Source organism: Lampetra fluviatilis, chromosome 22, assembly GCF_964198595.1.
Source record: "Lampetra fluviatilis chromosome 22, kcLamFluv1.1, whole genome shotgun sequence".
NCBI classification, from domain to species: domain Eukaryota; kingdom Metazoa; phylum Chordata; class Hyperoartia; order Petromyzontiformes; family Petromyzontidae; genus Lampetra; species Lampetra fluviatilis.
The window spans coordinates 7,732,414-7,857,961 of NC_136296.1; the positions used below are offsets into that span (position 1 = coordinate 7,732,414).

At 44.3% G+C, this 125,548-nt stretch overlaps 3 protein-coding genes across 5 annotated transcripts in view; 1 reads left to right on the forward strand and 2 right to left on the reverse strand.

Moving 5' to 3' along the window:
- Positions 1-7,246: 7,246 nt before the first annotated feature.
- AHI1 (Abelson helper integration site 1) lies at positions 7,247-87,840 on the reverse strand. The gene is made up of 30 exons (XM_078866206.1): positions 87,706-87,840; positions 84,682-84,758; positions 84,026-84,168; positions 80,506-80,586; positions 79,441-79,659; positions 77,472-77,635; positions 76,589-76,869; positions 75,096-75,291; positions 73,657-73,849; positions 71,917-72,015; positions 71,561-71,746; positions 70,353-70,499; positions 68,307-68,439; positions 65,186-65,309; positions 63,238-63,476; positions 61,793-61,899; positions 56,828-56,946; positions 56,164-56,294; positions 47,752-47,892; positions 46,162-46,406; positions 41,962-42,004; positions 38,574-38,704; positions 38,307-38,360; positions 31,940-32,066; positions 28,832-28,890; positions 25,240-25,308; positions 24,516-24,684; positions 22,342-22,451; positions 9,968-10,026; positions 7,247-8,312 (listed from the first exon to the last, which is right to left on the reverse strand). The coding sequence occupies exons 2-30, from the start codon at positions 84,689-84,691 to the stop codon at positions 8,093-8,095; spliced, it is 3,999 nt and encodes a 1,332-aa protein (XP_078722332.1). The 5' UTR covers positions 84,692-84,758; positions 87,706-87,840; the 3' UTR covers positions 7,247-8,092.
- A 2,220-nt stretch (positions 87,841-90,060) lies between these two features.
- TBPL1 (TATA-box binding protein like 1) lies at positions 90,061-106,177 on the forward strand. Its single transcript, XM_078866334.1, has 7 exons — positions 90,061-90,309; positions 94,630-94,817; positions 96,440-96,522; positions 97,232-97,295; positions 98,916-99,019; positions 101,548-101,642; positions 104,060-106,177. The coding sequence occupies exons 2-7, from the start codon at positions 94,677-94,679 to the stop codon at positions 104,134-104,136; spliced, it is 564 nt and encodes a 187-aa protein (XP_078722460.1). The 5' UTR covers positions 90,061-90,309; positions 94,630-94,676; the 3' UTR covers positions 104,137-106,177.
- A 10,715-nt stretch (positions 106,178-116,892) lies between these two features.
- LOC144938485 (uncharacterized) overlaps positions 116,893-125,548 on the reverse strand; it is a 93,461-nt gene continuing 84,805 nt past the window's right edge. For all 3 annotated transcript variants that reach the window (XM_078866336.1, XM_078866337.1, XM_078866338.1), the window contains exon 2: positions 116,893-124,677. In XM_078866336.1, the coding sequence (XP_078722462.1) occupies positions 122,370-123,773 (1,404 nt within the window). In that variant the 5' untranslated portion in view covers positions 123,774-124,677 and the 3' untranslated portion in view covers positions 116,893-122,369. The remainder of the gene's footprint in view (positions 124,678-125,548) is intronic.

Here is a 125,548-nt window from a genome sequence, read left to right on the forward strand (position 1 = left end):
AAGAGTAAAAAAAAGTAATTTGCTGAAGAGTGTCCAGACCAGTGTGGTATTTAATGTAGTTATTGTATTATACTTGTTCCTTGTGTACAATGTAATTATTCAATGTATGTTCCTTTTAAAGGTCATTCATTTTTGTTTTTGTTAATGAGTAATGTTTTACACTCCTTAAGTTAACACAAAGGCAAGATATTTCTTTGTCGTTGTCGTAAATGTTTGTCCCCATCCAGTGGCGAGAACGTGTTGTCAAGAGTCTTGAACCAAAGTAAAAAATAGTGCTGCAGACAATTGTTTTTTGTTAATAGCATAAAGAAACATGCACTCTTTCGATTTAAAGCTTTCGTGACTGCAGGGATTCATCTTCTTGGTTCTTTCGGTAAAGTCACGTAGAAGGGAAATAATAAAATAATAAAAATAAAACAATAAAATAATTCTCACGACGTTTCGGCCACAACGCAAGCAGCCGTCCTCAGGTGAAGAACAGGTCTGTCGGGAAGACAGCGTCTGGGGTGTTTCATTCAGACGCTGTCTTCCCGACAGACCTGTTCTTCACCTGAGGACGGCTGCTTGCGTTGTGGCCGAAACGTCGTGAGAATTATTTTATTATGTTTTATTATTTCCCTTCTACGTGACTTTACCGAAAGAACCAAGAAGATAAACATGCACTCGTGAAATTCGAGGCTTTCTAAAACAGCTGTGCGCAAGCACTTGGTCGTCGTGTTGCACTGTCAACGCTTTGGCTTGGGACTCGAGCAAGGATTGGGGGGGGTAAATGATTGAAACGTTCCCGTGCGTAAACTTACCCGAGCAGCTCTACATTTGCTATTGCGAATGTACAAGCGGCTGCTCGTCAACAGATGCGTAAAGAAACCAGCACTTCATAGTTTACGCGCGCGTGTGCTGCATTTGGACCCCATGCTTTAGAATCCGCCCCCTCCCTAACCTCCCCTCGACGGTGACACCTGAACGCGTCCCAAGAAGCAGTTAATGGATCGTTCTTTTAGCTTTCAGTCGCGTAACCCGCCTCGAAAGCGTGCGCCCAATGCTATCACGGCTCTGTAAACAAAAGCCTTTGTGGCGCAAACGACTCGCGTTGACTTGAGGTGCTGTCATTGTGGGCTTTAAACGTGGGGGTGGGTGCGTGCAGGGAGGGAGACACGTTATGACAAGCCGGAGTGGGCATTGAGCACTGACCTGGGGGGGGAGGCAAATTGCCAAACCTGGAGACCGAACACAGCCGCTGGGAATGGCGAGCACACCCGAAAGGCAAAATGAAGGGAAACCGCACGGCACTGCGTGCACTGTACGACGATAGAATGTAGTTGGTAAAGTTTGGAGTGTGTTGCACCCTTACTGGTGATGAACTATAAGGTTAGGGGGTGTGATTAGTTATTTTAGATGTGTGTTGTGACCTTTTGATTGTTGATAGTTTTGTATATTGTGCGTGGTGTTTTTTTTTAAGCGTTACGTTTGCACCTTTTTTCCTCTGTTTCGCTGTACAAATGTAGACGCTACAGCATGATAGCACTAAGTGTTGTGAATTAAAAGTGAAAGCTACTACAGATTCCGAGTGTACGGTCACCCACTGACCCTAAATATGTTCGGCTGTTGAGGCAGTCTCCATTGCCAAACGCGTGCGACAGTGATCCTCATAATTTTCATAAATGCTGAACTTCAATGCTGTTCTTTTTCAAACACAACACTATCCGTAGAGCTCGTAACTTAGCGAATAAAAATAGGAGGAAATTTAATTGACCGATATAAGACGGTCTTTACGCAGACTCGTCAGCCATAACTATTGATATCTGCCATTTGGATTTCCTTGTGTTTTTTTTGTAACTTGCTAAATGTACCGGGAAACTGCCATGATGAAGTCATGTCTGTTTTTTAACAACAGAACTGGTGGTGTATTAGCCGCCGGTAAGTCCAGCAAGGACGGAGATGTAAACTTTTTATTTTAAAAGAATTATTACCGTCGTTTGTCAACCCGACCGATGTCACGTTTCCTTCACAGATTCTCACGTGCTTAGAAACAGTTGCCATTGGGTACTGCACTCTCTACCATAGTTACTTTAAGCAGCAGCTGAGAAGGAATACAAGTTTGGTTCCTTAAAAAAAACACTTAATTTGTTTGCAAGTTAATATTGTTGGTTTGATTGCCAGTAGTTGTTTTGTGTGTTCAAACTGCCAGCGTGCTTTTTTCCTGAATGTAACGCACTGCCAAATAGGATTTTGTTAATTTTGTAATTGATAAGTGAATGTGCTTTGAAGGGACCATGTTTTGTTCACAAAACACACTGCCAAGGACGCTGCTGTTTGTGACACAATTTTTTTCGAGAGTATGTCAGACTCTAAATGCATATTTTCTAGTTTCAGATTGGAAGGAAATTTTTAAAGTCTGATAAACACCTGTTTTAAGTCAACCATTTTCAGTGTCATTTGCAAAACAATGCTAACCTACATTTTACAAGTGAAAACAAAGTGGTGGATGTGGCTCAGTTGTCTTAATAAAGTGTGTTTTAAAAACAGTCGCTTTTGTGTTCATTCAAGATGCGTTCCCATTTTATTCTTCTCATCCCTGATGTCTGATGTGGATTAAGATCCGTGGAAGGAACTACACTCGGTAATGGTTCCGAGTATGTGGATTGTCAAAAAAAAGCTTTTTAAAATTCAAGGGTTTAAGATTAATTACTCGGGGAGCTGTGTAACACCCCCCCCCCTCATTGAGGAACCACTTCAAAAAAAACATGTGCCGAATATAATGAGTTTCATTGCAAAGCCGTCGTACACCCAAGAGCTGAAAGGAAAGCAGAAAAGGCGGGGAGCAGGAGGAGGAGCTGCGGAGTAATGAGGCATCCACCTCGGCGCGAGATGGCAGGCATCTGCCACGGGTCCTGTTTGCCATCTGTCTCGGCCGGCGCATTGTCTTATCCTCGGGCCAGGGGGAGGCCCCATCAGCCCGCTGATGAACCCAATCTGGGGACGGCGCGATGGGCGGAGAGGCAGCAGCAGCAGGAGGCTCGGGGTGTTACGGGTGGCGGCGGGGTGAGTGGTGGCTTCGTTTATGCGCGAATCGATGCTGTATTATTTATCTCTCTGGCTTTCTCACCCCGTCTGTGGGGTGTCTTGTCAGGTCCACAGACTGGCACCTGCCAAAGCCGAATCGAATTAAAATTTGGTTTGGAGGAGGGGTGGTGGGACACAAGGGGGTGGAGAAAAAATCGCCCCGAGGCCACCTGTTTCTCCGCACGACAATAGGAGCACGCGTTTGGCTGTCCTTATGGTTTTTTTTATTGTGGTCTTTGTAAGGCAACCAGTCGCGTGATCGCATGAATGTTTAATCAGCGAGGAAGACCCAAGGATCTCAACGAAGTGGTCCGCGTGGAACACTTAACGTAGGTCTGCTAAGTACTCGGTCCCACGGGGACTTGGTTAAAGCGCAGTGGGACTCTACTCACCACCGCGCCCATCGTGAAGCAGGAACGAGTGTCGTCCTCTTATTAAACAGGCTGAAATAACACTGGTCAACAACAACAAAAAACATTTTCTGGCCTGGACTTTTGCAGCTGTTTTAGACTAATTTCAGGGCGCCGATTCCAAATCTGATCTCAGATTTGCTCTATCACATCTCATTTTTATGCTATCGCCATACCCCATTTTCATTTATTTTACCCGAAATTAACTGTCACTTATGATTGCAAGTTGTTGCGAGTCAGTGACTGCTTTAGTGTTAAAATATGGTGCTGTAATTTTAGGATAGTGTGTTTATAATATCATTTTATGTAGATATCCACATTTATACTGGTAGGAACGAAGTGGACCAGACCACCAATAGATTATACTGGTAGGAACGAAGTGGACCAGACCACCAATAGATTATACTGGTAGGAACGAAGTGGACCAGACCACCAATAGATTATACTGGTAGGAACGAAGTGGACCAGACCACCAATAGATTATACTGGTAGGAACGAAGTGGACCAGACCACCAATAGATTATACTGGTAGGAACGAAGTGGACCAGACCACCAATAGATTATATCGTCCGACCGTTTGTCCGTCCGTCCGCGTCCGTTTGTCCGTCCGTCCGACAAGATGGCCGCCCGCTCCCCCTGCGCGTGTGTGCGTGTGTATGCGCGTGTGTGTGCGTGTCTGTGTGTGCGTGCGTGTGTGTATATGTGTGACTGTGTGCGTGTGTGTGCGTGCGTGTGTGCGTGTCCGGCCCACTCGAGCGGCGTGATGAATGGGCGCTATTGGGCTTCGGATCGTTATTCACGGCGAACTGGAAGCGTAGCAACACAACTTCATTACGTGTGCGTGCGTGCATGTATGTGTGTGTGCGTGCGGTGTGTGTGCGTGTGTACGTTTATGCGCGTGTGCGTGTGTGCGGTCGATATCCCTGTACCTGTATTAGTATTATTCCTACCAGCCCACCCCGCAGGGTCCTGTTTTAATATTTTTCTTCTGCAGTTTTTATTGAAAATGCAATAATAGATATCTCATAAACCTGATGTGATAGACAAAAACTGATGCCAGATTTGGAATCAGCACCCCAAAATGACATTAAAACCGTTGGAATACCTTATGCCAGAAAAAGTGTGACCAGTGTAATCCTTGCCCGATGCTTACTCGGTATATAAACACAATACAAATACCGTTTGTCGACAGGAAACAAATGGAGACCATAACACAATTAGATGGAGCTCTACACGCACGTGTACTTTAGATGTGTTTATTCAGGTTTAAGTCAAAGCATATAGTCACATTGCTACAATAGCCTTGATCTGTGATACAAATATTACATTTACTGCTTTAGTTTTCTGGCTGGTATTTACCATTGACAGTTTTGTCGGCGCAATACCAACGCCACTTATTGCATTTTAACACCTCATTTCTGAAATAACTCTTGAGTGTCCTCGACATTACGTGGGGTGGATATTGCCATGTTTCCTATACAAAGGGGTTTTACAGGGCACAACCCAGCACACCATGCAGTGTCACAGCGAGACAACTACCTCGCCTGGTAATCAGGAGGTCGTGGGTTTTATCCCGACGCCTCTAAATTTGGAGTTTGCGTGTCTCTCTCCCCGTGGTCGCGTGGATTTTTCTCCAGGTCCTCCAGTTTTCCCCTTCACATTTAGAAACACGCGTTTTAGAGTATTTGGCTGATATAAATTTCCGCATGAGCCACTTCGTTGAGCTATCATTTATGGCCAGGTGGTTTTTGAAAAAGAACAATATAACTAAGTGGGCCTTACCTGGTAAAATAAAAAAAAAGTTTATGGTTTACTGCCCAGCACAGGACTGCTCTTACCACCACTACAGACCAAATGCTTCTATTTGCATTTCATTAAAGACATTATACACTACAGTAGTTGTTTCAATACAAATTGAACAGTTGACCACTGAAATAAAATTCCAAGCTGTAAAGAGGCTACATTTGGAAATTAGAGGTTTGTTCAGAAAACGGATTTGACAAAATCCCCACCCCTGAATTACCCTGATATTTTCAATGACACTGTATTTGGCACTGTATAATCATAGTTTAATAGTCGACACAAACAAGGTCTAACGCAGTGGAGTCTCAATACCACGTCTGAAGTGTGAGTGAGGAGTTGCATCTCATGTCAACACGTGGAGACTAACATAGAGAAACACGTGCATTAACATACATAACCGTGTTACATCATTAGACCTCCTTTGCCAATACCAAAATATAATAGGGTTTTGCCCCCCTTTTTTCCCACTGGATATTAGTAAAACTCAATAAAAATAGGGAAAACCCCTAAATTTTGGTACTGGCAAAGGAGGTCTATTGATGTAGATGCTTACCCCGCGCCCTCATTACTTTGATAGTGCGTTGTCTTTGAGCTGTACGCCTTTTGGCGTCCTCTGGTCCTAGCACCAATTGAGACGAGGCTCAAAAGAAAGCTGTCTCTGGTGTGGACCAATCAGTTTCAAGGACAATGCATACATTATCAGCGTATGTTTTTTGTTTGCATTTTGACCGCAAGTAATGTGGTGAATGCAGACATGATTCCTCGTAAAAAGGTTTCAGTTTTGTAAAAAAAAAGGGGGAAACCCTATTATTATAACTGTGTTATTTAATTTCTGCTCCCAACTTCATTCAAATTGTGCTTGTCGGCATCTTGTCATAGGCCGATGTGTCCATTCGCAGAGCAGGGCATGCCCCCCTTGCCACACCATGTGCTCAAGATCAGCCCACAGGAGGTGCTTTCGGAACTACGACTGTGCCCCCTTTCAATTACTCTTTTTAAGGCACACTTGTGGACGTGCCTTCCCACAAAATCCTGGATACAGAAAAAAACGGTCATCGCATGGTGGTCAAACCTATACGTATATGCACGTGTTTAAGTCTAAGCGCTGGATTTTAGTAAAACTAAAAAAACTAAAATGTTATATTTTAGGTTTCTTTTCTTTAAGTGACCAGGCTTTGAGCTAATCAACTCATGACACTCGAGATCGAGGTTTAATCATGGATCTCAGCAACAACAACAAGTGGGTTATTAACAATAACATAATTGACACAAGTTACTGAGCACAATATAATAAAATATAAAATGGCTTTGGAATCAGCTTCACTGCAAAAATTATTAATACTGATTTTAGAAAAAAATTAAATCAACAATCCAAAGCATAAATTAGTTCCCACGGTGTAACAATAAGCAAAGTGCTGTTATATCTTTTAAAAGTATCGCTCACATTATTGTTTTTTTTTATAAATAACATTTTGAGGCGTACTGTGAATTCAAATACAAAAGTGTATAAAAGATACAGACCCGATGTCGGCTATAAAAGAGTTCACACAGACGGTACATAAACTGTACGGCGTTAATTTTGCGCAAGTTTGCTGGTTATCATTATTCAGACTCAATCTCATACTTTAGGGGCCGTCCATAAATGACGTCACGCGATTTTGGACGATTTTTGACCCCCCGCCCCCCTCGTCACACGGCGTCACAAAAAGTCAGATCCCCCCCCCCCCCAAATATGACGTCACAAAGCTCTGCCCCCCCCCTAAAAAAAACATGCTTCAAATCGTAAACTATTGTCATTGTAGTGCGTATTTAATGTGGCGCTGCACTCTGAGAAAAAGTCAATTTAATTAAGTAGAACGTGTTGTCTATATTTATTTAAAGTTGCACATTTTGATGTGACGTCACATTTCTCAACCCCCCCCCCCCCCCGTCGTCACACATCGTCACAAATGTCTGACCCCACCCCCCTCGGTGCGTGACATCATATATGGACGGCCCCTTACATAGGGTACTTAAAATCTCACAAAAAAGTGATATGAATTAGCTTGTGAGGACATTTAACAAACGGTGTCCAGGTTAAACGAGACAATACAAATCGTAACTAAGTTAACAGTCGATGGTCTCGTTGAAAATCCACTCGGTGCAAGCGTCTCCCTCACCCTTAACCTCCCAACTAACATCGGTCACCCACAAAGGGAGCTTCTCCACTCATCGCAGTAACAAAGTCAGTCACAGGCCAACACTCTCCACGCTCTTCGAGCCAGCCCGCGCAAGTGCAAACTACAATTGAGCCAAGTCCCATCCAACTGCGTCTCTGCTACTGGACTTGTGAGCCGTAGCCCACGCCCGACGGTCACGGCGTGTTGTTTGAATATGCTTCACCAAGCTTGGTCAGCGCAGGTTGGTTCACGGAGGACCCCCAATGACCAGCACAAGACATCATTCGCCACTCACGTTAGTCAATGCAGAGGACCGAACTCGGATGACAACGTTCGTAGCGCAGTGCGCTAATCGCACTGTCACCCACTCTCCACCTCTGGGATATTAAATCTTGATTTAAGGCTTTCGTGACTGCAGGGATTCATATTCTTGGTTCTTATATTAATATTTGTATTAATATTATTTTATTATTTCCCTTCTACGTGACTTTACTCTGGGATATTATTCGCTGAAACTGTGAAATGGACTTGTCGCCCAACAGATGAATACATAATCAGAAAGTGTGCGTGCGAACGCGCGTGCGTTACGTCTACGCGTAGCGTATACAGACATAGCGTAGTTAGCGTGGGAGCAGGGCTACGAAATGACACGGCATTTTACTCGGGATCAAATGCGCTGTTGGTTTTGCCTCCTGTGTCCATGCTCTCCTTTGCGACTTTCTTCCTGCGCGGTTTCTTCACCGCTGCTTCGAGGTTGGTGTCCTCGGCCACCAGAGAGTGACCGGCTCCTGTGATCACCTCTGGACCTTTGGGGGGCACGGCCGGACAATGAGAATCCGACTTGTCCACTGTCTTCTTCCGTCTCAGCTTAGCTTTCCTGGAGTGGGGGAGGCGGGGGGGGGGGGTGGGAGTCATTGACAAATCATTCTTCATGGCTACTGCCAGTCAATACCGCCAGGCTCTCACAAGCTGTGCGCATCGACGTGATATGGGAATCCGCTATCACACGCACGCCAAAGAGACTGTGCGATTGGCTGGGTGACCAGTAATTGCAACAACAACAACGCAATGAATCAAGGCGGAAGTGATAAGCTGTGCAATTAAAAAAAACGACTGTTATGAACTGGCATACAAGTTTCACTTTGTGCTCAAAGTGGAAAGATGATAAAACACTAAATTCACTTGTACAAACAAACTACCTGTGCCAAACCTCAGCCAGTCTTCTAGTATTGTTGTGTAACACTGCTGAATGGAAGGGTATCGTATCCAATCGTATCCACATGTGCAGCAAATAGTGCAAAATAGGTTGTTCAATTTAAAGAGCAGGGTTGGTTAGCAAGACACCACCTGTAACGAGTCTAAAACGAGCCACCTACCAATGGCACACACAATGGGCAGTGCACCCTAAGATATAATGCATCTCTTAACACAGCACAGGCACACACAACCCCTTCAAAAACACCTGTTGAACAACAACAAAATCCTCCCGAACTTAAAAACGTAGAATATTAACTGATGAAAACGTCCGCGGCTAAAGCTTTCGTTTCCACTCACATGACGCATAGGGGTTTCTAATCAATCCAGAGCCTTGCGAGGCTCCTCGAAAAAAAAGTTTGCCGCCACAAATAGCTGCTCCTTCAAAAAAACACAATCGCCGTCTTTGTCGGGTGCCGACGACCTCCGGGCCCGACACCTTGACCCCCAACCAAAGTGCGCTTTGTGCTCTGAGTGAGCTGCCGCCGTGAATGGGCCCCGCGATGGCCGAGCTTGTCAGCGTCACGGCCGATTATTGATCTCGACAGCGAGACCACTTTCACGGCGCAAATTATTCACCCGCTCGTGCATTCATTAACCCTGCGTAGTGCGCACACGGACGCACGCACGCGCAGGGCCATCCCAACACGGTGGGCAGGAGAGTGGCTCTAGATTTGAAGCTTTCGTGACTGCAAGGATTCATACTCTTAGTTCTTTCGGTAAAGTCACCATGTAGGTAAAAAAATGAAATTAAAATTAATAAAAATAAAACAATAAAATCACGACGTTTCGGAGGCAACACAAGTCTCCGTCATCAGGTGGGACCGTCACAGCCAGATTTTCTGCATCAAGAGAGGCTGGGATTCAAGATGCAAGCTCTTAAATACAACTTCTTGGTTCTTTCGGTAAAGTCAAGTAGAAGGGAAGTAATAAAATAATAAAAATAAAACATAATAAAATAAAATAATTCTCACGACGTTTCGGCTACAACGCAAGCAGCCGTCTTCAGGTGAAGGCTGCTTGCGTTGTAGCCGAAACGTCGTGAGAATTATTTTATTTTATTATGTTTTATTTTTATTATTTTATTACTTCCCTTCTACTTGACTTTACCGAAAGAACCAAGAAGATGAATCCCTGCAGTCACGAAAGCTTTAAATCGAAATCTTAAATACAAGTTAAGGGGGAGGAGGAGAGGGGGGGAGGAGCTTATCAGAATGTGGTAGCCAATGAATGGAACGTATCGGGAGGAGTATGGAAGAGTGGCGTTCGACGACTCACGGTTTGTCCGCCGTCCCGGCTTCCGTCTCGGCCTCAGAGCGGCCGGCAGCGTCGCCCGTCTGGAACGGCACGGGAGGCGGGCGATCGTAAAGTATTGTCCCACGCACGGCACGCGGAGCCAAATTAAGGAAAGCAAAGCAGTGGTGAAGCTCACGGACAAGCGGTTAGGTTATGAAGAGATTGCGGAACATAGACAGATTGGTATACGTATTCATATTTGGAGGTTTGTGGTGAGGATACCTTTATTTTGGGTTAAGGATACCTCTATTCCGTAACTCCCCTGATATTCTGGAGACAGGGTAGCGTGATTATGTATAACACACCGTGAAAACTAAAATCTAAATCACTACTTCCAAAACAATGTTTGAACAATTTGTAATAAAAAAATAAACATCCACTGTAGTAAAAATAATATATTAAACAAAACTGCAATACAGATAAAATATATTCTTTGGGTCTTTCAGTAAAGCCACGTAGATAGAAAAATAAAATAAAAATATTATTTTAAAAAAAATTTCCATCTACATGGCTTTACCGAAAGACCCAAAGAATATGAATTCCTGCAGTCACGAAAGCTTTAAGTCAGGAAAAAAATATAAAAGTTTCAAAACCCAGAGTAATGATTATTTTTGAGATAAAATCGAAGATATGCGGCTCATTGAATTGCTGAAAACCTTTCTGGCGTTGTCGAAGTAACTGAAGGTGACCAGTGGTCAATGTCTCTGGTCTAGTGGTTCAGGATGGGTTCTATCTAAACACATGTTATGGCCATGTTATGAGACATTGAGACGATACAGCTTTGCCCAAACCCTTTGGTTTTTTCGGTAAAGTCACGTAGAAGGGAAATAATAAATTAATAAAAAATAAAACATAATATTTTATCATGTTTTATTGTTTTAATTTTATTATTTCCCTTCATAAACATATTTTATCATGTTTAATTTTTATTATTTTATTATTTCCCTTCTACGTAACTTTACCGAAAGAACCAAAAAGATGAATCCCTGCAGTCACGAAAGCTTTAAATCGAAAATTAAAACTAATAGTTTTATTTTTATTTTATTCATAAATAAAATAAAACAACTAAATTTTTTCTTTTTATTTTATTTTGTTATTTTGTTTTCACCTACGTGACTTTACCGAAAAAACCAAAGAGTATGGATCCTTGCAGTCACGAAAACTTCAAATCTAGAATTATGCCCAAACCCATAATCTTGAACTGCCACGTTCATAATCGAGAAATAGCAAATACAAAAGTGTTGCACTGCACGAAAGCGCAAGTGTCTTCATGCGCCCCCCCCCCCCACCATTTACTTCCATTGAGAATAATTAATAAAATAAAAATGCTGAAGTTAGAGAGGTTCTATTCACACGCTCAGGAAAATCGGGGGGGGGGGGGGTGTGGTGTGTGTGAGAGGTCTTGGTTGAAGGTCTTTTGTGCGCCTCCCAATAACGTCACACACAATGGGACGTTATGGGGAAGCAACTCCCACTGCTGAGATTGTCATCGTTTTTTGTTTTCTCCTTCGCGCTCGTTCACCCCACAAGGCCCCGAAATAAACCTGCAAAGCACTCGAGTGTGTTTCATTCAATTTTCGATTTATAAACGTGGTCCTTGCCATATTTTTGACCTCGGGTAGGTTGCACGCAGAATTTGGTGGCTTAACCTCAGGTGTGCTTTAAAATAAACTGGGCATGAGTGAAGAATAATGAGTTTGTCATATTTGGATTTAAAGCTTTCGTGACTGCAGGGATTCATCTTCTTGGTTCTTTCGGTAAAGTCACGTAGAAGGGAAATAATAAAATAATACGAAATAATAATATAATAATAGGAAATTTGTTATTATTTCCCTTCTACGTGACTTTACCGAAAGAACCAAGAAGATGAGTTTATCATAATCCACGACAGAGGTTTTTTGGGTTAGATCGCGTAAATATAAATGTGTTGTTGAACCCGCCACCACCCGACACAGCCAATTAGTAAGGTTTGTCACGTAAACGAGACCATTCGTTACTAGTTCAGCACACTGGTGTGTTGGAGAGTAAACCCACAACACATTCATATTTACACGATCTAACACAAAAGAACCTCTATGATGGATACTATTGGTCGCGAAAGCCTGTTTAACACCATAAAAAATATATATATCTATCTTCTTGGTTCTTTCGGTAAAGTCACGTAGAAGGGAAATAATAAAATAATAAAAATAAAACATCATTCAGACGCTGTCTTTCCGACAGACCTGTTCTTCACCTGAGGACGGCTGCTTGCGTTGTGGCCGAAACGTCGTGAGAATTATTTTATTATGTTTTATTTTTATTATTTTATTATTTCCCTTCTACGTGACTTTACCGAAAAAACCAAGAAGATGAATCCCTGCAGTCACGAAAGCTTTAAATCGAAATATATATATCTAATAAAGTCACGTAGGTAAAAAAATAAATAATAATAATAATAATAAATAATAGAACAAATAATCGAAATAAATAAAATCTATTATTTTTCTAAATAAAATATTTTATTTCAATTATTTTTTAGATAAATTGTTTTCTTATTTATTTGCTTTTTACCTACGTGACTTTAGCGAAAACACCTAAGAGTCGTTAATCCTCGCAGTAGCGAAAGCTTCAAATCTTGAATCTATCTACTGCTGGATGAGGGTACCACCAGGCTGTTGTCATCCCCTCATGGTGATGCACGTCCGCACGCAAGTTGGTCTCATCACTCCATCTCCACGGCGGACGCTCCCCACCGTCAAGCTCCCCACCTTCTTGGATCTTTCGGTAAAGTCACGTAGAAGGGAAGTAATAAAATAATAAAAGTAAAACATAATAAAAGAATAAAATAAAATAAAATAAAAAAATTACATGATGTAATAAAATAATATTATATAATATTTATTTTAATTATTTTATTACTTCCCTTCTACGTGACTTTACCGAAAGAACCAAGAAGATGAATCCCTGCAGTCACGAAAGCTTTAAATCGAAATTTAAGCTCCCCACCTTCAATGCTCTCCGATGCGTTTGCCGGTCGCGCCCCTCCCACCAGTTGAGTTTAATTATTTAGAGAACCTGTTGCACGTGACTTTGTTGTTGTTGAAGTTGCTCATTTTATCTTGAGCCCCGAATTTGCAACCTCGTTTAATGACGTGCTTCGAACCTGTCCCGTGGTTAATTTGAATCGGTTGCTTATGACTATGGTGATAGAAAATCCTATACGGTTCATATTTTTTCGCTTTGCGTTCATGCCTTTATTTCTTCAATGCGTTTTTCATAAAACATCGTCGAATGCCGCAGTGAACAACTGGCCAAAGCACGTCTCCTTGTCTGGTTCCCCTGTTAATTAGGATGTGTTACTTGCTTTGTGCTATCTCAATAGAGCTGTATAAATGTTTACAGAGGTTTGTTTTTTGTAAAATTAGATGACTGCATCAATTTTCACAAATGTCTTGCATCATAACCTATAAAGGTTAGGCAATAATGGCATTTGGTATTGATTAGTCTTCAAATGAATGTGACTGATAGTATATATGTGGTCATGGTAGAGAAAGCCACTAGGCCCGTGCGGAGTCATTAGCCGCTTATCGTATGCATTTCAATTGTTCACTAATTTCACTGGGAGCAGTATAACTAAACATTTATAGGCCCATCAAACACATGAGCAAGCTGCATTTAATAAATCATAACAGCAATAAATATTTTTTTTATTTAAAGCTTTCGTGACTGCAGGGATTCATATTCTTGGTTCTTTCGGTAAAGTCATAAATAATATTATTTTATTATTTACCTTCTACGTGACTTTACCGAAAGAACCAAGAATATAGCAATAAATTAAGGCTGTCTCGTGTGTGCCATGTGCTGGACGCTCGATCGAGTTTAACAAAGGCTGAATGGCGAATGTATTCACATGCTCGACAGATTGTGCCGAGTCTGTAGTTCAATACCCATAACCTCCCAGCAATGACTGAGGAACAACCAAAGCACGCAACAAAAGCGATAAGTCCGCATTAAAGACCCTTGCCTTGGTCAATATCACGTGCAAGAGAAGGCCACTGCGCATCAATGCCATGCTCCAAATCTTTAAACAAATTACCATTTGCGATTAATTTTGTAGAAATAAAGTACAGCGTGGAAATCAAATTACCTCCCCCCCCAAAAAAAAAATATATACAAATGGGATGTCCGTTTTGATTAAATGAATATCAGTGCACGTGCACAATGCCCGTAAGTGCGGTGAGTTTTGAGAAACACACCGTCGTTGAATTGTGGCGTGTCATTTCCAAGCGTGGAAAATGTGAGGTGTGCGAGTGCGTGGGTGTTGAACATCCTACAGGTGACAGTGTTCTCGGGAACTTTTGCGAACTATGTAACCATTTCTTTTCAGTATTAGTCAGGCTGCTTGCGAGCGAGGCTTGGTGAACAATGGGTTCGTGGCGAATAAAAAACACACATTAGTTGGCACAGGCTCACTCTCATTCACACATCAACAACCTACGCTTCAATTCACTTTACCGGTGGAATTACCCGGCCCGTGGGCGGTGACATAAATCGTTAAGGAGAGCGGCGTTTCCAACACCTCTCGCTGCCGGCAAAGGGTGCTTTGACCACAGGGCACTCTTTCTGTTTAACCGCAAAACGATTGCAGTGGGCAGAAACGGAGTTTCGTATTCGCTGCCTATTGCTGGCTATCATTATGAACGGCAGTGTGATATTGTAAAACGATGGCGATGATAAAGGAAATAATACTATAATGAGAACCAATGTTCACGCTTTGCAATGATGGTTATCGACATTTTAATACTACGAATAATATCTGTGCGGATAGCAAACCGGGCAGGGTGCGTGGCTTGCAAGTGGAGATTGCGAGGTCAACATCTGGGGACTGATAAAATGGGTACCACTTTTTGGGAGTCGCTAGTGGTCGTTTTATGGACATAACCTGTCCCCACCATAGGAATGTGGATTTTCCATCATGTAAATGGGATAACGAGTTCCTTCCTATGCTCGTACGAGTGGGACACCACTTTGCATTGACTTTCAGCATATCAACAATATTGCTGGCTATCATTATGTCAAGGCGCTCTTCCCCCTCCAACCCAGCTTAAATATACGGTCCAAGCCTGGTTGTGTTTCATTCAGACGCTGTCTTTCCGACAGACCTGTTCTTCACCTGAGGACGGCTGCTTGCGTTGTGGCCGAAACGTCGTGAGAATTATTTTATTTCGTTTTATTTTTATTATTTTATTATTTCCCTTCTACGTGACTTTACCAAAAGAACCAAGAAGATATCAACAATGGTTATAAACCAAAGGGGTGAAGTGTGGGTGCAGTCGTTTGTACGTTGTTGCATTGGTGAACATTTCCCTTCGGAACCATTTTTGGCAAAACTGGACTGAACAGCTCCATCACCAGTGATGGGGAAAACTGCCCACGCCATGGATTTTGCCCGTTGTATCAACAGGCGAATGTGTACTGGTTCACATTCCCACATGCACATCACACGAACAGAAAGCAGCGAATATAAGGCTCATTAGCAAGGCCTTACGATTTTAGCCCGGACGTCACAATAATTGTGAAATCTTGGCATTGGCGGCAGAAACACACTGGATTAGGCGTTTCCTTTTATTTTTTTAAATGTCGTGTGTCACTCTCTGAAAACACAAAGCCGCATTTGCGTTACGAATTGGTGCATTATCTTTGACACGGTGAGAACACTTGTCGGGATGGAAGCGCCGAACACTCATCGCTCTGCAGGGTCTCCTCTCCAAACACAACCGGTGTGCTGAAGTAGTAACGATTTGGCACATTCTGTTTACGTGACAAACCTCACTAATAGGCTGCGTCGGGGTGGTGGCGGCGGGCTTAGCGACGTATTTATAGTCACGCAATCTAGATCTAGAGTCTGTTTATTTTAATTTTATGAACGTAGCGCATCCAGTGGCTGCAAGGGGTTGTGTTAACCCATGACATACAACCCACAATGAATCGAAAATACTGCAGTTGGTTCTCGCACGCAAGATTCGGTGCGTGTATCGCGAGTATAGCAATTGATATTTAATCAATGCGTTGTCACATGCTGCTTCCCCTATCCTGACATGAGATTCCCGGCAACCTCCCCATTCACCTGTATTCAACAACCAGCGGTCGTCGGTTCCACGAATTATATCAAACTCGCTTTACTAGCCGGCTTCGCCTGAGACTTGGATTCTTGTCTTGGATTAATACGCGGCCTCCGCGGAGGGCGGGGATGCGTGACGTCAGCAGGCACACTGCGTGACGCTGCCGCATGCGGGTGACATCACATATGTGACGTCACCACTCACTTGCCTTGCAAAATATATCCATTATTGCGCCCCTCCCCCCAACTACAAAAGTAAATTTTTATACTTTTTGCATTGTGTAGTCTGGAAGCTACTCACATGCCAAATTCCAAGTTTGTTGCATGTCGGGAAGTATGCTAAACATTTCGAACAGACACACACATTCACAAATTTCCCTTTTATATAAATAGATCAAATTATATTTTTTCCCCGTTGGTTTGCAATATAAGGGCGCCACGGTAGCGAGATGTGAACTACCCCGCCTGGTATACAGGAGGTCGTGGGTTCGATCCCGACCCTGACGCCTGTATATGTGGAGTCTGCGTGTTTCTCTCCCTGTGTTGGTGTGGATTTTTCTCTGGGACCCCCGGTTTTTCACTCCACATTTAGACTCAACATGCGTTTAGAGTATTTGTCTGCTATAAATTTCCACACAATAAGCCACTTTGGGAACCTCATTTGCCAGTAAAAATATGATAATTGGTTCTTTACCCTTCTATCTGGCAACAAAACTGACACCTTTTTTACAAGGAGTCATATTTGCATAGACCGCAATACCTGCAGTCATAATACAAACAAAAGAACATAACTCTGATAATGTGCACTGTCCTTGAAGTTGATTGGTCCACACCCGAGACAGCTTTCCTTAGAGCCTAGTCTCATATGGGTTGGACCAGATGACGCCAAAAGGCGCACAACTCAAGGACAATGCACCATCAGAGTATGAGAGATCGGGGCAAGCATCTACACTATGGGAACCTCATTTGCCAGTAAAAATATGATAATTGGTTCTTTACCCTTCTATCTGGCAACAAAACTGACACCTTTTTTACAAGGAGTCATATTTGCATAGACCGCAATACCTGCAGTCATAATACAAACAAAAGAACATAACTCTGATAATGTGCACTGTCCTTGAAGTTGATTGGTCCACACCCGAGACAGCTTTCCTTAGAGCCTAGTCTCATATGGGTTGGACCAGATGACGCCAAAAGGCGCACAACTCAAGGACAATGCACCATCAGAGTATGAGAGCTCGGGGCAAGCATCTACACTATGGGAACCTCATTTGCCAGTAAAAATATGATAATTGGTTCTTTACCCTTCTATCTGGCAACAAAACTGACACCTTTTTTACAAGGAGTCATATTTGCATAGACCGCAATACCTGCAGTCATAATACAAACAAAAGAACATAACTCTGATAATGTGCACTGTCCTTGAAGTTGATTGGTCCACACCCGAGACAGCTTTCCTTAGAGCCTAGTCTCATATGGGTTGGACCAGATGACGCCAAAAGGCGCACAACTCAAGGACAATGCACCATCAGAGTATGAGAGCTCGGGGCAAGCATCTACACTATGGGAACCTCATTTGCCAGTAAAAATATGATAATTGGTTCTTTACCCTTCTATCTGGCAACAAAACTGACACCTTTTTTACAAGGAGTCATATTTGCATAGACCGCAATACCTGCAGTCATAATACAAACAAAAGAACATAACTCTGATAATGTGCACTGTCCTTGAAGTTGATTGGTCCACACCCGAGACAGCTTTCCTTAGAGCCTAGTCTCATATGGGTTGGACCAGATGACGCCAAAAGGCGCACAACTCAAGGACAATGCACCATCAGAGTATGAGAGCTCGGGGCAAGCATCTACACTATGGGAACCTCATTTGCCAGTAAAAATATGATAATTGGTTCTTTACCCTTCTATCTGGCAACAAAACTGACACCTTTTTTACAAGGAGTCATATTTGCATAGACCGCAATACCTGCAGTCATAATACAAACAAAAGAACATAACTCTGATAATGTGCACTGTCCTTGAAGTTGATTGGTCCACACCCGAGACAGCTTTCCTTAGAGCCTAGTCTCATATGGGTTGGACCAGATGACGCCAAAAGGCGCACAACTCAAGGACAATGCACCATCAGAGTATGAGAGCTCGGGGCAAGCATCTACACTATGGGAACCTCATTTGCCAGTAAAAATATGATAATTGGTTCTTTACCCTTCTATCTGGCAACAAAACTGACACCTTTTTTACAAGGAGTCATATTTGCATAGACCGCAATACCTGCAGTCATAATACAAACAAAAGAACATAACTCTGATAATGTGCACTGTCCTTGAAGTTGATTGGTCCACACCCGAGACAGCTTTCCTTAGAGCCTAGTCTCATATGGGTTGGACCAGATGACGCCAAAAGGCGCACAACTCAAGGACAATGCACCATCAGAGTATGAGAGCTCGGGGCAAGCATCTACACTATGGGAACCTCATTTGCCAGTAAAAATATGATAATTGGTTCTTTACCCTTCTATCTGGCAACAAAACTGACACCTTTTTTACAAGGAGTCATATTTGCATAGACCGCAATACCTGCAGTCATAATACAAACAAAAGAACATAACTCTGATAATGTGCACTGAGGTTCCCATAGTGTAGATGCTTGCCCCGAGCTCTCATACTCTGATGGTGCATTGTCCTTGAGTTGCGCGCCTTTTGGCGTCATCTGGTCCAACCCATATGAGACTAGGCTCTAAGGAAAGCTGTCTCGGGTGTGGACCAATCAACTTCAAGGACAGTGCACATTATCAGAGTTATGTTCTTTTGTTTGTATTATGACTGCAGGTATTGCGGTCTATGCAAATATGACTCCTTGTAAAAAAGGTGTCAGTTTTGTTGCCAGATAGAAGGGTAAAGAACCAATTATCATATTTTTACTGGCAAATGAGGTTCCCATAGTGTAGATGCTTGCCCCGAGCTCTCATACTCTGATGGTGCATTGTCCTTGAGTTGTGCGCCTTTTGGCGTCATCTGGTCCAACCCATATGAGACTAGGCTCTAAGGAAAGCTGTCTCGGGTGTGGACCAATCAACTTCAAGGACAGTGCACATTATCAGAGTTATGTTCTTTTGTTTGTATTATGACTGCAGGTATTGCGGTCTATGCAAATATGACTCCTTGTAAAAAAGGTGTCAGTTTTGTTGCCAGATAGAAGGGTAAAGAACCAATTATCATATTTTTACTGGCAAATGAGGTTCCCATAGTGTAGATGCTTGCCCCGAGCTCTCATACTCTGATGGTGCATTGTCCTTGAGTTGTGCGCCTTTTGGCGTCATCTGGTCCAACCCATATGAGACTAGGCTCTAAGGAAAGCTGTCTCGGGTGTGGACCAATCAACTTCAAGGACAGTGCACATTATCAGAGTTATGTTCTTTTGTTTGTATTATGACTGCAGGTATTGCGGTCTATGCAAATATGACTCCTTGTAAAAAAGGTGTCAGTTTTGTTGCCAGATAGAAGGGTAAAGAACCAATTATCATATTTTTACTGGCAAATGAGGTTCCCATAGTGTAGATGCTTGCCCCGAGCTCTCATACTCTGATGGTGCATTGTCCTTGAGTTGTGCGCCTTTTGGCGTCATCTGGTCCAACCCATATGAGACTAGGCTCTAAGGAAAGCTGTCTCGGGTGTGGACCAATCAACTTCAAGGACAGTGCACATTATCAGAGTTATGTTCTTTTGTTTGTATTATGACTGCAGGTATTGCGGTCTATGCAAATATGACTCCTTGTAAAAAAGGTGTCAGTTTTGTTGCCAGATAGAAGGGTAAAGAACCAATTATCATATTTTTACTGGCAAATGAGGTTCCCATAGTGTAGATGCTTGCCCCGAGCTCTCATACTCTGATGGTGCATTGTCCTTGAGTTGTGCGCCTTTTGGCGTCATCTGGTCCAACCCATATGAGACTAGGCTCTAAGGAAAGCTGTCTCGGGTGTGGACCAATCAACTTCAAGGACAGTGCACATTATCAGAGTTATGTTCTTTTGTTTGTATTATGACTGCAGGTATTGCGGTCTATGCAAATATGACTCCTTGTAAAAAAGGTGTCAGTTTTGTTGCCAGATAGAAGGGTAAAGAACCAATTATCATATTTTTACTGGCAAATGAGGTTCCCATAGTGTAGATGCTTGCCCCGAGCTCTCATACTCTGATGGTGCATTGTCCTTGAGTTGTGCGCCTTTTGGCGTCATCTGGTCCAACCCATATGAGACTAGGCTCTAAGGAAAGCTGTCTCGGGTGTGGACCAATCAACTTCAAGGACAGTGCACATTATCAGAGTTATGTTCTTTTGTTTGTATTATGACTGCAGGTATTGCGGTCTATGCAAATATGACTCCTTGTAAAAAAGGTGTCAGTTTTGTTGCCAGATAGAAGGGTAAAGAACCAATTATCATATTTTTACTGGCAAATGAGGTTCCCATAGTGTAGATGCTTGCCCCGAGCTCTCATACTCTGATGGTGCATTGTCCTTGAGTTGTGCGCCTTTTGGCGTCATCTGGTCCAACCCATATGAGACTAGGCTCTAAGGAAAGCTGTCTCGGGTGTGGACCAATCAACTTCAAGGACAGTGCACATTATCAGAGTTATGTTCTTTTGTTTGTATTATGACTGCAGGTATTGCGGTCTATGCAAATATGACTCCTTGTAAAAAAGGTGTCAGTTTTGTTGCCAGATAGAAGGGTAAAGAACCAATTATCATATTTTTACTGGCAAATGAGGTTCCCATAGTGTAGATGCTTGCCCCGAGCTCTCATACTCTGATGGTGCATTGTCCTTGAGTTGTGCGCCTTTTGGCGTCATCTGGTCCAACCCATATGAGACTAGGCTCTAAGGAAAGCTGTCTCGGGTGTGGACCAATCAACTTCAAGGACAGTGCACATTATCAGAGTTATGTTCTTTTGTTTGTATTATGACTGCAGGTATTGCGGTCTATGCAAATATGACTCCTTGTAAAAAAGGTGTCAGTTTTGTTGCCAGATAGAAGGGTAAAGAACCAATTATCATATTTTTACTGGCAAATGAGGTTCCCATAGTGTAGATGCTTGCCCCGAGCTCTCATACTCTGATGGTGCATTGTCCTTGAGTTGTGCGCCTTTTGGCGTCATCTGGTCCAACCCATATGAGACTAGGCTCTAAGGAAAGCTGTCTCGGGTGTGGACCAATCAACTTCAAGGACAGTGCACATTATCAGAGTTATGTTCTTTTGTTTGTATTATGACTGCAGGTATTGCGGTCTATGCAAATATGACTCCTTGTAAAAAAGGTGTCAGTTTTGTTGCCAGATAGAAGGGTAAAGAACCAATTATCATATTTTTACTGGCAAATGAGGTTCCCATAGTGTAGATGCTTGCCCCGAGCTCTCATACTCTGATGGTGCATTGTCCTTGAGTTGTGCGCCTTTTGGCGTCATCTGGTCCAACCCATATGAGACTAGGCTCTAAGGAAAGCTGTCTCGGGTGTGGACCAATCAACTTCAAGGACAGTGCACATTATCAGAGTTATGTTCTTTTGTTTGTATTATGACTGCAGGTATTGCGGTCTATGCAAATATGACTCCTTGTAAAAAAGGTGTCAGTTTTGTTGCCAGATAGAAGGGTAAAGAACCAATTATCATATTTTTACTGGCAAATGAGGTTCCCATAGTGTAGATGCTTGCCCCGAGCTCTCATACTCTGATGGTGCATTGTCCTTGAGTTGTGCGCCTTTTGGCGTCATCTGGTCCAACCCATATGAGACTAGGCTCTAAGGAAAGCTGTCTCGGGTGTGGACCAATCAACTTCAAGGACAGTGCACATTATCAGAGTTATGTTCTTTTGTTTGTATTATGACTGCAGGTATTGCGGTCTATGCAAATATGACTCCTTGTAAAAAAGGTGTCAGTTTTGTTGCCAGATAGAAGGGTAAAGAACCAATTATAATAAGCCACTTGATTGGATTATCATTTGCGGCCAGATCGCTTCAGAAAAAAGAGCTATTTAGTTCAGTGGGCCTTACCTGGTAAAATCAAAAGTATTGTAGTTTAGTGTAGCCACCCGACTACCACCACCCAACCCTGGACCCAGTGCCAGTGAGAGGTTATCTCGGTCAGTCAAACAATTTTAGAGCTTTGTGTTTTGTTAGGTTGAGAAGTTTTATATTGGTGCGAACTACATTTCGTCAATCTAACCCCCCAACCCCTCCAAAAAATATATAAACCTTTATTAGTGTTACCAAGTTGGCTTTGTGCGAGCTGCGGCTGGAGAGGTCGCGACCCGCGTCCGAGTTTCCCTGCCACGTGTCCAACTTCTCCTCGTCCTCGTAGGTCTCTAGGGAGAGACGCAACGGAACGTCGTGAAGGCGGGAAGCCACGTGGCAACGCACGCAGCCGGGCTGTGGGCTCAACAACAATATTCCTCCGCGCAAACAACAAAAAACGTGCCAAAAAAATTGGTTACATCTACACGCTATTCATTAAACTAAACAATTTTTATTTTACCGGGCAAGGCCCACTGAACTATGTAGCTCTTAAATTTCGATTTAAAGCTTTCGTGACTGCAGGGATTCATCTTCTTGGTTCTTTCGGTAAAGTCACGTAGAATGGAAATAATAAAATAATAAAAATCAAACACAATAAAATAATTCTCACGACGTTTCGGCCACAACGCAAGCAGCCGTCCTCAGGTGGAGAACAGGTCTGTCGAGAAGACAGAGTCTGAATGTAGCTCTTTATCAGAAGCGACCTGGCCACAAATTATAGCTCAACGAAGTGGCTTAGCACGTGGGAATTTATAGCAGCCAAATACTCTAAACGCGTGTTTCTAAATGTGGAGGGAAAAACCGGAGGACCCGGAGAAAAACCCACGCGACCAACGGGAAGAACATGCAAGCTCCAAATATACAGGCGTCAGAGTTGAGATCAAGAACCCACGACCCCCTGCATACAAGGCGAGGTAGTTAACATCTCGCTCCAGCGGTGGCTCCATTGAGCTACATCAACCTGCGGTCTATCTGTTGATGCAAGAGGGCCTTGCTGTGCACATCGCCATTCGATCCAATGGGGGTGTGTTCATTTCACCATACTTCACTATGCTGGTTGGTAAGGGCTGGTGAAGCAACCGTGTTTTATCTCGCCTCTCACCAAGCACCCAAAAGATGCAGGTGCCCCTATCCAGCAGAGCTCCTCTGGTATGCAAAGCACTCAAGCCTCTACACCACATCCCCGGCGGCACCAAATTGAAGAGAGTGATTTGAATATATAAATGCTCTGAAGGTAAGAGTAGTCGTGTATTACAATGACAGCTTTAACATTTATAAATTCGATATGAATTAAACAATGGCAGGGAACTGATATGTCGTAGTTGGCTGCATCAGAAGCTGCTGAAATCTTTCGCACTGATGAAGGGTTATGGGGCACGGATGCACACACACACACAGTAGGGTGCATGCAACACGGGACTAATGTCAATCAGCGCAAGGTTAAACAATCATAAGTCAGTTCTTCTTGGTTCTTTCGTTATAGTCACATAGAAGGGAAATAATAAAAATAAAACATAATAAAATAATAAAAATAAAATAATAAAAATAAAACATAATAAAATACAATTCTCTGTGAGAATTCTCTGTGAGAATTGTATTTAATTATGTTTTATTTTTATTATTTTATTATTTCCCTTCTACGTGACTTTACCAAAAGAACCAAGATGAATCCATGCAGTCACGAAAGCTTTAAATCGAAACATAAGTCAGTTATTTCTGCTTGGAAGAGCAGTGAGGCTAGAGACCTTGAACTAATGATGGAACAATCTAGATTTGAAGCTTTCGTGACTGCAGGAATCCATACTCTTTAGTTCTTTCGGTAAAGTCGCGAAGGTATAAAAATGTAATAAAATGAAAAATAATATATCACGACATTTCGATCGCAACACAAGCGGTCATCCTCAGGCAGAAGAAAATGTGTGGGAGTCGAGGAGGAGCCATACACTGGCTCGCCAGGAGAAGGCGGTACAGCAAAATGTGGACTCCAACTTGTTCCTTCTGCATGAAATCAGCACGGTTGGCTACGTACGGTGTGAAAGAAGCTCAACATACATACGTACAGAAAGTGTTGCCCCCTCGCATTCGTGGGTTTTCTCTGGGTGCTACCATTTCCTTCCACGTGGAAACGCTCATTAATTGGTTGAAAACACCTTAATACATAGAGGACCGCAGAGCTTGAGGGGGGGGAAAATTTGGTACCCGGCTGCTGCTTTTCCAGCTTCTCCGTGGTTCCTCGCGCCTCCGAGCCATTCGCTCGCTTTCTCTCTCTTCGGGAGCGAATACCACCACGGCGCGTCACCACAAGTCGAAACGACGATTGAGACCATGAATCCCCCCCCCCCCCCGTCGCTCACTCTGATCGGCGACGTAGCTCGCCGGGAAGTATCCCTGAGCGCCGGCGGGCCCGTCCGCTTGCCCGAACCACCAGTTCTCGTTGTCCTTGAAGAGCACGAGGACGCGCTCGCCGCGGCGCAGACTCAGCTCGTCGGAACGCCGTGCCGTGTAGTCGTACAGGGCCACCACCTGGCGGGGGAGCCAACGCGCGCCGTCGGTACACGCGGGGAAACGTCGCCGGCGGGTGCGCCAGAGGTCGCAAACGGGTTTTGATTCCTTACCCGTACCCGGCCGCACCAGGGTCGCAAACGGGACGGGTATCGGGTACCTGATTGCGACCTCTGGGATGAAGCCATGTTTGCAGGCACGGGTGGGTTGATTCTAGGAACTTGAATTGTGAGAAGAGACAAGACGTTGGGAAATGAGTGACAAACGGTTACTCACCAGTGACTCACGGCCTACCCGTACCCGGCCGCACCAGTCGCAAACGGCTACCCGTACCCGGCCGGGAACGGGTAGCCGGGTATCGGGTAGGGTACGGGTATCGGGTACCCGGTTGCGACCTCTGGGGTGTGCCGGGGCTTGCGGTTCGCGCACGGCGGTGAACTGCCCGTGGTTCTCTGCGGTGAGCAACGACGTCTTCAAAAAAATCATGGCGCTACTACGCCTCTCTAAATTCATTCCCCAGTAGTTGGCTGAGCGCAACTCCGAGTGGAAGCTGAAGTGTCTAGGCCGAGCCCTCACCGTCTCCTGCACCGCGGGGTCACCCTCCGCCTCCAGCCTCAGGCCGGCCGCCCCCGAGCCAGACTCGTTCTGCGTCACCGTAGCAAGGGAAGGGAGAGGCAAGTCAACGGACGTGACATGCGGGCACTCCATCATTGATCACGTGGGCACTTCATCAATAATCTCGGCCTCAGAGGCAACCGCAACCCCATCAGGCAGCTCTATTCCTCATCACCTGCACATTAAGGAAGTGTTAGTTTGTGTGTAAAGTAGGCAGATGCATGTAGGTTACATTTGTTTGTATCCCCAGGTCTCCCTTGCAAGAGGCACATCACGCCTCAGTGGGCTGTCACCGGGTGTAAATGACGCTTTCGGAAGGAAGCATTGTGCGAATTACTCAAGAAATTGACAATTTAGTGATATGGTCCAATACCAGGTGTTGTCTACACTGGGCCATAATGCATTGAAACTGTTGACGCAAAGTCCAGCATCAAAGTGATGCATGTGATAGCGTTAGGCATTGTACACATTAGGGTCAGTGGGCTGAAAAATCCAGATTCTATCCTGTCAATGACAGTAATAAAACCCTGAAACTATTCTTAATAAGCCTCTTGTTTTATCATACCGGCATATGATTTGGTTTTGGGTAGCTTGTATAATCTTCATCATCAACAGCCATGATCACTCAACTGCTGGATGAAGGCCTCCCCACATCAGTGCCACCACACATCGTCTTTTGATGCCATAACCCATCTGGAGAATTCTCACGGGCAAATCTCATCGTGCTATATCCGCAGTGGTGACCATCTATGGCTAGCACAGAGTAAATTCTACGTATGTAAATTAAGTGGTACAGGATAAACTGAGTAATCATTAACATGAAAATAATGTGGTTATCTGTATGTAAATTGACATTGCGCATAAGTAAATCGAGCGACACATCATGCATATCATATTACGCACAATGTTATAAAAATGTGAGAATGATAACTATTTTCATGAAGTTCTGATAACATTTTCGGTTTCAATTGTGGCGGACAAATGATAACATACACATAACTGTGTTCCTCTTTGTGCACGTGACCATTAAAACACGGTCCTTGGAAGACCGAACACTCGAACCAAAATAATATAAAGAAACCAAAAAAATTTAAAAAGCGGCGACGGGAATATAAATTCCGAATCAACAGGTCAAGCGGGTCAGGAAGAGTGAAAGCTGTGGTACAAGGACAGGCCTCCCAACTACAAAAAGCCAAAAAACCTGTATTATGGACAGAAAGCAGCACGCAGATGGGAACGGATGTGGCTGCTGGCACGCCTCTGTGATACTCTCTGCAAATAAAGCAGCAACCCTGCTTCTTGACCCAGGCACCGAGCGCCCGCCAGGCGCATCCTTGGGAAACTAAAAGGTCCTTGGCAGCAAGTCGACCTGACCACCCCAATCGAGGCGGGTCGCGCGCGCGTTACAACGAGGCGCTCTGCCGCTGCTCGACTGCCAGCTTCGCCTTTGCGCGAGTAGCACTTGCACGGGAACTCGCATCGTTCAAGCTGCGCTTCTGACAGAGTGTCGCGAGTGTATGTGTGTGTGTATGCATTGCTGCAAAAAAAAATCGGCGACCCGTGTTCGATTCCCGCTCATGGCCTTCACCAGCGACGGGCTATATGAACCGGTTCTGGGACATCCCTAGGTCGACTCAGCCTCAGATGAGTACCTGCTGCGGTGTGTAAACATCACCACTGGGGAGACAAAGGCGGTCAGGCGTGGTGCTGGACACTCACCCCTCGCATGCAGTGCCGGCCTTCGTAGGTGTTCCCTAACAGCAGTTGCTCCAAAAGTAAAAGGCTATACGGGGGATTCTCTGTCTTTTTCGTGTATGTGGAGAGCGGTAGTGTAGTGGGTTAACGCACTCCAAACCCAGCCACCTGAGTTTGATTCCCGCTCATAACCAATATCAGTGATGAATATGAATCGGTCCTGGGCCTCCCCTAGGTCACCTCAGCCTTAAATGAGTACCTTGTGGCGGTATGTAAACACCAGAATTTGGGGGCGACATAGGTAGCCTGTGTTACCCATTCACCATGTTGTGTGCCATGCCGGACTTAGTAGGTGCTCGCGAACAGCGCTTGCTCCAAAAAGTCTGTTACGGCTATACGCTTATACATGTCCGTGTAAAATTCTGTGTCCCATGCTGTAATTCCATGACCGAGGAGATTAGGACCAATCTTGATGCCACAATCATCGACGAGAAAAGAGTAATGAGTACTTATTATTAAAGTTCGACTATGTCCTCCAAATAAGTCATAACAATCTATATCTGCGTAGTGCAAGGTAAAGTGAATTGTTGATACACCTGTGACAAGACATTAACACAGGTAAACATATGGCTTTCTAGCTGGCTTTCTGAGAAAATAATTTTTTTAGCCTTCATATTATTGCCTTTTTTTCTCTCCCTGATATACAAAATGTGGCTATCGGTGTAATATTATGAATTCAATGCAGTTTCAGCCGCATTACACAAGAAGACATCACAACACCACTTCTGAGTCCCTTCAATAAGCCTCTCTGTGCACACCAGGGAACACAACCTGTTTGTCACATGCAAATCACATTTTGATTTAAAAACAAATTCTCACACCAAGAATAACCAAAATGATATGAAAACGCTTTATTTAATGTGTTGTTTGTACAGCCATCGGTAACTAAGATTTAAACATCAGAATCCAGGTTAAACGCGGGTGGCTGACAGACAGATTGAAACTCAAGTTCTCAGCGGTAGCGGCTCTGTGCTCTGACATGGCATTGTCAGAATTATAATCTTTATTTAGAGACTCGAGGAATCCGATGAGCTATGAAGCTCTTTTTCACAGTATTGGCAGGTCAGCATTAGCACCCACGAGTCACCTGGTCGTCTCGAGCAAATAGGGACTCCGCCTAACAACGTCAGCTTTCTGTCAGGCAACACGCCCTAGCGGTAGCAAGTTCGTCGCTTGTTTGCAGAGGTTCACGGTTCGAATCCAGCGGCTGCCCTGTTTAATCCTGCGGGGGTAATAACCGTATTAATACTTTGCGCCATCTGCTTCACTCACAGTGGATGCTAACGAGTGTGTGATGTCATTGGTAAGAACAGGCCATCCTGTGCCCATCATCGGGCTGACAAATTTTCCACAAATTTTAAAATGACCCGCAAATTACTCAATGGGAATTATACATCACCGCCCGTCGGCAGGCCAGGTGCTGAGTCACCGTGTGCTTTTACAGGGACAGCTGCCACTGGGAGTGCCCCTTCAAATGTTCGAGGTGAGATGCGATTTAAAATGCTCTAGGACACCCTGGCATGTAGGGCGCATTATCAAAAACAAATCATTGTTATTTTTTGTAGGTTTTACTGTAATTATTGGATGCTGTACTAAACCTCTTACCTGTACTGCAGTGACAAAACTACAATGAAGAGATACTAAATGTTTTATCTGTCAACTGATACCAGGAACAGTTTGTTTGAACTCACAAAATTCCAAAAGTTCACCGCCATATCTAAAAAAGTGACCCCTTCCACTCGTCTTAAAATGTCCGATGGCAATTTTTTTAAATTCTTAAATGACCGACGGAACGTACCAGGTGCAGCCGCAGGGACGGGGGCCGCCCCACGCGCCCCACTGGGCTGAAGAGGCCACCTGGCAGACACAGCACCAACATCGTGTACCCTCAGAACATGGGCCTGCTTGTCACAATTGGGTTCCTGATCACAGTCGAGTTCACTCTCCCAGTGCTAACTGACGGTCACAGCAGGATATGCCCAGGTGTAGGCAAAGGTGTTTTAAGGATATATTTTGAGGGATGGGTGCGAACAGGTGTTGCACATTTAACCAGTGCTTAAATAGTGAAAACCGACCGTTACCGCCGACCACATAAGTGGTACGGGAAGAGGGCCGAGAGTGACGCTGCATGTTGCTGTCGTCGCTGTCGTCCCTCTCGGCTGTCGTTCCTGGCTCAAGCACCCTCCCCATCCCATCTACTACCATGCCCCTTATCCCCCCGTGCCAAGCTCGTAACACCACACTGCATACGAGGGTTCTTGGGAGCCACAGCTGAGGAAGGAGAGTGGAGGTGGGTTCAAGTTGTCTACCTCAGCACTTTTCGATTTAAAGCTTTCGTGACTGCAGGGATTCATCTTCTTGGTTCTTTCGGTAAAGTCACGTAGAATGGAAATAATAAAATAAAAAATGTTCAAAAAAAAGATGTTTTATTTTTATTATTTTATTATTTCCATTCTACGTGACTTTACCGAAAGAACCGAGAAGATACCTCAGCACTGTTTTTTAGGTGATGCCATCACCATAACAGACTGTTCCGTATAAAGGGATGAATGCACATTAGGCACTTACTTGGCAGCGGGATTTTTTTTAATGAGTAAACTAGACAATGCTTTGTTCTGGAAGCTCTTTAAAGGGGGACTGGCTATTCAGTGGGAACAGTGGCCAAGTTGAAAAGGATTGTGCGAGCATATGTATTAACTTTTTGTGTATATACACAGTTACAGCACACACACACACAAACTGCTACTGGCAAGGACGTGTGACTCATGCATGACTCTTTAAAAAAAAAACATTTACAACTCTTTTGGTGAATGTCTCCCCATGATGTGGCAGTCACGTGGGTTCTTTGACCATACTTTACCCCACACTGATCAGTGCGGGTACCAGTTCGGATATTGCTGGCTACCAATGTTAGCCATGGCCGGCAATCAAATTCCGGTCACCAGATTTACCGTGCGGTTTGCTAACCACTGAACCACCACTCGTCGTCACCACAAGCTGCCCAAAATGGTACGTAGGAAGGATTGCGGCTTGCGACGTCAAGAAATATGCATGAACTCGCAGATTAAAAACAAGGAATTGTTTCAATACTCAATTATCCACAAGTAGTAGCGCCGCGGTGGCGAGATGTTAAGTCCCTCGTCTGGAATTCAGGAGCTCGTGTGTTCAATACCGACCCTGACACCTGCTGTATATCTGGAGTTTTCACGTTTTCCCTGTAGTTGTGAATTTTTCTCCGGGTCCTCCGGTTTTTCCCTCCACATTTAGAAACAAGCGTTTAGAGTATTTGGCTGCTATAAATTTGAACACGATAAGCCACTTTGTTGAGCTATCAATTGTGGCCAGGTCACTTCTTCTGAAAAATAGCTTCATAGCTTAGTGGGCCTTACCTGGTAAGAAAGTGTCTTTTTCAAGTGCCTTGGGATATAAAACATATATTTGGTGTTGAATAAGCCAATGTTATCAGTAGGATGTGACGCAGAGACAACTGCCAATTATACCGGCATATTATAATAATAATTGAGACATATAATAGAAGAGTTTCCACTTCGCGGTATTCCTGGTAAAATAAAAATAGTAGTTTAATAATAGCCAGCGCTTGCCTGTAAGCCGATGCTTTAGTGGCAAGAGTTCATGGATCACGTAAATCATCCTAAATTTTTTCTAGATTTGAAGCTTTCGTGACTGCAATGATTCATATTCTTAGGTTTTTTCGGTAAAGTCACGTAAGTAAAACATTAAAATTAATAAAAGTAAAATAAAATAAAAAACCACGACGTTTCGGAGGCAACACAAGCTTCCGTCTTCAGGTGGAACCGTCACAGCCACGACAGCTGTATCAAGTAAATGAGAGATTGCAGGAGCTACCACTCCGTTTATATAATGGTTGGAGAGGGGGGGGGGGAAGGGCAACCCATTATATAAACGGAGTGGTAGCTCCTGCAATCGCTCATTTACTTGATACAGCTGTCGTGGCTGTGACGGTTCCACCTGAAGACGGAAGCTTGTGTTGCCTCCGAAACGTCGTGATTTTTATTTTATTTTACTTTCATTAATTTTAATGTTTTACCTACGTGACTTTACCAAAAAAACCTAAGAATATGCATCCTAAACTTGCAAGGCTGCAGGGTGGTTCAAACGTGAACCAATCTGGACGAACCTTTGAGAATTAGCCTCTCACAATGTGATTTACATGTACGGGTTTCTCTGGGTCCTCCTGTTTCTTCGCACGTGCAAAATACTCCCTAAAAAAATTGACCAAACATAATTTGAACTAATTGGAAGGCAACAAATAACACATTTCAATCACAGCCTATAATCATCTCTCTGTGGTCAATCAAATAAGTACGACTGTGCCAAAAACAAGAGTGATCATGTTATGGAGGGGGGGGGGGGGGGTACTACCCTACACCATGAGAATGAGGAAACGTGGAATTTCCAGACGATGGAGATGAGCACAAAGACAAGTTTGACCTTTGACCTTAGAATCTGAGCATCAGGTGACACATCCAAAGCCGGTGCCACGTTCCGCTTTTTTAAATCCTTTATATTAAGTTCACTTGCTTGCTTGCTTGCGCGCTTACGACCGTGCAAATCTTTCGGTCGTTTTTTAACCCACTTCCCGTGATCCAATCGAGCTGACATTTTCCACAGACTCGTTGTGCGTGACAATTAATTTTCGTGAAAAAAAATGTGCTAAATTTTACACTTTTTAGGAAATTTTGTTTTATATTTAATTACCAATTGCTTAATGCTGCCAGGCAATCATCTGACCCAAAGGTGGCAGCCATCTCAAGCCAGAGGACGAGAGGACACTAGCCGCCACGCATATAAAGGATTTATAGTGAAAAACTTTGTTTTTACGGGTTAATTTTTTATTCCCCCCTCCCCCCCACTGCCACCGAACCTGGCTGGTGCGCGGGGTTGGGCATCATGCGGGAGGCGAGCGACGCAGATGCCGGCGTCCACGAGTGTGGGGACAGCAGCGATGGCGCGAGCGACGCCGCGTGGCCCCGCTGTCCCTGGCCACCGCCCTGCGTGCGGTCACAAACACGCGGCGGTGCCTGCTTCAGAAGGTGCCGGGCAAGGCTCGTGGCGCGCGCGTGGTCAGCTATCGCTCGGGCCGCTCCCCGCGTACGCGTTTGGCTGCAAGTGGTATTCGTGTTTGTATGCGCTGTGTTAGCGGTGGCCCAGATTGTGTTGGGAGGTGTATGTGCGTGAGCGTTTTTGCGTGTACGTGTGTATGTGGGGAGCGGTAGTGAAGCGGTTAGCGCGCTGCGCTGCTACGAACCCGGCAACCTGAGTTAGCGATTCCCGCTCACGGCCAATACCAGTGACGATTATCTGAACCGGTCCTGGGCCTACCCCCAGCTCGACTCAGCCTCAAATTAGTAACTAGTGCGGCGTGTAAAACATTGCCAATAGGGAGACAAAGGCGGCTGGGCGTGGTGTTGGCCACCCACCCCCTCGTGTGCCGTGCCGGCCTTCCTAGGTGTTCACTAACAGCACTTGCCCCATGAGTCTGTTAAGGCTATACAGGGGGTTTTGTATTTGTCTTAATGCAGCTTGTAATTGTGTTTGGGCTTGTGTAGGCATGTGACAACGGGGAGAGATTTGTGATGAAATAAATGTGCTAAATGAAAACGGTGCCAATTAACTCGCAACCATTTTACAACATTTTCATAACGTCAGTGTCAGCCCTTCCTGGGCATGACACTAAACTGTATCCGGCAAAGGTGTCACGTTAGTAACACTAGAGGAAGGCAATGGCAAACCACCGCTGCCTTTAGAACCCAGGGTCTGCGGTGTAAAGGGTCTGCGGTGTAAAGAGAGGGAAGCAGAATGGGATGGAGGGACCTTGAGCCGTGGACCTGCTCTTGGGCAGAAAACCTATGAAGAACTTTGCATTACAGGCAATTCCCACAACATTCCATACACTTAAAATCAATGTAACGTTGATAATTGGTTTTTTACCCTTCTATCTGGCAACAAAACTGACACCTTTTTTTACAAGGAGTCATGTTTGCATAGACCACAATACCTGCAGTCATAATTGCATTATCATATTTTTTACTGGCAAATGAGGTACCAATGGTGTCAATGTAACGTTGCTTCCTTTTTAAATAAATATAATGGCTAAATTAAATGTAATCATATGTTGTATGCATGTTGAACTTGATTCTCACCGTACGTAGCCAATCGTGCTGGGCAGCCAAGACATAAATACGACCATAATGCTCGAGAGCAGCGTAAATTACAAGCCCACTGACTCGCGTTGCTGCATTCATGTTTGCCAAGTCACCAACAGCCCCTTTGCACATTCAGCAAAAATTCCACTTCTTTTTCAGAGAAACCTCGTCGTGATATAGATCCTTATCGCAAACATCCCACACGTGCACTCGCAAAATTGTATCACCGCACACAGGCAGGTGCAGACTGGCACAGCGCATGGTAGGGTATGTGCTCTTTAGTAATGAGTGGTGGAGCTCTGGCCACAAATGAGGTGTGGTATTGCTGCAATGTCACTCCGCGTACAAATCGTAACCAGCAGCCCACGGCTTTTTAACGTGGAGAGTTTAATTTGTACGAGCTTAAATATGAATTATGATCGTACGACGCAGTGCAAATGTTCCTCCGACCGAATCGCCCCGAATATGCCCAACCTCGTTGGATCTCGGTAGCTCATCAGAGTTGAACTTGGTGAAGAGAGACTAAGAAGTTTACCAAGTGCTGTAGGCATTGGGGCTGTTGGCATTCCCTGGATGGCTTCAATAGATTGGGTGGTCTATCTATGGATTGATTTCTCTCCGTGTTGGGGCACCGAATTCCATATCCTCATGGTTGGCTACGTACGGTGCGAAAGAAGTTCAACATCAGAATCATGAGAATATTTATTTATACTGGAGGAATCCGATGAGCTGTAAAGCTCTTTTTCACAGATGTCCATTATGCCGTGGGGGTTTTCTCCAGGTATGCTGGTTTCTTCACACACACACACCAAATATGTATTTTACAGGAAATTGCCAACAACTCCAACTTTGAGATTTTAGACTCAGAAAGACTTTCCTCAGTTAATAGAGGGCAAATATATATGAGGGTGGTCAAAAGGCTTAGAGAATGAGAAATTTTAAGTGCAGTGGTAAAGAATAGTACTTTATTTTATTATGTTTTATATTTTTATTATTTTATTATTTCCATTCTACGTGACTTTACCGAAAGAACCAAGAAGATGAATCCCTGCAGTCACGAAAGCTTTAAAATCGAAATTTACTTTATAGTACTTCATCAAGTCTATCTCAACATCCCTTATGTTATATTGCTTGGTTAGAGCGTTAGAAAATAAATGTTGTATTAATTGGATCTCAGTCTTTGATTTTGGCCATCCCTCATGTAGACTATTTACACACGCAATGTGCCTGAAACAGTGTTTCAGAACAGTCAGAGGTTAACCGCAAACATTTTTCATCCACGTTTCTAAATGGTGTACCAGCAAAGTCTTAAGTGAAAATATTCGGTGCCTCGAAGCAACATCTGCACTGCTGCATTTCTTGCACGTTCTCACCACAATCGTGACTCACCGTGGGGAATAATATAGTCCACGCCGCTGCTGGGCAGCCAAGTCATGGCTTAAACACTGGGTATCGATATGAACACTTTGGAGTTTTTGAATTTTGAGCAGGGCAAGAACGCTTTTTTGCAAGTAATTACAGTTACGCGACACCTGCCTGACTAAGTGTTCAAATGCTTTCCCGAAAGACGGATACCTTGTAAAAATGAATCATTGCCGCAGCGCTGTACAATCAGCACAAAAAACCATTACGGTGCCTTATCGCAGTCTTCAGAATGGTGCGTGAGAATATATTTTTTATCATGGGCAAGGGGATAACACTAATGAGGTGAAGTGCCAAGCAATGTTCTTACCGCCTGTGTTAAGCTGCAGGTATCATTAGGAGACTATGTCGAGTATTGCTGCATGTAAATACTTGACCCACACATTTTTTTCCGCCTGAGGATGACCGCTTGTGTTGCGATCGAAACGTCGTGATATTTCATTTTTTATTTCATTAAATTTTTCTACCTTCGTGACTTGACCGAAAGAACCAAAGAGTATGGATTCCTGCAGTCACGAAAGCTTCAAATCAAGATTATGACAAATCACTTTCGCAGTATCTACAACATGATGATTGCTTTGACGTTCATGATGAGTGATTGAACGACAATGATTGGTGTAGGCGGGCGTCTGTCATCAAATATGACTGGGATCGATTGCGATTTGCATGGTTATTATGACTTTAGTCTGCCCACGGGGGTAGTGTATTTGGTCTTCCTTATGGAATGAGAAATGTCCCATTCAAGAATGTGCATGTGTGTGTATATATAGTATATGTGCAAGGATTAAACTGTCCTCTGGCTAAGTTAATACGTTTAATCTTTTAATTAACTTTAAGTTCAAAGAGATCGCATGGCTCTCTTCTTTGGAGCACAATATTGGCTTGGTCAGGCGATATGCCAAGGTGGTGTCAGAACAAACGTGGGGACATGACGATCAGCACTCCCAAGCCCAGGGCACCCACCCACGTACGTGCACCCACCCACATATACACAAAGACAAACCTACACACACCCACCTACACTCACCCACCAGCCTATACATATACCCACACCCACGACACTCACCCACCAGCCTATACAGACACACACCAATCTACACACACACACACATCCACATTCACGCACCCACGCTCACCCACATGCCTATACATGCACACACACACACACACCTACAATCACCCACAAGCCTATACAAAGACAAAAGACACACACATCCACCTACACACAACAAAAACAACTGACATTCGCCACTAAGTGGCTAAGTGGCCGTGACATCACCGTGGCGCTTGTGCCAGGCTAGGTGCATTTTGAGGCCACGTAAAGTGTCAATGGCTCGCTGACAGGAGGGCACGAGACAGACCCAGCAGGTGCCATGGGTTAACTGAGATGACTGGCAGATGCCCCACCTGTGCTCCACACTGTGCCAAATTGTTGTGTTTAGCCGCCCAGCGCTCCACTTTGTTGTGAGCTTCACTCCTCTGCCCTTCGCTGTTGTTGGAGGGCGACTGCATCCAACTGCCTAGTAGCGTCCTGCAAGAGCCTCCTCCATAGAGGCTGATCTTGACACCGCTGGTACAGCATCAGTCCATCTCTTGCTGTGCCACACCCGTTTAGCCCCCTCTATCTGGCCAAACAGAAGCTGTTTGGGCATGCGGTGGCTAGGCATGTGGACTACATAAGCCAGCCAACGCAGCCTCGCCTGCCAGAGGAGCTCACCAATGGGAATGTGTCCAGATCGTTCCAGGATTTGTGAGCTCCTCACATAATCCAGCCTGGTTAAACTCAGCATGGATCATAGGCAGGCCAGCCTGAATGTTTCAAACCAGCACAGATGTTCCTTCAGAGCGGTCCACGTTGTACAACTATATAAAAGGGAGGGCATAACTGTGGCTGAGAAGACCTGGAGCTTCATATGGCATGACAGATCAGGTAGCTTCCACACAGTGTTACACAGCTGATGAAAAAATGTCACTCGACTGATTCAGTGAATACTCCACTGCCAAACCAAAGCTGGTTATAAGCACACTATCCAGGTATGGAAACTTCTCCACTGTCTCAACAACTGCCCCATCACCTATGGGGAGCTAAGGGATGGAGTGTTTGGTGACAGTCAACCACCTATACACGCATCCACTTATGCACACGCAACTACACTCACCCACCCATACATACACACACATGCACCAACATGCACCCGACTACATTTACCCACCGATACATACAGACACATTCACATACAGGCATCCATATACACTCAAAACAAAGACCCCCCCCCCCCCATAGCCTTAACAGAACGTTGGGACAAGTGCTGTTAGAGAGAGGCACCTATGAAGGCCAGCACGGCACACGAAGGGGTGGGTGGCCAGCGCCACATCCACCGACACACACAGACACCGATCTACACACACGCAACTAAATTAACCCACCCTCCTATTTATACAAACAGTCTCACACCCACAGATTTATATAGGCTTAGGGTTATAGACGACTTGGGGCAAGTGTTGTGGGTGAACACCGAGACCAGAACGGTGCATGGGTGGTGGGGGGGGGTACGTGGCCAGCATCATGCCCGACTACCTTTGTCTTCCCCGTGATGATGTTTACACACTGCATCAGGTACTTGTTGAAGGCCGAGTCAACTTAGAGAAGGCCCAGACATGGGTTCAAATATCACTGTTAGCCATGACCTATACACACAAAAACATTGACTTACCAACCCACCTGCTTACATACAACCACACACCCCTATACAACTCACACACCTATACACACCAACCCACCTGCACACATTCACCCACCTATACACACAATCACAAATATCTACACAGTCCCCAACCACCTGTATACACACACCCCCCACACACCTACCCATCCGTGCACCTACCCACCCACCTAGACACACACACGCATACACCCAACGACTGACTCGCACATACACAAACCAATCTGAACCTGAAAAAAGCCTTCATCCTATTTCAAGTAAATATCGTGGATAATTACAGTGTGGCTACGTCTACTACAGCTCATGTTTAAAAATGTGTCCATGTATACGTTTCACTGCTCTGGAATTACAATTACTGGCATCACTATATTGTGCTGTCTCCAGATCTCCCTTGAAGATACTTATGTGTTTGAAGTTTTCGTGACTGCAGGGATCCATACTCTTTGGTTCTTTCGGTAAAGTTGTATACCTACGTGACTTTACCGAAAGAACCAAAGAGTATGGATACTTCTGCGCTCAATGGACTTTTCCCCGATTATAAATAATGCTCATTTTAAACATCCACCTCTGCTGATGTTCGTTCAATGCATTGTCAATTAGCAATGCAACTCTCAAGACACCTCCCTCCGCCGTGCTCTAGACGTGTAAACGATGGTAAAAGTTTACACTATGATACCTCCTTTACCAGTGGCAAAATATAGTAGTAGGTTTTTACCCTTTAAACTGGTACAAAACTGACACCTTTATACAAGGCATCATGTTTGCAATAACCGCAACACAAGCAGTCAAAATGCAAACAAAAAGAAACAACTCTGATAATGATGCCTTGTATAAAGGTGTCAGTTTTGTACCAGTTTAAAGGGTAAAAACCTACTACTACGATGGTAAAAGTGTTGGTGTCAAGCACGAAGACGGGGCTGCGTGGTATGGTGCTGCTCACCTGGGCAATGTGACCCCCACCGGAGAAAGGGACTGGGCTGTTCCACGCCAATGACTATGATACCTCCTTTACCAGTGGCAAAATATAGTAGTAGGTTTTTACCCTTTAAACTGGTACAAAACTGACACCTTTATACAAGGCATCATGTTTGCAATAACCGCAACACAAGCAGTCAAAATGCAAACAAAAAGAAACAACTCTGATAATGATGCCTTGTATAAAGGTGTCAGTTTTGTACCAGTTTAAAGGGTAAAAACCTACTACTACGATGGTAAAAGTGTTGGTGTCAAGCACGAAGACGGGGCTGCGTGGTATGGTGCTGCTCACCTGGGCAATGTGACCCCCACCGGAGAAAGGGACTGGGCTGTTCCACGTCAATGACGAGCCAACTGTTCGTTCTGTAGGCAGCACACACCACGGAATCTCATTACCGCAATGCAACGATGCATCGTACAACACATGAGGCCAGGTATAAGCTGCACGAATCGGGCTCTTGTCATCGTCACGGAGCATAAACCGCCACGTCAACTCCAGTCATCTTCGCAGCAGCAGCTTCTGGTTGGGCCATCGAACAAAGACGACGCTCACCGCATCGCAACGCTTTCAGATGCTGCTTCTGCGGCCGTCTGGAACGCTCTTCCTTCCGATATTCGGAAGCCACAGGAGTTATGCACTTTAAATGTAAATTAAAAACTAGTTTCTTTAGAACTGATTTTTGTGTTGTTCTTCCCCAGCACCTCAGATTAGCACGGTTGGCTACGTACGGTGCGAAAGAAGTTCAACGAACATACATCATCAGCCATAATCTAGCCACTGCTGGGTGAAAGCCCCCCCCCCCCCCCCAATTGCCATCGACATCCTTTACGGTGATAATTGGTTTTTTACCCTTTTATCTGGCAACAAAACTGACACCTTTTTTTACAAGGAGTCATGTTTGCAAAGACCACAATACCTGCAGTCGTAATGCAAACAAAAAACATAACTCTGATAATGTATGCACTGTTCTTGATGTTGATTTGGACAGTGCATACATTATCAGAGTTATGGTTTTTTTTGCATTACGACTGCAGGTATTGTGGTCTATGCAAACATGACTCCTTGTAAAAAAGGTGTCAGTTTTGTTGCCAGATAAAAGGGTAAAAAACCAATTATCATATTTTTCTACTGGCAAATGATCCTTTACGAACTTGCAGACCTCATTTCTTCATCTCCAAGATGGTCATGCTCCTTAGTATGTTCTCTCCTTTAGCTGCCATTCAGCGACCAGTCTCATCATCCATCAGTCATCATCCCTTAGAGCGATGTAACCTGCCCAAGCCATTTACTTCATTGATCAGTCAATAGGATGTCTCCCATTGGTGTTAGTCCTTGGTAGCATGCATCTCTCAATGCTTTGTGCAATTTTTCAGCTTTTTACCCATTTTCCATGTTTGTGTCGAGGCAGGTTCTATGCACAAATTGAATCACTTCTTCTGTAGGTACCGCTACAGTGTTATGTTGCTCATCATTATCGAGTTCAGAACTTCCACTCATTCATTACTTTATTTAATAACTTTCATCCCGAGCCACATTAAATAATTGTTCTTGGTACACATATTCTGCCATTTGTTCCACTTGTGTTCATCCAACAATTACTTTATTTAGTTTTGCAAACTTGCTGCATACGATTTAAATTTTTCTCATATTAACCTTTAGTCCAACTATGCAACCACCATTTCTTCCACTGATCCCTGGAGTGCATTTTCATGGGGGCCGCTATAATATTGTCAGCATGTTTTCCTCATTTATTTTGAATTCTCCAGTGTTAATTCTAGATTTGAAGTTTTCGTGACTGCAAGGATTCATACTCTTTGTTTTGTTTTCGGTAAAGTCACGTAGGTAAAAAATTTTAATAAAATAAATCACGACGTTTCGGGCACAACACAAGCATCAAGTTGTCCCCACCTGAAGAAGGATGCTTGTGTTGCGCCCGAAACGTCGTGATTTAATTTATTTTAATTTTTTACCTACGTGACTTTACCGAAAAAACCAAAGAGTATATTCTCCAGTGTTGGCTGTGAATATCCTTGGTGACAGCGGATCTCCACATTGTACCAATGGATTTATTTTGATGAGCAGTAATTCCATTAAAAGGTATGATCCAGCTTAAAATGCACCTGATTGTGTTGACAACTGGCTGGGTGACAACAGCGGCTCTTAGCTAAAATCCGTGGTAGAGAGTTCACTCAGTTAACAGTGGTTATCCTTAGGATAGACTCATCTCCGACATAAAAACACAAAATATCTACCACTTGAAAAACAAAAACAAGATATGACCACTGCTCCATCCTGTAACGAGTTAACTGGTTTGTTACCTGCTGACGCTTGTCGTGTACACTTAACCATTTGAATAGCTGTACTGCATTATTTTTTTTATGCAAGTGAACTTTGCAAATCATGGTGTAAACATTACTGACCTTCGCGTTTTAAACAATTTGCCACAATAGAGGGATGCGATTCGATGTTTTCACACGATGTGGTGAACATAGCCGCCTCGAGTGGCTGTAGAAGTCGCACGAACCCATTTGGTGCACCAAATTCAAAATGAAATCAACAAGTTTCTACACGTGTCATTGCGTGCATTACGAACTGAGGAATCGACATTAAACGGAAGTAGCCGCGTGGCTAAGGGGCCAAAACACTGAGCGAGAATGGCTGAGATAATGGGTTGATATCTGGACTTTAGTCAGCCGTGGTGAAACTAAGTACTCAAGTGTAGGAGGGAGTAGATGCTCTCAGCCTGGTGTCCAATGAGTGCACAAGAACCGAATTACGTACGTTTTAGTTTCTCATTTAATTTGCCGTATCTCAGCTTTGAGACGTGACTGAGATGTGACAACAATATGCTGCAGGGAATAATAAAGTGTTCATACTCTTAGGTTTTTTCGGTAAAATCACGTAGGTCAAAAAAATAATAATAAAATAAAATAAAAAATTTTAATAACTCAATTAAATCACGACGTTTCGGAGGCAACACAAGTCTCCGTGTTCAGGTGGGACCGTCACAGCCAAATTTACTGTATCAAGTGAGAGTATATTTGGCTGTGACGGTCCTACCTGAAGATGGAGACTTGTGTTGCCTCCAAAACATCGTGATTTAATTTTGTTATTTTCATTTTTTTACCTACGTGACTTTACAAAAAAAAAATTATGAATCCTTGCAGTCACGAAAGCTTCAAATCTAGAAATAAGAAAGTGTGTTTCACTCGTGTGGATATATTTAATTCAGAAGCAGTTCTTTGACATCAACTTCTGCAGTGATTCTCTGAACACAGAGCGATGCGCCGCTAACTGCAGAGTTTCAAATGGGAGATTGTTCGTTTCAGGACAAGACACGGACAGCACGGCTGATATACAATTGAAGAAAACAAAGAAGCATTATCATACGATGCATCAGTACATCAATACACCCCTAATTCACATCTTCGTCTGGGTAAAAAAAAAGTATTTTAACAAATTTAAATTCCTATACAAGACGAGAAAAAAAATTCTAAAAGTCCACGAGGGTTGCACTATCAAACAAAAAAGCAGTTGTTATTTGTAAGCTCAATGTGTGCTGCTCTGATTAGTTAGGGCTTGTAAAATCGTAAAGATAAACAAATAAACAAAAACCCACCGGTGCCGTAATCCGCTATTGTTGCTCCTGGCTTCAAAGAGTCCTGAGACACAGACCACACGAGTGAACCACAATGTGTTTATCTATGCCGAGGGTACCAACAACACGCAAATGTTGCATTTAACGGGAGAGGCTTATCTAGAATAACATTTAATTTATCGAGCAAATGCTTTCTTTTAAATCAAGCTTACATTTTTTTAACTTACAAGTTACAATTTTGAAACTTTTAATGTGTGTGTATACCGAACTGTAAAAACATTTTAATGAAACTTAATTTTGTTTTAAGTTACTCACTAAGGAAATGTATTTAAAATATAGGTTAGGCATTAAAAAATTAGCTCATACTCATAATAAAAAGTTAATCACATTTTAGCCTTATTTTAGACGAATGATAACCACAGAATAGGAGACCTTTCTTCATACGATCAGAAAACACACCTCTTTAAAACCAAGTCCAGAGTATTGCACTGCTAATCTTATCACTGTAGATACCACAGAGGTTCATACAACACAAAGCAAGCAAAGTGGGTTTGTGGATTTGTGGTTAGCCTCAAAACAATAAGGGCGTGGTTGCGAAACATTGCCTGTGGTAAGGATAACACATGGCTCATACTTGTCATATGCAAAGCAAAAGTGCTGCATCGATCTACTTCCTTCACAAAAAAATTCCATTCATGTCCGAGCAACGTACAACTTCAATGGAGCCAAAGATTTGTGTTTTTTAAATTTCCAAAGCCGATGATTTCCGATAGTCGAAACACATCGACGGAAGAGTTGGAGAAGTGACCGATCTATGTAACATTTCGACCCGCTCCGACTGGACATCTGCAAAATAAATTACCTTTATAGCTCATTGTATTCCTCCAGTATAAATAAAGATTCTGATTCTGGTGTTTTAATCAGCAGTGACCAATGCATAGACCATGTTTGGCCTGGCAGTGACAACAACACTTTGAAGAGACTGGTTCAAGCAAGCCTAACTCTGCTAATGTAACAAGGAATGTTGAAACTGCTCCAATATACTTGCATTAAACCAATACTGCAAAGATGGACCCCCCCCTCGCCCAGAAAGCTGTACGCCCGAGGGGTTTGTGTAAAGTCAAATGCGTAGAGTCAAATGTTGGAAGTAGGCATGATGTGTTGTCACTTTTAAGAGTAATCGTTATAGTGACATAAATTCAGCTGATGAAGCGTGGTGCGGGGGAGATGATGATTTGATTGCTATATTGAGCATGCCTTCACGAGATAAATAAAGTTTCAAATATGTCTCACTGCCTGTAATGTACATTATGAGCAGAAAGCCAGGTCACAGCCAGAACTACACCTTTCGACTTGAACACAAACTTTCAAAGACTTTTAAAAAACTCGGCCAACATTTTAAAGCTATGGGTCGGGTTCGCAGGTTAGCAATTAGCATTACCTATTTTAAGTTAAGGTATAGAAATGATTCTAGGTGCGTTTAGACAGTTTTAAATTCATTACAGATTAGGGTTATATTGAATTCATTGAGGTTACGTTTTTTAACAGTTTAGAGATGGTTTTATAGTGTACGAGTTTAAAGTACAGTCGTAACATTCGAGTTGGTGTATATTTAAACTTAAGGCGTTTATTGTTTAGCTGTAAACATGGTAAGAATTTCAGTGAGTAAACCTCATGGGCTAATACTTTATTCATTTGCGGCAGTGCGGATGAAAGTTGCAAAGCAGGAAATGAAGGTTGTGTTGGAACACTCAGTGCAGATAGAGTTCGACAATGATGATGGATTGTGAGCAACAGCGCCACCCACAGGCATCTCTCACATAACGCGTGCTAAGCGCACGCACTCGTCCCACGGGCAGAGAGTAACGTGCCCTTTGGTTCTTTCGGTAAAGTCACGTATAAAGATAAGATAATAAATAAAAAAAATAGCACACGACGTTTCGATTGCAACACAAGCAATCATCACCAGGTATAAATGAAATAGCAACAAAAATCTCAGCAGAAAACTATAGACAGAAAACCTTGCATTACATTACATTTCGATATTTTGCTCGGTTTTTTAATTTAATGTGTCGCTCTCCCGTTCTCCTAATTTTCAAGCTTGCTTACTTTACCACCCGTCGTCCTACCCATTGACATGCTAATTTTTTCTCTAACCCCCTCCCTCTCTCCGCCCCCGCCCCCTCTCTCTATTTAAGGCCTCGTCACAAAGACTTTCTCTCTCTTTGTGCCTATGTGTTGCTCTCTCTCTATGTATCTTGGTGATATCTGTCGGCTTATATGTCTGTCTATAGTTTTCTGGTTAGATTTTTGTTGCTATTTCATTTATACCTGATGATGATTGCTTGTGTTGCAATCGAAACGTCGTATGCTATTATTAAATTTATTATTTTATCTTTATACGTGACTTTACCGAAAGAACCAAAGAGTAATTCCTGCAGTCACGAAAGCTCCAAAATTAAGAGAGTAACGTGCCGTCAAGCAGGTGAAGGCGCGCACGCTAACCATCGAACAAATACGAAAAGAGTGCAATAATTAACTCGTACAGTTTTCATACCTATTCATAGTGGTGTGATATAACTGTGAAGACCGATCTTAACTTCTGAGCTCAGGCTGGGGTAGAAAGTGTGCTGTCCCCCAAAGACAGTCACTGCATCGCACGCTTTCAGACGTGCCTCTGCGGCCGTCTGGAACGCTCTTTCCTCCAATATGAGGAAGCCACTGGAGCTATGCACTTTTAAATCTACATTGAAAACTCATTTCATTAGAATTGCTTTTGGTGTTTAATTTGTTGTCCTTCCCCCGCAGTTGTGAGTAGCACGGTTGGCTGTGTACCGTGCGAAAGAAATTCAACATACATACACACGTCTGCTCTGAAATTGTGCATTCCGAGCGTAACTGTAGCATTGCTACAGTAACGCAGCACGGACTGAAACACGATTATTTTTATCTGTAAATATTTTTTGGATATACGGAACGTTTACAAATGGATACCCATTTGGATTCTACATGTGCTGCAATGGCGATAAATGGATTTGAATCGCGAGGGGTCGGGAGAGTTGAGTCGTTATATCCCGACAATGTAAGAACTTTGAGGAGCGTCTCACAAAGAGCAGGTAACAAGGTTAGATTGAGGTTAATACTGGTAGGAACTACCTGGTTCCACCAGCCCACAGGGGATTGTGTCCGTCCGTCGTGCATCCAAAAATGGGAGGGGTGGGGCTGGGTGGAGAGGGGAGGGTGGGGAGGGGCTGGGTGGGGAGGGTGGGGAGGGGCTGGGTGGGGAGGGGCTGGGTGGGGAGGGGAGGGTGGGGAGAGGCTGGGTGGGGAGGGTGGGGCTGGGTGGGGGGGTGGGAGGGAGGGGTGGGGCTGGGTGGGGAGGGGCTGGTCACCCCGTGGTGCCCTTATAAAACTCAACGTTTAACCTACTCACGCCGGCTTGTGCCCGCCCTCACAGTCGGCCATATTTGCGGAATACACCACGCCACCGTTGACCCTGGCCATTGACCGAGCAACCCAACGTTCCTACCAGCTCCCTCCGCAGGAATGTGTTATATCGGTCAAAATAAAATCTCATAAGATTAATTTGAAAATAAAGTCTTCCGAGAGGGTGGTTTCCCTTTGATTTGTAACTGCTGCACACTGCACTCATCAACTCGCTAACATCTGAACCGCCTAGAAATGTTTGCCGACCAAACCTCAGCATTAAGGCTAAGGTTATAGAGATGAGGTTAAGTTAAAGTTAGGACAAGGGGGTTAGGAATACATTTTCTTGGACTTAAGGTTAAGGTAGGGCATGGATTGGCCTAGAGTATGGTTAGATACTGTGGTAAGTTTGGGGTAGGACTATAGTCTGGTTGGCAATGTGGTTATGATTAAAGCTAAGATTGCAGTTGGCAAGTGTGGTTAGCGGCTAGGGGTTGGGTTAGCGGCTGGTTAGATAGCCTAATGGCGAGGGCTAGTGGTAAGAATTGGTTGACAAGTGTGATTAGGGTTAGAAGAAGGGCTAGGATCTGGTGGACAGTGTATGATTATGGGTCGGGATAGGGACAAGTTGGTGAATTTTACATCTGACGTGATTAGGGATAAGAGCAAGGCTCGGGTGCGGTTGGCTAACGCGATTCACTGCCAACAATGCGCCTTTCCAACGCATCGCCAAATCTTGTATTTGTTCGTTCTCTCTTCGCTCGCTTGCGGCGTCCGCAGCAGCCCCACGCTCACCGCGAGCACCGAGTCGAGTTTTCGGCGGACGCTCTGCAGCCGCGAAGGGAAGAGCGACGCGGCAGCGGCCGCCGCGTCGCCGGTTCCGTGGCCCAACGTCTCCACGGCCGTCCACGAAGCGGGGCCCGCTGGTCCCGTGGACCCGAGCCACCGAGGGCCGCGCGAGTTCCCCGCCGTCAGGTGGCCCGGTGCGGCCGACGAGGGCTCCTGCACGTCCCGGTAGCTGCGGGCCTCCGTCTGTGCCACTGGGCGACGCAAAAAAAGACAAAGATCCCCCCGTATAGCCTGGACAGATTGTTGGTGGCAAGTGCCTGTTAGCGAGCACTTACGAAGGCCGGGCACGCGGCACACGAGGGGGTGGGTGGTCAGCACCACACCTGGCCGCCTTTATCTCCCTAGTGCCGATGTTTACACATTGCACCAGGTACTCATTTGAGGCTGAGGCGAGGCCCAGGACCGATTCAGATCATTGTCACTGGTGTTGGCCGTGAGTGGGAATAGAACTCGGGTCGACGGGTTCGTAGTGCAGCGCGCTAACCGCTACACTACCGCGGTGAACACGTAGATCCACGCGCGACTGGTCGGTCCGGAGTCGATAACCTCTATTCAAGAGCATGCGAAAGCCAAGTAGCCCTGAGTTCAAGTCCTCCTCGGCTATGTCTCAAACCATCATCCCTCCTCCTCGGACGAGAAGCACTTCGTGGTAAGTGAACAGTGATGTTGCTAAGGACAGACTGGCCTCTTGTCATGGGAATGTGGAATTCTTGGCACTGCCTCAAGGCCTGCAAATAAGAGGATGGCTGTCCATGTTCATTTGAATAGGGAGGCAGACTTGAAATACATTTTCATAATTAAACATTTGTATGGTGTAGAGAAGCCTTGATCCAGCAAGAGTGGACAGATCATCATAAAGGAGGTGACCATTGCACTCTGGGTTTTCCAGATCAAAATGTCTCAGCGACGTTGATTTACATGCGGACTATTTACAGGTACTGGAAACAGTAGCAGCAGAATTAAATACTGCATATTAGTGAAGCATCAGTCTTCTGCCGTACCTTCTGCACACAAGTAAAATTGCTCACAGTGGAGTGAGATAGGTCACACTGCAGACCACATCTCTCCCCCTGTATCACGAGGCCAGTGTGGCAAACGATGGTAAATCAACCTCATGACTGATATGGCATGGGGTGGGGCAGTGAACAAGCAGTTGACTGGCAAAAGGCTGCAAATCATGATTCATCCAGAAAAGCCTCATTAAATCTCAAAACTCTTTTCTAGAAGGGCTTCACATTTGGATATTTGGGAGGAAACCAGACCATGTGGATGAATCCCACGCAAAGGATGGGATAATGCTCAAAGACGGGTTCACAACCTACTTGCTGTACCATCTCCCGACTGCATCACGCAGCCCAGCGGGTGTGAAAGTTTCTCAAACCTGCAGGATCCATCAGCCCGTTCCTACAACAAAACACATCTCTGGACCACAGGTGTATGCCACCACACCCCGTCTGGCTCATAGATAGCTGGAGGGTTAGCTGGCACGTGAGCAACTGTTCTGACGAACGTCAGCGTCAACGCGGCGGGGCCCACCCTTGTGGTCGTAGGCGAAGACAAGAACAGGCTGCGCGTCTCCGTGGCAGCAGAACGCCACCATGTGCTCGTGTGGGTGGAAGTGCACGTCCCGCACGGGGGCCTGGTAGCCCAGCTCCGAGTACATGGCCACCTGGTCTCCTGCAGCCAAAACGGTGGCACACCAAGACGCGGGTCAGGCGAGTTCACTTCACCAATGCTGTTGGCTCCCCGGCTGCGGAGCGAGCGAGCGAGCGACGTCGATTGGAAACTCCGCCAGACGAACGAACCGAACGATTTTCCCTTCTACGTGACTTTACCGAAAGAACCAAGAAGATGAACCGAACGATTTCAAGGTTGTTATCGTGGCGCAAAAGCTCGCACAAGTCCAGTCACTGAGGTCTGACGGGCGTCATCTGTTTGCAACTGGAAAATACTGCCGGGGAGTCATGATGAAGCATGCCACGATTCAACCCCTCCCACCCACAGATATTTGATCGTCACAACTCCAGGTCGTTATTGCTTTTTTGTGCACCTCTTACCATCTCACTTATTCCATATTATTTGTACAGCTCATTTTCGCTCAATGAGCCGAAATGTAACATTTGCAGATTGTTTACAATCGTCATGAAATGTAAATCCTGTGATTCTTCAATGATTTTTGGGTTAGGCCAGGTAACAATCTGGTCAAATTAGTATCGCTACGGTAAGATGAACAATTCTCGCAATCAATTTTTCTTCAACTTAGCGGTGAGCTGAAACAATAGCAATTGACGGGTTAAACGCCGGCTCGTACACGTGACAATTTAAGTTGTGTGGCTGTGTCGTGTTTTGGAGAGTCTTAACGAGATGCATTTTGCTAGATCTCAATCACTATGTGGCCTAACCCAAAGACCAATCATGAATCATAATCTAGGCTGATAAAACTCAAATATTTAGTAAGCTCCTGCTGCATCTTGCAAACACGTACTGAAGCCGCATGTCCCGTCACCTCACGCTGGAGTCTAGCGCATGTGTAATGACGTAGTGACATCTACTGGTTGGAAAAGGGAAGCGCGGGTACAGGCACCACTATAAACATCATCCAATCCCAACGGGAGAGGTATCTGGGCCACAGGTGGAGGGCGGGGCTAGCCGAGATACTCCGGGAACTGGCTAGAAGGTTCCACGAGAGGGCGTGGCCGGAGGCGGAGCCTAGCCGTGCCTGCGGCTATATAAGCGGAGGTGGACTCATAATCAACGTTTGGTAATTGCATCCAGCATCATCGGGCAATTCGCCAGAATGGTGAGGCTCTGCTGTGTCTCCCGTTCTTATATAGAGCAGCAGCAGGGCGACTCGTGGTCGGTGTGGGGAGCCTTGGGTCCGGACTGCGTCGCTGCTCGCCGTCATCTCTCTCCGTCGTTCGGCCACGTGGCGGATCTCCCGCGAAGTCCCACCAGCCTCGCCGGCACGCCGCCAACCAGCGGCGAGGCCGGGAGTGGGCAGACGGAACCACGCTGTGGGATCGACCATGTGTAGCCTGTAGGGATGCTAATATCTACGTGTGTACTCGGAGAAGGAAGAGGGTAAGGTTGGCCTGTGGTGTACCCGAATGTGAATCAAGAAGAGAGTACCCTCTACACGACGTGTCGCGGAAGTCGCTCATTACACATGCAATGACTAAGAGAGAAGATATTTCCTTGGTAAAAATAATGCAGACACTCTTGAACAGCTTTAGGACCGTTAACACTGTGAGCTTTCTGAAAAGCATGCTTACAGATTTGAGAATTGCAAAGGCCCAAAATATACATGGCTCATTGAGATTATAACCAGTATAAGAGCGTCAGCTTACTATCGATGTTTTCGTACGTGTCAACCTGTGATCATTTCTGTTACTCAGCATGCAATATATGCGAACGATCATTGACTAAAACAATTTATCAATTGTATTCGATTCCAATAAAAACTCTCCGTATGTCAGTAATTCAAACGACAGTTGCACTTAAACACGAATGAACCAGCATTTGGATGGATTGCCAGGCGTTATGGAACAAATAAAAGTAAAAGAATATCCAAAGCATGTTATTTATGTCAGTGTTACATGACCTTGGTTGATAGCTATAATCAACTTAGTCTACAATTACCATCCTCATCATCCCTTTCGGAACTCCCACTTATCAAGGCTGCTCCATCGAGTGCGTAGAGTGCCACAGTGGTGAGATGTTAACTCCCTCGCCTGGTATACAGGAGGTCGTGGGTTCAATCCCGACCCTAACGTCTGGATATTTGGAGCTTGCATGTCTCTCTCGTCATAGTCGCGTGGATTTTTCTCTGGGTCCTCCGATTTTTCCCTCCACATTCAAAAATGTGCGTTTTTGGCTGCTATAAATTTCCACACGATAAACCACTTAATTGAGCTTTCATTATTTGTGGCCAAGGTCACTTCTTAAAAATAGCTATATAGCTCAGTGGGCCTTGCCTGGTAAAATAAAATAAAAAGAGTTAAGTTAGTTATAAAATGAACAGCGATTGTACTATTGTACAGGAATGTGTCATTTTCACTGCTTGCTCTGAACCACTATAGAATATGAGCACCACCTCATGCTCATCTGGGCATAGGGACATAATACTTGTTTTGTTACTAATTAGTAATTTAAGCATTACTTGTATAGATTAGTCAATTAAATAAATGACAGGCAGCAGGACATATACCATGATGTGCTTCTGTTGAGTTGTTCTCAGCTGCAATCGGCTTCCTGTTGCATTGTGTACAATGTCTAACAAGGGAATATGATGTTTCTCTCTCTCTAAAAGTTTTGTATATACGGTCATACAAATAAAATTCAGCAAAAACTGAAATCCATCTATTGAAAAACAACATTAAAACGACACAAACTGTTGAGAACAACCTTCTCTGTCTGAGAACAAACTCAAGTTACAGGTCAAGGTCATGAAAAACTTCATGAAAAACACCACAACAACAAAATAACACTCATTTTAAAAATATTCTAGTTATTGTACTGAATTCGAGAAGCCAATAATGCACATGTCTTGGTGTACTTCACCCATGTGACCCAAAATTTGGGGTCTTTATTGAAATGCCTCAATAACAGCATTCAAGCAGTGCCATTCTGTGTACCAGGGCCACATTTTAATTTGATACAAGCAAATAATGGGCATCTGCACATACACACACACATCAGTATATCATACATATACGCATACACATTCAAGAGTGGCTGTGGAACTAAATAAATGCTTTTTCTACCAATAAGTCACATGCAACAAAACGCTGCATGACAGTGAATATGTTCCTGAACATTATTTGAAACTATGGGGTCCATCAAGAGAAAACATCGTGCAAAACACGACTGTCCTTAACCATTGTTATTTTTATATTTAATTTGTTTTATTTTTTATTATTTTATTATCTCCCTTCTAAGTGACTTTACCGAAAGAACCAAGAATATGTCCTTAACCAATTCATTAAAGACCTAAGGATGCTCCAAAATCTTACGGATGATCCAAATGCACATGGGCTCGGAGATCGAAGTCAGAATCAGAGCCTGTAATTATCCTGGAGAAATCCGATGAGCTATGAAGCTCTTTTCAGAGATGTCGAGTAGAGGCAGATCAGAAAGTTCCAACTATACAAAAACAATTACACTGGTCAACACACTTTTTTCTGGCATAAGGTATTCCAACGGTGCTGATTCCAAATGTGGCATCAGTTTTTGTCTATCACATCAGGTTTTTGAGATATCAAATATTGCATTTTCAATAAAAACTGCAGAAGAAAAATATTAAATAAATCTGGATATCTACATAAAATGATATTATAATCACACTATCCTAAAAATACAGCACCATATTTTAACACTAAAGCAGTCACTGACTCGCAACAACTTGCAATCATAAGTGACAGAGTTAATTTTGGGTAAAATCAATGAAAATGGGGTATGCCGATAGCATAAAAATGAGATGTGATAGAGCAAATCTGAGATCAGATTTGGAATCAGCACCCTGAAATTAGTCTAAAACAGCTGCAAAAGTACAGGTCAGAATTTTTTTTTTTTGTTGACCAGTGTTATAGGAGTGCAAGGTATAGGAAGGTAAGAAAATCACTCTAAATTATAAAAAAACTAAACTATCTTTATTTTTCACCAGCTAAAAAAACCCACTGAGCTATTAGTTATTTTTCAGAAGTGACGTGGCCACAAATGATGGCTCAACAAAGTGGCTTATCACGTAGAAAGGCATAGCAGGCAAATAATCTAAAAGTCACCGGGACATCAAGGGCGCGACATCGCGAGCTCAAGTTCACACACCTGCACTGTGGAACATCGGGACGCTGGGTACGGGCTCAGGTGATTGGCTGTCCAATTTGTTTCTAACTCCCCCTCCCCCCCCTGTTGGCAACGTTAACCTAAGGGGGAAGGCCACATGCTAACGTACCTGTGAACCGGTAAGCACTAAGTGGGCATAGAGTGGCAATCCTGAGAAAGAGCCACTCACACCAAAGGGCCACCCAGGTACAGAGATGAATTGTGTTTGCCCCGTCTGGTCCACACAAACACACCCGAGCGGTGATGATGAGCTCAACGCGCCTGTGCTTTCTGCGTCCGTGCACGCTGGCCAAACAGCGCGTGTGCCAATGGATGAGAGAATTTCCACTGCTTTACTAAACTGAATATTTTTTTAAATCCTTTATATTAAGTTCACTTGCGCGCTTGCTTGCTTGCTTACGACCGTGCAAATCTTTCGGTCGTTTTTTAACCCACTTCCCGTGATCCAATCGAGCTGACATTTCCCACACAGACTCGTTGTGCGTGACAATGTATTTTCGTGAAATTTTTTTTCCAAAATTTTACACTTTTTAGGACAAAAATATTATATTTAATTACCAATTGCTTAATGGTGGCATGCAATCATCTGACCCATAGGTGGCAGCCATGTCAAGCCAGAGGACGAGAGGACTCTAGCCGCCACGCATATAAAGGATTTATAGTGAAAAACTTTGTTTTTACGGGTTAATTTTTTCTCAACTGTGGTGCAGTGCCATTTACCTTGGCAGTGCAAATACAGCTGTCCAGGAACCAGTAGCTCTGAGCCTAAGTCATTAAGCTTGGTGCTCATAATACGCACCTCAACGCATCACATTTGCTGCAGGAAAAATACATACAAATTCAATCCAATGCACATCCCAGCGCATTACGGCTCATCGCTTCCTTCCTTCCTTCTAAAATTAGAAAAATGCTGTTTTATACTATGGCCATGAATTTTACCAGGGTTATTACGATGTTAGTGTGCGCATTGTCTGTGTATGTAAACACAAATACCATAGGCCTTTTTGTCTCGAGAGACAATTCTTTTGCGCCTTACGAGGTCAGCTGTAGGTTTTGCAGCGCCTAGAATGACTTAGTAGGCCAATCCTTGAGTGGCAATCGTTGGCGCAAAGCCCGGGCAGGTTATTCTGGACATCCTGGATTGCCCATGCGTCAGGATCCCCCCCTCGGCCTTGCTGGTGATGTCCAAAGGAGTGCGTAGCACGACGTTCGGTACCAGTTTGGCTGCGGGGGCTGCCGGGAATGTGCCGCTGCGCGTCACAAAACCGCCTGAGGGGCCCCACTCCTGATTTTCTGTCGGGGTTTAATCCCTTAGCCATTGACTCTCCCGAGACATGATAATTGTTTTTTTACCCTTTAATCTGGCAACAAAACTGACACCTTTTTTAATAATAAAATAAAAATAAAAAGGTGTCAAAACTGACACCTTCTTTAATAATAAAATAAAAATAAAAAGGTGTCAAAACTGACGTCTTTTTTATAATAAAATAAAAATAAAAAGGTGTCAGTTTTGTTGCCAGATAAAAGGGTAAAAAACCAATTATCATATTTTGTTACTGGCAAATTGAGGTTACAATGGTGTAAATGCTTACCCCGAGCTCTCATACTCTGATGGTTCATTGTCCTTGAGTTGTGCGCCTTTTGGCGTCATCTGGTCCAACACCATGTGAGACTAGGCTCTAAGGAAAGCTGTCTCGGGTGTGGACCAATCAATTTCAAGGACAGTGCATACATTATCAGTTATGTTTTTTGTTTGCATTCCGACTGCAGGTATTGTGGTCAATGCAAACATGACTCTTTGTAAAAAAAGTGTCAGTTTTGTTGCTAGATACAAGATTAAAAAAACAATTATAATATTTTGTTACTGGCAAATGAGGTTCCAATGGTCTCCCGAGACACTCACAAGGCAGTGATAAAACCGCGTGACCCTGGGAGGGGTCCTTACCAGGTACTGACAGCCGGGCCAGCTGTGCCTGGGATTCGCGTAAGGCAGGGTCGTCACGCCCTGAGGCAGTTTATCACAAACTACCCGCTACCTAAAACACATGTGCTGTTAACATGCACCTACTAAGACTGGCAGAGTGCACGAGTGGATGGTGTGACCAGTAGCACAGCTATCCACCATTGTCTTGCAGCTCCCATCTTTTGTACACTGGACCAGACACTCATTTGAGGCTGAATTAACATACAGTAGGCCGGGTAATATTCAGATATCACTTGCCACGAGTGGTGCAATGCCAGGAATTAATTCCAATGGAGCTGGGATCACAGCACAGTTCAGTGGCCACTGCAACACCACTCGCACATAAAAGACAGAGACAAAGATCCTTAAAAGACTGTTGGTGCAAGTGCTGTTAGCGAGCACCTATGAAGGTCAGTAAAGCACCACACCCAGCCCTTTGTGTCTCCCCATGACCAATTCAGATATCATCACGGGTGTTGACCGTCAGTGGGGGAATCGAACTCTGCAAGGCGGCTTCACAGCACAGAGCACTAACCGCTATGCCAGCGATCTCCACACACACTCATACATGCACATGGCATTTAAAGAACTTGAACCCATTCGAAAAAAGGTCCTAACGCATGAGGTGACAGCAGAAAGGTGTGAACAGCGCTCACAAGTATACAAAGGGGGCAACGCTTAACAGCGCTAACTGCCAAGCACGTTGCACTCTGTGGGCTCAGCCGTAACACCTTGCAGGTGACTTTTAAAAAACGTGAGGACGGAGGGACCCCCCGCTTTGAAGACTGAGACATCAAGGGAAGACCTGGGAGCTCAAGCACACACGTTACGCTCACAGACTGCCGGCGTGGTAGGGCGTGCGGAGGAAGAGGGCGGCAGGCTGCCAGATGTGAGAGGGGAGGGGGGAGGACCCTGCAAGGAGACGGGGCTAAGCAGGTGCGCTTCGAGTGAGCTCTCAAGAAGCCTCATTCAGGACGGACTTGGAGAAGTGACAGGAATGTGGCCCAAGTATTGGCTGACAATTGACGGTCAGTCAGCCGGTGTCAACTGCCTCTTGAGGAGGTCAGCCAAGAGAGATGTAAACTATTGCCACACACACCTGCCTGAAACATAAACCGCTGTGGAGTGCTCCTAGCCGATGACTATGAATGGGATTTGCTGCAGAAAGACAACCCACATTTGACTACAGCACAATCAAGGGAAAATCCACACAGCTTTTACAGCAACGTACCGAGGTTAAATTTGCGATGCACTCCTAAAATCCCACAGGAGGGCAAGCCGTGTACAAACACCTGAGCAAAAACTTTAAGGAAATATGTAACCGACAAAAAACAAACAATTATTATTTCGTAGATACACACTCAGGATTTGTGTTGCACGCTGCCCATCAAGAGGATGAAACTTTGTAAGTGACAAAAAAAACTTAGAATACATTTTCAGTACTGCTTGAATGACACTGATGTGCCGATAGCAATTATTAAAAACACTCCAAAATATCCTCTTTCTAAATCTTCCTTTCCAATTAACAAAGCCTCAAAAGCATCTTGGAAGCCTGCGATACATAACACAGGTGTATATCTACCAAACAATGGCTATTTTACACTATGAGACCTCCTTTACCAGTGGCAAAATATAGTAATAGGTTTTTACCCTTTCAACTGGTACAAAAACTGACACCTTTATACAAGGGATCATGTTTGCAATAACCACAACACAAGCAGTCAAAATGCAAACAAAAATAAACAACTATGATAATGATATAGGACAGTGCATATCATTATCATTATCAGAGTTGTTTCTTTTTGTTTGCATTTTGACTGCTGTGTTGTGGTTATTGCAAACATGATCCCTTGTATAAAGGTGTCAGTTTTTGTACCAGATGAAAGGGTAAAAACCTATTACTATAATGGCTATTTAGTTTTTTGGGCTGCGTCTTTTTTTAATAACATTTCCATACACTTAGTCTGTATGTTCCAGGTGATAATCGGAATTTCAGATTAGCATGACAATGTCGATATTACAAACCAAAGCACAACGATCACAGATCTTCCCGTGGACGCGTTGGCCAACACGCACGTGCCTGCCTTGATCCCAGGGTTAAAGGACACACCGGGGCACGCGGAGGCCAAGACCAGGAGCCATACCCGTGTCGATGTTCCAAACGTAAGCCACGCCATCCTCGCTGCCCGACAGCAGAAAGGTTCCGCAGGGGCTGACGCAGCTGTGCACGCGCTCGCGTTGATTTGAGGCCCCCGTGAACTTCCTGGTCACCTGCCTGCACAGACACGGCCGGTGCCACGACTCGGAACGCTGCGTCGAAAGCTGCCCAGAGTCTAACGGTTAGCGCAGCTTTCCGGGTGACTCATGCCTGCGATCCAGCGACTTGGGAGGTTGGGGTTGTGGATGAGGACAAGATTGTGCATGTAAGATGCCCACCAGCAAAGATAGCAAGGTAACCATAGGATGTATGTATGTGTGTGTTGAACTTCTTTCACGCCGTACATAGCCAACCGTGCTCATCGGAGGTGCGGGGGAAGGACAACAAACTAAACACAAAAAGCAGTTCTTAGGAAATTTGTTTTCAATTAAGATTTAAAAGTGCCTAGCTTCAGTGACTTCCTAATATCGGAAGAATGCCTCAGAGTAAGTATGTTACCGATGTACATCTACACGCGTGTTCTCCGCTTGTATGTGTATGTATTTTATCGACACTCTGGTGTTTTATCGCATGCAAACAACGCTGAAAGCCCAATGAGGCGTAATAACATTCGCCTCATGCCGCGGATTACAAGGGGCATATTCACTCACACTCGGACGTCGATGAGGCGCAGGGCGCTGTCTCGGGCGTGCACAAGCAGCCTGCGCCCATTGGGATGAGCCCATAGGTGGTTAATGGGGACCCCCTTGAGGTCTGGCTCTTTGATCTCCTATTTGGGGTGGGAGAAAAGCACAGGGACCATCAATCGGCACATGGCAACAGGACAACGCCAAGCTGTGCCTTTACAATCCAAACACATTTATAATCCAACAATATTTCATTGTGTGGTGACAATACGCAGCTCACAATAAGATGGTTCAGAGCTCTAACACATGGTTGGAGGTCGAATCAGCCCATCCTGAGTCTATCAAATGATTATAAGTCAACAATAGCCATTCTATAGAGAGTCTGGTTAACACCACGGAAATGTGAGATTTCCACAAAAGACTGCCAATATAAATTAGCAGCACCCAAAGCTCAGTGAGCAGAGAGATACTTTGAATTGACTTTGGGCTTTACTCAGGGAGGAATCACAAGAGTATGTTTTTAGCAGAGTTGTTCTTGGGGTGTTTGGTCAATTTATTTTTTTAATGTGATTTTACTCACGAGAAAAGTTTTTACTATTCTGAGAAACCCCGCACAATTGAGCCATACTGCCACCCATGCCAACTCATATCCCAAAAGGTGAGTGTCTCACACATTCAGTTGGTCCCGAGTGCTACCTCCAGTAACAAGGGAGGCGAGAAAATTCAACGCACACACAAAGCCATTATTTCTTCTCTTTTCACTAATTTTTACCAAATTATATTCCTATTATAACATCGGCATCATGCCATAAGGCAAGGACATTCTTATTCTGACTTCTCACAGATAACAGCACACAAATCTAGATTAGAAAATATGCCCCCCAAAAATTACATTAAGAATTAGCTTTAAAGTCACTTAAAATTGCCATCTTAACTGATAATGGATGCAATCCTTTAATATTATATGTCCCTTTTGTCTCGTGTTAATCAAACCAAATGTTTACATTCTCACAGTGGAAAAATGCGAAATAGCATGAAAAACTAGATTACATTATTGTTTATTTTTGTCGTTCACTGTTGACTGAGCCAAAACCACCCACTCGCTAAACTTGAGAACTTAGCTTAGCAGACAATTACCTGAAACTCGTATGAGAACCTAGTGTCTATATGATGACACTAAACTGCTGAGACATGGCATTAGTTTCCAGAATCAACCCGGACACTTCTTGCCAGCACACACTCTTGAGCGCCACTGGTCAATAATAACACATTCCTGCGGAGGGAGCTGGTAGGAACGTTGGGTTGCTCGGTCAATGGCCAGGGTCAACGGTAGCGTGGTGTATTCCGCAAATATGCCCGACTGTGAGGGCGCGCACAAGCCTGCGTGAGTAGGTTAAACGTTGAGTTTTATAAGGGCACCACGGGGTGACCAGCCCCTCCCCACCCAGCCCCACCCCTCCAACCCCCACCCAGCCCCACCCCCCCCACCCAGCTCCTCCCCACCCTCCCCTCCCCACCCCTCCCCACCCTCCCCACCCAGCCCCTCCCCACCCTCCCCTCTCCACCCAGCCCGACCCCTCCCATTTTTGGATGCATAACGGACGGACAGACACAATAATCCCCTGTGGGCTGGTGGAACCAGGTGGTTCCTACCAGTAACAACACTCAACTTATAATGCTCACAGTACAGTATTTGCTTACTCTTGCAGAGAGCGACTCTTGGAGAGAACGACTCACAATCATGAGGAGCCACAGACAAGCGTCAAGGACAACCGCATGGGTTGTCCTTGACGCTTGTCAAATTCGACCCCCAAAGTACTGCGGTCTTCTATTTACTTGGGTGTAATCGGCCAATTAATGAGTGCTGACATGTGGCAGGACACTGGAGAACCTGGAGAAAACCTACGTGTACGGGGGAGTGGGGGAGGTGGCAACACTCTGTTCCCGTACAGATGGAACAGGTGGAGTCCACACTTTAGCTGCAGTGCCCTTTCCTGGCAAGCCAAGGTTTTGCACTTTGATGGCCACGGGCAAAAGAGTTTCTCAGACGCTGTCGCCTCGACAGACCTGGTTTTCACCTGAGGACGGCTGCTTGCGTTGTGGCCGAAACGTCGTGAGAATTGTTTTATTATGTTTTATTTTTATTATTTTATTACTTCCCTTCTACGTGACTTTACCGAAAGAACCAAGAAGAAGTTTCTCAGCATTCAAGTCATCATCTATCAAGTCCGCCTACACAGTGCTGGCTGACAGGAGTGCGCCACCATCGTCCTAGGTTTACATTTACTTTATTACATTAATGAGTTTCAATGAGTTTCATGACAAAGTCAAGAACAGCAAATACCTACAAAAAAAGCCCATGGGCAGTAGGGAGAAAATTCAGTCCACCGCAGACAATTTAAGGTCCCCAGTCAAAACCCATGTAAATTGCCCATTCAAGACCAATTTCACAAGGCCACATCACACAATGGCAGAATGGCTCCTGTAGAAATATTTTGCATAATAAAGATGGCCTTGAATGGCTGCACATTGGTGAATGAGTGTGATTAATTTCTACGCGTAACCCATGATGCATTTAGCAGCATTGATATGCGGGATTTGGGATGTGTGCAGCTGCTACACTGCTTTGAGATGTTCACCATATACTTGTCGGGAAGTTACATTTAAAACCCCAGAGTAATGTATTCATATATAGAGGCCCTTAAAGTGATTCATTGAATTGTCAAAATTGAGTGTCATGAGATTATTCAATCATTGTGTCACCTAAATGTAAACATTCGCATAAATTAACAAAAAAATGAATACTCTATTCTTTCGTTCGTTTCTTAATTTGCTTGTCCTGGCAAGGGTCGTGGCGGCAGCATTTTGAGTGGTCCAGACCTCCCTTTCCCTGGCAACGAACTCTAGATCTTCCCGATGAATTCCCAGGCGTTCCCAGGCCAGCTGAGCGACATAATCCCGCCAGCATGTCCTGGGCCGGCCCCGGGGTCTTCGCTCAGTGGGACGTGCCCGGCAGAATTCCATGGGGAGTCTACTGGGATAGGGGGGGGGGCATCTTTCCCAGGTGCCAGAACTACCTCAACTGGCTCCTCTCGATCCGGAGGAACAGTGGCACGACTTGGAGGCTCTCCCAGATTACAGAGCTCCTCAACCGATCACGGAGAGTGAGCCCGACAACCCTGTGGAGAAACCTCATTTCGGCCCCTTGTACCTGCAATCTCATCCGTTTGGTCATTAGCCAAACGTCATGACCATAGGTGGGGGTTGGAACGCAGATCGATCTGTAAAACGAGAGCTTTGTTCAAGAAATCAACTCCCGCTTCACTTTTTCGATTTAAAGCTTCTGTCACTGCAGGGATTCTTCTTCTTGGTTCTTTCGGTAAAGTCACGTAGAATGGAAATAATAAAATAATAAAAATAAAACATAATAAAATAATTATCACGACGTTTCAGCCACAACGCAAGCAGCCGTCCTCAGGTGAAGAATGAAACACCACCAAGCTTAAATATACGCTCCAAGCTTGGTGGTGTTTCATTCTTCACCTGAGGACGGCTGCTTGCGTTGTGGCCAAAACGTCGTGAGAATTATTTTATTATGTTTTATTTTTATTATTTTATTAATTCCCTTCTACGTGACTTTACCGAAAGAACCAAGAAGATTCATGTCTATCGTTTATTGTTAACTTTACATTTGAATCACAGTTCCTATGATCACTGTTACATTGTTTTTATAGCTTTATTTTGGTGATTTCGAAAAGTTTTGGTTTAGCCATATTTGTTTGTTGAAGTACAGAATTAGACTTATAACTTTAATCTAAATTGTCTTATGATTGTTATTGTTTGACTTGCATTCCACTGGGATTTTTGCACACAGCGTTGTAATACGGTGGGTTTTTTCTGTAAGATTTGCTGGTATATCCAGGATGTTTCTGTTGCGTGTCGTCGCTTTAAGATGTTCTCCGTTCATATTTTGTTTGTTGCGGTTGCACCCGACTCAAGAGCCGCATGGCTCACAGTGCTATACCTAATTAATAAAACTTGAAAACATGAAACTTCAAATATCATGAAAAGGGGTGAAGACTAACAATGGGGTGGTGGGACAGCCAAAGGACAGAAAATGCCCAAGATAATGTCCACTGCAGAGTTAGAGCGATGAACTCAGCTTGCGTGGGAGCAAGATGGATCATGGCATTATGGGATCATGGTGAGCGGTTGAATTGTGGGAAGGTCTTAATCTACCAGTGGAGAGGTCAAGGCCGATGATGAACACTAAAACATAATTCAGCTCTAAGTAATGCTTAAGGAAGGCCTTCAATCTGCCGTGATGAACAGAGCTGCTACAATATTCTGACTTTTACAATAAATTTGTTAGGTTTCATCACAGATTTTCCACATCAACCATCCGACTCCAAAAAGTATTGTAAACTGTGTCACCCGGCGATGGGATAGGCCTGAATAATTTGAAATATAAAATTGAATAGCATTCTTTCTTTATACAGAAAAGCCGCAATCGGGATCTTAAGACTCGTTATAGCTGAGTCTTGGAATGAAATGTTTGACCAATTCCATTTTAATGAGTATGTTTAAATTTACATGAACTTGTTTCTGTGCATTGGTGAGATAATACCATCAAATATGCTACACACGAGAATCTAGTTTTATCATGGAATGTGCTAGCCAAGTGCACCAATATGACCATTAAGAATTCCCTGAGATCTCCAACTGCCAAGAGTAACATGTGTTATAGGCTGCGGGGGATATCACAGGAGAAGAGAATGCTGTGGCAAAATTAATTGTTGTCTGTACTTCTATGCTCCCATGTATATGGTTCGCGCCTTCACCAACCCGCATTGATCAGTGACGTGGGAATTTGGTGAAATAACCCTCACGACTCCACACGGTGTGGAGAGGCTCTCATCCAGCAGTGGATTAACTCAAGCGCTGGACTTGTACAACCGCACATCTTTACTCGACACGTTCCACTCGTACCTTGGTCACGGCCCAGTCGCGCACGGGGTCGCTGTTCGCTGTCTGACTCACAAAAGTTTGCCATACAAGAACAACACCCGTGCTGTCACCGCTGAACATCTGCAGGCCTGTGGTGAAACAAACAAGCGGGGATTTTGTATGGCGCAAAAATGCAAACACACCGCTCGAGACGCTAAACAAAGTCACACGCACACTCGTTTCCCAGGCACCTATTGAAAGAATTGCTGAAAAATTCCCCACCAAGGTTAAGTATGTCTGCTTTAGTTTCTAAGCATTCTGTTCATGGTTGTGAGATAGATGGAGTGTGCATTTTTTAAAATGCTGTGTATTTGGGTTTTTTCTCCTTTGCATCTATTATTATATAACCTTGACCACAGCGACCGGAGCATGCTTTTTGTCACATCAGCAAAAGGATTCAAATATATACATCAGTATTGTGAATGCATCATTCAGAATTATAGTATTCCTGAGGTTTTTGTGATTTGTGCATTTGCTATGAAATCTGGCATTCCACAGATTAATTCATATCACGACCATCAGACAATGGGTCAATCAACAACCAAATCCAGACAATGTAGAATGTGTGGGCAGAAGAAATGCATGAGTGCATCCACAACAGCAGGCTAATGTCTGCGGATGTGTCACAATCATGCACAATTGGCTACCCTTTCCACAATTAACTTTGAAAAAATGAGAATCTTTCTCTTACTAACACTACGTGGTGCTGAGCAAGTGGAGCACATGACACATTGTCACAGAAGGGACAAATTACACTTGATATTGTGTGGGGCGGCACTTAACGACCAGTAGATTGACGAAGGGATGTTGTGTTACTTGCATGATTTACAATGACCACTGCCAACATCCCAACGAGTGGCACAGCTCATAAGATGGCCAACATCAAATATAATTCCGAAACGTACATTGGCAGTCATTCAGAAGTGCACAGGCAGATTTTACCAAACCATTGATCACAATGATAATGACGCAGATAATCATGACAATAGGCAACAATAGATAATAGTAATGATCTTCTTGATTCTTTCGGTAAAGTCACGTAGAAGGGAAATAATAAAATAATAAAAATAAAACATAATAAAATACAATTCTCACGACGTTTCGGCCACAACGCAAGCGGCCGTCCTCAGGTGAAGAACAGGTCTGTCGGAAAGACAGCGTCTGAATGGGCACCACCAGGCTTGGCAGCGTATATTTAAGCTGGGTTGGAGGGGGAAGGGCGCCTTGACAAAGGAATTTGCACATCAAGATGAATTTAGCAAGTTGTGCAAATCTGATCAGAATATGAGCTTGTACTTGCAACTACGATTCTCCCACTTTCTCCACCACAGCACCAGCTTGGCTCCATTTCCTCTGAACCGAAACTGAAGTGGTTCAGGATGGTGGCGACCGATTGACGACGACGACCACGAGGACCCATCACTTACCATCCGCGTCGAAGCACACGGCGTTGACGTAGCCTCGGTGGCCGTCCAACTCGCGCAGGAGCCGGCCGTCGCGTGTGCCCGTCGCGCCGCCCACGTCCCAGGCTCGAAGCACGCCGTCGTATGCGCCCGTCACGGCCACCGCGGCGGTGGCGGCCGGGTGCAGCTGCCCCGCGTACGTGAAGCAAGGGTGGGGCAGCACCTTCTCCGCCGCACGCACGCGTCCCTCCACGTTCCACAGGCTGTGATAGCGGCAGGGCAGGACGGGCGAGAGAGTGTGCGCCGCAGTGAGCTGAGTACTTGGCTGCGAAAAATTTCCAAATGGTGATAAGCCACTTTGTTGAGCTATCATTTGTGGCCAGGTCGCTTTCCGAATAAGAGCTTTAATAGCTCAGTGGGCCTTGCCTGGTAAAATACAAAATAGTTAACAGTTAATTCTAGATTTGAAGCTTTCGTGACTGCAAGGATTCATACTATTAGGTTTTTTGGTAAAGTCACGTAGGTAAAAAAGTTATCATTTTATTTCTATTATTATTACAATTATTTTATTATTATTTATTTTTTCCCTACGTGACTTTACCAAAAAACCTAAGAGTAGTTAACAGTTCTGTGCACCCCAGCGCATTTCAGCACTTGCTGATCGCACATGTTCGTGGAGCTCCCTCCCTGCCTGTGACTGTAAAGTTTTCCGTCTCCTGGCTTGCAAGGGTATGGCAGTAAAGCAAGTGGATTAATATCTGTCCGTACAAGCAGACTTCAGTGTTACCACCCTCGCACGCGTAGGCTTTCTCCGGATCCTCAAAATTCACTCGCACACGTATAAACAAGCATTAATGCAGTTGGTCATACGTCGGACCACACAGCTATGACAATGATTGGCAACGACACTGGCTGCCTTCCCGTCTGCCTCTGATTTCCCGCAACTGTGAATCATTCCCTCGCTCTGAGAGCGAACTAAATCTGTGCGCATTACACATTTATTCTTAATATTATGAAGCCATGGGAGCATGGTTCCTTTGGCTGAAAGGTAAAATATGGCTGCTGGTCTCTGTGAGCCACACCAGACGCGCTAGTCCAATACTGCAACGGGGTTTGTTGAATCGTGTAGACACCAACGCATGTGTGGGGTAGCCGACTTATATGGCTGCGAGGTGGCTGGTAGGAAGCAGCACAGAAAGTAGGTTTCTGCAGCTAACCTATCTGTGTAGATTTTTGAGTGCTGTGACATAGCTAGTGTTTCTATGGATGCCCTTGATGTGCATAACAAGTCAATAAAAAAGTTCAGGCAAAGATTTCAAATGGAACGCTCATAACGCTTTCTTTAAAGAATAGATAATTATAATTTTATACCGAGTCTGATTGTTTGCAACATAGGGGTGTATTTTTTAAAATTAATTTTAAGGAACATGGATAAACCATTGATGAGAGCCCTTTCTAAATATAGATAAAAGCAAAGAGGCTAATACAATGCAATCCCAGCAACTTTTGTTCAATTCTAGGCCATAAACGCAGGTAGCAATTTGATCCTGAACCCTGCTTACCAAGTGATCATCTGGTGCATTGAAGAGGCAACATCAATGCGAGGGAGACAAAGGCAGCCAGGGGTATGTGTTATTTTCAACACCACCTCTTCATTTGCTGGACGAGCCTCAACATGTGCTCACTAGCTGCTGCACCTGCTGAAAACAGTCTGTATGGCTAAATGGGGGATTTTCGATTTAAAGCTTTCGTGACTGCAGGGATTCATATTCTTGGTTCTTTCGGTAAAATAAAGTGGTTTTCACACCTGATCATGATTGCTTGTGTTGCAATCGAAACGTCGTGAAAAATGTATTTATTATTTTTTATTATTTTATTATTTCCCTTCTACGTGACTTTACCGAAAGAACCAAGAATATAAATGGGGGATGTTTGTCTTTCCTTGGTAGATGGCGCATAGGTGGGTGACTACCGTGCAGTTCCATCCGATGACGCTGAGAGAAGGTGTGAGCTGTCATGTGACCAGGAAAGGTCATACACGAGACCCAGATGTCCCGGAAGCTCCATCAACAGCTGGCCCGATGGCACCTCAAACACTGACCACATGAACAGAACAGAGAACATTAGCGTAAACAAATCGCATTTATACTCTCTGATTCTTTCGGTAAAGTAACGTAGGTAGAAAATAAAGAAAATATCTACGTGACTTTACCGAAAGAACCATAGAGTATGAATTCCTGCAGTCACGAAAGCTTAAAATCTAGATTGAATCGCAATTACTCATTTAAGTTTGTCAATAGCGCTTCCTGCATCGTGATGCCAGAGAGGTAGAGCCAGATATTTTTTTGTTATTTTTGTTTGTGCACCACTGCCAATGCAGTATCACCAAATAATCAGTTTAAACTTGCCATAGCTTGCCTGAAAACTAGACGCTCCATGCAGCAACTCTTGATGTTGACCTGCTTTTGTATGTACAATAAAACCTTGGATTGCGAGCATAATTCGTTCCGGAAACGTGTTTGCAATCCAAAGCACTCGTATATCAGTTGTGATCACGTGACGCTCGGCAGACAAAGCGTATACGCGTACTACTCGCATTGCAAGACCTCGCTCGTTTATCAAATGAATATTAATTTAAAAATTTTGCTCGTCTTGCAAAACACTCGCAGACCAAGTTACTCGCAATCCAAGGTTTTACTGGAGGTTGAACTTCTTTTGCGCAGCGTACTTAACCAACCGTACTAACCGTGCTTTTGCCAAAATACACTGTCTCCACGCGATAACAAAAAATGTTTTTGTTTATTCTGTCAGCCTATTGTCTTTCCAGAGGAAGGTTAGGAAAGAAGCATTTGTTTAAGTAAGCAATTTCTAGACTGGAAATATATTCTACAAAAGTATATTTATCAATAACACCCGGTAATCTAGCGGCAGTTGTTTAACAAGCCTGGCTGCCGATGTGAATCAGATGGCCCATAATTTGATTACTTAAAATATCCTGCTTGGGATATTAAGACTAAAAATGTGTTTGATTGGTAGGTAGACACATAACTGAGCTATGGCTTACATCTGGTTTTCCCAAAATGTGTTTGTGTACGGTATTGTTTTTGCAAAACACATGTTTTGCCTGGGCCACCGTCATGTTATAAGTGTAGTTTACAAGCTAGCCTTAGGCAACAAATATAAACTCTCCAAAGCTGCGCTCCAGAGTATGCAGGAGTTCAAATTAAATCTGTTTCGCATGCGAGTTTTCACATAAACCACATTCCAGTAAACGCTGCCATTACTGGTTACTCATATTTTACAGAAAACGGCATGTACGTCCACAAAGCGTACAGATCGTGGTAGAGTGATAGAAGGTTATCTGCTCTACGAAGGAAATCGTGTCTCATCAAAGCGTCCCACGTGAGACGACCGTAAGGCCACAACGCCATCTACTGACGCAATCCGTGTCCTATGGTGTGGTTTGTACTACAGCTGGAAGTCACTAGGGGTGGTAACGTTTCATTAGTTAAAGTTGCTTAATTACAATTCGTACATATTTAAAGATGTTATACCACTAAAGAATGGAAAGATCTTTACCACCATACACACTACCTACACCAAAATTACTAATAAAACCATTCCCAAGTGCCACTACCCCAATATTATGTTTCTTGCAAAGATCCGCACTCCAATCATCGCCGAATCCTAAAATTAATCGCTCTCCGCAGTTCGCGGCAACTCTCATAACCCGCGGGGGCGGTAATCCTTACATTTCTCAAGTTCACCGTTGCATTGAAAAATAAATTATTTCTCATCTTGTTCATATTGTCCATGTCACGGTCTGTCTTATTTATACTAATTCATTAAATCCATGAGTCTATAGGTAATATAACATTTTCATAGAATTAGAATAATCATAATCAATTCGTGTACACACTGCCATGAGGATCGTTTTCAATAGATACATTTAGACACTTCATGCAAAAGTCAGTGAATTTTTTATGAAATAAACATTGAGACGGCACGGCACGCCAATCTCCCGTTTATCGCCCTGAGCCAGTGATATAAATTCCACATTCCTATTCAAGTTCATTTATTAGGTATATCCCTGTGAGCCATTCGGCTCTTGAATCGGGTGCAACCGCAACAAACAAAAAACATGAACAAAAAACATCTTAAAGTGACTATATGACTGAGTGCAAACAGAATATCCAAGAAAAGACAGTAAAATATTGCAGAAAAAGCACCGTACACAAAAATGTGCAAAAATCCCAGTGGGATGCAAGTCAAACAACAACAACCACAAGACAACTTAGATTAAGGCCATCAGTCTAACTCTGTACTACAACAAACAAACATGGACAAACCAAAAACTTGTCGAAAATCACCAAAATAAAGCCATGAAAGCAATGAAACAGTGGTCATAGGAACTGTGACCGAATTTTCACAATAAACGACGTAATCAACATGTACTACCAAACTTTGCAGCCATAGCTGGCTGCATGAGTCACTCCACAACAGTAGGAGCATCAGTCGGAGTATCAAAATTTTTCAATGCATGGCATGGGCAAGCCTCTCCATAGGACAACCACTATTGGGAATCTCCCGCAAGGTGGTTCACTCATAGTAAGAATCAATTTGAACCGAATACAAACCTAGTAGGAATCCCATACAAATTTTCAGTGATGATTATAAAGCCTTGCAAATGTACGATGTGGCCACTGCCCACAACAGGTGCAGTGGCTGTGGTTTCACGACCAACGCTGCGGGTAGCCAATAACAATTAAACCATAATCTAAAACAATAAACAATTTTTATTTTACCAGGTAAGGCTCACTAAGCTATATAGCAGAAACGACCTGGCCACAAGTGATAGCTTAATGAAGTGGCTTATCACGTGGACATTTCTAGCAGCCAAATACTCTAAGTGCATGTTAATTCTAGATGTGGAGGGAAAAACAGGAGGACCCAGAGAAAAATCCACATGACCACGGGGAGAAAATGCAAACTCCAAATATACAGGTGTCAGGGTCGGGATGAATCCCATCCGCATCCTTCATACCGGGCGAGGGATTTAACATCTCACCACCGCGGCGCTGGGACACGCTCACCGAACACAGGATGGCTGTCGCGGTGCACGCACGCCGCCGCCAGCGCCCGCCCGTCCGGAGAGAAGCGCACGCGGAAGCAGCCGGCAGTGCCAGCCTTGAGCGTCAGTGCCAGCTTGTTGGGGATGTAGCAGGTCTGCCGGGGGGCGTGAGGTCAAGACACGAGGCGGGAAGTATGATACAGGCCAAGGGGGAGACGGCGTGCAGGATGGGACAGACACGGATGCGTTGGTGGCAGAGAAAGCAGCATATGGAGACAAAGCTGGGCATGATGCAAGTGGAGGTGTAGGCGAAAGCGTGTGAGAGGGAAGAGAGAAGCAAGGAGCTGTCTATTCAATAAACCTCTCGCTATACTTTCCTCCAGCACCAATATGAATTTGATTATGAATGCTGAAAGCACTGTACACCATGAATGAATGTTTATCAACATTAATTGAGAAAAACTGTGCAGATAATGACCAAGAATAATTAATTCATGAAACATGCAGCGGTCAATTCATTTTAAATGTGCTAACGAAAGGCCAGAAACTGCTAAATGCATCGTTATGAAAACAAAAAGTGTAAGGGACTGTGTTCGCAAAGGTGCACACACGAGAAAAACACTCAGCAAGTTGGTTAATAATGCCATCCTGACTATAATAAAGGGGCCACTGCCTCTGCTAACAATATTTGTGTTATAAGGCAGAATTATGGCAAAAATTGGGAGTTATTTAAAATTGTAACTTCCTATATGGAGGTAACGCAACACGGATTATCCTCTAAAATAGGGTAACTATATCAATCTCCCATTCATGCAGAACATGCTCATCAAGCTCGGCTGCAGACAAAAACTGCTGTAAACTCCTCACTAGCCTCAGGAAGACAAATAACCTGAATTGAAAGCCAGGTAAGAAGCCTGAATCCAGAAGTCTCTTTTGCAAAGTGAACTTTAAATTAAACATAATTTAGCAAACTTGAGTATGAATCAAAAATAAATACAAAATTCGCATAATATAGAATAATTAAGTGAAAAGAAGCATCTAAGAAAATATTTCAAAAGTAACAACACGCAGCATTAAAGAAAGATTAAGGTATAGAACATAACGTAGAAAAAGTAAAACACATATGAATAAATGAAACAACAATGCAATGCAATTTCATATTTACTCGCGCTGCCTAAGCATTTGCACGGGATACACGGCCGAGGTGGAGGTGGAGGGTGTGTGCAGAGGGGGTGTGACGTCATCACGACGCACGAACCCGGCTAGACGCTGTGGAATGCGGGATGACGTCATCACGCCCACGTGCGTGGTCACGTCACAGCAGGGCACTTGCCAGCCAGTATAGAGCAGGGGTTGGCAACCAATATAACAAGAGGAGCCATTTTTCTCGAATTCAGTAAAAAAAACACTCAATATTTCAAGAGCCGCAATGCATGTGAATACAGGACGGTGATCCTTAATAAATAACGTCACAAAGTATCCCTTAAAGTAGCCGCAGGTTGCCGACCATCCCCTCCGATTGATGCTCCTGCTGTTGTGGAGTGACTCATGCAGCCAGCTGTGGCTGCAGGGTTTTGGTAGTACATGTTGTTTATGCCATTTATTGTGAAAATTCCGTCACAGTTCCTATGATTGCTTTTTCATTGCTTTCATGGCTTTATTTTGGTGATTTCGAAAAGTGTATTGGTTTAGCCATGTTTGTTTGTTGTAGTACAGAGTTAGACTGATGGCCTTAATCTAAGTTGTCTTGTGGTTGTTGTTGTTTGACTTGCATCCCACTGGGATTTTTGCACAGCGTTGGTGTACGGTGTTTTTTCTGCAATATTTTGCTGTCTTTTTTTGGATTTTCTGCTTGCACTTAGTCACATATTCACTTTAAGATGTTTTTTGTTCATGTTTTAGTTTTTTGTTTGTTGCGTTTGCACCCGATTCAAGAGCCGAATGGCTCACAGGGCTCTACCTAATAAATGAACTTGAAATGAACTTGAAACTTGGTACAGAGGTACCTATACAGTGAGCGGCAGCACATTCTACAACTCCACCGGGCAGTAATGATCAGTGGCAGTACCTGTCCTGGCAGGCGGCTCCACTTGAGGGCATCACGACGCTGGGAGGCGCGCACGGGCGATGACGCAACACCAGAGCCCGGCTCGTCAGGTGCTCGGGAGCCTTGCTCCTGCTGCAGCGCCATCATGGAGCGTCCAAATGAATCCAGCTGCAAGCGACACACAACGTGGTGTTTCATTCTTCACCTGAGGACGGCTGCTTGAGTTGTGGCCGAAACGTCGTGAGAATTATTTTATTATGTTTTATTTTTATTATTTTATTACTTCCCTTCTACGTGACTTTACCGAAAGAACCGAGAAGATGAAGACACACAAGGGGTTAAAATACACGGGCAAAGCACGCGGTGCTGTCAAGCCGGGTAAAATGTACGTGCTAAAGTCATGACAGGCTTTGGGGAATTCGACTGCTGAAATCATCGCTGAAAATCGTTTTCTATCGTGGCAAATGTTGATGTCCAATCAAGCGAGAAACTCTTTGTGGGATGTCAAAAGTGGTCATACTAAGAAGAGATTAGAGAACAGTATGGGAATGTGGAATTTCTGACACTGGCTTAAGACCACAAATAGAAATGAGCACCATTCCATGCTTGTTTAACCAGACTTTGACTTACCAAGCAAAAACTTGCATGCGACTCTTTTCATGGGGACGCTGCTGGATATTTTTTGCCAATTAATTTCTCGTAGACTCCACCGGTTTTGTGAGTTAAATGGATTATGGCAATTATAAACCAGACAACGATTATAATCCATCGGTTCGTTCAACAGTGATCATAAGCCATCGGTTGGCTAGAGAGTGATGATTATAAACCATCGGTAAGCTAGTCCAGGGTTCAGCGACCTGCGGCTCTGAAGCCGCATGCGGCTCTTTGGCTCTTTTTAAATCCTTCATATTAAGTTCGCTTGCTTGCTTACGACCGTGCAAATCTTTCGGTCGTTTTTTAACCCACTTCCCGTGATCCAATCGAGCTGACATTTTCCACACAGACTCGTTGTGTGTGGCAATTAATATTCGTGAAAAAATTTTCCCAAAATTTTACACTTTTTAGGACAAAAATATTATATTTAATTACCAATTGCTTAATGGTGCAATGCAATCATCTGACCCATAGGTGGCAGCCATCTCAAGCCAGAGGACGAGAGGACTCTAGCCGCCACGCATATAAAGGATTTATAGTGAAAAACTTTGTTTTTACGGGTTATACTCGTTCACCTGCGAGGGCAGTCGGAGTCCCTTGACCGTGACGTAGATCGTAGCCGGGTAGCGCAGACGGGCGTGCTTCGCGTACCACTCGTACACAGGCAACACGCCCACCGCGTGCCGAAACCGAGCCGGCGGGTAGAACAACTGCAGGCGCATCTTTCCGCCCACGTTCACCGCACCGTTGGCACCGACCAGCTGTTTTAACGGCACACGTGCCAAACGGCACAACCAAAATCTCAAGTGTCATACACTCCCAAAGGTATAATTAAAATAATTGTCTCTTTGTCCCCCAATTAGATATACTTTGAAATGTTTTCTCATGTACTAGTCAGGTTGATTGATGGCAAAGTTTCAGAGGGGCACACCTTGAGGAAAGCCCAGGCCAGGCACCGCCGGCCACCGCTGTCTGTCTGGAGGGCGGAGTAGTTGGTCTGAGTTTCGTCCATGCTCACAAGATCCACCACCTAAAGCACAAAGGCCAGCATCACCAACACAAAAGCCATTTGTTAGGTGCCTTGCGCACATCTCCATTCATAGTGACATCCGCCTTTGTCTTCTCACAAAGCTGTACCTATTTTATCAACCATGCAACAATGAAGTAGTGAGTCAACCTTCAAACAGAATGTTAACTCGTGCTCTCATTTTGAACTCCACTCGCTGAGTCAATCACTCAGATCACAGAGCCACTGGGCCTAATGACACTGGCTTTATGAGTAACGTAAAACATTTTAATCACCAAATATCTGTTCCCAATGTGTACGGGCAGGTAGAAATAGCATTTAACCAATTAACAGATGTGTGGTCACCAGTCAGGGAGACAGAGATGATGCTGGCTCCTCCACCACTTCCCCTATAATCATGCACGTGTGCATTGTCAATCGGAATTGGTGCTCGCACATCAGTGCATTTCAACATCAATTAAGTGATATGCTCATCGTATATTTAAGAAAATGGACTTAACAAAAGTGTACAAATGAGACAAAAAACCCAATACAAATGAGATGGTAAAATCAAGACCACAAAATAATAATTTATTGTATTGAATCATTAGAATTCATCAATTTGCTGGCTCATTCATTACATACTAATTAATTAAGTACAGATGACCTTTATAACTACGTTAAACCTTTATAACCTTGATTAAAGAGTAGACCAAATTTCCTTCATGAAGGAGGCCTGGGTAACAAACAAAAAAGTACAGCAAATCAAAGCTGATACAAGTTCAAGCATAGCAGCAGTGGCGGCTCATTGCATGTCCACTAGGTGGGGCTGTTGTGAGTGACCTCTGGTGCTCTCATTAAGAAAAACTTCGTCATGTTATTGGCCTTCCGTGAAAGTGATAAAACTGTCTAATCTACCAACGGTCGGCATTTAGAAACAATACGAAACAAAACAACAAAACAAGCAAATGCTGTCCCCATGTACTTCCAAGTCCACACTACACAACCCCTTTGACACTGGCAAAAGCCGTGACCTGTTATATTTGCACAGTGCAACCTGGCGTTGTGACGTAGTAATTACAGCCATGGGTGCCTTTTTCACCGCCCTGAATGGGTCTCAAACGGCGTGGCTAAAATGTGAAGCTAATCGCAATGCACGAAGGGATATCTCTCACTCGGACGCCTTCACAGCTGCCCCGACACCTCCCCAAGGCACAAATCAGACTGTGGTTTTGCAGCGGTTTCTGATATGAACAAATAAAAATGTTATTTTCATTAGGCAATTCAAGTTGAAAGAATCATTACAATTAAAACAAAAATTAACACAGAACTATTGATAGAAAAGTTTTTTTTTCGTAGAAAAATAATTTCTCATCTCCAGCTGCTTGATGGGGCAGCGCCCCAACGCCCCTAGTGGACGAACCGTGCCTGCAGAGACCGTAGCAGAGACCTTACAACCAGTTGTATTGCCCACTAATAATCAGATTTAAATCCTACAAACCGAGCCAACGAGGGCGCCTCTCAAACTCTCCAGCGGTTGGGGCAATCAGTATTGAGGGGCCGGCTCGCAGAGGGGAGTCCAAGGCTTTTCCCCAGGTTGGCATCGCCACCACGAGGTACCACCACCATCACCAAAAGCCACCGGCTGCCACCATGCATACCCACCTCGAAGAAGAGTAACACGCGCGCAGCTCCGGGCTCGACGCGGAGGAATGGGCCGAGACGGTGGGGGAACACCAGCTGCTCCTCCCACTCAGGGAGCAACGAGCGGTGAGTGCGCACGTCGCATGGCTGCGTGGTCAGAGGATGCTCCGAGTCGGAGGAGCCCGGATGGCTGGGAGCTGCGGCAGGTTGCTCGCTGGCACGCGGACGCAGGAAAGGGAAACCGTGTTAGAGGTCGGTCGCTTGAGACTGCTTAAGGGAGGTAATGTACACTGATATAAAATAACAATTTCTGACTCTTTAATGTTTGTTAAATATCCAATGTTAACGTCTAAAAATGCTGTCTTGTATAAAAAAAATCCTTCAAGTTGAATTATGTATTCAAACACATCACTGAGTAACAACACATGTATGTTATTTGGGTCTTTCGGTAAAGTCACGTAGATAGGTTCAAAGCAAATGACCAACAAGTAAACCCGTAAAAACAAAGTTTTTCACTATACATCCTTTATATGCGTGGTGGCTAGAGTCTTCTCGTCCTCTGGCTTGAGATGGCTGCCACCTATGGGTCAGATGATTGTCTGCCAGTATTAAGCAATTGGTAATTAAATATTTAATTTGTTTTCCCTAAACAGTGTAAAATTTTGGAAAAAAAATTTCACCAACATTAATTGTCTCGCACAACGAGTCTGTGTGCAAAATGTCAGCTCGATTGGATCACGGGAAGTGGGTTAAAAAACGACCGAAAGATTTGCACGGTCGTAAGCAAGCAAGCAAGCACGCAAGCACGCAAGCAAGCAAGCAAACTTAATATAAAGGATTTAAAAACTACGACGATTCGATCGCAACACAAGCGGTCGTCAACCCATCTACGTGACTTTACCGAAAGACCCAAAGAATATAAATTCCTGCAGTCACGAAAGCTTTAAGTCAAGATTTAACATATGTATGCGCTAACATATTTTGGAAGACACAACGAGAGCGATGATGACAATTAAGACGATGATGCTGGACCCGCAGTGTTGCGATGATTTTGATTATGGCAATAATAGTGATGATGGTAATGACAATGGAGATGATCTTCTTGGTTCTTTCGGTAAAGTCACATAGAAGGGAGATAATAAAATAATAAAAATTAAACATAATAAAATAATACAATATTATGTTTAATTTTTATTATTTTATTATCTCCCTTCTACGTGACTTTACAGAAAGAACCAAGAAGATGAATCCCTGCAGTCACGAAAGCTTTAAATCGAAAAATGGAGATGATGACAAATGTGATGATGACGATCATGATTGCGAGGATTATGACGATCATAACAATGATGATCATGAAGACAATGATGATGCCGACTGCGGTGGTCACGATGACGACAACAACAAAGACGACATGATACTGAGCTCTTCCCACCCCCCCACCACACTCCCTCCCCTCCCACCTGTCCTCCTTGCGCACGTGCTGCCCCGTGGCAGCGTCCACCAGGTACACGCGCACCAGCGCACATGCAAGCAGCGGATCAGAGGCCAGGCGGTCAGTGCGGTGCACGAACACGCCCAGCGCCTGTTCGTCCTCCTCTCTCCGCTCTGCCTCCTGAGCCACGTCCGCTGACGAGGCTTCCTTGCCGCCCGCCACCGCTGCGTGTTACATCAAAGCGCCGCCACACTTTCCGTCAAACGCGCTTGTCAGCGACGGCAGATCGCCAAGGGCGAGGAGGGAAACGCACCAGGATTTGAGAGCTTGCCCACATTGCGCAGTGGTTATAGGTACGCAATAAGTATACATTCCTTTTTCTTGGTTCTTTCGGTAAAGTCACGTAGAATGGAAATAATAAAATAATAAAAATAAAACATAATAAAATAATTCTCACGACGTTTCGGCCACAACGCAAGCAGCCGTCCTCAGGTGAAGACCAGGTCTGTCGGGGAGACAGCGTCTGAATGAAACAGCACCATGCTTGGAGCGTATATTTAAGCTGGGTTGGAAGGGGGAGAAGGGCGCCTTGACAAAAGAATTTGCAGGACGGCTGCTTGCGTTGTGGCCGAAACGTCGTGAGAATTATTTTATTATGTTTTATTATTATTATTTTATTATTTCTATTCTACGTGACTTTACCGAAAGAACTAAGAAGATGAATCCCTGCAGTCACGAAAGCTTTAAATCGAAATATAAATTCCTTGTTCCAAGTATTGTTCATGAGAAAAAGAGGATGAGTGGCATTGTGGTTAGCACTCTTGTTTATATATGTCACCGTATAGTTGGGCCTCAGAGGTCGGCTCTTCTGCTGCTCATTCTAAACACTCCCTTTGTGTCTGGACGACCCAGTGTCCGTTTAGAGTATTTGGTCCCTATACAGGTAGTCCTCGACTTACGATGGAGATGCGTTACGACGACCCCATCGTAAGTCAAAAATATCGTAAGTCAAAGATGGCCTAGCTTACCCAGGAGTCTTAAAGAATGGTGATAATTTAGCAAAATAGAGCAATTTACAGTACCGTACTGTATAAACTATATACTGTGTGTATTTATTAATTACAATACTGTATTGCACAGTAAAATGTAAAGTAAAAAAAACAAGGTAAATTCTTAGTCTACCTATATGAACTGCAATTTAATAGAAAGTTTTTTCAGGAAACAATCCTATCTGCTATAAAAAAACTTTTAACATGCATTGGAACGTATCGTATCGTGGTAACCCTAAAATGAAATCGCTAAAGCTAAGTACCATACGTACAATTTTGTCGTATCGCTATTGCCATCGTAAGATCGAAATATCGTAAGTCGTACCATCGTAACTCGGGGACTATCTGTACATTTCCACGTGATAAACCACGTTGTTGTCATTTGTGGCCAGGTCGCTTCTGAAAAAGTGCTCTATAGCTCTGGTCCTTACCTGGTAAAGTAAAAAAGAAATAGTTTAGTGTTCATCTTCACCTTTCGCGTTCTTCTTCTTGGTCCTCCTGGCGGCTTTCGGTCGCCTCGCGGCCTCCTCCCCCTCCTCGGTGAGTGCGACCTCCTCGTCAGGGCGATCTGGACTCATGACAGCCCTGCTCTTCTCGCGACCCTCCCTGTTCCGCCGTAGCCGAGGGACCGGTGGTTCGGGAGAGCCCTCGGCCGTGTGGACCTCCCTTCCTCTGGACGGCGTCCTCGACTTGACCTTTGCCCTCCGAACCGCTGGCAGGGGGCTATTGTCCAGGTCAGCTAGGGTCATGGTTCTAAAGAAAAATGCATACAAAAGCATAATGACGTACAAATTAACCAACTTACATTAGAAAAACATGCCTCGTTGTTTTTGAAAAAAGTAAATTCACATGTTTCAAGTAGTAATATGTATTTCAGCCATCACAGATGAGCTGTCGAATTTGTTAGAACTCATCTAATCCACAATTTTGTTATCTACAGCCCCTAATCCTTGGAAATTCCAATTACCCGTGTTTGTTCGTCATCCTATGAGCCAAGTTATTCCATTGACAAAGAGGCGCGCATCGCGTGATTAAAGCGGGCACTAAATGTATCTTATTATGTAATTGTTTTATCCCATAGGTGCTCCGATTTCCTCGTATAAACACTCATTAATTAGCTGAAAACATCTTAATAGAGGACTGCAGAGCTTGGACAATTGTTGATGCTGCCTCACTGCCCGGCTGCATTTCCAGCTGGTCTGGGATTCCTCGGCAATTGTAAGATGCAATTTGCATGAACGAAGGCAGCATTATGTAAAACTAGACATCATTATCATTCTTATTATACTTATTCTGTGCACAACATATAAATAGCAAAATGTGTCATTTTGTAAAACAAAAATAGCCATTCTGACCTGTCTGCTTCTATCGTCTCATTGTTCAGGGTCGGCTCCTTCTTGATTTTTATTTTCGTGACAACTTCTTCACCCTGAGTCATCGTTTCTCTTTTCTTTCTGGGCTTCTTGGGCTGGTCATCGCTGGGTGTGCTGGTTTCTAGAATCAGCTGCTGCTTATCCTCCTGGACAAGGGTGGAGTTTGGTGTTTATGTACCGATGTAACGGCAGACACACCGGTATACACGTAGGATTTCGCGACCAATATCATCCATAATAGAGGTTTTTGGGTTAGATCGCGTAAACATATGAATGTGTCGTTAAAACCCGCCACCACCCGACACAGCCAACTAGTAAGGGTTGTCACGTAAACAGAACGTGCCAATTCGTCACTAGTACAGCACACCGGTGTGTTGGAGAGCCAAGCCACAACATTTACAATCTGAATCCATTTGAAGCTAGTTGCAATTACTGGCGAAACGTCGTACTCAGATTGTAAATGTTATCATAACCCGCTCCTTTTGAATTTAGATAACTTTTAATTATATTACGGATTTGTACGATTGCTGTTTGTCGTAAATGTATTTTTGCATCTAAATTTCTACATTACTTGACACGTTATAATTCCCCCCTTGCAAAGGAGATATTCTGCCTCATTAAGTTTTCACTTGACTCATGCTTTGGACACGGACCAATGACAGTTCACGCTTGATTCATGCAAGGGTGAAGTGAAACGTGTATGGTTTCTGGAGCCAATAGTAACCACTTCAAAAAGTGTACATAAACATAACAGAGGCTGCCGTGGCACAAAATGAACGTACTAGACTTGCAATCAAAAGATAAAATGTTCGATCTCCTGGCATAGCATTTGAGTCTCTTGAATCCCCCTGCCTCTCTTCGCCCAGCAGTATGAATGGGTACACCACACTTAGTTAATCAGTAGGGCGTGTGTGTGGCAGAGTATGAAGAGTTGCCAAAATTACCCGCAAGGCGGGACCTCTTTAAACTCCTTTAGTCAAATCAATCAAACTTTATTTTACGTGCCAATATCGCCCTCAGTTAAGCAGGCGTCACTGGAACGGGAAGAGTAGACGCCCTTCCATGAGTGACGGCATCAGCTAGCAATTGCCAAGCTGCACCTTTACTTTTAAGAAACTTAATAAGCGGTGTCAATAAACACAAGACCTAAGAGTTCAACTGAATTACAATTCTCCAGGTGCAGAAATTAGCATGAGCACTGCAACATAAATCACCTGGTGTACAACTCAACAAACAATATTGGTTGAGATGATACTTGGCTGCTGCAGCTCCTTACTATTAAAAATGTCCCTCCCTTTATTACTGCTAATCCTACTTCCTCCCTTTATGACTGCTAATCCTACATAATACACTAGCACAGGGGTCGGCAACCTACGGCTCCGGAACCACATGCGGCTCTTTACGGGCTGCTTCTTGACGATATGTACGTATGTACAGTATGTACTCAGATGCATTGCGGCTCTTGAAATACTGAATTTTGTACCGAATTGTAAAGAAATGGCTCTTCTTGTTATTTTGGTTGCCGACCCCTGCACTAGCATAATATGACTTTGAGACCCCCCCACCACCTACACATTCCACAAGTAGTGACTAATTCCCTATCTGCATTTTCCATAAATATGCTAAATTCCTCTGTTGATATGTAAATTCCTTTGTCAAGGCGCTCTCCTCCTCTAACCCAGCTTAAATATACGCTGCCAAGCTTGGTGGTGTTCATTCAGACGCTGTCTTTCCGATAGCACGGCTGCTTGCGTTGTGGCCGAAACGTCGTGAGAATTATATTTTATGTTTTATTTGTATTATTTCATTATTTCCCTTCTACGTGACTTTACCGAAAGAACCAACAAGATGAATCCCTGCAGTCACGACAACTTTAAATCGAAAATAAATTATACTTGAAGTCAGAATTGGGACCAGAATCAGAGCTAAAAGAATTAGCAGTTTCCAATACCTTGATTTTGTCCGATATTGTAAAGACCTCGCTGGTGGTGTAGCCTCCGGGGTCATCCTCATCTGGAGGGAGCAACGGCAACTGCCGTTGCTTTTTCTTCTTCTTTTTGATCTTTGCGTCTGTGGCCTCTATGTCCTCGGCCATGACATTGCTAGATTTTTTGGCAGTGGGCACCCGTTCCCGCTGCTTGTTCTTGTTGAAACGTGGGCTCTGCTGCTCCTGGACAGCACATGACATAAAACAATGGGGGGGGGGGGGGGGTGGAAACAAGTCAAGATATCTGTCTCTTGCCTAAAATACCAGGCAACCCAGCAGAATTTGTTAAACAGATCACACCCTCCTGATTGAGACTGAGATGTCAAAAACTGGTGCAGAATTTTCCTACTTAAGAGAATGCAGAGATACTTGTGCAAAAATACTTTTTGGCTGATGAACCCAAATGTTATCCTGTATTATTTGCTCGTGATATTACATATTTTGTCCGTTTATTTATTTACTATATCATTACGCACAGTATGCCACGTTGATGCATATTAATGTTATGCAGTGAACGGATTGTATTTAATGAACACTGATGCGTATCGTCGTTTAAAATAGTTCATTAACACAATATGCAGAGAAAATAGATTCTCCATCATCGCAAAAAAAACGTGGTTATACGTTCATCTGTAGATAAATGAACTGAGAAACCCTTTCGATTTAAAGCTTTCGTGACTGCAGGGATTCATATTATTGGTTCTTTCGGTAAAGTCACGTAAAAGGGAAATAATAAAATAATACAAATTAAACATAATAAAATAAAATTATCACGTTTCGGCCACAACGCAAGCAGCCGTCCTCAGGTGAAGAAACAGAGCTGTTGGAAAGACAAGGACGGCTGCTTGCGTTGTGGCCAAAACGTCGTGAGAATTTTATTATGTTTTATTTTTATTATTTTATTATTTCCCTTTTACGTGACTTTACCGAAAGAACCAAGAATATGAGAAACCCTTTCTAGATTGTTATTGGATCGCCATCGTAACACCTGTTGTTGCTTGTATATGAGTCAACCAACTGCATGTCTACCTGGTTGTAGGTGTTGTGGAGAATGGTCTCCTCATTCTCGCTGCTCTTCTGCAGGTCCAGACTCCTGCGTAGATTTTCCAGCTGCAAATACAACGAACACAGTCAACACACATAAAGTACAGAGAACTAAATTTCGATTTAAAGCTTTCGTGACTGCAGGGATTCATCTTCTTGGTTCTTTCGGTAAAGTCACGTAGAAGGGAAGTAATAAAATAATAAAAATAAAACATAATAAAACAATTCTCACGACGTTTCGGCCACAACGCAAGCAGCCATCCTCAGGCGAAGAATGAAACACCCCAAGCTTGGAGCGTATATTTAAGCTGGGTTAGAGGGGGGGGAGGTGGGAAGAAGAGCGCCTAAACAAAATAATTTGCATATCAAGAGGAATTCAGCATATGGAAAATGCGTAGGAGGTGGGCGGGGGGGGTTCCAAATCAATACTATGCCCGTGCATTATGCAGGATTAGCAGCATCAAAGGGGGGGGGGGAAGGGGGGGAGCATTAACAAAGGAAAGGAATGTTAATAGTATGTAGCTGTAGTTACTAAACAACCACGTAAAAAACTACAGTATAAACTGCATGACAAACTAAAGTATAAACTACATAGCATCATCAGTAAACTTACTATACTCTACAATAAGCTGAGTTACTAACAGTAAGTAATACATGAAAAATTCTACGTTGTAAAAAATTATATAATATGCTTCCATCTAAACTTTATTCTCTTACATCACACGCGTTTATACCGTACTATATACTTCCATAGGCAAAACCAACATTAAATTTTTAATGTTGGTATAAACTGCATGACAAACTAAAGTATAAACTACATAGCATCATCAGTAAACTTACTATACTCTACAATAAGCTGAGTTACTAACAGTAAGTAATACATGAAAAATTCTACGTTGTAAAAAATTATATAATATGCTTCCATCTAAACTTTATTCTCTTACATCACACGCGTTTATACCGTACTATATACTTCCATAGGCAAAACCAACATTAAAAATTTAATGTTGGTTTTGCCTATGGAAGTATATAGTACGGTATAAACGCGTGTGATGTAAGAGAATAAAGTTTAATGTTGGTTTTGCCTATGGAAGTATATAGTACGGTATAAACGCGTGTGATGTAAGAGAATAAAGTTTAGATGGAAGCATATTATATAATTTTTTACAAGGCAAAACCAACATTAAATTTTTAATGTTGGTTTTGCCTATGGAAGTATATATTACGGTATAAACGCGTGTGATGTAAGAGAATAAAGTTTAGATGGAAGCATATTATATAATTTTTTACAACGTAGAATTTTTCATGTATTACTTACTGTTAGTAACTCAGCTTATTGTAGAGTATAGTAAGTTTACTGATGATGCTATGTAGTTTATACTTTAGTTTGTCATGCAGTTTATACTGTAGTTTTTTACGTGGTTGTTTAGTAACTACAGCTACATACTATTAACATTCCTTTCCTTTGTTAATGCTCCCCCCCTTCCCCCCCCCCCTTTGATGCTGCTAATCCTGCATAATGCACGGGCATAGTATTGATTTGGAACCCCCCCCGCCCACCTCCTACGCATTTTCCATATGCTGAATTCCTCTTGATATGCAAATTATTTTGTTTAGGCGCTCTTCTTCCCACCTCCCCCCCCTCTAACCCAGCTTAAATATACGCTCCAAGCTTGGGGTGTTTCATTCTTCGCCTGAGGATGGCTGCTTGCGTTGTGGCCGAAACGTCGTGAGAATTGTTTTATTATGTTTTATTTTTATTATTTTATTACTTCCCTTCTACGTGACTTTACCGAAAGAACCAAGAAGATACAGAGAACTACTTAGAAACTATTTTTATTTTAACAGGTAAGGCCCACTGTGCAATATAGCTCTCTTTCAGAAGCGACCTGGCCACAAATGATAGCTCAACGAAGTGTCTTACCATGTGGAAATGTATAGCAACCAGATACTTTAAACGAATGTTTCTAATTGTGGAAGGCAAAACCAGAGGAGCCGGATAAAATCAATGCGACCACGGGGAAAACATGCAAACTCCAAATATACAGGCGTCGTCAGGGTTGGAACGAACCCACGACCTCATATATACCAGGCGAGGTAGTTAACATCATAGCATGCATGTATGTTGAACTTCTTTTGCACCGTATATCGCCAACCGTGCTTATCGGAGGTGTGGGGAACGGACAACAAACTAAACACAAAACGCAATTGTAATAAAATGAGTTTCCAATCTAGATTTAAAAGTGCAGAGCTCCATTGGTATCCTAATATCGGAAGGGCATTCCAGACGGCCGCAGAAGCACATCTGAGAGCGTGCGATGCAGCGTCTCTCTTTGTTCCTTGGGGGACAGCACACTTTCTACCCCAGCCTGAGCTCAGAAGTTAATATGGGTCTTCATAGTAATGTCACATGACTAGGAATAGGTATGAAAACTGTACGAGTTAATTATTGCACTCTTTTCGACACATATCTACCTAATTTCGAAATCCAGGGCACCGTTATATCTAAACACACGTACATTATAATCTAACAATTGTTGCATTCATTTTTAATTGCAGACGCTAATCATTATATTGAAAGCACCAATTGACATTCTAAATCCTTTACCAACCCTCCCTGCACATCTTATATTCTCATGTGGGGGTCACAAAATGAATCTTTTTCGCATCTTTTTACCATCTCATTTGTATCGTTTCATATTTCTTGTTTCTTTGACAGTTTGGTTTACTGCATTAGCCCGAGCAGAATATTACCATATAATCAGCTTGTTTTACATAGCAATTATAACACACAATATTTCATGCATAAATTGAAAGCGTACAAATACATTTTAATCGGCAAATTCGTGCATTGTTATGCGCCTATTTCCCATGGTTGCATTATTGTCCAGTGCAGTGCCATAGTGGCGAGATGTTAACTACCTCTCCTGGCATATGGGTCGTGGATTCAATCCCGACATTGAGGCCTGTATATTTGTTCTCCCCATTGGTCGCGTGGATTTTTCTCCGGGTTCTCCAGTTTTTCCCTCCACATTTAGAATCAACATCATGCGTTTCGAGTATTTGGCTGCTTTAAATTTCTACACGATAAGCCACTTCGTCGAGCTATCATTTGTGGCCAGGTCGCTTCTGAAAAAGAGCTACATAGCACAGTGGGCCTTACCTGGTAAAAAAAAAAAAATGTTATTCTAGATTTGAAGCTTTCGTGACTGCAAGGATTCATACTCTTAGGTTTTTTCGGTAAAGTCACGTAGGTAAAAAAAAATAGAAATAATAATAGAAATAAAATAATAAATCACAACACAAGTCTCCGTCTTCAGGTGGGACCGTCACAGCTAAATTTACTGTATCAAGTGAGAAAAAATCCAAGAGACAAGCTCTTAAATACAAGTTAAGGGGGAGGGGCTTATCTGAATGTGGTATCTTTTACCCCACGTGACTTTACCGAAAAAAACACCTAAGAGTATGAAAACATGTTTAGTTTAGCATGAAAAGGGTCACTCACGACGAAAGCGTCGCTCTCCTCCGCTTTCTTTTTTCTCCTTTTCTTCTCGGTCGAGATTTGTCCGCCCGCGTACGACTTGAGGACATCCTCGATGCGCGTGCGCGTCGTGTGAGAGCGCTCCTCGCCTCCCTCCGCCGTCACCCCTGCAAATTGACGTTCAAAATCGCTCTCCTCAGCTCGGGCTATCACCGTCGCGCTTATTGGCAGTACATCGTAACGAGCTGAGGGTTTAAATTTTACCAAGGCATTTTGCTTTGGCCGCAGTGTACGTATGTATGGAGGTGGATTTTTTGTGTATATATTGGAAATATAGTAGTGAGTAAAGATAAGTGGGACAACTGCATTATAGTTGTATTACTATACAAGATGATAATAGCCCTTCGCATGGATGGGTAAATAATTTTCCAAATTAAAATTAAAAATAAAACAGCATTCTTAATTTTGGAGGTCATAACAGCATTGCGTGTTTTTTTTATAGTTTACATTCACATTAAGCCAAAAATTGTCATACTTAAGTAAAGCTGAAAAATATGGACCTGTTAACATTACTGTACTCGACATTATTGTGTTTCATTGCAAAGTAAGTGATGTAAAAACATACAAAACGAACATAATTCACTCTTACAGTAAACGTCCTTAACATAATTCACTCTTACCAACAGGCATGGCATCAGCTGTTATGACCTCCACTCCATGGCGAAGATATGTCTCCAATGATTACACCTAGAAAGATCTGAGTGACAACACATTTCCATATTAATGTAACAAGTATTGTGCTAATGGTAAATGATGGGTCTCAAACTCTCAATCATCTTCACCTTCAGTGGTAATGATGGTCATCTGCTCATTCACCATGTGAAGTAATTGCCGAGTAGTGTTAATTTTGTTTATAAAATTAGTGACAAATATTTAATGAAAACTTTATTTTATTTTAGTCCACAATATGACTGAGTGAACAGAAATTATTCAGCATGATGATGACTATGATCGCCCGCAAAATAACTCAGCATGACTATGATCACATTAAAGTAAGTACTGTAGCCTCAATGAAGACACAGACCAAGACAATTTAGTAATGTTATTAGTGACAGCAGTGCATATGTTTGATTTAAAAATTAACCCGTAAAAACAAAGTTTTTCACTATAAATCCTTTATATGCGTGGCGGCTAGAGTCCTCTCGTCCTCTGGCTTGAGATGGCTGCCACCTATGGGTCAGATGATTGCCTGCCACCATTAAGCAATTGGTAATTAAATATAATTTTTTTTTTCCTAAAAAGTGTAAAATTTTAGAAAAATGTTTTAACGAAAATAAATTGTCACGCACAACGAGTCTGTGTGCAAAATGTCAGCTCGATTGGATCACGGGAAGTGGGTTCAAAAACGACCGAAAGATTTGCACGGTCGTAAGCGTGCAAGCAAGTGAACTTAATATAAAGGATTTAAAAAGATAAACGGATAAATATACAAAACGATCAACTTAATTCACTAATTGGCCTTGATAATCTAGGGGGGTTACTGTGAGCCCCTCACACCAACGTTACATAACTAAGAGGAGACTACATTTTTGACTGCTTTAGTCACATAGAGCAAGAAAATAAACAAGTGAAAGCCACAGACTAAGACTCGACTAATATTTGACATGCTGTCGACTATAATAAAAGAAACTTCAACCAAAATGTTAATCGTTGACGAAAGTATCACTGGTCAAGTGCCTGTTGGAATGTGTGCAAGCGTGGTCTATTTAAATTCTGATTTATTTCTAATCCATTAAAACATTTCCCGTCTTTATCTTTACTCAGTCATGCATTAATTAGTCAAATACTGTAGAGGTGCGTTATATTGTTGCCTGTTTAAATCACATTTATAACTCTACGTGGACGTCATCCAACGTGTATTATAAATTCACTTGGTAGTTTGAATCTCAATGGACGTCCATGTGAAATTGGAATTAACTGCTGCAGTTAAATATGGATTAACATAGTAAACATTTAGTTGATATCGCAAAGTGATGTACATTTGCAGTGTATGTATTATATTTTAAATGAAAATATACTTAATAGCGTTATTGTTATACGAATATAGAACACGCACGGTCGATCAATGTCGATGTAAACATCGATAGCACGGGCTATCAATACTGGATAAAGCATACATGTGATTGAAATCCCATTAAATCACACACCATGTAGTCTAGACTGGATGTTTCTTAATAATCATTAAGGTGAATCTAGTGTGGATTTTTTTCCCCAAAACGTATTACCATTCTACTGTACAGTAGTAATACGTTAACAGCACAATGTAACGATTACTGCAAAAAGAGCAGTACATCAAATATATAAAGGGTAAACAATATTTAAAATATACCAATGAAAAAATAAGCCCATGAACTTTAAAGAATGTGCAATGATTGCATGCTTAAATGCAACTTTAGAATGGTTTCTTCTTAATCGTGTGAAAAGACAGTGTGACATGACGGTTCGAAACCACGACCACCCTGGTTAATAACACAGGCGGAGGTGCATTAAACACAAATACGCTGCGTCTGCTTAAGAGTGTACGTTACTGGGAAAAAAAATAGCAGCCCATCGTGTGCCGGCGGCAGTCGAAATTTGCCAACTTTTGTTGAATCGCCAGCATTTTTTTATTGGGAAAACCACATAGCAACATCACCCCCCCCCCTCCCCTCATATGTTGGTTAAATACTGCAGATTACAAAATGTGACCTTTTATCCAGTATCAAAGTATGAAAAAAAGAGAATAGGTTTTACCCTTTCTGGGAATAAATCAGGCGTTAAGATGTTCAAGCACCAAATAGAAACCTTTTGGCACGGAATCAAGTCTGCATTAACCACACATCCTTTCTCCCATGGAGAAGCAAAATGCTCCTTCATGAAATAAATCAAAGGTGACCTTAGTAAATTTAAATAATCAAATAGTTGAAAATGAATCAAAATTAGTGTTGTTATAACAATTCTATATTTATTTAAAGTTGCGCATTTTGTTGTGACGTCACATTTCTCACCCCCCCTCCCTCGTCACACATCGTCACAAATGTCTGACCCCCCCCCCCTAGGTGCGTGACGTCATTTATGGCCGGCCCCATAGAAGATTATGTGATTAACACACACGTTTCAAAACAATACTGGTCGACCCATGACAGTTGACTCCAGATATTCACAACAAATTCACGTGATGTATGACATTAAACACACACACACACATATGTTTATATATATAAAGCGAAGAAAACAGTGACAATATTTCAACGTAAATGTTCCTATCCTTGGTTCTTTCGGTAAAGTCACGTAGAAGGGAAATAATAAAATTAAATAAATCAATAAAACAATAAAAATTATCACGACGTTTCAAACTGCAACACAAGCAATCATCATCACCTGCTTGTGTTGCAGTCGAAACGTCGTGAGAATTTTTATTGTTTTATATTTTTATTATTTTATTACTTCCCTTCTACGTGACTTTACCGAAAGAACCAAGAATATGAATCCCTGCAGTCACGAAAGCTTTAAATCTAAAAAAAAATGTTCCTATTGATAGCAATGGGGTTAGGCCTGGTCAATTCTAGCGCCCTGCCCGTTAGAGGCCCTCTCTCCCTCACGCGCGAACCAACCAACCAACCCAACCATCACACAAACAAACACGCACACGCTTATAAACCCACCGAACCACGTTTACCGTGCGCGCGATTCTTTTGGAAGTAATTCCTAAGCAATTACAATTAACGCTGAACCCGTTAGTCGAGTGGTCGTCGTCTCGCTGAGCAATGAGACGCCGTTACCCAGACGCCGAGCGCCTTCGCAACGGCGCGGGTGACACGTCACGTGCTCGCGGCTCAGCCAATGGGCGCGCGCCCCTTTGCGTCACGCGAGTGGTGGGGTGGGAGGGGCTCAGCCCGATTGTGCCCCCCCCCCTCCTCTTTGTGTGAATGTGACGTCATGGTCCAACAGCTGGAGTTTCATTATTGTTTTTTATTTATTATTATGATTTAATTTTGTCGTGATTTGATTTTGTTATTTTCATTTTTTATTATTATTTTATTATTATTATTTTACCTACGTGACTTTACCGAAATAACCTAAGAGTATGAATCCTTGCAGTCACGAAAGCTTTAAGTCAAGATTTAGTTTATTGTACTTCCCCCGAAACCTCTGATTATCACGGTTAGCTACGTACGGTGCGAAAGAAGTTCAACATACATACGATATGGTCAGTCTGATAGACCGAGTCCTCGATGAATTAAGGGGCGACATTGTTTGGAAACGGTAACTTCGGTATTAGCGATGGAAGAGTGATAAGGAGCAAGTGTGACTGGAGTGGATCAATTACTCCTGGATCCTCGATCAAGCTGGCTGCTTTACCTTCTGTCAAATGCAGTGGAGATAGGAATTGGGTGCTCCAACTCAAATTTAACAAGAAAAAAAATTAACCCGTAAAAACTAAGTTTTTCACTATAAATCCTTTATATGCGTGGCGGCTATAGTCCTCTCGTCCTCTGGCTTGAGATGGCTGCCACCTATGGGTCAGATGATTGCCTGCCACCATTAAGCAATTGGTAATTAAATATAATTTATTTTTTCCTAAAAAGTGTAAAATTTTGAAGAAAAAATTTCACGAAAATAAATTGTCACGCACAACGAGTCTGTGTGCAAAATGTCAGCTCGATTGGATCACGGGAAGTGGGTTAAAAAATGACCGAAATATTTGCAAGGTCGTAAGCGCGCAAGCAAGCAAGCAAGTGAACTTAATATAAAGGATTTAATTACACCTTCTTCCGAATGTGTGCTTTGTACAGTAGTAATAAATGTTCTCGCCCCGCCATAGGAACGAGGAACTTCCACAAGCGGTTGAGGGCTGTGGACAGGAGTTTGCACTGCCTCAATGCTCATTTGAGCAGGAAGTTCCTTTTACATGAATAAGTGTTCACAGATAAACAAGGCTTTATCTTCTTGGTTCTTTCGGTAAAGTCACGTAGAATGGAAATAATAAAATAATAGAAATAAATCTTTTATTATGTAATATTTTGAATCCCTGCAGTCACGAAAGCTTTAAATCGAAATTTAAACAAGGCTTTGTCAAGGAAAAGCAAACCAAGCTTATTTGATGCCTTCTTAAGCTAAACTATTGATATAGCCATTTCATGAATTGGTGGGAAGAAGATCGCTTGTGTTGCGATCGAAACGTCGTGGGTTTTTTGCTTTTAATTTTTGTTTTCTGTCTACGTGACTTTACCGAAAGAACCAAGAAGAAGAATTTCTGCAGTCACGAAAATTTTAAGTAAAAAAATAATTCGAAATTATCTCGTAAATACTATAACACATTTAAATAAACTAAAACTTACAAGTCGATTAACGCGTATATTCATTTTTCGGACACTCTGTATATATCCATAATGTAGGTGTTTTTTTTGGCTTAGATCGCATAAATATAAATGTGTCGTTAAATCTGCCACCACCCGACACAAACAATTCGTAAGGGTTGTCACGTAAACAGAACGTGCCAATTCGTCACTAGTACAGCACACCGGTGTGTTGGAGGCCAAATCCACAACATTTATAATCTGAGTACGACGTTTCGCCAGTAATTACCACTAGCATCATCAGGCGACAGCCAGATTTGTGGAGTAATCCCGTTTTTTTATTTACGCGATCTAACAAAAAAACTATATTATGGATGATATTGGTCTCGAAAGCCTACGTGTTAAACCACCCGGCATATACAGGTTGATTACAACAATGCCACAAAATGTGCCTCCTCCAGGCTCTAGAGACCACCTGGAGAAGATTCCAGGCCTGTGTTGACAACGATGGCGAACAAGTAGAGACTCTTTGACTTTTTGAAGCTATTAACATAAATTTCTTATCATGTTAAAGTATTATTATCCGTTCTTTTCCCATTAAAAACAAAAGTCCCATAAAAAAAAGTGCTAACATTTTTTTGAAGCACCTTGCACATTTAGCCGTATTTACCAAACGCCCAATGCGAGTGCCCCCGCAGCCACCGTAGAAACCGCCGTTGCCCCGGAAGTGAAGGCGGCGGGGCCGTCGCCCAGAGAAAAGCCTCAACGCGAGTTAAAGCGACGCGCAGAGTTGGACACAAACATCGCAACTAATAAACAACAACAACAACAATAACAGCAACAACAAGCGCACCAAACACACTAAACACGGCCCTGCCCGCCGATCCCGTCAATTGCTTCTGGCGTATCGACCCCCTCTATCACCACCACTCGCCGACCATTGGCAACCTACCAGGCCTCAGAGGAGCGGTGAGTAGGGAGACACAATAGCGGCGACGCTTCATTAATCGACTCTTCGTCACTTTGCGTGCTGAGTTGTGGTTATTTTAAGGGTTCGAGCAACGGTTTGATGGCGTTGCTTGAGGCGGCGGGGGGGGGGGGGTGGAGATTTTCTTTTTGTTAAGCGGCGTCTCTGGTGAGGCCTTCACTGTGGCGGCGACGGCGGTGCATGTAACCGGTCAGAATAGCCAACAACTTTCGCTTCTTTGCATGTGGTGTGCAGACTATGCGACCGTTCGGTGTGAATCATGTGAATGTTTTTGATGTAGGTGTGTTGGGAGTCGGTGTTTGTGTTGCTTACCAAGAGGGCTCCGTCGTGGGGATGTGAAATTGTCATAGCCCGCGTAAGCCAAATGATTAAATGCTTGAATCACAATTAATAACGGATGAATCACTGCTTCTAATATGATTCACGGTTAAAATTATATACTGAGTAATGGGCATTGAGTTGATGTGGGTAAGTACAGTCGCGGTCGTGCAATGGTCAAATTGGCCCCATCACAGGAATGTGGAATTTCCACCACTGGCCAGGGCAGAGGAACAACCAGCTGTGCGTGATTAAAGAACAGCGACTGTAATTGGGATATTTACTTATTTTAACGATGATTGCTTATCGTAGGAATGTGTTTTGTTAGGCAGTACAGCTTCAATGGATATTAAATGGGTCACGGAGTCCATAGAGGCAGTTCAATGCGATCTTGCGAGTCAATAGGGACCTCCTATTGAGTAGTCGTAGGAATTTGATGTGAAAATGTTCAATGGGTTGTTATATTGGATATAATTAACATTTGTTAATGTAAATTAAAACAATGTTTTATGCGCAGTCGGACTTGAAGACGTGTTTTTGCCGAAGTTATTCACAGTGACGAGGCTTTATGAAAATTGGATTGGAAAAATGGACATAAAAAATTAACCCGTAAAAACTAAGTTTTTCACTATAAATCCTTTATATGCGTGGCGGCTAGAGTCCTCTCGTCCTCTGGCTTGAGATGGCTGCCACCTATGGGTCAGATGATTGCCTGCCGCCATTAAGCAATTGGTAATTAAATATAATTTATTTTTTCCTAAAAAGTGTAAAATTTTGGAAAAAAATTTTCACGAAAATAAATTGTCACGCACAACGAGTCTGTGTGCAAAATGTCAGCTCGATTGGATCACGGGAAGTGGGTTAAAAAACGACCGAAAGATTTGCACGGTCGTAAGCGCGCAAGCAAGTGAACTTAATATAAAGGATTTAAAAATTAATGTAGGAATGTTTGTCGATCAGCTTTACCAATGAAACATTGAACTGCAAATGTAAAAATTACTTAAACAACACTGCACAATTGAGCTCAAGATATGTTGGATCATAACTAAGTCACGTACAACTTGTTTATCAAACTATGTGATTTGAATCGCGGGGACACAGCTGAAAACAAAACTGAATATCTATTCCTGGGATAGTTATTGAAGGAGGACCACGATGAAAATGATGAAATACAAATTTGAACAAGAGAAGATTGGCGTGCATTTGTAAAACTGAACTTAAGAGTTTTGTCAACCAGATCAGAGCCATGTTTATTCGGTTCCGTGTGCACATCTGAATGTGTATTTTCCTTTTCGTTGATAGGACGATGTCTTAAACTGTCAATGAGAACGAAAGTACAGCAACGAGTGTACGGCCTTGTATAATCGCATACAACCAACGCATAGGGAACTTCCACATTAAATATTATAGTCCAGCACTATGAAGGTAATAAATGTCGTTGAACCTATCTTACTGATTGACAGCTTACTCATGGGTTCACGTTACAATATCATTTACACCACAAGACCACATGTACCACACTTCTCCACACGTGTCTTCATAAATATTCTAGCGTATGATGGGTGCAAAATTCATGCATAAATGAGACCCTTATCATTTTTGCACCATTGCCGCAATTTCCATAAGTCAATGAAGGAACACACATTGTGGATATGTTTATGTTGTGGAAATGTCCCACTTTTCCACCATAGTAATTTCATGCAAATAAGGAATTTTTTACCGTTCCTTCTCAGATGAGTTAGTGTTGTTTGTAATGTGGCATTAGCTGAAGGAACGATGCGCAAGCAATGGTTATATGAGTCGTATCCAGAACAAAGTACATAGTTTATAACACTTACGACTGGATAACTCAAAATAAATAATGCCACGTTTATCCAGGAAATACTGACAGTCTGTTAGATTTCTTCAATCAGGTTCTGCATTGGGATGTTTAACCAATAACTTAAAACATTTTGCACAAACTGGAAAGTGCCTTTATTGAGTCTCGTGTCGTTACCAAGATTACTAAATTAGATTGTTTACCATCAAACTGGCGATGACCATTCTGAACAAATGTATCCCATATTCTTTGGTATCCCAGCAGCATTTTAATTAGGCAGCTTCTCCACTTGTTTTAAAAGCAAGCGCAAAAGTGACTAGGTTTAAAGTTGAATATCACACTAAAATATGTGGCCATGAGAAAAATTTGGTAGATTTAATGCGATACCCATGTATCTGCATTCACCATTTAACCCACATCTGCCTATTATGTATCTCAATGGAATCACACCTGGTTAAGTAAAGATAACCTTTACATTTAATATTATTTAACAAATTATTTTATACAGATGACACGTCTCTAAAGATTGCAGAAACAGCAAGCATTTAAAGAGAATCATTGAAATAAACGTCAATGTCGGAATCAACTTGATCTCATACGCAGAAGTGGGGAGATGGTAATGGGAGGAGAGAAACACTCAAGGCGTGTGAAATGAGAAGCGCGCAGGGATGGAGATGCTGAGGGGGAGAGAGTGGGTTCTGTTAAGACAGTTGAGGGCAGGTTTTTCACAAACACCATCCGATAGGTCCCTGATCTCCTTCGGACATACAGCAGCACATCTTTATGGCTTCTCTGCTGCTCCCCATCACGATGAGCGCAGCGTTAAAACTAGACGATAGTGATCCCTTGACTGCTTTCACTCAATTAATCAACAGACAGAGCAGGTGGCTGCCTTTTAGCCCATGAGGTTTTAAGAGGGCAGGGCTTCAACACAAATATGCAGTTGGGTGAAGTGTGAAACATTGTCCCAGATTTGTTCTTACCAGCGATCATGACTCAACATCAAGTGAAAGGTATGACTTGCTAAACCATTACCCATCTGATAAGCTCGCTCATTAACTAGGTTCAGAATTTCAACATTGTCAAAGTAAATAGTATTTCAAAATGTAAGTTTAAGATGACTACTGAACATCACACCATCTATATAGAGCTACACACAGCTTAGCTCCTGACATCTGCAACATAACAAACCACGTTTTACCGTCAAATTTTATATTGCGCAAAGTTTCATGGCTTTACATATTCTGTGAATAATGTTGGTTATATATTTTTTCTCTTTTTGCGAGTTTTACACAGTTGTAATTGTGCGTTTGGTATCCAATGCTGCTGTTTTCTCTACTGATTACTCTCAAGACGCCTGCGAAAATGAGATTTTTCATCTCACAGGGGATTTCTTGTGTTAAATATTTCCAATAAATAAGGAGGAAATCACATGCAGGCTAATGCTGTCTACTGCTGTCTGTACATTGGTATCCAGTCTGCCCAGTAAAATATGTACCCATTAGTTGCCATGTGCAATTAATTTCCACAGATGAAAGGTGGAAAGTATTGGGGATGCTTCAGTGGTTCTCACTGGATACTGCAAAGATACTCGGGATCACTCATGAATCTACTGCATAGGTTTTCGTGGTTGAGATGTTTAGTTCGGTCTTGTGGCTTCGAGTTGAATCGCGTCTTGTTCAGCATGACGCCCGACTTTTCGCTCCACTTGCTGAGGGCTTATTCAGGAACTTAGGCACGTATATCGAAACATCAGACAATTCTGAACAACACACGGTACAAACGATGACAGTATTTTCATTTGTACGTATGTTAAACTTCTTTCGCACCATACGTAGCCTACCATGCTAATCGTTATATGTATTGTATAATTTAGCATTTAGCTTTTTATTTAAAGAGAGGGTCGTCCCTGTCTTTGGCGTCTGGCAGTTCGTCGTCATTGATTCAAGTGAGCCTGACGACTGATGACACTTGTATGTTCAAACTGGTCCAAATTTGCTTGCGCTGAATTAATGCTGCTGAGATTATGCACTCCCAGAAGGCCGTGCTACCGATGGGTTGAGTAACGAAAATGCGAATTAATCCGTTCATTCTGATGAACCCAGTTTACTTGTGTGAGCCCACCACTGCCACGGTAACCAATGGCCTCTCTCGCCCGCCGCAGCTGACACAGCGAGCGACGCGTGCAGCACCTGGGTACGTCGCGACACCATGGACGCCCCTGGCGGGGAGCCCTTGTCTCTCGACATCCTCATCACCAACGTGGTGTGCGTGTTCCGCACGCGCTGCCACCTCGACCTGAGGCACATCGCCCTGGAGGGAGCCAATGTCATGTACAAGCGCGACGAAGGGGTGAGAGCACACGCCACGGGTTCCATCAGTCTTGTGCACATTCAGTCAGGGGGTGACGTCTTTCGTACTTTTGCAAGAGGTGGCGAGATGTTATCTCCCTCGCCTGGTATGCAGGAGGTCGTGGGTTCAATCCTGACACCTGTATATTTGGAGTTTGCATTTCTCCCTGTGGTCGCGTGGATTTTTTCCGGGTTCTCCGGGTTTTCACTCCATGTTTAGAAACATGCGTTTAGAGTATTTGGTTGCTATACATTTCTACACAATAAGCCACTTCGTTGAGCTATCATTTGTGGCCAGGTCACTTTTGAAAAAAAGCAAATAGCTCAGTGGGCCTTAGTGGCAAAATAAAAAAAAATGTTTTTAGTTGAACTACAAGCGCTCAAATGACTGAATTTTCATGATTCTGGGTGATGTTGCGATTCAGGAATCAATCATTTCTCATCCAATATTAATTATCATGTTTCATTGCATACAGTATTGTTCGACTCATTAGATAAAAAAGAACATTAGCTTTGAATTTTCATGAAATTTTCATTAATCTTTGTAATAATTTCTCACTTGCATAAGTCAAATAACATTAATTGATGAATTGTCGCATCACGATTAGCCAGGATATTTTACCACAGGGTCCTGCATTGGGCTGGTTTCCTTGATAAGGCTATTTTGCATTTGGGAAGAAACTGAATTTGCCTTAAGAAAACCTGTTGAAATGAAGACATAACAATAACATGTCTGCATGGGCAGGTTCACAAACCTACTTTCTGTACTGCCATATCCTAACCATGTGTCGTTATGCCCAGGCTTGGTTGTAGAGTAATATTGTGGCCAAAGGAACTTGCATTGTGGCCAAATAAACTTTATATTTAGCAGTAGTAATCTGTTATTTGCATGGGAATTATACAAAATAGGGCTTTATTTATTACAATTTATTTTTTAATACTATACATACATAATGGAATAAAATTTGCGGTGCATATATGCTTTAAAGAGGTTTACATCATGATGAATGTAACATTTTCCATTGATCCGTGTATGCACTGCAATGTATACAGCATTAATTGTAGCGACGTTTCGGTCTGCGTAAAGTATTTTTCAAATTGGAGCAGTAGAGTAATGGTAAAACTCAACAAAATCCTCAATAACGCTGCCCGAAAAAGATGCAATACGTGACGTTTCAGACAATGGTCACCACTTCATGACGCATATACGATGACATTGTTAAAGGTCCATTGCCCATAGCACATATCCTATTAAGAATGGCCACTGACAAAAATGTTGCCTATTTATACACAGTATTTCCTTTCGGGTAGTGTTACTTATGAATGTGTTGAGTTTTGGTTATTTGTCTTATGCACCATTGCCAATACAGTATCACAACATTTTTTGTTTTAATATAATGGTAGTGACTTAAAGCTTTCGTAACTGCAGGAATTCATATTCTTTAGGTCTTTCGGTAAAGAATATAATGTTAGTGTTTTGCATGAGACTTGCTTTAATCCTGGCTGGCAGCTATGCCCTTTGTGTGACCTCTGCGAAACCTGTGCTGCCACATTTGTCTTGGTCACAGTGGGGCCTGGCATGACCGTTTGTGTGTGCGTGCAAACCCCGACTGTGCACAACAGAAGGTGCTCATGAAGCTCAGACGACCTCGAATCACGTCGACCATCTGGTCTTCAGGGAAGGTCATCTGCACGGGAGCCACAAGGTAGGAGTGTGTTTATTCAAACGCAGGACAGCTGATATGAAAATGTGTATTACACACCACGTGAGGGAAACTTGGTCAAGTCCTGCGTCCTTAATAAAGCATAGGCGCATGCAGCAGTGTTTTTAATATAGACGTGGTGGCTGCCAAATAATTTGAGAATGTGTCACTGGAAACAGTTGAGTTTCCTCAATGACGGAATTGTTTTCAAAATCTGAGTGCCAATTGCATAACAGAGTAAGTAATTTGATGTCAGAGGTTGCTTTGTTTGCTTAATTAAGACGTAATGGTGTGATTGTGCCTGTGTCTGATATCCCATTATTAAAACCCTTTGGCTACCACCTTATCTTATCTATTGCATTTATCTAGCAGGAGTAGAAATGCATGGCGGTTGCCGTAGATTTTATAATTGCCTCATCACCTTTGGTTCAAATACCCGCTGTGTCTTAAATAACACATCTCCTTAAAGTTTCCATCCTCAAGCCAGAGTTGCACGAGGAGTCGCACGGTATATGTGTGGGCAAAATTCACCCTCAACCAATGGCTGGGTTAGTATTTCCTTTGCAGTTCCAGAATGAGGGTTGGACACCACTTAGGCAAGATGGGAGTTATGGAGAGAGAGTGGCCCGCGGTTTTCACACGCGCGCACGCAAATGGTTTTGCCGTTGTTACGCCAAGGCTGACTTCGATTTCCCCCCCCCCCCGCGTGCAGCGAAGAGGACGCGAAGATTGGGGCGCGGCGGTGCGCCCGATGTTTACAAAAGCTGGGCTTCAAGGTGCGGAACTCGCGTTAAACTTTCCCGCAGGAAACGCTGTCCTGAGTATTCTTAGTGTGCGTTTGCAGAAGGTTATTCAAACGAGAGGATGCTGGCTTCCATCTCGTTTAAAGGTCGTGTTATGTACACTCCTTTGCATCTTCTCCTCGCCCAATATAACTAAAGTCTTTCTCTGCAGCTTGTGTAAGCCAGACTCGTGATCTCGCAATTTACTGAAGTGTTATTTTTTTTCTCCCAAAGCCACATGGTTTTCAGTCACAACTGACTGTATACCCAGCGAAATAAATTTCCAAACACTCAAGGAAATATGATTTAAAAGGTAGTTTTCTTTTCATAAATAGTCCTGGCATTCAGGCAGGAGGCTGTGATAATTCGTCATAACTGTGTGCTGAATAATTGCATTGTTAATGGAACGTTTAAGCCAAAAAACGAACAGCTCTGGTTAGTCGGCGTCTCATGCTGACAACACTAATTCATTAATTAAAGTAAATTCTTGCACGCAGATAAATGTATACAATCACACGTTTAAGAAGTGACTATTTACAACTTTGCTAATTATTTGAAAATCCGATACAAATGTTAGATTGGTGGTAATGCACTGAATTGAGAGTACAAATGACACGTAAAAGAATAAGGACTTGACTCCGACTCCAAATAATGGTGATGGAATTATTGGGGGAAAAATGTGTCAAACTGCAGTCAGGCATTCCATAGCACGGTAGTGATGTCACGTTAACGCACCGTTTCACACCGTTTCCGGCGGTAATATCTCTTCAATGCCATGGCAACACACTCGGTCGTAACTTTAAAGTGTTATTGCTCATCAATGAAGCTTTCAGCTCATATTGGACAGCCTCGGGCATAGCATGCAGCGTAGGTTAACTTCTTTGTATTTACAAGTTAATATCTTTCTAGATTTGAAGCTTTCGTGACTGCAAGGATTCATATTCTTAGGTTTTTTTGGTAAAGTCACGTAGGTAAAATTTTTAAATTAATAAAAATAAAATAAAAATCGTTCCACCTGAAGACGGAAGCTTGTGTTGCCTCCGAAACGTCGTGATTTTTATTTTATTTTTATTTTACTTTTATTAATTTTAATTTTTTACCTACATTACTTTACCTAAAAAACCTAAGAATATGTTAATATCTTTGACACGCAGCCATTACTGTTCACATTTTATTATAATGGTCACTCTTTTTCCGTTTAACGTTTATGTAGATTGATTTGTAATTGTACTATGATCAGTTTGGAAGTGATCTGCCCTAGCTGGCTTGTGCTGAAGGGGATTTATTATTCAACATTTATTTATGTTCGTGCAATGTTTGGGATTTCTAACGTGACACATTTGACTATGGCACTGATTTCTATTTGTTTCAGTGCGGTACGTGATTTTGTTTGTTTTACTTTGTCGTTTTGGTGACCTCTTGCAAACGAGACTATCCTGGTCTCTTGAGTTGTTACGTGCGTAAACAAAATTAAATTTAAATGTCTACAGGTGTTTGTTTTTTGTATCGGACCTTCCTGCGAGATATAACTCCACGACTTATTATTTTATCGACTTGTAATTTTATATATTTCTTAGGCTGCCCTGTTGATGCTTTTGTTTGTTTTCAACACAGGTCCGATTCTGCGCCTTCAAGGTGGTGAATGTGCTGGCCGTCTGCTCCATGCCTTTTGAGATCCGTCTTGTGGACTTCACCAAAACGCATCGACCAATAGCCAGGTGCTTCCTATGCATGGCCACGTGATTGACTAACTGGTATGCTGTTAAATTTCGATTTAAAGCTTTCGTGACTGCAGGGATTCATCTTCTTGGTTCTTTCGGTAAAGTCACGTAGAAGGGAAATAATAAAATAATAAAAATTTAACATAATAAAATAATTCTCACGACGTTTCGTCCACAACGCAAGCAGCCGTCCTCAGGTGAAGAACAGGTCTGTCGAAAAGACAGTGTCTGAATGAATTCACAGGTCTGTTGGAAAGACAGTGTCTGAATGAATGAATTCAGACAGTCTTTCCAACAGACCTATTCTTCACCTGAGGACGGCTGCTTGCGTTGTGGCCGAAACGTCGTGAGAATTATTTTATTATGTTTTTTATTTTATTATTTCCCTTCTACGTGACTTTACCGAAAGAACCAATTAGATGGTATGCTGCTGTTGGATTTTGATTAGCACAGTAATACCCAGATTTACGTCTCCCCCCCCCCCTCTTACGTGGTTTCGCAAACACGTCGTCACTTTATGAATACCGCTACCCGATTTGCGTCGCCTCCACCCACGATCACGTCGCTGACAGCATCGTCCGTCCTTTCTCGTATCCGTCACCTCGGCATTCTCTTCCAGCTGCCCTGTGAATCGCTTTGATTGACGTTTCGATATTCGTCACCGCTCTTAGGTTTTTTCGGTAAAGTCACGTAGGTAAAAAATAATACAATTAATAAAAGTAATAATAAAAATAAAATAATAAATCACGACGTTTCGGAGGCAACACAAGTAAATTTAGCTGTGACGGTCCCACCTGATGACGGAGACTTGTGTTGCCTCCGAAACGTCGTGATTTCTTATTTTATTTTCGTTATTCTTTTTATTAATTTTAATTTTATTACTTTTTTACCTACGTGACTTTACCGAAAAAACCTAAGAGTATGAATCCTTGCAGTCACGAAAGCTTCAAATCTAGAATTCATCACCACGCCTTTCAGGAACGCATCCCCGATGGTAAACCGGGGTATTATTGTACGTGCAATATCGTATTATAAACTGGAATTACACAAAACATTGCATTTTTTAATTACTGGTCATGAATAAACAAAACTTTTTTTTGTATATAGCTATCTGATACAGTGAATCTCAATTGAGTCAAGTATATGTCTTATATTCTTTGGGTCTTTCATGTATGTCTTATGATTAATATTGAATTTGGCCCTTTCGAAAGACGATTGCCTGGTCTCTCCGTCGAATTTGGTCACTCGTTATGAAGTAAATGCCTGCACTCGCGATACATGTATCAAATCGTGGATGTTACAAAACGAGGTGTTTTTGAATAATACAGGAACTACTACTTTGAGACTGCATGAAGAGCGTAGCAAGCTTGAAACAAATCAGCAGAGAGGTCGTGGTTATATATACTACCCGTATTGCTCGCAAGGTTTAATTTACGGGGCGTCTTAAGCGCGACAACATGGCTGACCCCATTGCATTAGCATGACACTCGGTGGGGGTATCACGTGGACGGGACTGCACTCATTGAGAGGAAACATGAAACCTAGCCCCAGGGTTCGGCCACCGTGCCTCTCTGGAGCCGTGTGTGGCGGTTTCTTTGACGTGATGGGACACTGTGGATTGCCTTGGTGACAACAACATGCACGGTCAAACTATATTGTTAAAGAATAACGAAGGGAGGCAAAAACTAAATAGATCTTCTTGGTTCTTTCGGTAAAGTCACGTAGAAGGGAAGTTGTGGCCGAAACGTCGTGAGAATTATTTTATTATGTTTTATTTTTATTATTTTATTACTTCCCTTCTACGTGACTTTACCGAAAGAACCAAGAAGATGAATCCCTGCAGTCACGAAAGCTTTAAATCTAAACTAAATAGATGCAGTTTATTCCATCACCCTATTTCATTTTGTTTATTTAAGTCACAATGTGGTTGTCACCTGCTGCTGTGTTTGTGTACAAGTAGCTCTGCGTGTGATGAGGCTCTCGAACTATTTTGGTCAATACATTTTTAAAAATGGCTCTTCTTCTTCGAAAGGTTGCCTACGCCTGACCTGGAGGGTGAATCTTGTGCGATGTGCTGTGTTACAGCAGGCTGTGTGTGTGTTTGGTAAACCTTCAACATAGCATGGGGTTTTATTGCAATAGCTGCCTGCGTTGACCTTCCCCGCTCTGCTCGTTAGCTTGCCACACTGACTTGAGTGTCAAGAGGGGCTTTTCAACCACACGTTAATTCTTTATAGTTATATACACTCACGTAAAATGCAAATATATATTAACAAATGTTTACGGTGGGTATTTTGTTGACGTCATGAGCAACCATGCCGGACACATTTTTCTATATAATTAAATTCCCTGGACCTGAAGACGCATTTTTACGCCTAGGTGGAGCGGTGGGCAATTCACGTCCGAACTATCTCACCTGCAGCTTGACCTCAGTTGATATGAACCAACGCCGTTAGTTTTACGGACTCGGAACCACTCGACAACAACGTGACAGGTCCCTTTGTTGTCTCGTGTGTGACCCATAGCTATGAGCCGGAGCTGCACCCAGCCGCAACATACAAGATAAAGTCGTTGTCAGCCACGCTGCAGATCTTTTCAACGGGCAGCATCACACTCACAGGTACCGCTCCGTGCTTGCAAAGCGTCTCTGTCGTCGCCTGAAGCGCCCGCTTGAAGCGCCCTTTCATCGCGTTCCACAGCGGCACGCATTCCAATACCTTCCAACCCCCCTACGTTACACACTGCATGCGCCTGCTGATTGGTAACCTGTGACATAATGGGTTTTGAGTCGGAGATAGAGATGCCATGTGTATGTGTGTACACGTGTGTCCCAGTTGGATTACAAGGATACTTTTAAGGCTCTTTATGGAGAGATCCTGTGAAACATGTCATCCGTGACCGTTATCTGACACACGGAGTGCACTTCTCCGAGATTTCTCATTGGATGCTTCATCTCGTGACATCGTGCTGATAGCAGAATTGGAATAAATTGGGAAAACGGACGAGTTTGTTTCATTCGGCCCATTTGCCTCTACGTTTGTGTGATTGTGATTTTCTCTAATTCTTCCTCTACATTACAACGTTGTTATTATTTGCCACCCTATGTGATTAATAAATTGCCATTGTAAATGCTTGAAGAAGGCATTGTATAACCCCAGGTTAGAAAACCGTCCTCTGGGAGACGAAATCTCAGAATTAACCTTGACACAATCAACGATTTTTGGGTTTAGATCGCGTTATTTATAAATGTGTCGTAACCCTCCACCACCCGACACGGCCAATCAGTAAAAAAGTGTCACGTTGACAAAAGATAAATAGTTCACTGCTTTAGCAGTGAACTATTTGTCCAGAATGGTCTGGCGAATTGCCCGATGATGCTGGATGCAATTACCAGCGAAACGTCGTACTCAAATTGTAAATGTTGTGGTTTCACGCTTCAACACACCGGTGGGCTAAAGCAGTGAACTATTTGTCTTTTGTCAACGTGACACTTTTGTACTGATTGGCCGTGTCGGGTGGTGGAGGGTTACGACACATTTATAAATAACGCGATCTAAACCCAAAAATCGTTGATTATGAACAATATTGGTCGCGAAAGCCTACGTGTTAAACTAATTAACCTTGACACGTTCGAGCAAAACCATCTCAGATTTTGTCACACTCAATTGGGACGGCGTTTATTGTTCACGTGCTTTTATCCTTTCATAATGTTCAACACGGTTGCGATAACTACACTTGAAACTGCCAGCAAGGAAGAGCGTCACCTCGCCTGGCAGTGCTGAATGGTGGCCCATGCACGCGGGCCTGTAATCCAGCACTGGGGGAGGGGAGGTGTTATACCCTGGCTTGTCAGGAGACGGCAGTGCAGCAAGAATGTGAACTCCACCTGCTCAGTCAGTATGTGATAGAACGTTTCCCGTCCCCCGCATGCGCGGGTTTTCTCCGAAAGCTTCGGTTTCTTCCCACAAATTACAAATGTTGTGGATTTACTCTCCAACACACAACCGGTGGGCTGAAGTAGTAACTAATTTGCACGTTTTGCTTACGTGGTTTGGCAGGTTACGACGTTTATATAGTTACGGGTTCTAACCCAGAAACCTTTATTATAAATTCTTCCCACAAATAAACACGAATTAATTGGCCGATAACACCTTCATATATCAAGGACCAGAGAACTTGGGCAATTGTTGGTTGTGGCTCATCACGTGGCTGGCCTTCCTGCTCGTCTGTGGTTGTCTGTGGTTCCTCGTGACTTTGAGAGTGAACGAATACTGTGCGCATCACAAGTTGCAATTATTATCACCACCCATTGATAAATCAACTGCCTGGATCAAGGCTTTCCCAAGCCATCGCCATCTCACGGCCCTGCAAGTTAGCAACTTAACAGCGTCTACACACGGTGCTCGTCCTCTCGAGGCGTTTGCTCCATCGGCTGCGACTTGGTTGCGAGCCTCGCCTGAGCCCACTCTTCTTGACAGTCAAGGTGGCGTGTTTAACCCGCGCGATGTTCGCTAACCCGTGCGTTCCTCTTTCTGTCTGCCGCTGCGATTCTACGCGATTCCAAGTATGCGCACCTTTCCGTTCTTCTTCGGAAAAGCGACTTTCTGAAGAAAAGCGCCACTGTGGCTAGGAGATGTTATATCCCTCGCCTGGTATGCAGGAGATCGTGGGTTCGATCCCGACCCTGACGCCTTCTGTATATTTGGAGTTTGTATGTTCTACCCATGGTCACGTGGATTTTTCTCCGGGTCGTCCAGTTTTTCCCTCCAGATTTAGAAGCAACGTGTATTTAGAGTATTTGGCTGCTGTACATTTCCACGCGATAAGCCACTTCGTTGAGCTATCATTTGCGGCCAGATTGCTTCTGAAAAAGAGCTACATAGCTAAGTGGGTCTTACCTGGTAAAAAAAAAATATTAAATAGTTTATAGACTGCGAAGTTGTTATTGGGCACCACATGGGTGAATGTGAACGGTGAAGTTGAAGTGGTCGTGATGCTTGATCAGTGACGGCGATCTTTTGTGTTTCTTGCCGACAGCGCCGAACGTGTCCCTGATTGCGCAGGCCATAGAGCAGATCTACCCGCTGGTGTGCGCCTGCAGAAAGGTCACGTGATTGTGGTCTCTCTTTCGCTCGCCTGCAATGAAAAGGAGAGGAAACAAAAGTGACAAAAATAAAACTACGGAGAAGCAAAGACGCTAGAACACCGCACGGAGGGAAGAAATAACGACGAGACATTACACGCTACGGAAATATTCAAAAGCAGCTCGCGAATGCAAAACTCTCCCTACGAAGACAAATTTCAACCGCGTTCAACCCAGCAACCATGTGCGCAGTGACCCCGGAGCAGCATGAACATCTGTTTACTGACGAGCAGGACAGGTTTACATTCAGTATATAACTTGCATTGCTCGCGTCGTTAAATAACAAAACATATTTTAGGGGTTGTGGGGGAAATGTTTTAGATTTCTGAATGAGCCATTGCTTGTGGGTGTTTTAGTCTTTTGTCATTTGCCGCCGTACTGTGTTGTTTTTGTTTTAACCTCTTAACACGTGTATCTCATTGCATTGTAATCACCTCGCCCCCACCGTGTCTTTTAAAAGCATTTCGTCGTCGTTTTGCGCTTTCACACAAGGCGAAGAGAAGTCTGAAATTTTGAAGTTGCATTTTCAGCGACGCGCACACAAAACCGCTTCGGTGTGTAACGTGACACTTCTTTTTGAAGGCCCCTATCGAATCGAAAAATAACCTAACGCTTCGGAGCATTCGGAGTGACGTGTTCGGCTGCGTGTTGTTCCGGAAGTGGGTTCCCCCCCCCCCCTCCCACAGCACAGCATCAAAGCATTGAGATACGGTAGATGTGGCCAAGATAAACCAGAGAATGTGGCTGTGGATACAGCAGAGAAGCGGGCTCCTAAGATGTTATAGTTTATTCAAAGAAAATATACGGAACGAGAGAAATATCATGTGATTTATACCGGCCGGTCGTGGAATTTATCCTCGGTCCGGAGATGAAGTCTTTATTTCAATCTTGATGGGGCTTAATTTTCTGGAAACGTTTTCAGCATTGGAATCTGGATAAAAACGGCTGGCAGTCGTGGGGAAACTTTTTTATGAGAAAATCGAGGTGGCGCTTGTCCCGAATGTTGTGAAGCATTCAGTCCACTGCAGGGATTTGGTGTAAAAAGTCAAGCAGCAAGGGACATAATCTCCTTGCGTGCTTATTAACAGTGCACAGCTGAACGATATCGGAGGTTGGCTTAAAGGTAAGGGATGGTAAAAACAGGGAGCCTAAAATGTGAACTTTTGAGTTTTCAGCTTCCCTTATTCTCTCCCGCATGAAGGCGGCATGTGTTGTGTTGCACTGACGCCTGTCTTCCCAGGTGAGAGGACCCAACCCACCAAATGAGGTCATAACCCCACACCCCACCACGTTGGCTTACAGAAAATAAACTTTCTCAAAAAAGTGGCTTTAAAAGAGCTACATTTTAAGCTTCGGCCAGTGAGCAACGAGAGCGGCCGTTGTAGCCTCCGATTAGCACATCTTTGCAGCCCCATCAACTCCTACGGTTTGGGAATTGCAGCTCAGCAAGAGGGCCTGTTCAATGCCGCCTTCACACGCGTGCGAGCGTCAATCATGAAGGCAACCCGCGCACGTCCGCCGCCATTGACTGTGGAGTCGACCAACTGCCACTTATTCCTGCCACCGTCGAAATGTCACCAATTCCGTGGTCATTTAAATTCGCGAAGCAATATTTTCGTTTCGGCCCTTGGGGCTGCACATTGAATCTAAAGCAATGCGAATCTATAGAATCTACAGGGGTATTGGCAGATACAAATCAAACATCGATTAGTACGTGCACAATTCAATGCGTTGTATTGTGAGTCTAATCCGTTTCAGTTGATATGAATGCCAAACGCTTGGCCATTTGAAACTATTTAATGATCTACGTTCCTGATCATGATCATGCGGATCAGCTCCAGCCCTTTGCCCAGCCAACACACGATTGTGCTGTGTTCAAAATAATACTTTAACTTGGATTGTAATAAAGTTGTGGTTAGTTTTTTCGTAGCAACTTATTGTGTTTTTTTTTACTTGCATCGTTCTTTGGGGTGACATCTGGTTCTGAGGAAATAAATTTGTGCTTTCATTTATGACGTGCATTACGTTCGTATACGTTGGTCGATGTGGAAGGGTGGAATGGACGTTATTCCGCAGGACTGGAGTTGTGAAAGCCGCTGAAGTCCGATTGAAACATTCATTACTTCAACTCCTGCAGTTAATGGAGTTGTCAAAACACAGAGACGTGAAAAAAAAATAACTGCCTTCAAATAAAACGATAGATGACGCTCTGGGCAATGATCCTTCAGAACACATCAATTATTGACGAACGTGTTGAGTTTTGTTAATTGTATCAGTGCACCGTTGCCAATACATGGCCACCAAATAATTAGCAATTTACATCGGAGCTGTGTAGCTGTTCAAAGTAGTTTTACTACCGGTCATTCCACTACTACCGTTACCCTGTTTCTTAATTGCTGGCAAGCGTGTGTGTGTGTGCGCGCCTGCTGTATCTTCACAACTCGTGATAGAGGTCTTGGCTGATTCGGCTTTTTCTACGGTAAGCTCGGACTGACATGGAACACGTCCAGGTGCAGGAGACACGCGGCATTGTAGAGCCACCAAGCTACGGGTCGAGGGCGCTAACGGACTTCCGCAGCACGAGAGGGAACTTTAAACTATGAACTACAGCAAGTTGAGCGTCGATTATTCGGCTGCTACCAACTTTATCCGATGGTTCCTCGCCGATCCGGCAAAACCGTTCCAAAGGCCAGTTCGTCGATCGGCACCATGTAGCGTGATAAAAAAAAAAGTAGCTTTGCTTGATTTCAGTGTTATTGTTTACACTACATTATACACTACATACAACGTAAACGATGAAAATACTGCACGTGTGGTAAGTACGGTACAATAAATAGGTAACATTTAAAAGTTGGATTTTTTTGTATGTTTAAGCCAATTTCAAATAGTTTACACATTTTAAACACTAAAAACCAACACCTAAAAGCAAAATATACAAGAATGTGCAAAAATAAGCTGTTTTAGATAATTACGTGATTGGCGTTTTTGAAAATCCGGCGGATAATCGATTATCTGTATTTTAATTTGACTAGTTAATGCTTATTGAGCTATGTAGCCGTGTTGTTTCTAAATGTGGAGGGAAAACCCTGAGAAAAATCCACGCGACCACGGAGAGATATGATGCTTCACTCCAAACGTGTACAACAGGCGTCAGGGTCAGGAGCGAACCCACGACCTCCTTGCATACCAGGCGAGGTAGTTAACATCTTGCCACCGTGACGCCCATTGCAGAGATTACAGACGGCGTTTTATCTCGATGCGTTCCATATGAACACTGCAGCAGTGACGACATCGGCTCGGGGGGGGGGCGTGCGGCAATTGGTCAGGTGGGGCCCCCCAGTATTTGAGTTGTCTCGCACGCTTTGGTTTTTTTCGGTAAAGTCACGTAGGTGAAAAATAAATTAAATCACGACGTTTCGGGCGCAACACAAGCGTCCTTCTTCAGGTGGGGACAACTTAGCGAAAGCGCAACCGTCGGAGACGAGGTCGTTGAAAGGAGGCACTGCCTCTAACTTCAAAGACTACGAAACAACCTAGCACGCGTCGTCATTGCCCACACTCATCCCCGTCTCGACTCACTAGCTTGTCTCCGTGCCCTCAACTGGCTACCCATCGCCAGTAGGGTCACATACAAGACCGCCTGCCTCTGCCACAATGCCTTCATATCCACCTGCCCGCCGTACCTTTCTTCATTATTGACAACTTGCAGCTCAGCACACGGCAGATGCCTGCGCAGCGCGACTCACGACCTCCTCTTGATACCAAGATCCAGGATGGTCATCGTGTCTATGCGCCGCTTCTCGGTGGCAGCCCCAAAAGTCTGGAACGATATCCCTCTGCACATTCGCAGCATCACCTCAATCACCTCCTTCAAGAGAGACTTAAAAACTCACCTCTACAACCACGTGCTTTCGAGCGACTCTGAGCTTGGCTCCGCGCCTCTGAGTTGCGGCCACTACGTCTGCAAATTTGCGCGCGTTATAAATTGAACTATTATTATTATTTATCCCGTCCACACCAACTCCGGCCTCCTCTCTCTCTCGACCACGCTGCCGTCCAGCCCGGCATAGACACGACCCTGGCCGCGTTGCCCCAACCACTGCCCCGTCGCGCAATGATGGGGCGAAGGCGGCGGCCACGAGACGAGGCCACTCCCAGAGCCGACAGCCCGGAGCTTTCCGCTGCTTTTATTCTCCTCAGCGCGGCCTTGCTCCGCCCTGGCCGCCGCCTCCCTTCTCGAACCTACCAGAGGGTTCCAGGGGCCTCCCTGTGAGGTCTCCCCTAATTCAGCGGTCCTAAACCTTTTTGGCACCAGGGACCGGTTTCGTGGAAGACAATTTTTTCACGGACCGGGGTGGGGGGGGGGGTTATCATTGGGTCTTTCCCCCTTTTCAAATAAGCTCTCAAGTGACTTTGTTTTTTACTCATCTTGGCTAGGGGTTAGAGCTTGTGGGCTTACCATCACTGTGACTGGGACAAGTGCGGAAAAGAGGCGCGGATGGAAGTGGTGAATAATGAAACAATGGGGGCGGGTTCCACGCGCGGACTCACCGCTCTCACCTGCTGCTGTGCGGCCCCGTTCCTAACAGGCCATGGACCAGTACCGGTCCGTGGCCCGGGGGTTGGGGTTCCCTGGTCTACCGTGACCCTTGCCCCAGTTCCTCCGCCCTGCCGGCACACACACACTCACACAGCCGCGTCTATGCTCGACAGCGTGCGCGCTTTCTGTCCACCGCAGTTGCCGCTGCTGGGCAGCAGTAGGCGCTGCGTCGCTGCAAGTGTCAATCCACGCGACCGCAGGGAGAGAACTTGCAAACTCCTAATATGCAGCAGGCGTCAGGGTCGGGATCGTAACCCGCGCCGTCCTGTATACCAGGCGAGGTATCTCCTTGGTTCTTTCGGTAAAGTCACGTAGAATGGAAATAATAAAATAATAAAAAGAAAACATAATAAAATAATGTTTTATTTTTATTATTTTATTATTTCCATTCTACGTGACTTTACCGAAAGAACCAAGAAGATGAATGAATCCATGCAGTCACGAAAGCTTTAAATCGAAATTTACCAGGCGAGGTAGTTGACATCTCGCCCACCAAGGCGCCCCCCATTAACGGGGCATTGCTGCCATTTAACCGGTGGGGGTGGCTCTCTTTGCCCGTGTTCGTGTGTGCTCCCTCCCGTCTGCCGACAACGGGGTAGTCAAGAAACAAACGCACGGGCAGACCGCTTACCGTGCTGTTCAGGAGTGTGTGTGTGTGTTTGCCAGTCTGCCTCGGTGGAGTCTGTTGATTCTTTATCAGGAGGGCGCGCTGCCAAGTGTTCGCAGTTCGGGGTGAGTGAGGTTGGGGGTGGTGATTGCTATGAATTTTCATAGCCAGGAATTTGGAATGTCCTACCTCCTGGCTATGCAGGGCTGTAAACAGGAGAGCACTGCTGCAATGCTCATTTGAGCAGGAAATCACCTGGACGTTTAACTATCCGCACATTTGGCATAACGTAAAAAAAGAAAATCCAGCAGTTAGCATATCCATGGCCTTAATGACGCATGCAAGAATTCAGATCATCATGCCCATCTCGTATTCTTTAAGGGGGGCCAATTCACATTCATACGCTCGTTAAACTTCACAAAGACCGTTTCAAACATTAACTCCCGGAATGCATTCAAATATGTTTCAAACGCCGATAACCGATTGCACCCCCCCCCCCCCCCAACAATGAGTCCATTTACTCAGCTTGGCGATGATGCCCTATCCACTCCTGTTAATGCACGACTCGTCGAGATGAGCCTCGGTTGATCCCACAAACGTTGTGGGGGGGGGGGGGCTTGAGGTGCCCTACCCTGCTCTGCCAGGCGACGGCAGTGCAGCTCCTGCCCGCTCCGTCTGTTCCATCCGTGTGGGATGTAGCGTTGGGCCCCGTGTGCGCGCGTGAGTTTTCCCTGCGTGCTTAATCCGCTGTCCTCCCACATTGTGTAAGCATATGGGGGTGGGGAGAGGAGCATTGTTGGCGCTGGCTCGCTGCTTGGCTGCTGCCTTCAATTCGTCTGCGATTTTTCCTCGTGCTTCCGAGTCGCTCTTCCTCTTGGAGAGTAAATGAATGATGTGCGATGCATTACAAGTTGAAATTATGATTCATATTAATTGACGTCACCCACTTCCAAGCCTCACCTACCAAGACTATGTTCGACTCTCCATGAAGACTTCAATACATCCTAAAGCCCAGGCAATGACAATATTTCAAACTAAATATTTAACTATTTTAAATGGATCTGTTATTTTAACACGATTATGTATTTCCGAGTTTAAAAGGTGGCATTTGGTAAGGGTGCAGCCCTCCAATATCTTGTTCAGTCAGAAGGGACCTCACTATAGGCAGCTCTAGAGGGCCCCTTGAGGGTGTTTTGGCCTCCTCTTCCACGTCTTGACAGAGGTGGGAATCCCCACACTTTACCCCACCACACAACCTACCGATTGACTAACTATCGTGTACCCATTAATCTTCTGGGTGGACAGAGGCGGTATGGGAGGGGGGGGTTAAAACGTGTACTCATGTGTAGTGACATTGAATGAGTCACTGTAGCGCGTGGCGCTGGGAGATTGGTAAACAATGGAATTCTGGGTAGCAGCCCGTTCTACCAGTTGAACCCGTGGGCCAAGCCCGGAGCATTCTGGGGGATCCAAAAGGGGGCGTGACCGAGGGCGGAGCCTGGCCACGCTGTTGAGAATAAAAGGCGAGCTCCGACTCACAGTCGGGGCTGCTGCCATCAGGAGTGAAACTCGTCGTGTTGCTGTCGTCGTGGTCTTCGCCTCTTCAAGCTGTGGGTCTGGAAGCATGTTGGCTGCCCCGACCCGGTATAGAGTTATCCTCTATGGCTGTGAGAGCCGGAATTAACAAGAGGGATAATGCTTCCTACCAGTGACTCTGAATGAGTACACTACGCATGGCTTCAGCTGTCACGATGGGTGATCGCCTCTGGATTTCAACCGTGATGATGGGTACAAACTGAGTAATCATTGGAAAGATGTTATTAACCGTGCAAAAAAGATTTAACTACACATATTTGGACCATCTTATTTGACAGGTACTATTCTACTTTACCGAGTGTTGACATCCCCAGCGTTTAACAGTACTCCCCTTTTTGTATTTGGATTGTCAGCCAACACCGGTTACAACAACATGTGCACCTATTGTTCTCTTTTAGCCCTGCCCACCCCCCCAACACGTTCAATTCATTGGCTACCACATTCAGATAAGCCCCTCCCCCATCCTCCCCCCTTAACTTGTAGTTAAGAGCTTGTCTCTTGGAATTTTGCCTCACTTGATACAGTAAATTTAGCTGTGACGGTCCCACCTGATGACGGAGACTTGTGTTGCCTCCGAAACGTCGTGATTTATTATTTTATTTCTATTATTATTTCTATTATTTAATTTTTATTATTTATTTTTACCGACGTGACTTTACCGAAAAAACCTAAGAGTATATTTCAAGTACAGTTTGCCGCTAACTATTGCGCCATCGCAAGAATTCCCGCAAGTATTCGTTAATTATGTTTCTTTTCATACACCCCTGCAAGTAAAATATATTACTTGCAACAGAAAACATTAACTATATATAAACGATGACCAAATAAAATACCCTAACTTTGTACGACTCTCATGAACAGATTTAATAACCACTTTCCAGGAAAATATATTCTTATCAGGGGATTTAAAGCCGCTCTCGTTACAACTCCTGCCATGCCCGTGGCGCATTAAGTAATTTAGATGTCAAACACCGATTACAGCTTGGCAAATATGACGTGTAAGACGCTGAATGGCCACATTTCAGTCTAAAACTAAAAAAAATTCCTCCAAAACATTCCTTTACGTGTTCAGAGATTTTTTTTTTATGGCATCAATGTTTAACCAAAAAAAAAACCTACGAAATCAGGTGGCCAAGTGGCCCATAGGTGAGTGTGCCGAGCCTTCGGCCACTGAGGTTATGGGTTCGAATCCAAATTTCAGCCACCCTTGGTTACATCGAGTTGTGAAGCGTGGTGAGTTAACGCTGTGGTATCAACACACTCACGAATGACTGCACACACGGCAAAAGCGTCCAAATGTGAGTTTTTACGTAACATTTGGCCAAATCCCCACTCTGAGAAATGACATTTTTGGTTTGACCGTTGTGACAAAAAAACACAATGTCATAGCAGAATGTGGACAAATCTCCCCCCCCACCCACACTGCACACAGCCCGTAAACCAGCAGTGGAGGCAGCGAGGATTGATGGATCACCTCACAAATTGCCAAACTCTCTTCCCCCGTGGGCGTAGAGCAGATGCCATACTCTGGTTCGCCTGGAGAAGGTCGTACAGCTATGGGTGAAAAAACCCGCTTTTTCCAGCGGCAGGCATCGGGACTTTTCTTTAATACAATTAAACCCGATTTCGGGGAATTAAAACCTGGTTTAATGAATACGAAACTCTGATCCAAGGCTTAGGCAGCTTCCTCGTCGGTGCTGCTATCGTACTCGGGGGGGGGGGGGGGGGCGTAGGGCACGGGGTAGTCGTAGAATGCGGCGGGCAGGTTGGTCTTGATGAACACGAGGAGCTTCTCCTCCACAATCGTGGGCGCCAGTGAGTTCCTTAGCTTGGAATGGATGAAGCCCATCGTTGAGAAGTGCGGTTCTGCAATTAGAACCAATTAAACCGGATTTCTCCCAAATCTCTCAGATGATCGGGTTTAATATAAAAAGACAATTAAACCCGATTGTAAAAAAACCCGACTGTGACACCCTTGCGTACAGCAAATGTGGACTCCACCTGTCCGTTCTGTATGGGACAGAAGAGTGTTGTCAACTCCTGTACGTGGGGGTTTCTCCAGGTGCTCCGGTTTCCAACCCGCGTGTAAAACACTCAATAATTGGCCAATAACACCTTTATTCTAGATTTGAAGCTTTCGTGACTGCAAGGATTTATACTCTAAGGTTTTTTCGGTAAAGTCACGTAGGTAAAAAATTAAATTAAAAGTTAATAAAAGTAATAATGGAAATAAAATAAAATAATAAATTACGACGTTTCGGAGGCAACACAAGTCTCCGTCATCAGGTGCAGTAATTTTAGCTGTGACGGTCCCACCTGATGACGGAGACTTGTGTTGCCTCCGAAACGTCGTGATTTATTATTTTATTTTATTTCCTTTATTGACTTTCAATTACATTTTTTACCTACCTGAAAAAACCTAAGAGTATCAATAACACCTTAATGTACAGAGGACCGCGGAGCTTTGAGGATTGAATCTGGTGCCTGCTCATCGCTTGGCTGCTGCCTTTCCCGCTCGCCTTTGGGTTCTGTCTCTTCGCGAGCGATCGAGCCGATGCTGGGCGGTGCGTTACAAGTCGATGTCGTCTTCTTGGTTCTTTCGGTAAAGTCACGTAGAAGGGAAGTAATAAAATAATAAAAATAAAACATAAAAAAATAATTATGCTTTATTTTATAATTAATTATGTGTGGCTGAAATTACTTCCCTTCTACGTGACTTTACCGAAAGAACCAAAGAGATGAATCCCTGCAGTCACGAAAGCTTTAAATCGAGATTTAAGTCGATGTTACTTTTTATGGCAACGCCACTCGAAGGATTCCTACCGTTCTCGGACACGCGCGGTCGCTTTCGCACCCCCGCGCGAGAAATCTCCGAATAGATTCTCCGTCCCATGATAAGTGACGCCGACAGCGCGCGCAGGGAATACAATTGGGGGTGGGGTGGGGTGGGGGGAAGACGCCAAACCAAAATCGTCAACAAGAAAACAAAAAAACTCTTCCTGTTGTTTTTTGCCCCGCCCCACCGCCCCATCCTTTTATTAGAATCAATAAAAGGTCAGAGTATAAAACATTTGCAAACATGTAACTAATTCCAAGGACAGACACGGCGTTGATATTGTTATGCGCTGCGGGGGTTATGCAAAACCCTCCTGGTCAAAGCAAACACTTTCACTCAAAAATGGTCCTCATTACATTATTTGAACTTAGACTTGGCACGTGTGTGTGTGTGCGCGCGCGCACGTGACTGATGCATTCATAACGTTGCACGCGTACGTTAAGATTAGCACCACGATCCGCTTAATACTTGCACGAGCCACCAAATCTGGGCTCTGTTTCCACAATAAACTCATTTACACTATGAGACATCTCCTTTACCAGTGGCAAAATATAGTAGTAGGTTTTTACCCTTTAAACTGGTACAAAACTGACACCTTTAGACAAGGATATCATGTTTGCAATGACCACAACACAAGCAGTCAAAATGCAAACAAAAAGAAACAACTCTGATAATGATATGCACTGTCCTTGAAGTTGATTGGTCCACACCCGAGACAGATTTTCTTAGAGCCTAGTCTCCATTGGTGGTGGACCAGAAGACGCCTTTTGATGCCTTTTGGCGTCATCTGGTCCAACACCAATGGAGACTAGGCTCTAAGAAAAGCTGTCTCGGGTGTGGACCAATCAACTTCAAGGACAGTGCATATCATATCATTATCAGAGTTGTTTCTTATTGTTTGCATTTTGACTGCTTGTGTTGTGGTTATTGCAAGCATGATGCCTTGTATAAAGGTGTCAGTTTTGTACCAGTTTTAAGGGTAAAAACCTACTACAATAAACTAATTGCGAAGGTTTGTTTGTGCGCGCCGAGGATGACACGAGCGACGTCTCGTTCCATTGAGATTTTGACGGCGACTGAAAAAAAAGTTCAGTGGATTTTTACAAGCGGGCGCTAAGACGGACATCGCACATTCGGACACAACCGTGAACCTCGACTCTCCCACGAGACGTTATCCTCGTCACCGTCAACCAAGCAGGGCCGCAAGCTGCCGTTGCTGCTTGCGCACTCTCTCTGTGTGTCTGTGATGTGATGTGCTTACGTGTCTGGCCACAGTTTATTCCCAACTGCTAAGTCTCCAGATTGTTAAATGTTGCGCGGATCGCCCTTCCCAACGTCGCGGCGTGCTGAAGCAATGATAGCATTGGCGAATTTGTTCATCACGTGACAACTTTATTTATTTGGCTGTGTCGGGTGGAGGAGGCGCGCACGACACAATATTAGCATCAGACTCACCCCAAAACTGATCAATTATGAAGCAGACTCTTGCTTTCATGGCATTAAGGACGGAATAATCACCCCAGACATAATGAATTGCAGCAAGAGACAACAACAACAACAATTACCGCGTGAGTCCCAGCATCACGATGCACAGCTGTCTACACACAACACAAATAGCACGTGGTCTGCATATTAGCCACTGTCATCAGTCACCTACCCCCGCCCCCATTCGCATTTCCACGTGCGCAGGCGCAATGCAGTGCTCGGTGCATGGACTGGGTGCTGCTGCCACATCGCTGGAGGATTGCCCCCCCCCACCCCGTTCGATAATCGATAATTGTTTATCCGGCCGTGCAGCGAGCGAGCAAACGGCGTTGGAGCCCGAGGGTGTTGAATGTGAGTGCAACAGCAACGAAAATAGACTGTAATCTACGCTTCTATATCGCAGAAATTTGTTCCTGATATATTAATAACAACAACAACAACAAAGTGAGCTTCGCGGTTCCTGGTAATAAATAAATTGGCATTGGCACGATACGTCGAACGGAGGGAGCGCTGTCGTTTAATGACGGCTCGCCATTCGATTTGATAACTCGAGATCCTTATAAATCACGTACTATATATTGTTGTGGGAATGGGCACACGCGTATTTTGTACACACATACACACAATCTTTCACTAAAGCTATAGATATTCCTTCATTGTCGTTCAAACAAATACTTCCAACTCCGACATCTTCCATGGAGATGCTCTCATGATATGGGAGGTGATTATGATAATACATTCCCATACATCCAAGGGGGGGGGGGGGGGAAACCTCACCGGGTCGAAAGGTATTATTATCCCATGAGCCAAGGGTACCACGTTGGGTGACAAATGCTGCCAGTGGGCAATGCCCCCCCCCCCCCCCCTAGGCAGAACGCGTGACGTGCTATACACACACATACAGTCCCTATGTATTGTAATATTCCATAGAGGTTCCATATCACAATCGGGTCCCCCCCTCCCTTCAAAATTATATTCTCCCGTACTCCATTAATGACATGGTTCTTATATATTAAAAAAGCTACCACGATCAACGTGCTATCATGTACATGTGTAATCGATCGTTGAAATGCTTCAAGAAAATCATTGTTAGCATTTGCCACCGGAGGTGGTACCGATGATACATTTTCAGGTCAATTGCTCAAGTACCCCACCTTGGGATATTTGGGCCATTCCCCGTTATTTACGTATTTCTTGCATGTCGGGTGAAATTAGAGGACCCAGAGACATCCTATGCGAGTGTGCACATAATACGCAGACTCGATAGGAATAGGTCGCCAATCTGCTCGCTCTACTGGAAGGTGAATAATGATGAGATGTGATAATTTGTTTTTTACCCTTTTATCTGGCAACAAAACTGACACCTTTTTTTGGTTTTTGTTGCCAGATAAAAGGGTAAAAAAAACAATTATCATATTTTTTGACTGGCAAATGAGGTACCAATGGTGTAAATGATGACAAATTTGACTGCTTGGCCACATGGTGACATGCGAAGGCATTACATCGGAATGTTTTGAGTGTAATGGATTTCCTAATGCACACACATTTTGTATGGATGTTTTGGGTCGTCCCCCACCCGCCCCCCCCCGTTAAGAAACCAGTTAGATGAGACTGCCCTCTCTTGACCACCTTACTATATAATGTGACCCCAAATCGTCCTCAAGGGGCCCAATGAAGCTTCGGGTTTCTGTGGTTGATAAGACCACCACAACACCGGCCTTAGCAGTGATGCGTTTCAAAAGATACGTGGGCTCCGCGTGCTGGTGTGCGCTTACGCTCATATATTTTGCCTGTGGTGTGGGAATGGCATTTTCAGATTTTTTTATTTTACAACAGTGAATATAGTGCAAGTTTTTTGTTTTTAAGTCGGAGATGCGTGTAGGCTGTAGGGTGTAACGACGATCGAAACAGCAGAACGATATAAAAAATTGGGCGACTTGTCCCTTTTCATCAAAATGTAAAACCACCGCGTAAGCGTTACACGCATCTACAGCACACGTAAAGTGTATGTTAAAAAAATCTAAGTACGTGTCAAAAGTTCGCAGTTAAATCTGAAGAAAGAAAAAAAAGTCATCAGACGCGTTTAATAAACGCCGCCATGGCGATTCCAACTATAAAAATACGTTAATTTGTACAACATCAAACCAAAAAAACGGAGTGAAAACGAACGCGGTCGTCGCTAACGAGTGTCCACATAAGTTAACGCACAAAGTTACACACGCGATGGCGGGGCGGCGGGTGTTATTAAAAAAAAAGTTTCTCGATATTCCGTTGTTCATCAAGACGCGTGCCCAGTCCCCCCACTCCCCTTCCGTTAGGTGCTCGGTTACTTCGTAGCGCGACTCGACCGCGAGTAACGACCACAAGCGTCAACCGGCCACACTCCTCCGCACACACACGCGCGCAACGAGTGAAACACTTGGGGTGCCCGTGTGACATTACGATGAACCGTCGGGGTAAGGAACTGCAACACTGAGAACGACTGGTGGGTGGTGGGTGGGGGTGGCGGAGAGGTCGATGGGTCACGTTTCACAAAACTATAACATCGAGCAACACAGACAACGGACAACCGTGCCATGGAATCAATACACACGGGGCCCTGCACGGCACAAGCACTACGGCGCGTTTCGCTCGTAAGCACGTTTTCAAGTTCCGCGGAGTATTTGTTTTATTCTCGTTTTTTTTTTATATGGCAACTTTGCAGATATAGCTGCGGGGACAGCCATACTCATTTCAATGAGTTTTGTGAAGAGGATCGTATCCGCCAGGCGTTGGCGGCTGTAATCCAGCGCTGTGGAGGAAAGAGTTGGTGGATTACACAAATGTCGTGAAACTCCCTTGCCGTGAGGCGTCGTGGTCGCCAAACCCTTGGCTTGCCAGGAGAAGGCGGTTAGAAGCGAGTGGACTAATCTCCATCTCTTTCCATCTGTACGGGGTTAGGAGCGCTGCACAAACCACGCGACCTCCACATGCGCTCCGGTTTCCTCTCCCGCATGGTACACGCGCTCGTCTAAGGTTGTCCAGAAACATCTGCGACGGTTTTCACCGACGACCCCTCAACGGCCCTACCCACGGGGATTGGAAACCAGTGCTCTGAGAGCATTTTTCAACCCTTCGTAAAATGCCTATTTGTTCTCCGTCAGCCTAGCGTATCTGTTTGTGGTTAGTGGTAGGTTTTGTTCATCTCGTACTATAGGAGTCATGTTCATCAAAGAGTGGCTCAACTCGATCCATCGTGCAAGCCCAAAGTTCTCGTGTAAATGTTGTTGGGTCATCTTTTTTTGTTGTTTTTATTCGGAAACGCATTTGGTCTTCAATTTTTGCAGATCGTACATTTATATTTGAGCCATCCGCAATCCGTAAACTATTATATTTCCTTTCTGCAAGTACGCGTGGCAAAGAGAGGAAATATTTGGCGTAGCCAGCTCAGCGCATAGTTTTCTAACCCTGCATGACATAAATGAGCAATGGCTATACTGCAAGTGGTGCAAGTCCAAAACAAGCACATTATTGATATTTTTGTTTGTCGATGGGGACAAAAAAAGACAGCCTGTATGCGGATGTGTGCGACACGCACCTTGGGTTACATCTGCGTTTAACTGCGATATCACATTTTAATTCTCGATTGTGCGTGTTGAAAAGCCCGATGACACATTCGAAACAATTTGACACCACGAGTTATTTATATGTGTGCACGTTCTAACAATACTCTCGCAGTCCCAAAACGATGAACACTCATCTCCCCTCCTGAGAAACCTCATCATCTTTTCGCACACTCGCTCTGAGTTTATTAACCATTGTTATGGATGGGACGTTTCCTTAAAATGCAGAGAAACTGTCTCTCTTTCTTTCTTTCGCTTGTAAGACATTTAATATTTTTGACAGGGGGGTGGGGGGGGTCTGTTTTGTCATCGTCGGTATCAAGAGATGAGGAATCCCTTTGGAAAACTTGCAATTTAAAAAAAGCGCCCGATATACTTTTAAACGGCTGCAGAATAATGTTTTGTTACTGACCTGAAAAATCCTACAACAGGGTTGGCCATCACGATGTTAACGATTGCTTGATTATTTATTCACAAACGCCCGTGGAATGTTCGATTTTGGCCATTTGTACAAATGCCTTTATTTAATCTTTCATCAAAGTAAACTCTTAAGATGTTGTCGCCCCCCCCCCATGCATCAGTTGTGACGCTCGCCTGCCAATGGGGCTCTCAGCAGGTTCAAAATAAAGTCCATGAAACCGACGCGTTTAAACGTACTCGCTCGGCCCGTTCGCAAAAAAAATATAATCCGTGGATGTTGTCGCTCAGTCATTTGGCCACTATCCTTATCGTCGCTCCGGTTACTGTATTTAAAACATTAAAAACCTTGGCACTCTGCTTTTGGGAATGTTCAGTAGTGCACCATGCCACCGACCTTCACACACACAAAGACAAAATATCCCCCGTATAGCCTGAACAGACTGTAGGGGCAAGTGCTGTTAGCGAGCACCTATGAAAGGCCAGCACAGCACACGAGGTGGGTGGCTAGCACCACGCCCGGCCGCCTTTGTCTCCCCAGTGGCGATTTTTATATATCACACCATGTACTTATTTGAGGCTGAGTCGACCTAGGCGAGGCCCATGACCGGTTCAGATAATCGCCACTGGTGTTGGCCGTGAGCGGGAATCGAACCCGGGTCGCCGGATTCGTAGCGCAGCGCGCTAACCGCTACACCACCGCTCTCCACACACGCTGACACACACACACTGACACACACACACTGACACACTGACACACACACACGTCAAACCTCTATCTCGCGTAAGGTAATCAGGCTTGTGCGTGTCACTGACTGGCCCGAAAACCCAGCACCGACAGCCAAGACGAAATACAATTCCAGAGCCTCAAATGCCGTGCGGCTGGATCGAGTCCCCTCCTTGTGACTTTTCAATCCAGAAAAGTGGGTGTCGTGTTGCCGCGGCTTAAGGACCTCTTTCATGTCGCCCGTTCGGGTGTGTCGCTCGCGCCGTCAAAGTGTTGAACTCGTCTCTTAATAATAATAATAAGGGCGGCCGCCTTAATCTCACCCGCGGTGATGCTGTGCAGTTGCTATTTACGTTCATTAGCCGATCGGGCGTGTGCGTCTGAACTGAACTGGCGTGCTCGGTTCTGCACTGGAGCACAAGGGAAAAGCCACCGTAAAAAATATAACACCGCTGCAACCAATCGGTTTAGCTATCGCAGGTCACGGTCACGGGTGCGCTCATGTTTTAAACTATCGGCACACGAATCGGTTGACGTGTGGCTGCCAGGGCTCCTATTACATCGCGGGATCTTGAAGGGATTGGCGGCAGTCCGGGCAGGCCTTCATCCAGTGGTGCGTTGACCAGGGGCATCTGATGGAAGATGGTGATTACATCTACAGTCAGCTTTAGAAGCAATCGAGTTTGTTGTTTTTATCTACTTTGTAAGCCGGGTCCCCCTTGTAAAGGTCGACGTTAAGCTACAATGGGCTCTCGCCTGGTCATAAATATTCTGTCGTTCTGGATTCTGGGGTCAGGAGTAGAGCTGCCCGACTGACACGGGCGCGTTGTCTGTCGAAGAGCGGCATTATTTCCCGGGACAACGGCGGTCTTTCGGTTGCGCGGAGCTGCAAGCCGTCCTTGGCAGAAGTTAGCGGAATGTGCACCCTTGCACGGGTGTAATCTTACGTTTAAAAAAAAAAAAAGGGGGAGGAAAAAAAAACCGCTTTAAAACTAAATATTATTTTTTCAATGTCGCGGTCCAATTGCGCCGTGCTGTCAAGGAGGGAGAGGCTCGCGAAGTGGTCGTCCAACTCTGGGGAGCTGCGGGCGTGGGTGGACGGCGAGTTTCTGTTACGGAGGGCGAGGGGAAGCAAAGGGAGAGTGAAAGGAGGGAGTTGCTGGAAACGAGGGGGTTTAGCAGAGAATAATGACTGACCACCGCTGATGAGATAGGATTGCCTGCCAAGCAGGCAGAGTCAAGCTTTCGCTGAAGCCACAAACATGAAAAGCCCACTTCAATTTCCTCCACCCCGATTATCCGGTTTGTTACTTTGTGAGACAAATCCCCGCTGTTAAGTGCGCGTGCGTCGTGAAAATCAACCGCGAGCACAGGGGAGTTACATTTGCGTTCGCTCCACGTGGTTCGCTTTGCGTTGCTTGTTCATCTGCTGCGATTATCTTCACTGGGATGATTCACGGTCAACCTCGGTACGGTTTAATCATGATCTTCAAAGGGACGATCGTGGTTCCTCCCTCCCTCCTTTCGATCAAAACTCCTGCGGAATGACCACGGCCCATTCTCTCGTCACATCTGCGTGGCTTATCGCGCTCGATGGGGCAATCGTCGACGCTGGGTCGAGTCAGCTCGTTTCTCTTGACGCAGGATTTTACGATTTCGTTCACTTGGCTGCTGCAGTTAGTTGCACGATTACCGACTCGGAATAAATGCTTGGAATTTACAGAAGGTTTGGCAGTACGGATTAAGCAACAAAAAAATGCTTGCTTTTAAGCTTAAATCTGATTCAAGTTAACTTGATGGTAAACGCCCATCCACCAGCAACCACCGAACCGTTGTCACTGTACGGTGGTGACGAGGGGGCAGGGCTTTTAGGCCAAGTTACTCTAAACCAGAGAGAACGAGGCAAGGTATTAATAAAAAAAACAATACGAATAAAAAGTAAAAAAAAACATTTAAAAAAAGTCCTTCAAGTACAGCCTTTGTTAATTAAGTTAATAAATTGTCTACGATATATGCCTGGGGTGAAGCAATGATACAGCGGCAAGCGCCCTGCGCTACAAGTCCGTCCACCTGAGTTCGATTCCCCACCGCTGCTAACATCAGTGATGTCATCTCTAAACCGATCCCGCGCCCTTCAAAAATCTCGCACTGACCTAGGTCAAGAAAGTTGTACAACTCCCATGACCACAAGAACACAGAGTCGGGTGTAGTTCATCCAGCAGCGGATTGATAAACGGGCTGTCAATTCTCATCAACCGCTCCACGGTCCGAAATCTAAACAGACGGTCGAGATTAAAACACGACTCAAAAATGCAGTCTCGTACATTCCCGCGATCAATTCCGGGGCTGCCTCTCTTGGCCCGCCAACGCTTGCCGGCAGCTGTAGAGCCACTTGATGATTCGGGCGTTGCGTTCGATGACCGACACCATGGAGGGCGAGTGGTCGGCGAGGTCTGGATCGGCGTCGGGACCCTCACCGGGTCCCGCGCTGCTGCGCCGCGCCGACAGCCCGTCGAAGTCGGGGTCGTCCCACTGCGCGCTGCTGCAAGCGCGCCCCTCCTCGTGGCGCTCCCCGCGCCCCTCCTCGCTTTCCGTCGCCATCAGGTCCGCCGCCGTCGCTTCAAAGTGCGCGGAGCGAGCGCGCTCCAGGCACGCGGCCGGGGGGGGTTCCACCCCACAGCCGTCGAAGAAGGCGGCGGCCGTGTCGGCTCCGTGCCCAGCGACCACCGGCACTGTACACGACGCGGAGAGGAGCGCGGGAGGAGGGGACGAGCTGCAGGCGAGCGTCGGTCCCGAGCGACACACGAACGCCGACTCGGGCAGCGACATGGGCCGCGCGGGCCTCCGCCGCGATCCGACCACGTCCGTCGTCTCGACCGAGCGCGCCTTCGGCTCGCGGGGAACGTCGGTGCCGTTGGTGCTCGCCAGCACGCCGGGCTCCCCCGCGAGACCCCGCTGGTGGTGATGGTGGTGTCGGTGATGGCTGCTTGGATTTTGGGAACAAAGATGCTGCTGCTGCTGCTGGAATTCTGGCAAGGCCACTTTAGGTTCCTCGTTCTCCGCTTTGCCTCGGGGCCTGTGCTCGGGCGAGCTTTTCATCGGCTGGCCGCCGGACGGCAGGAGAAGTCCCAGGGATTGCTCCTTGGCGCCGCCCATGCCTTGGAAGAACCTTCGCAGGAACTTGACGTGGCCGGCCTTGAAGACGGAGCCATCGTTCCCGTTGGAGTCGACCCCTTGGGGTTTTTCCGAAGCCTCCGGCCAGCACGGTGGGACAGAGGGCTCAGGCCCGACCCGGCCGCCCCCTTCACAGTGGCCGCCCTCGCCTCTGTCGGCGCACGGCGATCTCTGCAGGTCGTTGATGGCGTTGTTGAGCACCTCGAGGTTCAGGTTCTGGCCCCCTCCGTTTGCGGTGCCGTTCGCCGCGTCCACCTCATCTTCATCGTCGTCGTCGTCATTCTCTCGGTGTCCGTCACAGGCGCCTACGCCGCCGCCGCCACCCTGGGGCGGGCTCGGCTCCCCGTCGCAGCGCGGCTTCACGTACTTGGCACGGTCGGCCTCCAGACGCTCGCGCACGCTTACCCTGCCGCGCTGTGACCCCTCGAAGTGCAGCCGTAGGTACTCGGGTCCTTTGCTCAGAATGCGCATGCAGTGCAGGGGGGCCCCTGGGGAGGCCGGGCGGGGTCTGGCGGGCCTGGTTGGCCTAGCGAGCCTCTGCTCTAAGCCCACGCCGGCCGGCATGATGTCGTTTTTCCCAGGACTGCCAGATTGGGCGATTTTGTGTGCAATTGGACGGTGTTGTATTCTGAAATGTGTTTGAGAAAAAAAAAACTGCTTTTAAAAAAACACGTGGGTTTTTTGGGGCTCAAATCTGGAAAATGGGGGCACTTTTGGGCTCTTCTGTCCAAAGTTTTGGCGCTATTTTAGCAAAAAGAAATAATTGGCAGTCCTGTTCGTTCCTGCCTCGCTCACCAAGCGCCAGATGCACTAGGCCAATTTTTCCGGATTATTTTTTTCTCTCTTCTGAATTTTTTTTAGCGGTTACGGAGCTCGAAATCTGTGTCGCCGCCTCCGTTGCTAAGTATTCGCTTTATCAAAGCTCGGCAGCGACGTTTGTTACAAAATTTTTTTTTATTTTGGTTGTAAGTAAATACTTGCTGGTGGCAAATGCAAAACGCGAGTTTACATTTGCCAGCATTCAACCGAGAATGATAAATTAGAAACGTGGAAAATGTAGTGGCGTATTAATTTTCTTTTTGCCTGCTTTATCCCTCCACTCGTTTCCCTGTAATGGATGTTGGCGCTGGCGGCGCGATGTGGAATAACCCTCGCACAGCGGGTCCCGCTCGCTTCAATATCAAAACCACTTCCAGTGACGTGACGTTAACGTCTCCTTTGGGAGTCGGAGTCTTCCGAACGACCAAGCATAATAACGGCTCGTGGGGGCCGGGGGGCGTCCTCGAATAATAACTTCTGCTGCACGCCGTGTCTTGATTTATCGGTCATGCGCTAGACCCCTGTTGTCTTGCAGCCTTTCTGCTTCCTGCAGGAATAGGTGTCGGGGGCTTGTGAGCTCGTACGGTTCTCCACGACCGGGAAGGCCGCATCAACCGAGCGTCCCTCGACCGCAGATCCGAGAAGAAAACTGAAAAAGCAAAACGGAGGGGAAACAGGCGGCAGCAAACGGAAACGTCAAAAGCAGAACTCCATCGGAACATCTACCCACTGACGCAAACCTCTCCCTCCGCCGACGGACGCTGTAGGAGTGTTGGTGGTACAGTGGCGGGTTTAAAAACGTGTCATGTTTGTGCACTCTAATGAATACGAGCCTTTCACAAATGGCCAGCCGAGGTGTAACAAACGCTCGCAGTTGTCCCACCACGAGAGCGTGTTCTGTTTTGGGTTCCCCACCCCGTTCCCAGCCCAAAGAAAGTGGTTTCCAAGCCGGCAATGCTTTCTCAACAACAACACCACCGCACTGTGCCGGACTGCCACCTTTTCCACACGTGGGACCCAAGGACCCAACTCTCCGCTCTGCGGTGAAGTGCCCTTCGTTGCGTAAAGTAGGGTGGTGTGTGGGGCGCAGCGCTAACGCAAGTGGTCGGGCCTGCTGTGCTGTGGCTACGGACCACCCTTGGGCGAGGCCGGGTTCAATCTCTGGCCACCACGGCCAACATCAATGGAGATCATCTGGACCGGTTGGTCCTTGGCTTCCGAAAGGTCAACTCCGGCCTTAAATGGGCAGCACCTGGGTGCCCGTGTTGTAAACATTAGCACAAAGGGCCACACCATCATAGTACTGGCAATGTCATCACGGGGTCTGACCACACCACCAGGGTTCTTACCACACCACCACGGGTCCGACCACACCACCAGGGTTCTTGCCACACCACCAGGGTTCTTGCCACACCACCACGGGTCTGACCACACCACCAGGGTGCTTGCCACACCACCACGGGTCTGGCCACACCATCACGGGTCTGACCACACCACCAGGGTGCTTGCCACACCACCAC

Excerpts from the sequence above, each read along its gene's own strand:
- AHI1 (XM_078866206.1), bottom strand. Across the intron at positions 70,500-71,560 it reads GACTCCGACTGCCCTCGCAG|CTGGATTCATTTGGACGCTC; the intron begins GTGAACGAGTAT and ends TGTCGCTTGCAG. Across the intron at positions 47,893-56,163 it reads CGTTTGGAACATCGACACGG|GAGACCAGGTGGCCATGTAC; the intron begins GTATGGCTCCTG and ends TTTTGGCTGCAG.
- TBPL1 (XM_078866334.1), top strand. The coding sequence starts at position 94,677 with ATGGACGCCCCTGGCGGGGAGCCCTTGTCTCTCGACATCCTCATCACC. Across the intron at positions 94,818-96,439 it reads TGTACAAGCGCGACGAAGGG|AAGGTGCTCATGAAGCTCAG; the intron begins GTGAGAGCACAC and ends TGTGCACAACAG. Across the intron at positions 99,020-101,547 it reads ACGCATCGACCAATAGCCAG|CTATGAGCCGGAGCTGCACC; the intron begins GTGCTTCCTATG and ends TGTGACCCATAG.